This window comes from Rhopalosiphum padi, chromosome 2, assembly GCF_020882245.1.
Source record: "Rhopalosiphum padi isolate XX-2018 chromosome 2, ASM2088224v1, whole genome shotgun sequence".
NCBI lineage: Eukaryota > Metazoa > Arthropoda > Insecta > Hemiptera > Aphididae > Rhopalosiphum > Rhopalosiphum padi.
In genome coordinates, this window is record NC_083598.1 from 84,713,310 (window position 1) to 84,857,488 (window position 144,179).

At 29.6% G+C, this 144,179-nt stretch overlaps 4 protein-coding genes and 1 non-coding gene across 9 annotated transcripts; 1 reads left to right on the top strand and 4 right to left on the bottom strand.

The window, feature by feature from the left end:
- Nucleotides 1–5,945: 5,945 nt before the first annotated feature.
- Nucleotides 5,946–46,708, bottom strand: LOC132920651 (probable G-protein coupled receptor Mth-like 3). 4 transcript variants are annotated; one of them, XM_060983203.1, is made up of 9 exons: nt 46,413–46,708; nt 39,332–39,411; nt 34,023–34,399; nt 33,021–33,595; nt 27,462–27,965; nt 16,552–16,630; nt 16,281–16,468; nt 15,936–16,089; nt 5,946–11,232 (listed from the first exon to the last, which is right to left on the bottom strand). In XM_060983203.1, exons 3-9 carry the CDS (start codon nt 34,280–34,282, stop codon nt 10,794–10,796), a joined length of 2,199 nt encoding a protein of 732 aa, XP_060839186.1. In that variant the 5' UTR covers nt 34,283–34,399; nt 39,332–39,411; nt 46,413–46,708; the 3' UTR covers nt 5,946–10,793. The 4 variants fall into 4 exon arrangements, with proteins under 4 accessions (XP_060839186.1, XP_060839185.1, XP_060839184.1 ...); XM_060983202.1 differs by having other exon boundaries at nt 46,410–46,708; XM_060983201.1 differs by lacking the exon at nt 39,332–39,411.
- On the top strand, nt 25,722–25,794 carry Trnak-cuu (transfer RNA lysine (anticodon CUU)). The gene has a single exon. It is a non-coding gene; the product is annotated as a tRNA-Lys (tRNA).
- A 6,950-nt stretch (nt 46,709–53,658) lies between the features above and the next one.
- On the bottom strand, nt 53,659–65,953 carry LOC132921769 (alpha-tocopherol transfer protein-like). The gene is made up of 6 exons (XM_060984965.1): nt 65,522–65,953; nt 63,038–63,194; nt 59,480–59,735; nt 57,693–57,803; nt 54,919–55,024; nt 53,659–54,839 (listed from the first exon to the last, which is right to left on the bottom strand). Exons 1-6 carry the CDS (start codon nt 65,655–65,657, stop codon nt 54,727–54,729), a joined length of 879 nt encoding a protein of 292 aa, XP_060840948.1. The 5' UTR covers nt 65,658–65,953; the 3' UTR covers nt 53,659–54,726.
- Nucleotides 65,954–70,650: 4,697 nt separating this feature from the next.
- LOC132922318 (alpha-tocopherol transfer protein-like) lies at nt 70,651–81,032 on the bottom strand. 2 transcript variants are annotated; one of them, XM_060985778.1, is made up of 7 exons: nt 80,885–81,032; nt 75,314–75,456; nt 74,931–75,087; nt 74,009–74,264; nt 72,110–72,220; nt 71,442–71,547; nt 70,651–71,369 (listed from the first exon to the last, which is right to left on the bottom strand). In XM_060985778.1, the coding sequence occupies exons 2-7, from the start codon at nt 75,444–75,446 to the stop codon at nt 71,314–71,316; spliced, it is 819 nt and encodes a 272-aa protein (XP_060841761.1). In that variant the 5' UTR covers nt 75,447–75,456; nt 80,885–81,032; the 3' UTR covers nt 70,651–71,313. The 2 variants fall into 2 exon arrangements, with proteins under 2 accessions (XP_060841761.1, XP_060841762.1); XM_060985779.1 differs by having other exon boundaries at nt 80,932–81,025.
- Nucleotides 81,033–86,554: 5,522 nt separating this feature from the next.
- LOC132922588 (neurogenic protein mastermind-like) lies at nt 86,555–119,859 on the bottom strand. The gene is made up of 8 exons (XM_060986169.1): nt 119,397–119,859; nt 118,480–118,853; nt 94,272–95,774; nt 90,862–91,164; nt 90,576–90,768; nt 90,174–90,509; nt 89,860–90,077; nt 86,555–89,726 (listed from the first exon to the last, which is right to left on the bottom strand). Exons 2-8 carry the CDS (start codon nt 118,711–118,713, stop codon nt 89,163–89,165), a joined length of 3,351 nt encoding a protein of 1,116 aa, XP_060842152.1. The 5' UTR covers nt 118,714–118,853; nt 119,397–119,859; the 3' UTR covers nt 86,555–89,162.
- Between the last annotated feature and the right edge of the window lie 24,320 nt (nt 119,860–144,179).

Below are 144,179 nucleotides of genomic sequence, written 5' to 3' on the forward strand. Positions count from 1 at the left end.
GTATTGGAACATCCGTTTTAAACACATTATTACAATATTTGTACTGATAAGATGGTTTTTTCGGTACCTTGTTAAATTATGTTCAATATATGATATTCATTCTTCATGTACCTACGTCTTAATAGGTTTTTAAGCTAATACTACTTCGATAAAATACGCTTTAATCAATTATGATTACAAAATAATAAGTATTTATCATTGGATTAATTTCCAAGGAATACGTTTTTAAGAAAATAATTTTCGAACAAAACATAGCTCCAAATCAAAATACTTCCAGATAAATACAATACAGAAAAAATATATTAACAATTTTACGTTCGATAAATGTTATTATTTTCAAATAAAATAGATGGAAAAGTGGTTACTGCTCTTCTGCACATTAAGTATAAAAATGTTGGTATGTAATACTATAATATTCATACTATAGTATTAGTATACTAATATACTAATGAATTTTATTTAATTATAAAACTATTAGAAAAGAATTTTACAAATATTTCTTCTAGAACTATTTTAATGACCTTAAGCAAATTATGGGAGTTGGCTCGTCGCCTATATATTCGACACAGACAACATTAAAAACTAATTAGGTAATATTAATAATATAAAATATATCAATCGACTACTTTTTATGGAATCAGAATAAGATATAATAGGTACATTTTATACGAAATATTCAAAATAAATATTTTATTTCATACTATGTTGTATTGATGATTGCAAATTGAGTGAACTACTGTGTCATCACCATAAAACACTAGCTGCTTCAAATGATAATATTATAATATACTAAAATCGTGTACTAATATATTATGAATTAAATTATATTTTATAGTTATTCTATCGTATAAGTTTATGTTAGCATAACAATAAATGTTTGTTAGGTGGCAACTAGTTGCATCTCGCGCTAAAAATGTCTTCCTAATTGCGGCCGACGTATTTTTGGGGTAGGTACATACGCATGAATTACGGCCCAGGTATTTTGAATGTACATACGAATTGCGGACCAAATTTTATTGATTAAACATTTTTTAAATATAAAATTATATATTCTAAACTTAATTTTCCTCCCCTTTTTTGTATAGCCTTAGGACTGACTATAAGTCTATAACATCAGTCGTACTACAGGTAGGTTAAAAATATTATTTTTATTTTATCTTAAATGATATATTGTCATTTAAATATATGTATAAGAAAATTTTAATTGATATTTGGTAAAAACTTGTATGATATTATTTTTTAACAAGATGACAAATCACATGACTGCTGACTGTCGTTATTATTGAATGGGAATGATATTATATTATAATATAATCAATATTTTCGACCCTCATATTATTATCAGTAAGTATATTAAAATCTACAACTTGGGACATTTGTTGTAATTTAAGTGATTAGTATTTGGATTACCTCTCCTACAATGTATTTAACTGTAGTCCACTATGTTAAAAATAATGAAAAGTAATTAATCGCTCTCTTCAATTTTTTGAGCTCCAATTTTGTTTTTTTATTATTATAAATGGGTGTTCCTCAATTGCGCTGATATTGGGACACTACCTGTATAGCATACATCTATTGCACCGGTACAAAAAAAGGTATATTAAAAAGGCATACATCAAATGGGCCAAAAATTATTTTTTTATTAAAAATATAAGAATAGTCTTATTTAGTTTATTGTTTATAATTTAAGAGTTAATACGTTACAAAATGATTGACGGCGGTTGCAACTTGTATTGTAGTGTCAGTTTTTACTTTTCTAAAAAAATAAAATGCAAATAAGAAAAATGTATAACTACCCATTATATAGACTTTCATTGGAGGATGGTCGTGATTAATTTCTTCTTTTAAAGTTGTAGTTGTACCCTCATCTATGTACGTCTTAGAGTTGCGCGCCGCCATTTACGCCCTTTTTTGGTAAGTTCTTTACAAAAAAATTTAAAATACCACATTCACTAAAAACTATTTTCATAATAAGTAAAAATATGAGCCACAACAAATATATGTACAACGTGCGGAATTATACTGAAAAATACTACGGATTTATATAATAAACGGATAATATTTGTCCAAATTGTATTTTATCTTCATCAAATAATAAAATAATATGACGATAAAAATAATGATTTTCAACTTACGAGCACAACGCCGTAGATTAGATAAAATTAGAGAATCCAACGCATAAAAACAGATTTGTAAGTTCTAAAATAAATATAAATGGACAATAATATCATATACAAAATATATGTTTTTAGGAATCGATCGGTACAATTAACATACAACAAAGTATTACATCCTAAAATATCGTTCGGCGCAATAGACACCTTTTTTTTATCCCGTAATTTTTTTCTTTACATACTTGTGTTTTTCGGCGCATATTGACATATGTCCCAATCATTAAATATTTAAATGTAACCATACAGATTTCTCATTCTATATAAGTACATTTATAAGGTCATATTATGTCATTTGCGCCGAAAATCGCAGGTATACATTTAAATGTATACTCTTAAAATATGACTCGTAATAGTATTAAAACAATATTATCAAAAATTGACAAAAAACAACATTCAAAATAAACTTAAAAATTTAAAACAATATTAATAATTATTTAAATTGAATAGTAGGAATGCCCGAATGTATGGCTAATATACCGAAGTATCCGTTTAATGTTGTGTTGAACGGCACCAGTTTCGTATAACTGTATAAGTAAACAAAATCGATTTCGATCATATTATTATTATTATGCATAACTGCATAAGTAAATCATTATAACATCTTGATCGCATTGGCAATGAAACCGTAATAGATTGAAATGCTATTGTATTTCTTTTAATTTTGAATTTATCACTCAATAATTCTATTACCTACCAAAATAGTTTCATTGTAGTGTAAATACCCTAATAGTAATATAATTAAATGACCTAAACATGACCTCTACTTACTAGTTACTAATATTGGTATGTTTTATTTTATTAGCAAACTGTGCTAGATAAGAATTATACAAACATTTTGTTCGACGTATGCAGTGACCAGAGTAAATAATAGTCGTTGACTATCGTCACACGCGCGTAATCGCTATACAGTTTACGGCATTAAAAACAAATATGAAAGTATTCGACAGCTTTTTCTATGGGAATTTATTATAAAATAAGTAAATAGTCTAAATGTTTATATATTTATAAATTATTTAAATTTCAATATTTTACATATTATGTGATGTGATTAGGATACCATAGCACCTATATTAATAATTAATGTGTGATATACGGCCACCGAATTCACACATAATATAAAAAAAAAACTGGGTTCGGTCAATATTATAAGAATATTATTAAAATATCTTCATCGAGTTGACACTCGACCAACCATATAGCCATATTAGTTAATTGGTTGTAACTTTTGTCTTCTATTTAATATTGTTAAACATTTCTATTTGAAGAAACATGCAATGATACGTAAGATGAGAATTATGCGGATAGAAAAATATAATTATAATTAATAGGTACCTACCTAATAATATAAATTATAATCAACGACTTTTTACCAAATGTTGGTCTGTCTTTTAAGCGAACTAAAATAAAATCTATTCTATTGAATAAAAATATACCTAAACCGCACGTAAAGTTATTAAATTTAAATTATTTTCTTATCCATTATTTTTAAACATTATCACATACTTTAATATTAATTGACAAGAGTTATTTCTATAATTTATATCGATTTATCATCGATTGTAGGTTATATGTATAATATTTTTATAATTAATACTAATAGCTAATCACTGTGTTTAATTGATCGCATTAAAGTAAGTAAATAGTATTTTAATTAGGTATGTATAATATATTTATATATATATATATATTAATAGCAACATCCGGTTCAAACACATTATTACAATTTGTATCGATAAGATGGTCATAGATCAATGTTCAATACGATATTTATTGTTGCCATTGTTGGTATAAGTCTGAATACGTTTCTAAACTAATACAATACTTCGACAAAATACGCTTCAATTAAATACGATTAGGTACAAAGTATTTATCGTCGGTTTAATTTCCAAACTCATACGTTTCCGAGAAGATAATTTTATAAAAAAAAATGTCCAAATCAACACACATCTAGATTCAAGACAAGACAAGTATAGGTAAAATATGGCCCCCCTGGCGCCGTGCCTATACTAAAGTAGTATTAAAATCTAACAAATGTAATCTTTGTTTTTCATTACAATACATTAAAAATCTTATAAATACAATTAATTAATTTGCCTAGTATTTATTTTTAATAATTAATAAGAAATCACTAATCCATACAAAATAATAATAAAAATAATTGTTTAATAAAAAAATTGTAAATAAATATTAAATTCTTCAATAATTTGTACCTAATCTAAGTAAGTTTCTTACTTTCAGCCATTTACTAACTTTAGTTCAATAACATTCAGTTATAACTATTTTTATGGCTCTATATGAATTACATTATATAATATAATTAATATATTATAATGTATAACCTGGTTCTTTCACTAGTGCCACTATCTATAGTCAACAATATTTTTTTTATGAGTTGTAATTTAACTATTTACACTTATTGATAAAATCAAACATTTGATTTATATTGTTTTTATATTTGAGATGAACTGGATACAATTATTAGTCTTCTGTTGGTTTATGTACACATATGTGTGTATACAGTAGGTATGATAGGTATAACTAGACTAGTGAGTATATTATTAAAACAGCAAGGTACTAAGCAATAACCGTTGATTGTACAACAAACTTAAAACAAATTACCCTTGCCATAATTATTTGAATATAATACAATTGGGTTAAAGTATAAAATAATTCAAAATAAATAATATTCACATTACAACAAAAAATATTATTTTGTAATTCAAATTAAATTAAAATCTACAAGTGTAAAAGGTATGTATTGTGTATAAATTACATTATATTTTATTTGATATTATTTAATTTGAAATTTTTTAAATGTGTCTATCATATCAAATATTCATATGCTTATAAAGAATTATATCATAATATAAAATATAGTTAAAATAAAATAATTATAATTTACTACTTAATGATAGGTACCTACTTATGTTCAAATTCAAACATATTTTCAATGAAATTGTGTTCAATCTGATTCTGATAACCCCTTGTAAATATTACTCATCAATCTAACTATCTAGTTTCAATTTATTACCAGACACCAGTACACCACCACAGAATAGAATAATGAGACCACCATCAAAGTTGAGAATCAAATCATTATTACTATACTAAAATGTGATAACTGGTAAGACATAACAATTTTTTTTAAATCATACATTGTAAAATAATCATTATTATTACTCATTAGTCATTAATATATGACTTTTTATTACAACATATTAAATTTAATTCATTACCAAACGACTTATGTAGTTATTTCATTATTTTTTATAATTTTATAAGCATGCTAATTAGTAATTCGTATTATCACGTATAGTTTAACAGCTGCAGTATATTTACCCAGGCGATTCCGCGCCACTGCTAATTTTTGTTCGACGCATTAACGCCACAACAACTAACTAGTCGGTATTTTATATATTCGTATTAAACTCCGGTATATTTCAGTGCCTGGCCGTTATTTGAAGTATAATAAATTTCACAATTTTGAAATTTTCATTACCTCTCTATTTTTTTGTACAGAAGTACATACATAGCTCATGCCCATGGTTCAAAATACACAATATATATTATTATTACGTATTTAAATCAATAACGATTATAAAATATTATTTTTTTTGCAAATACAAAGTTTGAACATATTTTGGTACATAAATAGAATTAATATTCGTGAAAATCGTGATTAATATAATAATATAATAATCACATAGGTAATGTATAAAATTGAAAATGCCCACTAATATATTATTATAAGCTAACAACTAACAACATCGATTATTACATCATAATGTATCATTATATATTTGGAGTGGCGTAACAAACTTTATAAATTAAATAATATGTATAATTAACAGCAGCATACAACAATATGTATATATAATAATATTATTAATTTTTAATATATTTATTAATACAATTAATATTTTATGTATTGTATAGTATATATTCAAAGCATATAATAAAAGTATATCTACTTGATTATATTTTATAAATTGCCTGATTCAACCAAAAGAGATAAACAAAAATTGATTCACTATATCTCTTCGGCGAATAAGGTGTAACACATAACCGTATTACGGTGTAATGTGTATGATATAAATCAAGTTAAGTTTAGGATTAAATTAAACTATAGATAGGTACGTTTAAAATTCAGTTTACAATTTGTTCAAAGCACGTAAAACAATAATAATTATTAATTTGTACATTCGGCTTGGTCATAAATGGTGACTAGATTATATAATATAATGTGATTATGTGAACGTGGAAACTACGCATATGATTAAAATTAATATTATTAAAGGAGACGGTGAATAAAGTGAACAATTCTTATTAAAATATCTTAGATGTTACATTCTTAAAGTACAACTATATTTTTAAAACAAATAAAATTAAAAAACATAGATACAGCGCGAAAAACGATTTTCAATTTACGGTTTAGCAAAATCGTTTTATCCGCGATTCTATATAATATATACATTATATAATAAGAAAAATACAACGACGTAATAATAATAATAATAATAATAATAATAATAATAGTAATATATATATATATAGTCTCATTATTTTTTGAAAGTCAAAAAAATCAATTTACCCGAGATCAACATTATATATGTTTAGGTAAGTGAACGTGATGGCTGATGATGAAGTGGGACGACTAGACAGCGTCTAAAAGATATATAGACTATAGACATATTTAAGATATAAGACATATTTAATGTGTATAATATTATAATGATACAATATAGCACGATAATATAATGATTTTAATGATTAAGATATTTTATACAAAAAAAAGGATTTATATGCGATGTATTATAAATTATCGATTGTTCAAGCATAATAATAATAATAATAATAAATTTTAATTATAATAATTTACAGAAGTAGTTATGTATTCATATGAAGGTATAACGTATTATTTATTTTATTCGTATTATTATAAAATATATAAAATAAAACTTTTTTCGTGGTGACGATTGGTCACACGGGAGACAGAACTAAGCGGTAAAACTAACTATCGGTATAGACATAATGCAATATTCGTTTAGCTGCAGTAGCTACACACAATAAGTAAATTCTATAGGCGACTGATAATCTGGTATTCCGAGAATAACAATTACAATTGTATTTGATGAAGTACTTCACCAAACGAGGGTCGAACTACATGACAAGTCTCTGAAATTTATAATCATATGCGATAATAAGAGAAAAAAAATAATGAGATTCTTTCATTATCCTGTTGTCAGATCATATACACGTATATCCCATTAGTTTTTATATTACTACGGTTCAGTTATTTATTTTACTGATTTTTTTCAACAATAATCATAACCTATTGACGTTGATAATGAATCATCAGATATATGTATAGTGTATACAGATAATGGACATTCTTGACGTGGGAATATCGTTATTCGAGGCTTCCTATAATATACTTTATATTCAATATTCATATGATAATAATTGTTCCGATACATTTTTGGATAGTTTTAAATATCGATAAATTACGTACCTATATTACGTAAACAAGTGTAGGTATATATTTTCGAAATGTATAGGATAATATTTCCTTATTTCAACGTCCGTAAAACTTTATAAAAAATTGATTTTTACTGATAAAAAACTTTGTATTTCCATATAACTAGTGACATGAAAAACGTCAATGGATTCATCTGCAATGTCGATTTCTCGTTATGAATGATTTAACTTATTATAGTGAAGCGGAGCAGGACCTCAAAAATGATTGAAATTTCCGATATATTTTGATTTTTCTGTAACCTAATGTCTTAGTCATTTGGACGCTGACATGCTGCAGAGGACACATTTAAAAGAAGTATCAGATATCACCTTAACATAACGCAAGTAAGTTATATATTTAATTGGAATATCGAGTTTATGCCTTAAAATATATATGGTAGAATTAGAATTATATTCATAAAACGTGGAAAAAAAATCAGAAGATGATGAAATAGTTGCTACGTATTGCATCATGCTGGTGTGGGCAACATGTGTCCTCCGTAGAGGGTGGCCAAACAAAACATCTATTTTATAAAATACATTGAGGGTGTTTATAATACGTGCCTTTAGGTCACAATAAATGAAAAAGAGAATTGTTCAACAAGTGTTGTTACAATAACACACAATACAAACGATTCACGTCTGGAACACGTCTTACCGTTGTCAAGTGTAAAATATTTACGATCTCGTAGGGGTGGTCATTTTAATGGTGTTCAGAAATCGTGTTTTAAAGATTTTCAAGAAAAAAAGAAAGTCCTTTTATACAGAATAATAATAAATCAATATATGAAAAAACTATAAGAATAGCACCATACGCACACAAGTCATACAAATCGTCGACATGGGTCGTACCGGTTCATGAACTACGTGCCGATCTTCAAAATTGGTTGGGTCGGACGGATAACCCCCTGCAGACGACCGTATCGTGTAGAATATTTAGAAACCTACTTGAACAAAAATAACAATAAATCGACAATTCAAGGAAATTTTTGAAAAGCGCATTATACATGGATCGTATTAAATAAGACGCAGTAGATATTAAACATTTTATTTTAATGCCCCGACCGACCGGAGACATTGTGTAATGACACAGGCGACAGTTGATGACGGTCCGGTGCAGTGGGTATGAAGTACGGAGCGGACGGACCCACCCGAGAGGCGGTTAAATACGCACGTGAATCGGGGCTGAAGAGAGAAAAAAATGATTTCTATCGCATTTTACAGAAAAAAATAAGTACCATAAGATAGCTATTTCAGTTAATAATATATTTTTATAATATACGACCTGCAGGGTCTGGTGACTGGAGTATGCGTATAGAATATAATTGGCTTCTGGGGTCAGATTATTATAGATATATATTAAATGTTTTATTATACTGCGGAATAATCGTTGCAAGCCGTATACCATAAATTTCTTATGGAATGAGTGGTGGTGGAGGGCTGTCGGTTGTAGACCTGTTTCTTCGACCCTTATACACGTTAACGTCGATCGCGTCTAACGTACCGCCCTCCTATCTGACCTATACCGGTAGGTTAGGACTGTAATCGATTTTCACTAAAATTAATCCGAACTATATAGAACATAATATATTACGTAGGTACTTTGTATCAACATTCGTTTATAATTTTCATCGTCTCAGATATTGAAACTATGATGAATTGCAACTTACACCAAAATCAAATATTTTATACGTTTATAATACTCACATGGTTTAGTATTAGAATATAAGATATGAAATAAGAAAGGCTAAGAACACAAGATATATTATTTTAAATTTTGAGTGACTATTTCACTAACTTTTTCATCGAATCTCGACGTCAATGTGAATACCAACGAAATTGTCAAATACATAAATACTCATTTTAAATTGCAAACATAGTTTTCGACTACCTGTAATGGTACAAATTACAAACATTATTTTTGACTACCTGTAGAGGTGCAAAGTCCCATCACCCTCTGATCAGTGGCCATAAACTAAGATAATAGAGGGCTCGTGATGAGAATTAATAACGTTTCTCTAAATCTAAAAGTATTTACATGCGAAATTTTACTAGTGGATTTCACTTTTTAGCTACACGAGCACACGACTAATGCTATCCACATAATATATCTTAGCTCATGCAACCTAACTCTACCATTGTACCACAGATAGCATATTATACATTAATAAGAGTATAAGACAATCCTTTAATTAATATACACGCAGTAGCGGCTCGTGTTACATAGTGCGCTGGAGTGCGTAAACACCCCAAAAAAGTATAATATATATATTTATATTTGTAGTAAAACTATAACTAGTTACTATGCACAACATAGTTGGCATTTTGAAAACAATTTAAAAAAAAGGTTGTTGTTGCTGTATTGGTAATGACAAAAAATGGTGTACCTGTTAACGATTTGATAATTTTGCGGTTCACTAATTTGTTGTGTATTATTTAGTATATTATTTTTGATAAGTGTATAAAACAATTTTATAGACAAATTGCATATCTGAAATGTGTTTGTGTACCCTCTTACGCAAACTCCACGAGTCGCCACTGATATTAGGTATTTTGATCGAATATGAAGTCTACTAGTTACCATTATGGTTGTATAATGTGGTTTATGACGAATAAAACATTTAATCAACCCGCTGTCTGCTAAATATGTCGAATTCGATTGATTTTATTATTATTATTTCTTTTTTCATTATCGTTGTAATATTATATAATATAATTTAACTATAATTTGTCATGATATTGTGTTTTTAAGTTATAGCTCTGTAATATTAATTTAATATTATCGCAGTGCGAATATTGTTATATCTGCAGTGGTGATGATACGACAACTTCGATCGTACGCAACCGTTTTGTGCACGGTGGCAACTAGTAGGTATATAATACATTTATATAATATTATACGCTCTTCGACCCCGTCCACGAATACGATGTACGTTCCATCCGTGTGTATACATCAACTATGCGCTGTAAATAAACGTCCCGTACACCCCCCCCCCCCCCACCCACACGGCCCGAAAATTGTGTCGTGACGACGAGTCATCTCTATAATAATAATAATAATAATAATATTATCTATAAAAGTTATAGTTGGCGGTCGTGCCGTCACGGTCGTCCGGACGAATTCCTCCTGGCCGCCGTCGCCGCGACGGACGCCGAACTGCCGAACTGCGACAACTGCAATCCCCCGCTGACCGCCGTGTGCGCGGACGTCGCACCGCCGCTGTGGGTCCGTGTGCTGGCGTTGGCGGCGGTACCGAAGGTGTTGGGCTGGCACGACGACGAGAAACTCGGGTACCTGTGCGGTTCGCGGACGCCGAACGCCCGGACAAACCGTTCGCGGGCCGGCTCGGGCGCCCGGGCCAGCAGCAGGTTGAGCACCGACCGCTTCCAGCAGAATATGAAGAACACGAACACGCCGCGGAGCGAGTTGATCGCGTCCGTCGCGTACCAGTAGTAAGCGGGCGCCTCCACCGCCCACGAGATCACTTCGAAAACGAAAGTCACGCCCATCAGGCAGAACAGCTTTAAGTACAGCGACAACCTGCGAACAAGACACATATTATAATGACGATGACGAATCAAAGACTTACTACGCCTATGGTGGCGCGCTTAAAGGGGAGGGGCGCGACATGGGGAGGCCTTCGGATAAATTTGTCACTGCCACCCGGTTTCGATTGATGAAAATATTATATTTATATAATATATAATTATTATATTTCGTATAATAATGTACATAATATGTATAAACTATTTTAGGTACTATGTGTGTTTTCTCTTTTTGGTAAAAATATTACCTATTTAGCTGCAACATAGGCTTTTTTTACATTTACACTATAGTAATATAAAAAGTTATAAGCATTTTAAAATCATACGTTTTTCTTAATACTCGCATAACTAGCAACAAAATAAAAATATCAAAAAACCGACGAGAGCCTTCCGCCACTAAATAATATTCATACCTTTAAATTTCTGTTTAGATCAAATTATACTCTGATATTATAAAAATAACATTTTAAAATATATTATTCCGATTGTAAATTCTGGTATATTATTATGACGTGTTAAGTATTAAGCCGGAGATAAATAAACGATACAATACATGATGTTCAATGTCATCTTAACCTTTTAAAATATATAGGTACTCTAAAAATAAATATGTATTTTATAACAAGCGAGTTTTAAAAGTATAATATTCAAAGACTGAGTTAAATAATTTCGTTTTGTGAGTGTAAGGACGAAAAAAAATACTAAGCCACAATAGATGGTTCGAAATGTTTTTGAAATCGCTTTTACAGAAATAACGATAAGCCCCGACGCACACACAAATCTGTGTCCCTATAATGCCGAATCCGTGTAATTGTTCATGGATGTTTTGTGTATTGTGTTGATGTTTCTTTGAAATGTCCACGACTAAATAAATACAAACGTATACCTGTATATAATAGATGGGACATACTTGTGTGGCGGCAGACTCGGCCGACGCCGAGGGTAGATCGTGTTTTGTGTTTTGTTATATAGGTAGGACAGGTACATGTACATTGTATACGCGCATTAATCATATTATATCTTTTTGGCGCCAATATCTGAAAGCAAGATTTCCTTTTGTGTAATTGGTGTGTATCTGTGTGTACTGCGTATTTTATATATTATATATTATATGATGTATATAACGTGTCCTATATATATATATATATATATATGATCATTACATTATGCTTCTGTAAGTACATAATACATACTTACAAGGCGTACAGAGATGCCTAATTCAAATAGCTTCTATAATATTGTAATCGGCCACATAAAATGCATAAAAATATTGGCTGCGTACAAACCGAGTCCTGTGTAAAAACCTTTTAGGATAGATTGAGCGCTGAGTTATTTTTGGAACATACTACGATGCGTTGTGAGCGTTGTGCAAATTAAAATTTATCATTAACTGAGACATGTCTTAACGCTAACTGCAATAGGCAGCAGTGCCGTATTCAGGAGGAAAACCAGGCACAAGCCCCCGAAATGTCAAACGACAATAATTTTATTAATTTTATTACCGTTTGTGATGATAAAGCAACACCACTCTTTCCACACTTACTTGATCTTGATGTGATAATATGTATAATTATGTGAATTATATTGCCAGAAATACAGTGCAAACTTAATTTTTTGTCATAATTGGCCTTCAAAAATTAACCCCTCCGCAACTGAAAAAAATCCTGGCTAAAGCATTGTTTCAGTAATATTACCTATACTGAATCGTGTGTTAAATTTAATGCACTCGAAGCTGCTAACATAGATAATAATCAAAATCTAATTTTGATGAATAACTATAACTAAATCTAAATAAATTATTATACTGATCAACAAAAAATAAATAAACAGCCTTGCTTTTAACTTTTATTTTGATAATAAATTAAAACTTCGCTGTTGGTGTATATGTTTTGAACAAATAATAACTACTGTCGTCAACGGCAAAACTTAACTTTAAAATTCTATAATAGCTGTTCTATTTTGTATTATTACTTTTTTTCCTTGTATTTTGTATTATTTTACCGAGCGTGTTGCGTGTACCAGTTACCCTCAAAAGTACCTTTTTTTATACCAATTCTTCCCAAATTACCTACAGCAAAATTCACCAGTTGCCCCTAACTAAATGTATGAGTTGCCCTCACATATTATATACATGATTATAATAGGTATATAATACCATTCCATAAAATAGATAAGATAAATTGGTAAAAAAGTTAAATAATAATAATATTTATAATAAAAGGATAAATACAATAATTATTAGCAATATACATTGCAATTTTTCAAAAAAATAAAATATAATGTAAAATGATAAATTAAATAATATTTTCATATAAAGATATGTAGGTATTGTATTTTTTAACTTAAAAAAATGCATATAATAAAAAAAATAGTATAAAATGATCGATAAAATTTGTAAAAATAATATGAATAATATAATAATTATAATTGTTAGCAGCATAGGTACTATGTAATTAGTCAAAAAAGAAAATTAGTATGAATAGTATAGTAGAGTTATTATGTTTTATAATAATGACTAACAAATTTAAAAAAATCTTATCTACTAGTATTATTATTTTTATATTTATTTATACAATTTTCAATTTCGGTTTTTCTTTTTATGTATGAGCGATTATTGGTGATATTTATTATGTTTCCTAGCTATTCTTGTACACTGCTCATAGAAATATAAGTACTCGTTTAAATTTCTTTTAGAATATCTGTACCAGCTAGTGAGCTATTATTATTATAGTATATTCCAAGTATAAGAAATGAGTCATTACTCATTAGCCACAATATTTAATACTAGCATTACATTTTTACAACAAATACTTATCGTTAAAATAAATAAAACCAGTGTGACATCTAATGACCTTTAGGAAATTGTCTATATTTTTGTATTTATTCTTGCTTAGTTAATAAAATAAATATTAACTATTAACTATTATACTATAATATTAATTTTAAACATTATTTTAATTATTAGTTTCTCTTGTTTGAACGTTTTGTAACGATGTACATAATCGATAGTACAAAGTACGACAGACGTTCATCCGGTCAGATAACAAAAAAGTACCATATTGTAGTTTTCAAAGGTATATATTTTTTTCTTCTATTGAAATAAATTAAAAATATATTAAGCCACAATGAAAGAATCGGAATGCTTTTTGGAGATTGCTTGTACATTTGATATACGATAACCTATTCACTGAATTCTTTTCTGAACACGTTTATTCGAAGCAATAATGTATTTTTTTCTTTTATTATTATTAAATGTTAGTTTCTTTAAAGATGTCTGTGATTAAATTAATGTATATGTATAGGTGGGTCAAAGGTACTTATGTGGCGACACACAGACGGGCGACAGCATGGCGAGTCGGTTTGACAAGGGTAGATAATATATTGTTATTGAGATTATAGAGGGTATATTTTTTGGTGTTCGAAAGCGTCTACAACCGGTCCCATCCTTGGAATGATATATTGTTTGCAGTGGCATTATCGGTATATTTTCTTAGATTTTTGGTTTATAATAGTGTTTAAGAAATTTGACCTTATTGACAATATACTAAAAACGTGCACGCTGAGCGAACCCTCTTTATTCTCAAACCATTGTTACTAACACCGCCACATTGAACACCCTGCGGACGATCGCACACATCGATACACCACATTTTAGCCACCTGAAAAAAATATTGTAAATACGGTCGAACTAAAACCGACCCGGCTTAAATCTTTAAATTCATAATATACTATAGAATAATAATATAATGTACTATACGACATCCAACATATGGCCGACATATGAAATGTATAACGCACAAGCAATATACTGAAAGATTATTATATTTTAGGCACGTCGTACAAGATTTTATTACAAAATTATGTAGAATAAATACAAAATATTTTTTGACATTATTATTATTATTATTATGTAATCGATTGAACTGAAATAATATCATTATTTATTTTAAATCATTTATTGAGTTTTGTTTAGTATCTATGCGTGTAAAATCTGGATTTTGAGTTTTGTATTTTAAATGATAACCGACATTGTAGTCCAGCTACTTAAACAGACACATTATTATATACGATGAAGTTTGACGTGTGTACAATTAGGCTGGTACCTGCTTAAAAAACGTGTTTTAATTCGAATAGTAATAAAGTAGTGTGTAGTAAAATACAATGTGGAGTCGTTTTATGTAGTTATCAGTAAGTCAAATATGTTTTTAATAACAGTGAACAAAAAATGCCTTGTTTAAATAATTGATGGTCCTATACATAAATTAACATAAAATATATTATACATCGTATAAAACCAAGTGCAAGCAAAAGACTATTTATATATTATGTCCACTGGGTTATAAATTAAATCTAACAACTATATGTATATTAAATCAGTACAATTTCACGATTAAAAAAATTATGTTATTATAATTATTATTGGTTTTCGTATTTTCTCCGTACAAATAGTATGCAATACATTTATCCATAAATAATATTCATATTGTGATTAACGACCAACCTCAACGTAATAAACTTATAATTATTCGTAATTTTAATTGTTAATAATGTTAAATTTTATGACTGCGTTGATCCGCGCAATACCAATTATTTTTACTAAATAGAATAATATTTTTAGTTAGATTTTTTCTGCCCCATTACACTATACACAGCTATTTTTTTAAATATAAACTATAACAATTTTACATTCTTACTTACCTCATATCATTGTGATTATTTTGACGATTCAATACTTTTGACGTACCCCTTCGGATGAATACAATTCTAAAAGCAGTGAATAAGAACAGTATGAAATTGGTTGATAGAAGTAACCCAATAGGTAAATAAAAGAATACACCAACTGATAATTTATCTGAAAAAAAAATGTTAGTTAACAACAAACACTATATTTTATATCTATTTTTATCAACAAAAATTTATACTTTTCGACTGAGTTAATTTTTTTTTGAATCGGATTGATCGGATTGTGTTAGTTACTTAGTTAAGTTATTTATTATACATGAATAGAAATAAATGCTAAATATTGTCATGCTTATTACTTACTAGAAAACCAACAATCATAATTGCCAAAATTTGGTTTATAACTACTATCACCGAATAATTTGGTGAATTCGGCCATAGCTGTTAGTATTGTGATTCCGATGCTACAGCCCCACGCATAAGCTGAATAAATGACATATTTTTTCTTCTCGTTTTCAATTTTATTCGACGACAAAAGTAGTCTGAATCCGCTGTAATAAAACGTACATTAGTGTGTAATTTATTAATAATGCTATTCGCATTTTTGTATAATTATATTAAAAATGTTACCAACCTAAATGTCCACGCAATGTCCGCACACATAACGTTGAGCCAGAAAAATGCCGCAAGAAATGAAAATTGTATGACGAAACCTAAAAGAAAAAATGTATCAATTGACATGTTTACGAAACATTAAATGTAGGTATTTAAAAAAATTATTATGCAATATCTTCCTTCGCCTCAATTATTTCATCAGAAAAACAATAAGTACCTACCTATTATACACATAATAATATTATAGTACATATTAGACATTACTCATTAGAGAAGTAATTTTTCATTTATGTTTATGTGTTTTAAAATAATTGAGATAATAGTAATTTATCTGAATCAAAATGTGTTGATAATAAGATTTAACTTCGAAATATTGTAATTGTATGCATATTATTGCATACGAGTGTGCTAGATGATCTTGTAAGACGGCATGAAAGGCGTTGCCCGTGACAAATAAAATGCTAAAATAAAACTTTGTTAAATTTAAATGGTACAGATTTTTTATACTGTTATTTGAGTTGTTTTCACCAAATAAAAAATACAGGTCTAAAATGATATCCAATCATAATAATTATTTTATTTCCTGTAATAATATATAAATAAAAATATATGGTTAGCTATATTCTACATGTATGTATTGAAAAGTAAAAAATAAATTATAAAAAGTAGGGCACGGCATTAGAGATTTTGCTGAAAATATTGACAAAAATGTTATGAACATCATTCGAAAACTATGAAGTAGCATAAGGATTATCCCAGCATCTGTTTTAGGCCGTTGACTTTCTATATATTTTATTAGTCATAGATGATTCTACACGACGTTGCCGTGATTTGACTCGACTGTGGATCGTTTACACACGAGCATAATATGTCGTATACACAAACATTGGCTTTTATTAATAAAATAAATATAATTAATTATAATATAGTCATGTTTGTCATAGTTGTATTATTATCACATTTTAATTTAAAAAAATAAATTATTGACATTAAAATGACGTTAAAGTGACGTTACCGCTTTTGATACGTGAATTATACCTTTTTCTATTTTATATTCGTTCACGGTTATTTTGAATTATATTCGTTTTTATACTTTTACGTGTATGCGACCATTGTGAATTTTAATAATTTTATATATGTTTTTATCTACGCGACGCAGCGATCGCGCCCCTACTCCGCGCCAAACCGTCAGGCGAAGGCTTCGACGCCTGTCGCGACGTAAAGCTCTTTCTCTTTGCTCACGACGTTCGACCGAGCCACGTCCGCGACTGTCCGACCGAACTTTTAACCGCCGACCCGAACCCGACGTTCCGCGCTACGACGTGCACGGTCCCGTTACATCTCGCGACGAACGAGCACTTTCAAGCCGAAAACCTCTGGCTTCGACACGCTCTCGTCCCGTCGACCAACCAACACGTCCACGACGTCCCCGGTCCGCGACCCGAACTCTACGGCCTTCGCGCCCTCGCACAACCGCTCACGAATTACGATACGGACTCGCGTGCGCCCCGACGCAAACACCGCACGCCCGAGCATCGAGCGCCCGACGAAAAGGCAACAATCGTACGCCTAGTCGCACGCGATCTTACTTACGTCCAACTAGTCTTATTACGACAATAAATCGACTTTCGACGCAAAAATACTTGTTACGATTTATTTACCTCCATGCCTGTCTAGCCTCCAAAACCTTCGATCCGCGGAGTCCGACCGACAACGATATTTAGTCGGCAAGCGTACCGGTCCGGTTGGTAAAACCTACACCGCAACCGCGGTAAACCATACACTTGTGCGCCAAATCATTGTGGATAAACATAAAAATTATTATTATCACATCATTATTTTAAGATTAAATAGGTACCTACTTTCAAATTGTTATAATATGAGACGCGTATTATTTACTTGTTTCATCATGTAGCATTTAAATGTAATAAATGAATAGTGTTTCTAAAATACCTACAACCAAAACATTATTTTTTTAAAACTTTTAAGTTTATTACAAAACATTAAAAATAAATCTTATTGCAATATTATGAAATAAAATAAATTCTGCACACAAACAATAGGCAAACGGATATTCTTAAAATTAATAATATCACATAATATTTAATATCGAAACTCGAAAGCATTTCAAATTACACATAATATTTAACATACATTATTATGAATGTTAAATTGATTTATGTATTAATCGTCTGTGGGTTTCAATGTTTCAAAGCTAATCAATATCAGTTAAACGCTTTGATCCAAAAATTATAACTTTTTCACTCCTATCTTATACAATTAATACTATTTGTCAACGTCATGATTTTATACATTACCTATAATATATGACGTCTTAAATTATATCCTATAAATCTATTATTATTAAAATTTTTATTATTTTACCACAAACTTCAGTTTTTAATGAAATTGCATGTTTGTATTAAACAAATTTAATATTCATGAGGATCAATTAGTTTATTTCACAAATAAATAATTTTTAAAAGAGATTCGAATAATTTACCTAATAATAATAACAACAATATATTTTATTATACAATAAATAACATTTTTTTAAACAAAAAAATAGGTCAAGTGGGCACTGCTCTGCTGTGAAATAAGTACCTATTGAATGACCCAAGTCCCACACTGATAGATATTTTAAATTTTAATTCAATGATATATCGTTATATACGAAAAACGATTCTGAGCAGACGGTCTATCAGTTTATAAAAAAATATATTTTAAGTTTTGTGTTAATAATGCTATTAAATGCAATAGGTTGAATTAATTTTTACCGAAAACATTGCATTTGAAAATATTTTTTTGTGTACCTATAAAATATAATAATAATAATAATACTAATATTAGTAAGTAGGTACGTACAATTTTTATGTTTCAATGTATATGTTTTTATTATAGTTAACATAATAATTCACTATGAGGAAAACTGTATGCTAAATTTTATAATTGTATATGTGCTCTTAAAACTAGTGGGCTATAAACACATCCCATTAAATCTAATAATTCTTTCTGTTTACTGTATTGACAAATTCGCGAAAAGAAATGATTCTTTTGGTAAATAAACTTACACTAAACTATTTGTAAAATAACAGGAAATTTAAATTAGTGATATAAATTATATATGAAATATAAATAAACATTTTGATAACTTAATGTTTAATTTTTTTAATTTGTTTAATAGTAATAAAAACTGACATCAGTTATTTGTTGGACATAATAAAATATTAAAATAGGATAATGAAATTTCATTTCCAAATTTACTTACTCATTGGTCTACCACTCTGCAGTACAGGCTGAATAAGATAAAAGAAATTAATTCAACGATGATAGAAATATCAGAGGAATAGAAAAAATATTCTATGCTATTAGGTTATAAACTTGTGAGTTAAAAATATTTATTAAATATATTTATTATTTAAAATTATAAAATTAATTTTATTTTATGAATTAGGTTGATATTGTTTTCAATGGATTATATCGTCATCAATCGTTTCAGATTTATGTGAAGAATTCACAAAATCGTACAATAATATTCTACAAATTAGTAAAACAATACATAAAACTATAAAAAACAAAGATGGGAAATTGTTACCTACTTCAAAAACTCAAAACTACAAATAATCTTACACAAAGTAGGTAGATAATACAAATTTCAAACACTCAATTTTATTATGTCATTCTAAAAATTAATTCAAACTGTAAATTATTATTTAGATGGTAAAGACTAAAGACTGTACACTTTTTCACCCACTAAGTTTGTTATTTGTACCAACATCGCCAAAGTTACAAAAGATGACAGCTGAAAGAACAATATAACAAAATAGGTATTCTATAAAGGATTTATAAAAGAGTTTTGTTTTTAATACTTCAATCAGTGAATCTGAAAACTATTTATTAGGTTTAAAAAATAAAAATTACTGATACCGCCTTATATTATAGTAACTGATACACCACTAAAACCCGAACAAATTTTAATCTACTTTAATTCAATAAAATATAAAGTTTTTAATATTACCCATGCAATTGATATGTTTTAAAATATTTATTATGTTTAACTTACAATATCCTTTACAATTATGTACAGTTTGGAATAGTTTGGATGTTCATACAAAAATATTTTTTTAATATAGATACCTATAAAAATAATAAAATATGATACACCAATTACCATCTAACTTATTATTTGAATTAAAATTTATAATAATATAACATGAACATTAATATCATGATATACATTGTTTTATATTTTTTTTAGTAAGTATTTTATAATCTAAACTAAATAATATTTTTTAGATTATTTGAATTAATGATGATGATGATTAATGATGTCGATGATGATGATGTTAATGATGATGATTCAATTCCTTATGATTGCAACATTCCTCATATAGATAGTGATATATCATCAATATCTACACCATCAACATCTTTTTCAAATGAAGCTGAAACTGAAAATACAGGACTATCTCAAAGCAAACAAAAATTACTGAAAAGTTTTTTTTCTCCATCTGTTATTTTCAAAAAACAAGAGACTATAACAGATAGAATTATAAAATGTATTGTCAAAAATAAGCTCCCACTATCTACTGTGGACAGTGTTGGATTTTGTAACTCACTACAAATTATGAAGTTCTAAGCAAAACAATAATAAAAAAAATAATTTACCATTTAATAGGTACCAAACAAAAAAAATTAAAGTAGAAAGTGAAATAAAAAGTTTAGAATGCATTGCATTGACAACCGTCTGTTGGACGAGTAGATTAATGGAACCGTATATTTCACTATTTCAGTTACAGCACATAACATAAATAATGATTGGAAAATGGTAAACTTTATATTAACTACCTACTGAAATAATGGATGAGCTCCATAAAAGTATTAACCTTAAAAATAAAGTTATTGGCATTGTAAGAGAATGGGATATATATAATAAAACTATTTGTATTGCATATGATAACGCTTCAAATATAAAAAATGCAATTGTTTCTATAACACTTGATATTGAAAGCAGAACATTCACACAACATTTATGTATTAAAAAGGTATTATAATGTATTATGTATTATAAAGGTTTAGAAGAAAAAAACTATTAAGCAAGTACTTGTAACTGTGTCATTGATCGTCTCACATTTTAAACATTCATCTAAATTCATCTAAAGCAACCAAAGCACTCCAGTTCATACAGAAAAATACAAAACAACCAGAAACAAAATTGATACAATCTGTAATAACAAGATGGAATTCTGTCTATGTCATGATTGAACGACTTATTGAAGTTACTAGTTAGATAAATTATCAGTATAGTACTTAATAGTTAATGATTGTTCTACCACAAACAGAATCACTGCAATTATGTTGTAGCTCTGTGAGTTTAAATGGGTACTATTAGAGCAACTAGTTAAAGTACTTAGGCCTTTTGATCTTGCTACCAAAGTATTGTCAACAACTAAAAGCCCAACTATTTCAACTGTACGACCTCTTTTTAAAAGCATAGTTCATAATTTTTTATTATTAATGATTCTGACCTACCAGAAATTAAAACATAAAAAAAATCTTTGATAATGGAGTTAAAATCAAAATCTTTAAATGAAATATTACACGATGATGCAATATTAGTTTTAAATATATATTCAATTTCAGATCCATGATATAAAAATGTTTTCAATAAAAATAATTAACACATTAAAACATTTTATTAAAACCCAGATCAATGATAAAGAAGATTCAATTGATAATATTAATCAATCAAACTACAGTGAATCTGTTTTTGATATATGTTTCCTCAAGATAATAACAGTGCAGAAGTTAACCAACAAAATGAAATAGATAAATAGGTATGTAAAATTAAATTAAAAAACTGTATTGACAAAAAAGGTATCCAAGTGTTTCCAGACTGGCTAAAAAATATTTATGTATTCCCTCAAAATTCTACTCCATCAGAAAGAGCATTTTCTACAGCGGGAAACATAATAAGTTCCAAAAGGAGTTGTTTGACTGGTGAAACCGCTAAATGGTTGATTTTCTTATCCCACAGGTCACAACACTAAAATACATACCTAATATTTATTATTTTATTTTTAGATTAATTGATGTAAAAAAAAGAATGTGTGTAGTTTTAACTTTATACTTAATTAGCAAAAGTAATAAATAAATGATACAAGTTAGTAAACGTAAATAATAAATATTTTATTTTTTATTATTTCTGGTGGAATGGATCCAGATTGACAGATTGATGAAACATTTGCCAAGCACTATACAATACCAATTAATAACCCTAATGTTGCACTATTTAAATAAAATAATAAATTCAATCATATAATTAATTAAATCTAATATACAAAAGTAATTTTATCTATGATTATATTTAAAATTTAAATCTGATTAATACAAGTTATGTATCTTTATACTAAAGTATTATAGTATATATATATATATATATATATATATATTATTATAAAATATATATAATGTTTTGTATTAGTATTTAATATTTTAATTTAAATCTATGTATTATATTAGTTTGTTAATATTTTTTTATTTTTTGAAGTTCTGAAATATTATAATTATCTATATTTGGACAATGATGATAATATGTGTATTATAATAAAATATAAATAATTTTACATTACACATTTACTGGTTACTTAACTGTATATTAAAATACAAGGCTGAACATTAACGAGTTAATAAGTTTAAAGTTAAGTTAATTTTAACTTATTAACTTAACTAGTTACGTTTGGATTTTCATTGACTTAACTATTAACTTCCTAAATTTATTTTTTAATTAACGCGAAATTAACAATTCATAATTCATTTTAAGAAATAAGTTAAGCTAATTTATTATTTTTTTTTCACTATTTCAGTCGTTTTCATGTCAAAAAATATTTTATTGTGAATTTATTTAGAAAACGAAACGAAAAAAAATTAAATAAAACACATACTATATAGAAATACTGTATGTTGTATGAAGTATAAGCATTATAGTCTATAATTTAGTTGTGTGTTGATAAGAAATAAAGTACGCTAACAAATAAAAAAAATAACTTTTTTTTTAACTTCATAAAAAGTTTAAAAAAATTTTTATTAACTTTTAACATTTTCTTATTGATGCAGATTAACTTAACTTAACTTAACTGAGTTAAAAAAAATCATTAACTTGCCCAGCCTTAATAAAATATCCTGATTTCATGTCAAAACTAATATGTAATAATATGGTGCTTGATACAATCATAGGCGTGCGCAGACTTTAATTTCCGGTCGAGCCTGGAAGAATTAGTGCCCCAATACTTGAACAGTGCCCCTAATTTTTTTTTGACACATTAACATACTAGGTACATATGTACATTCTAATTGTAATAATTGTAAATTTAAAACTGTATAATATGTATATACCTATACAAATAGAATCAAATTGTACGTGCAATGTGCATATGACATTAATGTACTAAACATAAGTACTTGTATATTTTTTAAGTTAAAAATAAAATTACATATTATATTAATACATATTTTATGCATGTTTTTATATCTAACTATACATATTAACTTAGTAGGTAATATATAAATGAGTAATTATGTAATAATTGAATGAAATGAATTTTCTTATTTTCCATAGGCAATAAGCCATTGTCTACACTATAGAGTATAGAGTATAAACACTTTAGTACTTCTTTAGTCATAGTAGGTACATATTTTGACATTTAGTGCACAATGTTTTAGTCAGATAAATAAATCAATAAAAACTATGTGGTGGTACACAAATATTTTTATTTTATTTCACTATTACGACAAATACAATTTGATCTCCACGAATATAATGATAGAGTTAAATATAATATACACAAATTTGAAATATTACTACGCCCCTAAAAAGATTCCGCTCGTCCGGCTCACTCCGTGTGCACGCCTATAGATACAATACATATTTGTACAGCCAGTTTTTAAAGTAAAAATAATAATAAATATGTTTAAATGTTTTTTAAGATGAAAATAATATTTATTAATGATCCAAATACTTTTTTAGTTGAGCTACAATAACTTTTTCGAGAAAATAAATTATTTGTCAAATTAATAAAAAAAATTATACAGCCTAAATAATATTAATTATTTGTTAATTATGTATTTTCTTTAAGTGAATAAGTATTTATCTATAGTATTAAATTAAAATCTTTGATGTAATAAATAATTTAATTAGTTGATTAAAAAAAAAAGATGTATAATGATCTTGTATTAATTATCAAGAACTTTGAACCAATGAATAATTTTTAATCGTCATATATAGAAAAATAAAAATAAAATTTTCAAAAATTTATAAATAGGTAGCTCGAAAACAATCAACATATTTGGAAATTGAAATATGTGTAGTAATTAAGTACTAGGAAATACTAGTATCACCACTATCACCGACTGGTACTTATTTCCCAAATTATTTTTGTATGATTTCTAACATTTTTATATAATTTTTGCTTATTGTCTTGTGAAAAATTTAGATGTAATAAAATATTCTGTGTACATACTACATATCTAATATACCTACATTTTAGATAAATACAATTATTTTTAATAATAATACTTATTATTATTATTATTATTATTATTATTATAGTTACATACTAACTAGTATAACTATTAAGTTAAAATACAAACAAGAATACAAGATCAATTTTGACAATAGTATCATTCATACAACACTGCTAATTAAATATGTATATAGTACCTATATTATACCTATTACCTACTATATACAAATGTTAATTAATTTGGTTTATCATAAATTATAAACTATTATGTTATGATTATAATACAACCTAAATGAATAAATCACCTAAATGAAAAATACAAAAATAGTATGCTAACAAATAATAACTGTCTATAATTAAAAATATTTTTATGAGTCACTCTGCTCTATTTCACACATATATTATAATAGGTAATTAAGATATAACTCATTAATTACATTGCCTACAATGTTGGTTGATTTTTTTATTTAAGTTACACTTATATTTGTAAATGTTTTTCATTACTTATATACCTAGTTGTCCTAGTTATATCATAATTGTTATGTTTATTTATCATGAATCATGATTAATGATTACCTACATTTTTTTTTACACAGCATCCAAGTTGTGTAAAATATTAAGATACGTATGTATCATAGAAGTATAAAATCTTATCATCCCAACACCAGCCCGGCTAGCTCAGTCGGTAGAGCACGAGACTCTTAATCTCGGGGTCGTGGGTTCGAGCCCCACGTTGGGCGAAGATTTTTTTTCCATAATTATTAATTATTATTTATTAGATTCTAAGCAAAGCATATACTTTTGATAGGTGATAGACTTATTTTTATACTTGGGTAAAAAAAAAACAAAAATCAGGAAAACAGAAATTATTTTGATAACATCGATTTTGTTTTTTCAATGTTAATCGAAAACAAATAATCATAGAAACTTCAAATTTCCACCAAATATTTATATTATTGTTTTCTATTTTACAATAAAGTTTTTAAAATATTTTATTTTTTTTTAAGTTATTTATGGACAATTGGAAATTTTTTTTTTTCTAGAAATGATGTTTAAAAATTATTTGTTAGGTAAAAAGAAGTAAAATGCTTGAAAAATTAATGCAGAGCTTCTCATGCGTTATTAATTATTTCTCAGTTAAAAATTTACATTTAAAGTTAGAATTGTGACAAAATTCATGAAAATTGCTAAAATTAGTAAATTATTTCGTATCTATAAGTTATGAAAATTTACAGGCTTCTGCATAAGTAATTTATACTGAAACTCTAAAATCCAAAAAAATGTTTATGGATAATTATTTTTTTATAAATATTTTAAGTTCTGTTTTGGACAAAATTACTTATTTATAAACGATAAATAACGTTATTTTAATTATTTTTTTTTAATTTAAAAATATTATTCATGGATTTCTATTATATACAATAACATGTTTGATTTATTTATAGTTAGGTACTATAAATCTAATTTTACTATTTTACGATATTTACAGAAAGAAGTGTTTTGATTAAATTGATGATATAATATGGTATAAATAATATTATTTTAATAAATATATATTATTATAATAATTAAATACCAATAATATAATATATTGTATATGCAATATATTCGAAAAAAATTATATCGGAACCTACTATAATATTAAAATAAAAATAAATTACTAATACCTAAAACTACCTATTATATCAAAATCATCTACTAGATGATAATAACAATAATATTTAACTAGATGACATCTAGTGATATAAAGCCTACAAGCCGTAGGTTTTTCGTATAATCGTATACCAGCTGATATATCATTGAATTCAAATTTAACACACTCATAAGTTATAATATAGTTGGCCAATTGACACTAAATGTACAACAGAGTGGTACTCAATTATCTATTTTTTTTAATATTAATATTTAGTTACGTACAGTGTTATTATACTCATCGTTAAAGACCAAATACACAACTAACTATAGATAATCTCTGACACGGATTTGAATGTTTTTACTATTTTCATTGATTACAACAATAGTGTATCAATTATTGATTTTTAATTTGAATATACAATATAATAAAACGGCACAATCGTGTATTTTCACTTTCAAAATTTTTAAATTTAAATCTCTTAAATCTATTCTGTTAGTTCTCTTCGATGTCTATCAAGAACAAAATCTAATTTTCTTAAATTTTTTAGTTTTTATTGTAATGTCGAGGTCTTTTTTTTACTGGAAATTTATGTGTATAATACATTTGAGAATTTTTCAGAGCATATTATAGTTACATACTAAATATTTTATTTATTATACATAAGGAAACACTTTATTTTTTTTTTAATGCAAATCGAATTTACGTATAACCTACACATTATAATATCTTATATTTGATGAGTAACGACGACCATATTACAATAATATTTACCGGCAATGACGCAGGCGCAATTGTTGAACAATTGGCGGACGAGCGTGGTGGCCGCCAGCGTGGCGTACGACACGAACAGGCAGACGGTGTGCGCGATCAGGTTGCCCGAGTGGACGGTGACGCGGAGCTCGGGCAGCACGGCGTATATGAGCAGCGTGGCGGCCAGGAAAATCGTGCCGACCACGAAGTAGGCGCCGTACAGTATCTGCCGGAACTTCAGCGGGCCGGCGGCGTCCGCCACGCCGGCGGCCAGTCGGCAGGCGAGCATCACGCCCGTGTACGTCGTATTCGTCTCGGCCTGCATCGCGTCCACACAGTAGTCGTCGCGCTCGATGGGCAACAGGCCGCCGTCCACCAGCACGCGGCCGTCCGGCAGCAGCCCGTAAGTCGCCTGCAGCTTTTTCGTGGTCGCGACGCCGGCATTTTTCACGTCTCCGCCGAGCAGGTACCAGCCGCGGGGACCGCAGTTCGGCGGCTTCAGGCCGTAGAAATAGAGGTCCTTACCTGGGGACGAGATATAAGCGCGTTACACACATTGCGTACCTATATATACGGGCGGGACCGTTTTCCTCCAAAAATGAGATACCTAAGTACCGGTTTCTCCGCCGTTCGTTTTCCTCTAAATAAATAGAACGACGTTCAACATTTGCGCTTTCCTCCGCCCGTGACCGAATGGCGTTTATTTTCCACCAGATATTTAAATCGTTATACTAAAATAATTGATTTTATCTGTTTTACTTTAATTTATTAAATTATTAAACAATTTATAATTTTATTTATATTCTATATGAATGTATACTTTTAGTTTAAAAATTGATATTTTCACGACGATTTTTTTTATTTTAGTTTATTTCATATTTAATGTTGACACATGTCCCATACATTATATATATATATATATATTTATTCTTGGCAGAAAATTATAGTTAGCCTAAACAAATTAATAAAAGGATAACGATGAATAACGATTGAAAATGAACAGAGAAGAAATATAGTATATCTCATTTTTGTAGGATAATATTTATAGTAGAATTTTATATAATGAACAAACAAATAACACTGACACTAAAATAATAAGAAAAATATCACAATGTGCAATACTACTTAGTAAATATTGTTAACTCATGCGAATGCGTTATATTACATTGCATCAATGAAAAAAATATATGCAAGATGCATTCGGGACATTTATTATTAGATTTACTAACAATTGAAAACAGTATTTCCTACCTAAATTGTACGGGCAGCAATCAGGATATGAAAAGGAAAAAAAGGTCAAACTTGCAGACCACCTGTGTGGCGGTAAAACGATTTCACTATACATTGTTACTGAAACGACCAAATATGATATTATGTATAGATAATGCTAAGTCACATACATTTTGTGTTATATTTTTATATTTATTTAAATTATATTAATGTATATCATTATGTCCCGTCCATATGGCATGGGCTTACCTAATCGGTATTTTTGAGAAACGGCTATCCGTCGTACGTAAAATATGATAATGTATCAAATTTCGATTACACAAAATGGTAATGGATAACATAGGTACCCACTAAAATATAGAACGGTGTGAATATTTTCATAAGTACTATAAAAAATAGGCAATAGTTAATAGCGTAAAATTAACCTTTATAATTTTTTAAAAAGTCATTGTATATGTAGTAAAAAATAATTATATAAGTACCTATGTAAAATTTTCGAGACCCCGTGAAAATTTTTTTTTTTAATAACAACAAAAAAATGTTTAAAATGTTTAATTATCTAATTCTATCAAAATTCTAATTTAAAATATCTATAAAAGTTATTAAAATATTTTCTAGATTTTTTTGGTTTCAATATTAACTATACATACTTCCTTAATATTTAATAAATATTTAGTTACAAAATAATTTTACAAATTTTGTTTTATTTAAACCTCAAATGTTAATATTAATAAAAAAAATCATTACATATATCTATATAATTAAAAAATTCAAAATCTTTTGAACATTTTACCGTGTACAGAAAATTGTATAAACATTTGAAGACAATTAAATGTATCTATGATTATTCATTATTTGTATTACTGCCAAAAAATTATAGCATTTCTCGTGTTAACATTTTACGCTTGAAAATTAGTTTAATGTTCTATGATTCTATATAATACATTTTTTACTGGAGTATAAACATTGTTTAGCTTCGAGATAAATACATTTTTATGAGTGTTTAAGTTCAAATTTTAACGACAATCGATATTCAAACATAAATTAACGATTTCTGATTTCTCCTTCAACAATTTTTGTAATTTAAAAAACATTAACTGTTGAAACGTGAAACCTTAAATTATATTAGCCATTAGGTACCAAATCATTATTTCCTGTAAACAACAACATTTTTAAAATATTTAGACTATTTTTATGTTATTAAGTGATATGTATTTTTAATTTTCATTTAACGATTAGTGTGTTTGTTGTAATTCAAAAACTATATTTCATAAGTGCTTGAAACTTTACTTTACCTATACTGCTTAATGCTTATATTATTATTTATCATTCAAAATAATAATTAGATAGTTTAAAGTTATCTATTTATATTTTATACCACAAACCTATTCACACCGTTCTACTATACATCGGTATTTCACTTAAATAATATTATTTAAAAATTACAAAATAATATTATAATTATTAATATTTAATTTATGAAATTTGTTTTGGACAAAATTTAGTTCAAATTAGCACATAAAAACTATTTATAATCAATGATATTACTAATATCAATATATGAAATTATATTACAATCAAATATTCTTAGACACGTATATCCGATCAGAATCATTTTTTACATATGCACTGATTTATCATTAAATTTTAACTGCACATCAATTACAGAAATCTACTCAATGATTCAAGACCTTCTATAAAGCAGAAAAACTTTTTTGCGTTTTTATAAGATAATTTAAAAAGTAAAAATTGAATATTATGAAACTTATATAGACTGTTTCAACAGCAAAATGCATTAATATAATATTATGTGAAATAGTTTATTGAAATCATTAAATCAATTATTGAAAATTGAAATATTATTGATTTCAAATGATAATAGTTATTAAATGTCAAAAATAATATCACTAAATCTATATCTGGATTATAAAATATTTCCACGAAGTTTATGGCTATTTAGTATACATCAAATATTATATAAAACGATAACCATATCGTTTATTAAAAATCCCGACACAATAGATGTGATCGAAAACATCGATTGCGGTATACTGTTTACAAAACCATCAATATCTATCTACATATTAGATCGTAGAAAAAATATATATTAAAGGAATATAATAGAGGCGTCATTTATGGGGCGGCTGCAAGATATATATTGTTACCCCTATTTTTTTCTTATATGTTTTATTGACCTGTCATAAAATTTACAAACGCGCCGACAGCCAATGCATTTTAGTTGAAATATATTTTGTTAACCATGCACAATTCGTTAAATATATATATATATTATGTAACTACTTTCTAAATGTTATGTATACAGTAGTCTCAAAAGTCCCGTATCGCCCTTTTTATCTCCGTGGAAAATAAATATGTCAAAATGTAAATTTTTCAAAAGCTATCTATAAAAAATGTATACCATTAAATTTAAATTTGGTTATTATTCTTGCAAAACTGCATTTAAATATTATATTGATGTGTCACGGCCTTACAAGGATATTTGTGGTGGTGATGCGGGACTTTTGGGATATATACAATAGAACCTCGATTATCCGAACTAGTTGGGACCGCACCTAGTTCCGAAACGCTTGAGTTTTTTAAATACTATAATATACTATATATAGTAATTAGTATTTACATACAACATACTTAATAATATGTAGGTAACACATATTAATATATATTTGAATCACTCGTGGTTATATGTTAATCATGCATATTATGTAATACATTAATGTGCACATAATAAATAATAATTCTATGTATTAATAATAACACGTGTAAGTAGGAATAATAATATAATAAATTATAAATTATATCATATTATTATATTATTATTGTTAAAGAATAATTATTGTATATTATATTTGTATACAAATAGTATACAATATGTCAGTATAGATTTATTATTAATAATATAGAATTATTATGCATAAATTATATTCATGACTAACGTGTACGTATTATGCTATAACGCGCGTTGATATTTGAATAATCGATGTTCTGCTGTATAGTGAACAAATGTATATTATATGCACGACAAAAGCCATTTCCGACCTTCCAGATATTTCATTGGAATAATAATATTATATACCTATGTAGATATTATTGTAATACTTTATTCTGTACCGATGACATAGTATTATATTTGTATAACATAGTCGACGAGTAAACTGATTGAAATACAATTTAGCCGATATTTGATCATAACGTATTTATTATTTCAACGAAGAACGTTTATACATATTATGAATGTATATAATACTGCGAATGACCGCAATTGGTGAGTGCTGACAGTCACCGGTTAATGTCGTCATAGACCAAAGTCATTGGTGAATGTTGGCATATTGATTAAGTTTGTACTGTTTGTAAACATTTACTAGCGAATGTCGACATTTATATAACGATATTGGCGAATGTTGGTAATGCCGATATTATTTAATCTGATCTTATCTAATATTCTAGTACCTACCTATACACGATGTAATTGCAAAACAAAGTGCACCACAAAAAAGTGTGGTTGTAGAAATGTTTGCATTTTATGCAGTTCAAAATATCATGAAAGTTTGTCATGTTGCAATAAGTTTGTACAATTTTCGCCGTTTTTTTTAAAATAATAATTTTTGTAAGGCAAAATAATCATAATTTAAATCAATAATAAAGGTATAATATTGTTCAGTAATAATAGTCATAATTAATAAAAGTAATTGTTAATATTTATAACTAAACATATCATTTCTATTTTATACTATTGTCTGTAGTACTATACTGTAATATTATGCGTGCGTATACGTAACCTATGTCAACATTAACCAAAACCATGTTGAGTATGTTATTATTGACCAAAATCTTAATGTAAATGTCAACCATCCACTAGGACATGTTTATATATTATTTTAATTTTTCAACATTCACCAATTTAGTAGGCGTATGTCGACATTCACTAGGTGATTCACTCGCCAATTGCGGACATTCACAGTAACATATATATACCTATAATATGAAATGTATAGAATATATATATAATATGTTGTATTGATTAAATGCACCTCTAAGTATATACCTACACATTCATATCTAAAGGTGAAATCGGTAGTATTTTAATTCGCTAAAATATTAAATAAATCTATAAAACGCGCTTCAATACTGCATAATATACACAAACCACTGAAAAAAATGGGCCTCTTGCGACGTGGAATAAAAATTGCTATCTCAAATTTTGCGCCGCAAAAAGCAAAAAAAAACCGCCTCTGCAAGCTTTGGCACCAAAACATAATAATAATATATAATATCAACATTTCCTTTACACGACTATATAATATCGACTACGGGGGGGGGGGGGACACTCACGCCGCAGTTCTGTGCCGTTGGCGAGTTTCATGTGTATGGCCGCGGTGGCGTTGACCACGGACTGCACTTTGCCGCACCCGATGACGCCGCTCTTGTTGTGCTGGTACGCGAGCATGAGTCCCTTGCCGCAGCACTTCGGCACGCACGTCATCCTCGAGCACGGCCGGCACACCAGCGCCACGTACGTGTACGTGGCCAGCGTCTCGTTATTGACGGCGGCCGGGGTCGTGCTGGTCGTGGTCGTCGTGGACGTCGTCGTGCTGGTAGCGGCCGCCTTGTTGTGCGCACGCCCGTTGCCGTTAACCGTGACGCCGTCCACCAGCGACACGCGGTCGATGCAGTACTCGGCGCTGGAGAACGTCAGCCGCCCGTAAACGCCGGACGACCGGGTTTCCTGTCCGAACATGACCAGCTGCCCGTCGTCCAGCACCGCCACGTCGTCGTCGATGACGGTCATCTCCCGGGCGCCCATGTCGCACGGCATGCGGCCATCCATGTCAAACATCCGGCCGTCCGGATCGAACTTCTCGGACAGGTTCGAAGACTGCAGGAACTCCATGTATGGCGGTATCCACCTGCGCAGAAATCGGACGTGAATTTTCGGTTCTCGCGATTGTGTACGAGTAATAATATGACGTTAAACTGTCAAACGAATCCAAATCGTGTTTAGAATACTATCGTGAGTGGGGTGGGCTGATCGAATATTATATACGCAGCATTATGTACAGCGCAACAGTACCTCCTAATCGTGGGGAATTCGGTTACGGTATACCCATTTTTTTGTTGCAATGTATCCAAATGTTAGTTTTTAAACAGATTTGTTACATGCTCGAGACTCGAGCAAAAGCGAGTGTATTATACGGCCTAACTAACTCGTCGAGTTAAGAAATTAAAATCCGCTCGAGTCAGTAATATTATATGCATATTGCTTGCACGAATTGCACGCGGCACATGACGATAAAAACTACTTCGCGAGTATACGTATTTATAAGCATTACCGACCAGGGAATCGAGTTGCTGTTGGAGACGGAGAACGCAAAGTCTGCCGGTGCGGTGGCCGCAGCCGAGTCGTCGTCCGACGACCAAGCGTACGACTCGTGCTGGCCCTTGTCGTCCGCCACGAAGCCCGTGCACGAGAACGTGTCGATCGCCAATATCATGTCCCTTGGACAGCATTTCGTCACCTTGGCACCGACGATGGTGGCCGCCGGACAGGACGCCCACGCCACGATCCATACGGTCACGTACGCTCGGGCTATCATTGTACTACTACTACTACTACGGCGACGATATAGATCCGAACCGAATACAACGGATCACGTTCGAGCGGTAGCTTTCGATCACTTCCACGCACTTTTGCTGCCACTGCACCATAGTTTCTAGAAAACGAAAGTTCACGATTAAGAAATATTTAAAATTATTCTTATACACGACCGTGTCGAAAATAAATAATTAATTATTTTTTAACGTTTACATAATATTATAAGATATAGGAACGATATTCAAATGACATGGCGGTATGTGCACGTGCAATATATAACGACAGGCTGACAACATCACACTAATATGATTATAATATTTAAAAAACAAATACAATTTGAAGTATTATGATAAATATTTAATACTACGTGTTCCATAAATATCACATACGTACTAGAGATCGATCACGAATATCGAAATTGTAATTAAAAACTACTGACGTGACATCGCCTGATGATAGGTTGTTATATTTTGTTATAATCCGTCGACAATCAGTGTTCACCTCATTTTATTTAGGTAAATTATAATAAACAATATTATTTATTTAAGTTGGTGTAAGTATAGAGCAATACAAAGTATACAAGTAATTATCCGCTATATGCTATACAATAAATAGGTGTCCTATAATAATACCTACGTATAGACCTCGAATTTAGATCACTATTATTGATATGCTAAATTTTAAATCAATAATAAACCATTGCATTTGAATTATTAATCTAAACATTCTAAACGGAGATGGTCTTTCAACCAATATTACTAAGATCTAAGTAAGTAGTAAGTATTTATTTTACTAATTGTATAGTAATTTATTTTACTATTAGCAATACGGTAGGTAATTTTTATCGAAAACATCGTCTTTATTATAAATTGAATTATCATGATAGTAGGTACCTATATTATATTATATATTTTATTATTTCATAAAAGAAATAATATAATATTTTTTTTATTATTATTAATAACTTTTTAGTTAATACCAGCTAATAATAAATTGATATATTAATATAAAATTAATATAAAAAATACGTTGAAAATTTCATTAAGTAGGTATAGTAAAATATTATAATAATATACAATATAAAAGTTTCAAATCCGCATGAACAATACTTTTTAACTCAAACCAGGTATCGAAATATACATACAGCAAAATGAGTTTCCTGTTTCTATTTACATAATATAATATGTATGACGTATGACACGGATTACAATAGTAATTTTAACATTTTAACTTAAATCATTACTATTGATGAAAGAGTAATTTTTAGCAATTTACATCTGGTTTTATGTTATGTATCAAATAATATTTAAATAAAATAAGCAATAAGCCGTATCAACCAAAATAAATTAACAATGCAAAACATAGGATATGTATACATTATATCTTTATGCGAGTCTCCTAGGACCAGGATGTTGATGCACCGCAATGTATATTAATAATAAACTAAAAAGTATAAAAATATGAACACGTTATTGTTGTAGTAAATTGCATCACAAGCATGGCGTGTACCTTATCGTACAATAACAATGTTATATAAATGGAAACTTGTTCCGTGACCACACACTGCAGTGATATTATTTTATATTTTGTATTTTAAAATATTATTGTTTATTATAAACGTAGATACATATCATAAACATAATATGGACGATGATGGGAATAAGCGTCGTGACTAAATGAATATTTGACCACAAAATAGTTGTTCGATAAATATTATCAAATTACCTAGCTAATGTATGTTATTATTACTATTAAAACTATTCTATGCACATATTATAAATAAGTTAACTTAGAGGTAACCAAAACCAACTAATATTAGACTCGTTAAATAAAAACATAATTATATAGCTGCGCTAAAAACCACGTCAGTAAAACTGTTACAATTGGCCGAATTTTGCAGGTTAAACGATACATATCGAATGTGGCGTATCGTAATCGTCTTATACTCTAATGCGGACTAATTAGTTCATTTATAATTCATGTACCTATACGATCATATGTACAATACTTATACAGATGATACGCTGAAAAGTACACGAATACTTCTTTTTTTTTAGAATTCTTTTTTTAAAGTTTCAGACTCAACCATACATTAGAAAAGAGTACAGCTATTTTAGTAATATTGTATTGTAATATGGTACAGTACATGGTATTGAAAAAAAAAAAATTATACCTCAAACATTACGATATTAGTAAATATATTTATATTTTTTTTTACGACGGGTATTTTATTATTTTTATAGACATTAATTTTGTCTAAACGATAGAACAATCATTTTAATTTTTAACCCTGACCATTAATACGCACGATATAAATACAACTTATTAAAATGTAAAATTTAACTGTAAACGAATTAAAAATCTAATTTATATTTTAAGTTCCAATACGTTAGTATATTCCTATATTTCCTATACTCCAACAAGTATATAAATTAAATGAGTTTGTTAAATGATTTTTATAAAAAAAAAAAGAAGAAGAATATTTCATTATATTGATTTCAGAATTTGGTACTCTCATAATTTTTATCTATATGTTTAGTTCGTTAAACGTATTATATATTTCTAAATATACCATACAAATACTATATTATATTTTTATATTTTAGAAATTATAATATAGCAACAACGAAAAATGTTGACAATAAAATAAACCACGTCGTTATTATAACTCTTAACAATTAATACCGACGAATTATTATATTATAATTTTTTTTAATTAAAACTAAGATTATTATTAATTAATAAAGCAACTTATATATTCTAAAAAAATACATTATTTTATATGTGTTAAATGTTAATTAAGCTTTACATATTTGGTATATTTGTGCGTATCAATTATTATACACGAAATAATGTGGCCGATGAATAAAATATAATGAGTCATATCTATAGGTCAAAAATCAATCCATTATTATTTTTAATTTGTTGAAGTCATTGGAAACATTTAATGATTTTTTTGATCTGTTTAATTTACTCGACATATTAATATAATTCTAAAAAATATGATTATTTGATTTGTTAGAACACATAAATGTCAGTTCGATAAAATTGTGTAGAGAAAATAATAGTATAATACCAAACACATTACGCGATGTCGTGATATTAAATATTAATGCCAGAATATTCTTTTAAAAGCCTGAATCCAACACCAAACGATTTTACGATATCTACCATGATAATACGGCTTCATCTATGCAAATTCAAAAACAAGTATTACCTATCAAATGAATATTTTTTTACTAAAAATAATTCGAAGCGAACCACGTAATTATTATTATTGTATTAAAACTAAAATTATTGTTAATAAAGCAACTTACCCAATCTAAAAAAATAATTGTTAAATGTGTGTTAATTAAATTGTATATATAATATAATATGTGCACATAAATTATTATACACCAAATAAAATATAATGAATCATATCTAAAGGACAAATATCCACCTATTATTAATTTTAATCTGTTTGTCATTGGAAATATTTAATGATTTTTTTATTTGCCGGTTTAATTTACACGAAATATTAATATAATTTTATAATAAAGATGATTATTTGATTTGTAAGAACACGTGATAAATGTCAGTTCTATAAAATTGTTCGGAGAAAAAAATAATAAGTATATCAAACATACTATATGTGATATTATATAATATTAAATATTAATGTCTGAATACTTTTTTAAAAATCTGAATCCAAAACCACGCGATTTTACGATATCTATATACAGTATGATAATACGGCTTAATTTATGCAAATTCAAAAACAAGTACCTAAAAACTTAACGTTGTTTAGCTAAAAATAAAACAAAAAGAACCACATAATTATTACCTTTAATAATAATATCTACATATTATTATCATTGTAATAAAATTAAAATTATTATTAATAAAGCAACATACCCAATCCAAAAAAAAAAATTGTTCTATGTGTGTTATATGTATATATTATATTTGTGTTTTGTGTATATAATATACTATTATATTATACAAAATAATGTGGCCGATGAATAAAATATATTGTTTTATATCATAGCCTTATTAGCCTATAGGACAAATATCCACCCGTTATTGTTTTAATCTGTTTGAGTCATTGGAAATATTTAATGTTTTTTTTTATCTGGTTTAATTTACTTGAAATAATAATATAATTGTGATAAAGACGATTATTTGGTATGTTTGAACACGTGATAAATGTTAATTCGATAAAATTGTATAAAAAAAAAAATAGTAACAAATTATGCGATATCGTCATCATTAATGACTAAATGTTCATTTTAAGGCCCTTACACGCTAGGCCAATATTATTCACGTGCGGACGCGATTATAATTTACCGCGAACATTCGCTTAAAATTTTACAGCTTGTATTAGATTAGACCATTAACACTATATAATTGTATTTTGGATTTCCGTCATTGTCCACAAAGATTTATGTCGGAATCTGAAACTATACGGTCTTATACGATATCAAGTTCAAGTATGATATAGTATAGCTTCGTTAACAAATTTATGTTCAGTAAAAATTCAAAAACAAATGACAAATTAACAGTATAATAAGCTTATAAGCCTTACAAGTATACAGCTATAAGTGCAATCACAATTTTTACTCGGTAGCGGGAGGAGGGTTGCCTGGAAAAATTACTGTCATACAGATTCGCCCTTCCAACGCCATCGCTGTACTATTTCAAATATTATTAGTTAAATACCATATCTAAATATATCTTATATGTAAATTATGTTTTAATTATTTCGTACAAAATATCATTTTATATTTTTTTTTTTACATCAAAATGTATGTATTAAACATAAGTAGTAACATATTTTATATTCTTTATAAATATACTAAAATAACAATCCAAAAATTATATATTAATATTTTAATTTCTATAAACTTCATAGGCGTACGCACGGGCGGGGCAAGTTAGACAGCTGCCCTTCAAGTGAGTTAATTTTTATTGTTCATATAAAGTATATAAATTGCTACAAATATATAGTAAGGCAATCTTATATCTGGAATCATGAGTGATTTAATAAATTATCTTTGGAAATACCTACAATAATAATTGACAAGGACTGTGTGACCCAAAATTCTGCCGCCGCCGCCTCTCTTCCCTGTCAGCAAGGTCTGCGTACGCCTATTATAAACATATATATTATATATATAGGTACTCGTGTAGTTGTCTATTAAAGACAATTATTGTTTTACATGTATCAATAACATAGTAAAAATATTTTATAAATTAAAATGAAATAACGTCTTATTTATTTGTCTCACTCAATTAAATAGTTTTAGAAAATTATTTTAATATTTCGTCGCCAATTATTATTTATTTTTTAAGATAACATGTTTTATACCATACAGAATTATCAATGAGGCAGTGAATATATTATCTTATACACCGTTAAATTACGCAGCCATTATTTTTTATTCTGCGTATACCAGAAAAAGTCTTTTCATAAATACCTATCTTTGACAATTCTATGTACAATAAAAATTATACTGTACCTAGCAACATTGAACGCTAATATTGTATTATATTTATATGTATATTCTGTACAAAAATATCTAAAGTCAATAATGTATCATTTTCAAAATATCAGCTACCTTAATAATTATTAATACATGCATTTTTAGAAAAAACTATAATCAGTATTATCTAATTTCGAAGTAAAAAAGCAGTAATTGACAATTATAACAAAAAGGCGAAGGATTCTTAAATCCCAATGACTCGATCGTTTCCGAGCTGGTCGAACGAAAACTATTGGTTTTAAACATAAGTGTATATTTTTATTTAAAAAAAAAAAAAAAAAAAAATGGTTGCAGTGGCGACACACGTTCAACTGCGTATTACTTCATAAAAGGACCAGTATAGTTTTTGTCGTTTTCAAAGAAAAACGACAAAACGATGTGTGACGAATCCAGCACAGTGGATATCATTCGATTGATCTCCGAACACCATTCGACCAAACACAAAAACATACCTTTTAAATAACACATATATATTATATACACAGCGACCATGCTGGGCATCCGCTTGTCACACCCACATCGGCCCTAATAATTTATTACTTTATATAGTGGTAGTTTGTCGATATAAGCGTGTAAATTCTTTGGTGTTTTTTTTTTTCATTTTGCTTTGGAAATTATTTTAAAATAAATTACGACGCATTTCGAGGGTTATCTTGTACCTGCGTTAACCATTCTCTGCGCATTGTTATACTACATGCATTGTAATATTATTGTGAGGGAGTAAAGATTTCTTGGTCTGAATACCGAGCGCTGAATTTATCACAATTTATTCTTGTAAGAATAAATACCATCGAATAAAAATACATGTCGATGAAATTAAATTGGTATACTCATAAAAATAAAAAATAAATTAAATCATTCGATACTTTCAAATCAATTTTTAATTAAATCTTTTCAGTTCTCAAACTGTACAACATCGTGGTCTAAATTAAATCAAAATAAAATAGTCCAAAGTTTATACATTCTAGTTGTTTATAACGTTAATTTTATATAATCAATAAATTTGTGTCTCGAGGTCGAAAACGAGATTAGATACGCGTTGATTGATATTCCGATGGTTATATTGTTGCTTTTATTGTTTTTGATTTTACATATTGTTATTTGCCATGTTTTCGTTTTGGGCGTCGCCCGAGTGCGTCCCGTTATCTTATCGCACCTTTTTAATAGCCCTAGCTAGTGCGTCAGTAATGTTATCGTTTATAATACCTATAGGTACTATAACGGTACCCATAATATTACCTTATGTTAGTTTACATTTGAAATATAGTCCGTAATTCATACGCAGGTATTTATTGTTCGTAAATAACATTACCTTCTTTGAAATATTAAAAAAATTCAAATAATAAACGCAAAAAATTTGATTCAAACTTCTTATCAAATAGGTATCTAAAAAATAGATCGGAAAAACATTTAATTTAAAAAGATCCCAAACTGAACGAATGTTTATATTCGATTCTGTGAAAATTATAGCATTGAAAAATCGGGTGCACCGTACTGCGCACGCATTGTGGCCATTTTATAATACATTATCGTATTTTATTAACTCCGCACATAAGTTTTTGTTGTTAACACTAACTCGGAACATAAATCTTTTATTTTTATTCGAATATAATATGTTAAAATAAAAAAAAAATAATTAAATAAAAATAATATTAGAAAAGTTATACCAGAAACAGCATAACCATAACGACGTACTAAGATTTATATCAATTATTTTAAATCTATAGGTAGTTATAACTAAATACTAATTATCTAATAAAAATAGTAATTATCAATACATACAACAAACATCGTCGTTGTCGGTATAAAATTAAATGTAAATTATAATTAAATATTATTCAACGAAGTTAAACTTTTTACAAACTAACCATTAATCGATACACAATAATGATTAGACATGACTTGCACTTTGTAGATATAGTAGTTTAATTTCAACTTGGTTTTACACCGATATTACAATATCTTTATTTATTTTATGACATGCGGACGTTTGGTGTTAAAAATATTTCTAGAATGCGGAGCTACGATGCGTTCATTTTTTCGACCGTGCGAAAATATGGTGCACGCGGAACTACGGATTCACAAAATATTTTTTATTTATTTATGGTGCGTCCAAAAAATAAACAAATAATATAAAAATATAAACATTAAATTATAAACATTTTAAAATATTAGTACACTCATCCGACATTTTAAAAATGGTTGTAAGTCAAAACGATTCAATAAATATTAATAATTAAATATTTTTAGAGTATAAACCACTTCACCTCGTTATGGTGTACCTGGGTAATTACTTATTATTATAAATGAACTAAGACGCCCTCGGCTATATAAAAGTATGACCTTTTTTTTCTTGGGATATACTCAGATACTCTAAACATTAAAAATAAGGGTTATTTCGAACTCGAGAAACTCCCTTTAATTTATTATCAAAATTCTAATAATTTAATCTCTTTTATAAAACCAAACTTTAAAATAATAGTAAATAAAAAATAATAATAACAATATTCACGTTACAATTTATAAATAACTAATAAGTAAATAATAATCTCATCGTATCATATTTTGTCAATTAAAAAGCTTGTAAAATATTCATACGTGATTTTTAAAAATTAATTTAAATATTTAGTGTTATACCCATTAAAAAGTTAGAAATTAAAAAGCAAATTGTTATGCGCATCATTTTTTATGAGTTGTGGTTTGAAATTAGTATTTTTGGTTTTTGGGACTTCTTGAATTTTTTTAGCAATATAAGGGCTCAAAAGATTTTGTGAATCGCTTTTATAATATATCATACTGACAACGGGGAGCCCTCTAAAATCGCTCCGGAGAAATATATCTTATAGATTCGAAAAACAAGAATCAGTTCTGCTTTTCTACGTATAATATTACGCTATATAAAACGTTGTGTCCGCGGCGTCCATAAGCGCCATTTTAAGGGGGCTTGGGGGGGCTAAGCCCCCAAAATGGTTTAGTTTACATCCCCTTCTACCTTTTTATATCTCAGGGAGCATACACACATGCGTACATGCGTGCAAATTATAATAGCCCCCCCCCCCCAAAAAAAAATTTAAAACTCAAATTGCGCCTATGATGGTGGCGTTTATACGATGGGTACCTGCACGGCACTTTACATTAATAATATTATGTTCATATCACATATACTATAATATAATATTTATTATATTCATAATCATTATAGGTGTACCGCGTACGCCGATATCCGTGAACGCTCATATACGAGATTATGCTATGTACACACCGTTTTGCCCTGCAGTTCGGGCGACTACTATTAATGTAATACATTGTTATCGTCGGAGACTATAATATTATGCACGCGCGTACGTATACACGAATGCGAGTAATACATATTATAATATTCAACTGTATACTGTGTATATACCGACTACACATGTTAGATATATACACGTGTATACTCAATTAAACATTTGTACATAAGATAATATTATAAACTAGACCCCGTGCGGCCGTGCTCGTGTGTGTGTGTGTGTGTGTGTGTGTGTGTGGGCGCGTACATTTAAATTCACGGTCATACGTATAGTATACCGTCGAACACAAGACATTTATTATTGTTATTTCTACGAATGTAATTTATTCGACGTGTATGTCTATAGGCTTTACGGGCGGGCGGCTGCCGCGGAATAACAAACAGCGCCTTAGTGGTTTTACCTAGTTTTGTTTGTTTTTTCACTCAGTATATTATACGCGCGCACACTCGCACACTCGCACACGGTCGCTCATGACCGCTGTCCGGTTGAATACGATCATTAATTTGCACGACCGTACGTGCATAATATACGCTTGTGTACGAGCACAATAGTGACGTAATCCGTAAGACGTTTGACACACGCGAAATCCGAGTCAAATTTCGCGGCGGATAAACGGGCGCAACGCCACCGCTGTCAGTATATTATTATATTATAGACTTGAAGCTGCGGGATTTCTATTCCGATCACAAAACTCGATTTCCGGACGACATCAATAAGACGCGTCGCCGACTGCCGTAAACTACCTTGCGCCGCCGACGATCAAGTCTCCGGATCGACCACTTGTATAGTATCAGTGCGGCTCGTTCTCGAGCGCCCTTAACCCTTCCCCGCCCCCCCTCAAAATAAAAAAAATGCCGTCAGCGGTACCTTTCCACTTTATTTTTAACTGCCATGCGTATATAAGTGTACCTACAATGCAGTCGAATGTATTATTCCGACTGTTGGGTCGAATTTCGATAAAAAAAAAAATTATAATCTGATAACTTATATTATAATATGTGTTTATTACTGTGTATATTATAATATATACATTGGAAACTAAATAAAATGTTCTCCTCGTTTTTATTTCTAAAAAAATTATCATAGATATTATCAAATAATGACAAAAAAGAATCGTACGTTATTATTATAATCCCTCATATACTATGAATCAAATTCCAGAAGAGTTTCATAAAAAAAATCGATTTCATTGAAATGTGGTCCTAAATTTTTATTGTTAAAAATGCACGCAAAATAACCATTACGTATACAATAAAAAAAAATCATTTAACAAAGATAACGTTGATTATATTCCATTATGCTTTATTTAATTAATCGAATTTATATAAATACGTAATTCGAAGTAGTCATGTACTCTACTAATTATTCTAGTTATGATAAGTCGTCTTAGATAACAATACAAGCTGCATAAACAGGTGTGAAACGAAAACGAACTGTTCTAGTCAAACGTGTGTATTTGTATGTAAAATACATGCCTACCTACTTGTTATTTTGCATTTATTCTTCTCAAAAAGTCGAAGAACACAATTAAGCATACACGATACACCTATCCCGTCTAGGTTTGTTTTATATAAGGAAGGTACGTCGGTTTTTGTTAAAAATACGCACATTGACAATAGAATTATTTTATAATTTCCGGATAAACTTTCTAGTGAAAATACTTTTATATTCTATTTGTACATTTTAATTAAAAAATTAACGTAACATTCATAGCCAGTAATGCGTATGGTATTCAATTATTATCAACGGTTTCAAGTCGGTTTGACAAAATAGAAATAATTGTAATTAAACTTTCAGACAGTATTATCGTGTTTTTAAGTAGATTTCATAATTATTTTCTACGAAAAATATTGTTACTTAATTCAATTATCTTCCCGAGTTATTATTAATGAATATAACTGCTCTGTGTTCGTATCAAATATAAGCTTGTCACTAAAATATGTATTTATAATTATTAGTTCATTCACACGAGATTAGTGTTAATATGTATATTGTTTACGAATCCAACCCTTAACGCATAATATGCTAATGTCTAATTGTGCCCTTTAGGTATAGATCGTATATTGAAAATAAAGAAACTTTTCAATGCTAAATAATGTTAAATGAATACTAAATGAATAATATCATGTGCCATGTGCTAAATGTGTCGTTACAGTATACTTAATTTACGTACAAATATTGTAGAATGGAAGAGAATTACACAATTAAGTAATATTTCCGTATAGGTATACTAACTATACTATGGCGTCGTGATTAAAAAAGCTAAGCATTAAAATGTTTTTAAAAAAGTCGACAAAACACCTAGTGTAATTTGGTTTTTAAATTGCACGTTGTACGTTTAATAAAAACGTATATATTATTATATAGATATTAAGGTACAGTACTACATGCATAATAATATATCGTAATATCGGTTTATATAAATAATTTAATATACAAAACACAAACCGGTTATAAAACCACTTAATTAATAGTGTAAAGCTGTAAGTATAGTCATCGTGTGAAATAGACAATTTGTGATTAGGTTACATTTTATACAGGGAAGTAGTAATATTATACGATGAACAACCTGCACAATATGTACACGGTCAAGGAGAAGATCTTGAAAATAGATTTGATGAACCGCGTATTTAGCAGAGGTAATGTGGTCACATAATATGAATTTTTCAGGGTCGGTAACTGAAAATACAAAGTAAACACAATACCTATGTATATTATAATGTAATGAATAATACTAAATTGTCGTTAAAACAATGTAAATTTATAAAAATCAAAAATGATGTTCAATGCAAAGATCCTAAATAATATACACGATCGCTTATATAAAAAAATATGACAATCCCGATGTCATATCGTATAGGTGCTATATACCCGTGGTTCATTGTCAAAAATAATAATAATAATAATGCCCAAACCCCCTAACCCAGTATAATTATGTATATATAATAGATAACGATTTCAAAAGGTATCAGATATATGAATAAAAAAATCTCGCATTTCACTGTTATACGTTTGTGTAACTATTTAATGTCACCACTACTACTCCTTTAATGCACAATATTATTATCTAGCTACTAACTGGTACAAGTTTACTACAAAATACAGCATCAACCCGTGTGATGTAGTGTGTATACACACGCGCAAACACGAATCGATTCCAAACATAATAATATTAATACGTCGACCGCAAACAAAGGCGACGAATAATCCGATCGCATGTTTTATATAGCGTACGCCAAAGCTTATATTTTAACATACACAATATTATAAAATATTATTTACTATTGGTTTAAGGTAATGTTATTGTTACTACTACCTTGGACGCGAAAAAGAGTGCTTATCGCTAGCTGTTCATCGCGCCGGCGATTCTACTCGTTCGTCGACTGTCAGCAAACGGTCGCGTGTTAACGAAATTATTTTACGAGCAAAGTTATGTGTTATGATAACAGTCGCGTGCGACCGGTACGGACTGAGTTTGCTAGGCAGAACCGATTACGCGACCGGCTAGAAAACGATAGTATTATTTTGATATCGTAAAACGCCGAAAGTGTTCTCCGCGGTTTACGCTATACGCCGGCTCCGATCGTCGTCGGATCACTGACGCGGCCGTGGCTCGCGAATCGCCTCCCGATTGCGTGTCCGGTTGAACTTAACCAAGCCACGCCTACTGGTCCAAATATAACTTAAAACCGTATAGAATCATAGTTAATGTCATATTATGTTTAATAATATTATTGTCGTAATTATAATTTTATTTTTACCTATTCTTGTAGTTCCGGGACGACGCAATTTCTTTTGCATTTGCGGTGTTATTTGCAGCCGATCGTCTCTCGACTACACTTTTCTAGTTGAATTCCATCACAACCATAATAGCGGTTATTTTTTCCTATACATATATTATGTATATGAAAACACAACACATGCCTACGCTGAATAATGCTTAAAAAATGTGTACAAAAATTATATTCAAAAGTATAGGTAAGTAAATAAAATAATAATATTATAACAGCCTCGGCCGCTCCCCACTTAATTTGATTTGATTATAAGTCACACAATCTGAGTATATATAAATAATAAAATAGATAACGGAATCTAGTTAATTCGCTTACAAATTACAAATACAGTGTACAATCAATTAATATAATTATTGTAAATTAAAATTTTCAAAATGATGTGTAATATATTTTATTCGTTTAAATTGTAATTAATTTGTATTTTCTATAATTGTATGTACATTATACATATACACATATTATGAACTATAGGGTGAAATTGTAACTTGTATCATTATAATTATAACTACAAGTTACAGTATAAATAGATAGGTATATATAGGTACTTATATAGTTTTATATTGTACTCACTGTTGATTTCTGAATGGGTTTCGTATTTTTATATGCAAGTGTAGATTGACCTTGTAGAACTCGAGCGCTTTAAATATGTAATATAATAATATATACTTATAATAAACATGATATACCGAATTTGAAATAAAATAACGCAGCTTAAAAAGTTTCAAGTAATAACGTAATGGTGAGAAATGGGAAATTGTATCCTAACATTTGGTTATTTGTAATAGGTACCAATCAACGATTATGTCAATTATAACTTTAAGCCTCTTTGGACACTACTCGAAATAACTACCGTTTATATCAACATAATAAGATCTATTCTTTATGCATTTACCAGTGTCCAGTGACCAGTATTAATTATTTTACTAAAGCCTGGTTACTACTAAACCGTGTCCTACAATATATGTGGAAACTATTTGATTTACTATACATTTTAGCACTTATAGAACAAAATAGTTCAAATTAAACAATATTTTTAGTCCATCGTGCATATTTTGAGTATTATTTGTTGCTTGTGATCGCCCCCTACATTCCTCCAGATTGTCACTATTGCGGCACTACATATTATTATTTATTCTAATGCATTATGAAAATACACGTATATTCTATATCTAATATATTATTAAATATTATGTTGCGTATAGACGCAGTGTATCTAAACTTATCATCGTAGTCGTACAAAAAATGACCAATTGAAATTGTAAACTTTTTTTTGTTAACTATTCGTTTTAGTATTAAAAACAATAAAAACGTTATGAAACAACATAAAATCGTTTTGCTTTCGTATCGCATATTTATATTAATTATGTAAATTAATGTTATAATTTATAAATTAAGATAAAAATTTGTATAGATTATTATCCACACTCTTAAAATATTATACATATATTATATAGTTTAATTAGTATAATATACATTATACAATATATATATATGTGTGTGTATACTGATGGAATTATTGATAGTTCTACAAACTGTCTGATATGACTATTGTAGATAATTAATAGAATGGACAAATTGACGCAATAGAAATTAATTTTATCGGTCATTACCTATGATGAAAAATGTTATATTATCATAAATATCAGCGTATAATCCATCTTACGACACAACACTAAACACAGTGCTAAAATTTATCGTTCGACGACTATATATGCATATATTGTATTATTTTACAAGTGTTTTTTTTTTAATTTTGTCAAACCGGTGCTTCCATCAAAAATAATAAATACCGTACTGATCATCGGTGTAACAGGTCTCATAAATATTATTTTGTAATAAAATTAGTGAAAGATCGCTTTATCGTGTACGGTGCGCCACGAAAACATGTGAGCTCTATACACTCCTAAGTCATGTTTTGTGACATTGAAAAGAAACAGCTATTTTGTATTGTGCAATAATATTATAAGCAAGATAACACAACGTTTCGTTAAAAATAAAAAGTATGAAATACATATATTAGATAATATGTTTGTGTGGATAAAAATGAGTTATCTGACGACGGCCTACTTACATTTGCGAATAAAATTGAAAAAACGCGCAGCGCGACATTTAAAACAACAAAAGTCGAAATCTGTTTGCGACTGATAAACAATAATGTGAAAAATAATGGATTAACCTATATTATTTTACTTGTTGACAGAGCATTCCAAAACGTACGCGTGATAATAAAAACACGATTAACTACTGAAGTAAAAATATTATAGGATCGGCTATATTAAGGTAAATAAAACTATTAGGTATTTGAAAGATTAACATCGTATATTTTACAGATATTACTGGTTCTGGGAAGTTGGTAGAAGACTGTATTTTTATAATCACTTTACTTAAATTGATGTTATATTATGTTTTATGTACACTATATGACCTGCGTGGGTATAAAAAAAATTAAAATAAATCAACATTACTACGTTCTAAAAAAACAAAAAAAACAAAACAATACAATTTTCTAATACATTTGATATGTCAGCATGTCGTAACCTATGCAATACCTAGAAATATATTTTGAACTACACCATAGACATCATCTTTATTGCAGATGATTTCCTAAAATTAATTTTTATACGCGTGATATACTTATTAGGCACTTAATATAATATGATACGTGTAGTGAAATAAAATAAAATGATTGATTAATTTGACAATTTGGTTAGACATTAATGATATTACTATTGGGGAATATAAATTGTAGATAGTCGACTTGTCAATAGTGAATTTGTCGCGTTTAATCTATATACGCATATTCGTATGTATATAACGACGAGTGTGCCATTACACTTAATTAATTTACAAGTAGGCAACCAAACTTACTACAACTATTAAGTAATTGTATTCTGTTTTATTTCCAGTAAAATATCCAAACTACTTAAAAACAAAAACCTACACAAATAATATCCTAACACTCAGGCAATTAAACTTACTGCCTATGCTTTTATGTGCTTGAAGTAAATTTTTTTATTTAGCCCTCCCCCTATTTAATTTCTAGATCTGCGCCTGCTAACACTATAATATAACCTAACCTATGGCTATACCTATTAATTGTATTATTATAAGATCATTTATAGATATATCTTCTATAACTATTAATATTAGCCGATTATTAGGTGATATCAGAGTACCTATATACGAGTGGTGAGTATACCTACTCGAAATGTACAGACGAAAGCCTAAATTGCGTGCCATTATAGTTTAATGCAAATATCCATGTTTCGAGAAGGAATACCTCAGATTCGTACCAAAACCTGGAAAAATGAGATCAATTTAATAAAATGATTGTCATATAAATTGAATAATTTAATTTTTTTTTTCAAGAACAAAACAATTTATCACAAGATATAAGATAACAATAAATATTCTTTTTCTAAAATTATTCTCTGTATCGTCAGCTCGGACTCTTTAAACTAACTTGAGTAATTTATCAATATTTTCAGTAATTTAATAATTATCGATTCTGAACGAAAAAGTTTTAAAAAAATTTACCAATATCAACGTCTAGACGTTCGTTTGTGAACGCCAATCAACGATTGATAATATAATAATGCATTAAATAGCTATCTGTACAAAAAATAAAAAACCCATAAATTATAATCAATAATTTTTTTATATATATAGCTACTAGTAAAATAAACTATGATGATTTATTAGTCGAACATCTATTGTTAAGTATAAATAGGTTATATATATTTAGGTCATATCATAATTGATATTTGATGGACGGCTTTTGGTAAAGGTGTCCAATAATAATCTTTTTTTATAATATTTACTAGTAATTTATACGCTGCGACCGACTCCAGAGCTTATTTATTGTGTCGTAACAATTTATGTGCATTAAACGTCGAATTAGGAACGTTTGTTCGTTGTATATATATATATATATATATATATATATATTATATTCACCGTATAATTTGTTAGACAAATAAATGTCACGACTAATTTTATTACATGAAATACATTTTTACAACATTCAAATGATATAGCACGTTCAGCCTAAAGAAAAAGTATGCAATTTATATACCTACCATATGTCTATATATATAGGTAGTAGGTACATGAATATATAATATAATAGTAGGTATATAAATAAATAAATAATTGGCGTAACGTTATTATAATAATTGTATTTGGACCAATGCACACATTTTAAATACTAAAAACATTGTGTTGTAATGTTTAAATACAACCGTGGTAATAATTCGATCATTGTAATATCCCGTGTTCACATGCTGAGCCAAATTTTGATACTTTACAGTGAAATTCGTATTTACATATTACGTATAACAATATAGCCAAACTCTACTATAAAATCACACCATGTACTTAGTATTTCACGATCAGCGTCATTTAAAAAAGTTAAGTTTGTATCTCAACACGATGTTTACGTCCCCTATAATAGTATAATAGTTATCTATTAAATACAAATAACATATATTGACCATCATCGCTCATCCAGCACACGGTTAACGAGTAACGACCAATTGAAGTTCATTATCAACTATCGTGTTGTATACGCCACCTCCAAGTCCGAACAAATAACTCTTATAAATTAAAGTCATAATGAATAACACCGAGATGACTAATCGAATTCATTCGAAGAGATATAAATGTACAATTCAACAGATTCTGTTTATTTACGACATAAATTATACAAAGCCCGGAAGTAGTAGATACATTCACATGATTTTACCGAATCGACGAAAAAATTACTAGATCAGCAACGAATTTTATTTATACTTTTATAAATACATATTATAAAAAATTTATTTTCCATGTTTTGAGGTTAGAGTTTTTTTTATTTATTTGTATATTTCTCAAATTGTTTATAAAAGATAATTTTTTTAATTAATTACTTCTAACATATGTACATAGATAAATAAAATATAAAAGTAAGTTTATGGTTGTATTTGACGGTGAGGCGTCGATCAGTTTTATTTTTAAATGTACAATAAAATATTAAAATTACATTTTTAATTATCAGTTAACGTAATTTAAATAGAAAAATTTTAGTATAAGATTTTTTTACTTATACCTATAACCTATTTATAAATTTAAAATATTTTTTAAGGCATATATCAGTGCATATATCAATATTTTTATAGTAATGAATAATAATGTTACATATTACATTTATGTTACATATATTATACTGTGATATTATCAATAACCCTTAAAATAAAATAATTAAAATGGTTTTTATCATAAAATGATTGTAGTTCTTAAAAGGCCTAACAGCTGTTAGTCTGTATGCAATGAGCCTGAAAAACAGCAGGCTGTTTGGAAAAATAATAAGTAGTTCGTAAACGGGCTACCCCATTGCAAAGAGCCTAGTCTTTTTGAAAAAAAACTAATTTTCCATATGGCCTACGACATATATAAAATGCTGATAATGACATTTTTATTTAAATATTTTGTCAATTATTTACCAGGTATAGGTTATAGGTATACATACATGATACATAAATAAAATTAAACAACACATATATGACACATTATGTGATAAACATTGAGCAATGATATCATTGTAAAATCAATCATTCATAACTTCGCTTAGAATTTAAAATAATAAACTATGGGCTTTAAACTTCCACCGTTCATTTCATTAAATAGTATATTATATGAAAATAATTGCAAAAAATATAATTCTATTTTAAAATATGTGATTTTTACTACAAAGATCAGAAACATTAATAAATTTCCCCATAATTTATAATATTTAACTATAATTAAAATATCTGAGAATTGTGGCTATGTCAAATTTTTGTAATCATTATATAAAATAATTTAAAATATCTTCAGAAAAATGTATTATTTTAATTATTACCGAGTAAAAACTTTTTTTAATTCTTAAACGTATACCAAAGACATAAAATTTATATTCTTCAACACTAAAATTGTATTAAAATGTTTACCATAACATAGAGCCGTAAGCCCGTAAATAGGATAAGGCGAGCGAGGCGTTTGCCTCGGGCACCTGTTGTTTGGGTGGTGGGGGGAGTTGGGGGGAGAGCGTAAAAATACTAAATGATTAACTTAAGAAAAAGTATTATTGACAATACAAGAATTTTATAATGTTATAATGTTGAGAATTACATACTTGTGGCTAAAAATTGTATTTTTTGTTTTGCTCGAAACCTAATTACTAATTTTCAGATATTTCCTACTCTTATTAAGAAATATTAAAAACTGTGAGTGTGACATCACCCAGGTGGCGCATAGCTAGAGTTCTGCCTCAGGATAAAAAATAGCTCGGTACGGCTCTGGCATAACATATATTATCCTAACCATGAAGCAAAAGACAAAAATAGTGATTTGAAAATTGACAAATCATTGTCTTTAAGAACGACTATTTCGAAAGTTATAATTCATGTAATAAATAGTAATAAATCGATTATTTTTTTTTAACGACCAATGATTTTACTGTTCATAGCACTTATACCTACAACCTACACCATGTTTCACACAACATATCCACATACGTTATATATATCGGTTGGCTATTTTCTATTAGTGTAACGAATCAGACCTTCAGATCCAACTAGTGGCGTAATTAAGGTGTTATTTAGTTGTGATTTTGTAAACGGTGGTGCTCTTGCATCTCTTGGTATTTTGTAACAAGTGCACAAGATCTGCTTTTACAAATGTTGAAACTGAACTTTAATTTTGTTGAAATATATCACTTAATTTTTTTTTGTTGATAAAAGATAACACAACTGAAAAAATACTTATTGATTATATTTTCACTTATAAATTATAGCCATAACATTATGATAACTCATAAGCATATAAACATTTTTTAAATATTAAATTTGTATTTTTATAATATTATACTCAGTGCCGGGTTAATGAATGTACCGCTCTTTACAAACCTTGTACCGTTTATAAAAAAAAAAAAATATATTTGAATAAAAACAGTGTTAAAATTGTTTAATTCATTAAAATAATAATAAAATGCAATACATTGAATAGAACAAAAGTTATTGCATATGTCAAATAATGCTGTTCCATCATTTATACTGAATAAACAATAAATAAAAAAAGTGTAATGTAATAAATAGTATAGAATCGTAGTCTGATTAGTATAATAAATTAGGTTATTTACAACTAGTTTTAAAAATCCTTATATTATAAAATATATTATTTGCGACTTTATAATGAGTATTTTTCATTATTGTTTATTAAATAGTATAAAATACAATACAATATATTATTTAGTTTTTAATTTTATTATTATTTAGGAATACGGAGTAGATACGTATGTACTATTTTCAATTTTGTATACATTTTTTATTTTGTATGAATTATAAATGACGTATTACGTTAGTCTTTAACTTTTAGAAGAAGCAATCTGATTAGGAAAGTTTTATGTGTTTTTAAAATATTTCAAGTTTATCTAAGTAAAAAATTAAAAAAAGGTAGGTACTCATATTAAAAATTACTGAGGTACAAAATAATAATTTTAAAATATCATCTAAATCATTAATCAACAACGTTATAACTGCTATAAGCTTTTAATTTGTAATCAAGTATACAATCTTACGACAAACACAACTTTTTAATTAAATTATTGTTATTCGTCTACCTAATTCACTCTAAACTATATTAAGTTGCCTATCGATAAAAACCGATAATCTAAAAATAATTATCACAACCTACAATTAATTATAATACAATTTCACTAAATAGCAACTTCCATATTATTATTATAATGATTTGAATTATTTGATCCATTGCACTAAAATGTGTTTCGTTTTTTTCTTAAAATATTATTATATTGGTAATTTATTCGTCATTTTGATCAAGTTGTTGATTCACATACGCCATTTGGTTAGTCAGTACTTCATTCTGCTCAAGAAAAACATCACGAATATCTATCAAGTCATTGTAAAGTTCATCTAATAAATAAAATAATAATGATATTAGTTTTTAATTTTTAATTTTTTTATCATCAAATGGGCGAGAGCTGATCCTTACCGTTGAAGAAAGTATGCGATTTTCCTGATCCTCCTACTTCTTCTGGCAATTCATTTCTTGATATATAATTGAAAATATCATCTGAACCGACTGGATGAAGTATTATCTAGAAAATGATCAAACAAAGTTGTATTAATTAACCAGATAGACCACTATCAGTATTATAATGTTATAACAATATAAAATAAATAATTGAATTATTAGAGTGTTTGAGTGTGTAAAAATAATATTATAATAATATTTATTATATTTATACATATTAAATACCTATGGAATCATAATATACCAAAACTTTTGTGTACATAAATTCAATCTAAAAAATGTAAGTAAATGAATACCGCTCTACTATATAGTAGGGCTCGAGTGAGGGCTGATGTAATGGATGTATTAATTTGAATTGAATGATAAATTATTGTATACGAAAAACGATTTTAAGCAGAGACGGTCTGTTAGTCTAGGATATTTTAAATGAAGTTAAAGTCTTATTGACAATTAAAAAAAAACATTGGAAAATATAAATTTCCGATAAATAGCTTAAAAATAATCCAAATATTTTGAAAATTAGGTATACGATGTATAAAAAACGATAATAATAATAAACACTTTATGAAAATGTCAAGTATCAACAGTTTATTTGTTTTCGCATTACACAAAATGACGAGAGATAAGAAAAAAATTTTTAAAAAATATATCATTATTGTAAAATAATTTATTAATACATTTATTGTTCCACTATGAATCTAAAATAATTAAATGAGTAGAAATGTTTGTTCTTTGATAAATAATTTATAAGTCATGATTATATTGACAGCCCTAACAATAATTTTTCTTACCTAGATAATTTTAAGTAACTAAAAATAAAAATTATATTTCTTACTAATTTATATTTAAATTTTTATTATTTTTTCAATTTTTACTTTTCTTAATGACATACATTTCTAATTTCACATTCCAAAGCAAAATATTTTTCTGAGTATTTTAATGCGTAAAAATTGAATTTTGGGGGAATAGTTAATTGTTTATACGTCGCCAACCATGGTTAATCGACATTTTCTTCATGAAATTAATTGGACACTGTTTAACACTGTCCGATCGGATGAGTAGAAACTATCAGCCGTCGTTTTATAGTTTTATACATTAGTGAGTCATTATTATCAAGTTTTTAATAGCCGAATTAATAGTCAGTAACATTCCTTTGAAAATACTTAGCAATTCTAAATTCCGTAGTATTCTAAAACCAATTGTAAACGCATCAGACTTATACATATTTATATATTTTTTTCAATAAGCATAAACACATAAATCATAATAAAATGATTAAAAACGTTTATTTTTCATTTAAGTTTTGCACATATTTTAACATTATTTATGCATATTTCGGACTTTCATTTATGTGTTTTAATATACAAATAATAGTATATTTTTACTTTGAATAATCCTCTAAATAATCTATAGTTAAAAATATTTTAAGTTTAGATGATGAAGTGGAGTGCAACACAAGGGTACCTATGCAAAATGATGGCCCTATAGGTCGCTCATGTAAACTTAAAATATATATATTTTTAATTTCATTATATTTATAAATATTAAAAATAATTTTACGTAAGTACAATAACTTAATTTATTAAAAGTGCAATGGCATTGAAAATAACTTGAGAAGAAAGTGTGACTTTACTAGTTACTCGTTCAATATTCAAATTGTATAACCCAAAAACATGTTCTGCTTCAGGATATTAAATTAAAAATAAATGTTATCATTCAAAAAGTAATAATAAAAAAAAAAAATGATAATAAATAAAAATTTTTTTTTTCAAATATGTGTTATGTAATGACTTCAAATTTTATACTTTTCGAGATAATTATTCAATTGAATCACTTAGTATAATATGGATATTATTATTTACATTACAATATATAGTATATCATACTGCATTTTTTATTGACTATGAATAATATTATAATCATTAAATATAATTAATGACTACAGCGTTCACGTTCACAGTATCTTAAGGCAATCAGGTCACTAGACAACACGCTAAATATGAAATAGTGGTTTTTCTATGTATATAATTTACCTACTTAAGCACGATAAGTGTTTAATTATACTTATAAAATTATGCTTGCATTCGCAAAGGTTCATATTACCGTTCAAATAATATATTATCTGTCTAATAGTAATCCCTCAGCTTTTGACTGTGCGGAAATTTCCTATTTTTAAAATAAGTAAATAAAAATATACAAAATTATAATTCGTAAAAATAATTATGTAACGCAATATGTTTAATTTGTTTTATATTATAATTTATACTACAAAATTGTTTTCAGATTTCAATATTAAACTCAAATGCACAAAATACAACTTAATCTAAAAAAAAAAGCCTGCGAAGAAAGTGGACAATTGCCATGAAACTCAAAGACATCCGTATCTCACCTATATCTATACTTACTCTACTAGTTCACTAATTTTGTATATTATAATTTATAACTTAGCTCCTCGTATAATTTTAATCGTAAATTCATAACTATAGTTATAATATTACGTTCAAACTATCATGAATTCAATAGATATAGTTATTTCTTAACTCTAAATCATGCTATTAAACATATTAGATAGTTATATTAAATTGTTATAATTATTTATAATACAATAAAATAGAACAAGAAATTACAAAGTTTTCTGTTGTTTATTTTTTTGTACGCAACATGAATCATAAAATTATGATACATACCTAACTACGTAGGTATTCCTTTATTATATTAAAGATGTATTTTACCTTTTCTAATAACTCTTGATTAGCAAATCGTGTAACCATTTTCATTATCATCTGCGTAGCCGATCCAGCATTCAAAACATGTACGGCTTTTAAACGAACTGGTAGACCAACCTAAAAAGATCATAAGTGAATTAGTTTGCGTACATTTTTATTTTGTAAAAACTTATAAAGTTGTATAAATATTTTCAAGTCCAATCAGTTATTTTATTGTGTATTTTACAATACAAACCGTATACCTAATTTATAATTCTATCTATTGACATAATAATATTATGATCTTAATAAAATGAAGCATATAGGTTTATAATTAATCTGAGTACATTTTTTTAATGATTAGTTGCTATTCTTTTTCAATGTCAACAAGTAACTTTATAATACAGTCTTTATTTAGAAACTAGTCGGATAACATTGTACATGTGGTTATCGCTGTAATATTATACCCAAACATTTAAGGCCGTTGTGGGCCAAACAAATGCATGTGAAGAGACATACGATATATTTGAATAAATACATAATTCAGAGTCCTGGTTTAAAGGTTGCCAAGAGAGGGGACACGTCATCGAGGACTACTTATGTATTGTTACTTCCATTGTCAGTTTAAAATTTTCATTTCAATTGTCTTTTGTAATTTTTGCAGTTAATAAATAAATGTAATTATAAATTTTGTACATTTTAAGATACACTAATGAAAAATAGTGAGTTAGTAACCGCAATGTAATTCCTATTTATTTAAGTCCGTGGTAAAGATATAAGCAATAGCTTAAAATGTATTTAAATATTTTAAAAATTGCATTGTGTAATAGGTACGTATACAAACATATACCTAATGATTTCAAATCATAATAAATAATATTTTTTAATAACAATAAATGAGAAATCGCTAATTTTACCCGTTAATATCCAATTTCGTCAAAATTTAAACTTCAGAATCTCATAATAACACAAAATAAACGAAATATTTGAAAATTATTTCATGTCTAGTAAATTCTATTAATACTCGATAAAAATGTCAAGTCTCTACATAGTAATTCTTTTTTAAATTTATTTTTCATACATAATTATTTAAATACATTAAATGAGAATAGTTAATATAATATTTAATTAGTATACCTATTCATTATTCCTAGTAACTTCAACATTTAATCATTTTTTTAATAATTCAGTATTATTTAAGTTAAATTAATAAAGATAATTTTTTCCTTTTTAATATTTTATTAATATTTAAAATTTATATTTTATGGAAGCTATCATGGTTATATACTAGTGGCTTTTTATTAATAAAAAAAAATTATGTATACATTTATGCACATTTTAACTTTTAAATTTAGTGATTCTTGTTTAAAAACGTATTAGTTCTGTCATTAGAACACCTAATTGTATATAAGCATTTAAGTTATAAATTTATAATAATGAAGTAATTTACATGATATAATATGTTATTAATCAATAGTGATGTATTATTATTATTATTGATATTATTTCTTAATAGTATGTATAAAGTTATTGTATGTCATCAATATACGAACAGTATTGGAATGTTAAAAATAGAAAAAAAAGATATAAGCTGTATAATATTTATTTCCATTGATATGGTAACACAGCTAATTTTCTACCCCGTGCAACTAAAGGTCTTAATTCAGGTTATAGACAATAAAGATTTCTAGGTACGTTTCAGTATATGTTATACTGTATAACATATTACTATATTAGTCATATTATATCATAAATCGAAAAAAGTATATATTGTTGTTTTTATTATAAAAACTATGATTCAAATATCAACTTACTTCCAAGAATTTCAACATTTTACCAGCAATTCCAATTGGTATTTTTACGATGTGACGCCAACTTAGCCCCTTGGTATCTATTACGATAACCATTCCGTCGCACGTACCGTACTTCAATAGCGTATAGTTCATCCACATAGTGAGGTATTTGAAAAGTGATAAGTATTCGAATAACTCGTGATTGGTATCTTGAAACATCATAAATAGCACTCGATCATTTTTGTCAGTGTTGACAGTCGGCATTTGACAGATGCTCCTACACAAATTAAAAAGACAAAACTAAATTATCTTAAATTTGTATATAATCTCACCTAATAAAATAAGAGCTGTTGTCTCCTCCACAAGCTAAGGCTTTTGGAGACAATCATTTATATAATTTATTTAAATTTTAATTGTATGTTTCTTTCGGTGCAATAAATATTATATTATTCAATTATTGTTATTAAATGTATATGAGTAGAATCTCATATCATAAAAATGTTTAACGCGAAAACACCAGATGTTTCTTACTAATATATTTACAACATAACATTATGATCCTTTAAATCCTCAAAATTCAAAATAGTCCAATCCTTTTAAGCCATATTTCTACATAAGGTTGCTTAAAATGCTTGATATCAACTCGTTACTACTGTCCTTAAATATACTGCTTTATAGTAGGTGTTAAGTAAGCCTCGTCACTGGAAAGTAAGTTACTGCATGTAATGTAGGTATGAGTTAAGTTTGAATTCAATGGTAAATCACTAGATATAAAAACTAAAAATTTTGAGCAAAGCTGTTCTGTCAGCCTATAAGTATTTTTTATGATATTACTTTTAAAAATATTTACTTAATCATTAGTTATATAGCATGTTAAATTTATGTAACAGTGCATTAGAAAATGTCATTGTGTGTATAAATTATAATAATACAAATTACATTAAATATTTCAAGTACTCGCTTATAATATTTTTAAATTACAACAAAATAATTAAAATCGTTATTCTTTGTTTGAAATGTTTAAATAAATAATTTCGGTTGAATTTTAACTTAAAATTTTTATAAAAATCTAAATTTATATATTTTTAAGATTTGTTTGGTTTCAAAATCCACTTTTTATATTAAATATTCAATCTGTAACTATATAAATTGAACATTTTATACTCGTACATTTTTATTTCAAAATTAATTACAATTTTTCGTAGTTAAATGAATTTTATCTACATTTAAACTTCAAATGCTTATAAATAAAAATCACAGCATTTTTAATGCACACAATTTTATGAAAATATCATAAAAAACTACTTAAAATAAATAAATATAAAATTAAAAAATGCAATATTTTAAAATCAATATGTTCATCGCTCAGCACATAATCTAAAATTACTTATAACAAATGGGTATCACTTTCCTATTACTCCAGACTCTATACCTATAAATGCAACATATTTGGGCCTTTTTATACGCCTAATCACGTCCAATTTTCGTAATAAAATTATAATTATAAAATATTTACATATTTTTTTACAGTATAAATAATTATAAAAAATCTATAAAATGTAAAAGCTGTTTCATTAAAAAAAATTATCGGCTATGAGAAAAAAAAGAAAAATTCAAACCTTAATCATTAATGTCGAGAACTAGTAAAAACTAGATATACCCGCATTATTATTTTAAGTTATAGGCAATACGCAACAAAGAGCAAAACATATTAGCAATATATAATAATAATTATTCTATTATAGCGAAATTTATTTTTTCTAAACAAAATTGTCCATTATTATATACAAGGATTTAAGGATATTTTGTTTCCTTAAAACATTACTTTGGTCAAAATTGTGATATAAAAAAATATATTTTAAATTTTATAAAATATTATCATATAACCACAAACGTAATTTACATTTGTGTTTACATTTATTGTTTGTATGGGCATTAAATAAAGTGTTTAACCTAAATATTTGAAATTTGAAATCAAATAAATAATATCGTTTTAAATACACAAAACTTAAATGGAAAAATAAGCATCTATCTAAAACGTGAGAAATAACTCTGTTAGAGCAGTTGTTTATCGTTATCTATCTGTTTCAGAATTAATTAATAGCATAAATTTTTTTTTTTACTAGTTTACATATTCTTTTCTGTAATTAATAATTAGCACCGAGGTTGTTAACTCAATACATGTAGTAATAGAACCTATGCATTATTTTGATACTCAAACGAACGTTAATTGAATAAACAAACAAATACATATGAAAATTATTTTATAAAAAAAAACTGTTCCTAAAAAAACGGTCAAAGACATGAATACAACTTTTTTAATTTTATATTATGCATCATTAATGAATTATACACATTAACATAACTACCGGCATCGACTAAAATACAAATCTTTTTAAAGAAATGTAGTTAAAAATAAAATAAGTATTATACATAAAATACACAAAAATGATTTGTCAAAAACTAATCACAACGCTGCATACGTTCGCAATATTAAAAAATTTTAATTTGTCTCGATAGTTTTTTTTTTTTTAAAGTGCGAGACATTAAGCTGACAGTACTAAACAGTAAACACTTAATTATAGTTACACAAAATACCACTTGGTTTAAACTTTAAATTTTATACTCATGACTCTCCAGTATTTGCAAGTACCTAAGTAATTTTTTCGCGGCTCAAGGCCATAATTTACAGGTAATCTATTATAAGAAAATTATCTATCGTGCAATTTACTATAATAGCTCTGAAAATTTAAGGGCGTCAAAAAAATATAAGTAGCTTAATAAAGAAAATTATTTTCTATATCTTACACGATAATGATGAAAATATTTATATTAAAAACTAAATCATAATAACTAAATTTAAAATTTTATTAAAATAAATTTAAAAAATATAGATTTAAAACTATAAAACGCTTATTTAAATGTTCATTTTTTATAAAAATTATACAGTATAATAATTAACTTAATATTAAATAATGCATTTGAAATCATTGAAATAAAAATAGAAATTTCCCAAACATCTATACTTACAACAACAAGACACTTCGTTGTTTTTAATTTTCGCGATTTGATGATTAACCAGAAATTACACATTTTAACCTCTAAGGTACAATATATATATATATATATATATATATGTCGAATTGACAATTTAAAAATGAATAAAACATTTAAATTATCTAATTTTTTTCATAGTAAAAATCAACACATAATGGCACACCAATAAGTTACATAAAGTTAAATAAATAAAAGTAATTTTCTTGTAGTGTAGATGAATATTTTTGGTACCAAGACATTTTTGTGTCAGATCAAATGTCACCTAATGTAATTTACCAAAACACATGGCATGAAGCCGGGAATTTTAAGTAGTTCGGAGATACTGCGAAACCATATTCCTATAAATATAGCCTCGAATTGACTACTATTCTTTACTCTATGTCTATGGCTAATTTACAATAATAATAATATGTTTGTCATTTGAGCGTTCGATTCTGAACAATATATAATATTAACACAAAAATAAATACCAAATGATTAATAGTAAATAATAATTAAACTAACCGTAGTTGAATTACTTACAAGCAATTATAACTTAATTCTATATCATCGGCTAATGGGTCCAATTCACAAAACACTTGTGGAATTCTGAAGTGAAACTGGTAACATCTCTTAATGGTCTTTTTGGCTAATTCTATATCAAAATTACAGCTGTGAAGAAATGCTAAATATTTTTTGTCTGAAAAAAAAATTTCCATTAATCAACTTACTAAATTATTAAATTAGAATTCTATATAACAGCAATACAATATATATATAACAAATTTATGTTGATGTAATTATAGTTATAATATAGTATAAAACATCGTGATTGCAAATTTTGAAGCTTTAAAAATACTTTTAAATAAATTTTCCTGACTTAAAATATTATTAATTTAATTCATCATTTTAGTTAAGTACCTACGAAATGTTTATCTATCTATTCAATGATTATACATATCTTTATGAATTTAAAATAACAAAAATGTAATTTAACATTATTAATATCAACTACATACATATACGTATGTATTAATAACTAATAAGGAAAATATCATCTTTTAAAATATATTTCAGTATAATTTTAAAACATAAAATTGTGCAATGCATAACCTAATCTAACTAATTAGTCTAGAAAACAAAATTAAAATATTTAAAATAAAACTAGTTTTAAAACACCTAAGCTAATTATTTGAAACTTTAAAACTAAGTAAAAATAGAAAGGGCCATGTTTTTTACATATTAAAATTAAATAGATCATATTTAATTAGATAGATACCATTGCAAGCAAATTAATTATCAGATAAAATTAATAACATTAAAATCTTGCTGGTAAGATCACATTAAATTAAACATAGTTTATAAAAAAATTTTTGACGATACATTTACTGTTATTATATGTAAATGTATGTAAAAGTGATATTTATCCAAAAAACGAGAATAAAAAATAGATTTACATTTACTAAATTACGTATAATTTTAAGTTATAACTGTTATAAGATAAGCCAGTTAGATGTAACGAACAACCTTGTATGACTGTCGATTTCAACTAAAACATACTTAAATCTAGAATACATGCAAATTTAATAAAAAAGACAGTAAATAAAAATTCAAATTGTATACATTCAAAATTATTTTATAAATAATTAAGTAGGCATAATAACATTATATAGAAGTGGAAAACAACGTTGTTTAAAATGTTGACTGGATAGTCATTATTGTAATGTTATGCGATTAGTTAACTAAGATACTACTAAATATACATGCAGTTATAAACGTTAAAATAACGTAATAATAATGTACAACATGTGTATTTCGCTCTAATACCAAAATATGCAAAATTATAAATAATAAATAATAATAAATATCTTCATTAGATCTTAATCAAAATGATATTTTTACTTTTAATGTTATTCTTAATAGTTATTATATTTTATAGTCTGGTTGTTCTATAAAATATAATCTAAAAAATAACTACAATATAAATCACTTATGCGTATGTACTCGGTGTTATTTATCGGGGTTGTTGTTCATCAACATACGAAAAAGGTTTCTTGTACGAACTAATAAAAGTTATACATATATTAAATCCACAGCCACGATAATTTTTAGTAAGTATTACCTATTATTAATTTTGGTGCTATTTTTACATATGATTTCTACGTGGCATGTCTATTTATAATATATTTATTTACTTGGTTTAACTGATATTTTATTTGATTTATTATGCTAGACGGGTTCGTGAGGTGTTTGTTGAAAGTAATTTATCATAATATTATGCAAAATAATTATAGATCGTGACTAGCAAGCAAGAGATCGGTCTAATAATTTGTTGTATCGCTTTTTACACTCGTTGCTGAATTCAATTCGCATTTTAAAATCTATTTGTTATACGTTATCACTAGTTTATTGCTCAACATTTAAGAGTAGAAAAACCAAAAAAAAAATCAATTTTACCTAAGCATTACGCGGAAAAAAATCTTCACTGAATGATTGATCAACCAATGTAAAACAAAAAAAAATGAACGTAACTGTAACTGTATTAATTGAGTGATATATACACATGACACAAACTCGTCTCCTTTTATTGTAAAAAAAAACAACTTAAAAATTATTACAATAAAAATAGATAGCTCTTATGAGAAAAAGGTTTACATCATCCACAGGGCACTTCATAAATTGTAAAAAAATCTAAGTTTTTAAAAATATAGCTCCTATATATTTATAAGCACAAAGTTCCTAGTCTTAGCTAAAGGGGCTTACAGGGTTAAAATTCCTCCCCGAAATGTTAGACGACCATTTGACCATCGAAGTAATTATATAACTCTTTGTGAAATTTAACCTCTTTTTTAGTGAATATTATAGCCCCTCCCCCCTCACAAAAAACCTAGCTCTGGCACTGTGCACGAGTATGTATACATAAAAATTCCAAAATCAGCATTTGAGTAGATGTATTACCAAATTAAAAATAGGGAGAGAAGTGAACATGCCGGCGAATCACCCCGTTTATTATACATAGGTACTAACCCGATATAGGTGGCAAAGTCTGATCGTCCTCTAAGCTCTCCTTTAACTTCTGAATATCGTCAAACGTGAGCTCCGGATATTTGCTCTGCTCTATTTGCAGGTATTCACTGAACGGCGTCAACGGGGAGTACGTCATGTCGATGAGTTAACAATATACGTATTGGTATTATAGACCAAAGTCACACTATATGCAATATATAGCTATTGTAACCGATAGTCACGAAATGAAGTACAACAAATTGTCAGTTATTTGCAGTTGGACGCATAGAATTGTCGTGTGCGCCGCCAATACTCGAACGCTAAATTTTCTGATTGCACGTGAACCGCATTGAAAACCGTTCGCGATGTATGTAATTGCAGATCGTGTCGGGTATATTAAAATATAAAAATATTATTATCGTTTCGTGAATCGCATCCTAGTCTGCCGAACGACCAAATCAGTCTGCGAGTCAATCTTTAACCAGTTTATCGGCAGATATACGTATTATTGTAATATAATAATATATCGTATAGAACTGTGTACCGACTTGGAGAAGGGCAAGGTCAACATGAACGCCGCCGCGAAGAAACAATGGATCCCATTCAATACGTATATAACGTACATAAATATCGGTAAGTACCTTTTTTTATCGAATGAACATATAGTATTATTATTTATTTGTAGTGTCGCGTCAATATTTTTTAAGATTCTGAGCGCATCGTTAAACTATGTTGTTTGTTTTGCTGTTTTTGTTGTTTTTGAAATACTATTTCTAATAAAAAATAATTCAACTTTTCATTTTCAGACGATATCTGATAACAAATTGTGTCTATTTGGTACCGTGGAGGTATAAAATAAACAAATTAACATACTTTCTTCCTACTCGGGGAAAACTAAAAAAAAAACATAATAATAAGTAATTAAATTAATATATTTTTTTAGACATGGTATAATGTTTAAAATATTTTTGCTCTTTTTGACCTATTATTTATTATAAACATTTGAAATTTATTAATAAACATGTATATTATTTTATTTTTACATTTAAATATTATCTTCTGTTAAAAAGCTTGAAATTTTAATATTAAGTTATACACAAATTTTACTTATGGTAATTTAAAAATATCGAAGTTACAAATGCACAATTTTCAGTTACAACCGTTTGTAATTCAGATTTTGACCAAACTGGATATTTAAACAAAAAAAATATGATTTTTGTTATTTTATTGTAATAAAAAATAACTTATAATCAGGTAGGGACTTTAATGACTTATTTTAAGACTTTTTTTAAATATGGACTTATAATGACTCATATTATACACGTTCAGACTGCAAAATATAATACTATAGAGTATAGATAAAAATATTTTAAATTCTAGATAATACAAGAATGTAACAAACAAAAAGTTGGTAAAACCAATAGAAAAATACTTTACAGTTATCACAAAATATTAATGTAAATGCTTAAAAATCAATTTAGTTAATCCACAAAAATTAAATGCACGTATTTTAAAAATTATTTCACCTAAATATTTTATAAATTTTGTTAATTGTTTATTTCTTAACCATATGCTTTATTTCCAAGTAGTTGGGATTTTGATCCAAACTTACAAATTATTCTGTTTATCTTGAAGTACTATATATTATCTTTTCTAGTTTGAAAATTGTCAATTATAACTCCTATTTATCCTATGATATTGAAAATTTTAAATTATCAAATATAGGTATCTAATTATGAATCAATCTCAATACTACCAAAATTATTTTAGTAATTAATAGAATGCGAATTTTAAATTTTTATTAAAAATATTTTCGTTGATAACTACATGGTTTTTGAACGCAGAAATAAAAAAGCGTTTAATTCTATTCAATTAGGGAGTTCACATGGAACTTGTGCACTGCCAACATTAAAATTTGCACCCTAAAAATAAAAACATTTTTCTATTAAAATTTTACTATTTTGAAGTGAATATTATAGTTAATTAAAATATTGTTGCAAAAGTATGTTTGAGTTAGTACAATAATTAAAACTTAATACATAGGCCCATGGGCGCATCTAATGAAAATTAAAATAAATATAATTTTAAACTAGATCGAATAAAACAATATCATAATTAATTCAATACCGTTGACAAATTATTATTAATTATGAATATACCTAAATAAGTTGGTGCCTAATGAGTAAATAGAAATAATAACCATAATTTTGATCTATATAATATAATATATATTATATTTAATCAAAACAAACACATTGGTAACTCTAAGTAGCTACCATTATTGTAAAATAAACGTAAACACACTTACGTGATATTGAGCGTAGTGCAGTAATCAAGGAAAACTACTTGTTTAAGTTTTTTCGTCTATAGTTTTGCATTCTAAATATTTCTATATTAGAAGATTGTACAGGCATATTTTATGTAGGTAGTATAATTGCAGAACCAGAACCAGAATTAAATATATTATTCATTTGACAATGATATGCATTTTTTTTTTTTACGATCAAAAAAAATATCAGCAAGTTGAGGCTAATATATTATAGATATATGGATATAATATTTACAAGATCAGTATTTGTATACAACGTAAGTATTTTACAGTAATTTTTAGGCAAAAATTAGCTTAAGATAAATGGGTGGTGGCATGTATACTGACCACCATAATTTCACTCTAAACGGGCAGTGGTAAACATAGCAACCACCACAAAGGAGACCCCCTGAGCCCCCCAACATGAATTTGGGTTTTCAAAAAAATTAATTTTTACTCCTTATATAATTAACTTAAGAGAAATCAAAGTTAAAATCTCTTATAAATATAACCTCTATCTTTATAAAAATAAATATTTAAGATTTAAAATGCAAAACAAAAAATTTAAAAGTAGTCTGTTAAAAAATTATAATATTAAAATATATATTATGATAATTATCAATTAATTCCTTAATGAGAAAATAAGTATAACAAAAAATTTAAATAAAAATATACCTACCATACGATGATAAAACATAATTATTATTAATTGTATTCTACAATTGTCACCACTATTGACTATGATGGACTATGATAGGTTAAAAATCAAAAGAACACTTCTACATCGTTGCAGACGTAAATAATAAAACTATGAACCATGAAAACATTGATACAATATTGTAAGTTTGAATAGATTCGTTATTGTGTCTAGTAAGTCGAACGATATAAACACCTAACCTATTAGTAGTATAAATGTACCAAATATAGGTAATTACTATTTCATTCTGAAAAAAAAATCGATTTTGTTTTTTTTTAGTTGCCGTTCATAAAAGAATAACATCAAAAAATGTTTTGAATACTGTTGTATCTTTCTGAGCATAGTATGAAAAATACATGAACATTAACTTTTATAGATTTTTTTGAAGTTAAAAATTTAACAAAAACGGAAATTTTAACGTAAAATAACGATTCTCGAGGGATCCCTTAAATGATTTTAGTTTGTAATAATTATTTTATTACTTTATACTCGTATCTAAAACTAGAATAAAACTATGCAAAGTAAATCATATTATATTTAATAATAATTAATGCAGAATCTTGAATTCTATTTATTTATTCAAAACGGACATAATCGCGGAAACGTCAGCAATACGATACGAAATGGTCGAATGAATTAATATTAGGTATGCTGAACATCGTTCAATGTGTTTAACATTTCGCTATTGATTAGTAATAATATTATATCATTTTGTAATTTAATTTAAATTCAATAGAACATAGGAATTTTTTTTATGGATTTGTTGCGCAAGTGCTTTTTAATTAAATATTCAATACACAATTTTAAATTGATTACGATAAACGTAAAAATTTAATCGTTAAAACAAAATACTATGTTTAAATATAGGTTCTTAATTTTAAAATTAAAAAACTATCGCCAGTAACTACGTACTTAGTTTTAAATTGTATGCCAAAACCAGTTTTAAATAATTTTTCTTTTATTATTATTAAAAATGAATTACAATGTACCTGCAGTATAAGTGTACAATAAGTAATCGCGGTGACAAAGAATATGCAATAGCTAAAAAAAAAGATGTGTAAACACGCTGCAAGTATCACCCAACAGGTTAGACAAATTTTTAAAAATAATTTAATAGTTTCTTTTACATTTTTAAGCGTACGTATGTTTTAAACACGACAATCGCCAATTTCATCTTATTTAAAATCGATGATCTCGTTCTATTATTACAATAGTTTAAATATTCAATTATTAACTATATTATAAACTAATAAGTAATATCAATTTAGTTTGTTTGGGCATATTAATTCAATTTTTACCTACTTATGTGAAAGGTAAACGTCAAATCTTGCTAAACGAGTATGTTTATGATTATTCAAGGCCGAGAGCTTGTAAGTTTTTTATCATATTTACGATTTTCCATACTTTATTTTAATTATTATTATAACCTTCATGCAAATTTTAGTATTGGGTTTGATACTTTAAAACTATGCACTATATTATGTCATTGTTTTATACATACATTTTTTACTACAAAGTTTATGTTAATTTAAATAAACATCGGCTGAATTAGTTGGATCATTATGATTTATATAAATACGCTATAATTTTAATATTACTTTTAACATTTTAACCATTATTATACTGTTGTTTGTTAAAAAAAAATTATCTTGAATTAAATTATATTGAACCGACTATATACAATTATGTAACCATACACAGTAGTTCGTTATTAGTACGAGGTAGGTATACCTAGGTAAATATAAGTATTGATATGGGTATTAATTATGTAATTAAAACGTTTAATCACGATAATAATTTACATTTATGTACAAACCATTAGACGTCAATTGATAACGGTGTTGCATAAATATTACTTTATTTTTGTTGTTTCCTGCGATTATTATTAAGTACAGGGAATTTTCTACTCAATAATACACCCGAGGTACAATATTCTACCATAAACCACTCTCGATATTAAAGATTATAATGGCTCGAATAAAACGTCAGAAAAAAACATTAACTATATTGTAAAATCAACCGCTTGTCGGCTGTGTCGCTCCACTATACGAATCAAATACAACATTTTATGTAGTTAAAAAAAAAATCTAGACTTTTACGTACATAGTTGAACTGTGGAAGATAAAACATTTTAGTATGTCGATATGTACAAGTATATAAGATTATTTATTATTTTAAAATATAAACTTTTGAGCTGAGCAATAAATATATCGATTTTACAATGATGTGGTTTTATACCTATGCTGATTTTGTTTTTAAAATTTAACACAATCATCCGACATTAATTGTTTTTCATGATTTTTGTTATTCTTACTAGTCACAACAAATTTTCTCTTTTATTTTAAATATTGATGGTTTTTATTTTTATTATTATTACTGTAACAATACAATCATAATATAAATATATTAAATAAATTTATACAAAATAAAATTATTAAAAAAATATACATTTGTCGATTATTATAACGATAATAAAATCGAATTTCATTTTATACCACCTTAAAATAAATATATTAAATAATATTTATAACTTAGATGTACCTACACAAAATTTTGAAAAATTCTATTGAATAAGACGTATTGTTTTTTTTTTTTTTTTTTTTTTTTTTTTAAAGTATTGTATTTAAGGTTTCATTGAACTCCGGTAGACGTTAGTGTGACCCATCATAAATATATTAAATTGCTTTTACTAAGTTCTATATAATCTCAACTAAAAATATTAAAATACTCTATTAATGGATTAATATCTACTCCGTATCATATATCGTGTGTAATTTCTTTGTTAGCCCATTATTAAAAAAAATTGTACTATTTTAGGGAAACAATATAATCACGAGCGGAAATCATTTGTTTGTACGTTTCTTCTGCAAATACAAAAAAAAAAAGATTAAAAATAAAGTTTTTCCGTAGTTTATGAACGTATTGTTTTGAATTACCGCAATATTCATAATGTGATTTTCCATTACCCCCAATTTCTTGCGGCATTAAATCGATGGGCATATGATTGAAAATGTCTGTCGAATCCTCTGGAAATATTTTCAACTAAAACACATAACACAATTCACGAATACTTAATTTGAACACAGCCCATGATTATATTTAATATAATATGATCTATGTTTATATTTGTGATACAATAAAATATAAAAATTTAAAAAAAAAACTGTTACAGATTCAATTATTTAACTATTGCTGTTGCCGTTCTATTCAGTTTTGTTATGTGTCTTCTTCGCGTGTTTTAGGCATGGTATTGCTTTAAGGCTTTACTTGTCAATACCACAAATGTAGTGTATGTTTAACAGATTGTAATATATTTTGTGTAAATAAAAATACAATAAAATATTATTGTTGATTTATCCATATTTTATGTCTATGAGTCTATCACACAAAATAAGGTAAGTAAACACGTTGGATGGTAATCGAGCACAGATACTTGCAAGTATATTATTATAACTATTTAAATGTCAACAAAAACATCTAAACAGCTTTCGACAAAACATAAATATTGAAAAAAATAGTTATCATGTTTTAACATTGGTTTTTGAGTTTGTCCCGTATTTATAAATAAAATAAAATAAAATGAAAACTATACTCGAATACTTACCAGGTTCATAAGATTACTTCTCATAAATGGTCTGATTATGTTAAACAGCATAGTAATTATCGAGCCAGCATTTAAGACATGCACTTCTTTAAGTCGCACTGGCAATGCCTCCTATAAAACAAAATACAAAATAAAATTTACATTTTTCAGTTTTTTCTACGAACATGTATCTGCTTTTAGCTAGTATTATTATATTTTATTATACATTTCACTTTTAAAAAACCAAAATAAATAGTATAGCTATGTATTTGAAACAATATAGAATAGTGCCTGATGGGTAATCAATGGTAATATTATAACTAAAATTATAGTTAACATATATTTTGTACAAACTAAACAATTGTGCAACGTAAGGTTATAGGTTATACATTAAACAGTATAAACTACGCTGAGTTTAGGTTATACGCTTAAGGCTGGGTCATAATTACTACGACATAAAACAGTATATTCGTAGCTTTAAGATGTTCAGGTTTATATTATGATTCATGATGAATAAATATGAATAAATTATATTATAAAGGGTCAAGAAGAATATTTATTTGTATTTTAACGATTTATACTTTTTGGAACTACAAAACTTTTATAAACTTCAATACTAATAGTAATAATTAATGTAGTGGGTTTTTAATATGATTAACTCTGGCTTTCAACAATACGACCTAGTACAGGTTGCAGCCGTCTTATTGTGAATATATCGTAATAAATTGTTAATATTAACAACTTTCAATAGAAACACCACACAAATGTATTTAATCAAAATAAAAAAGACATATGACATGTACAAAAAATTGACTTATTTGTGACTTTTTGACCTGCTAATATTAAATTTTTATGTATAATATAATAATAAATAGGACGTATAATATTGTATACATATATACCAATACTGTACAGAAATTGTTTTTTTTTTGTCTAAAGACTATACCTACAAGAAAAATTCACATCATTATGCATTATACTTATACTTGTGCGGTATATGATTTTTAATGGTATTTTTCACTATTCGCTTATTTTTAAATCTAGATCATCAATATTTATGGTCTAAAATTAGTAAAAAATAAGTAGGGTTTAAAATTGAAATCACATTTCTTGATTTTAATTTAGATTTTGCTTATCTACATTACTTTTTTCTGATATCGATTAAAAAAATATACTGGTTTTAAAATTTTAAGATTTTTATAGTTTTGCGCATTAAGAATTTTATTGATTTATAATTAGATTTTATTTTATTTTTTATTAATATTTAAAATATTATTTTTATATGTTTACGATTTTAATTTTGATTTAATTATTAGTTTGATATAAATTTTTAATATTATTTAAAATAAGTTAGATTTTAATATAATTCTTGAATTTTTAGATAAATGTTAGCAATTTTTATCAACATTCATATTTTCTTTTTTAACATTTATTATGAAAATATACAATCTGTAAAGGTATTTTTTCTAGTAAGCATATACGATGTAGTATATATATTTTTTGCATGATTTGCTTGATTTAAGAAAATTATAATAATTAATTAGGTACTTTATATATTTTATACTGAAATAATAAATAAATATAATCTGTATTTTCATGTGATTTTTACATCGTTATTATTTTAAATACAAATACCTATATGTAATATGTAAATAGTACATCTGTAGATTGTAGTCTTTATACCTACCTATACAATAAGGAAAACTTTTGGCCATTTACAATATTACCGGCGTTTGGCTTAGCTAATATGGCTATACTCGCGAGTCGCGACCTACATACTATGCAGTACACCACTTTGCAGAATAATCGTAGTGATGATCATAAAATATTATTTTTTATGGTCATTAAAGACTTGAATATATTATAGAAATTGGAATAGTCCAAAAAAATTTAAAACTAAACAGTTTTTGTTCTACGCACTTGTACGAATCCTAGTAATTTTTTCATTGTATTCATCGGCGTCTTGGTGATATGCCGCCAACTTACACCTTTGCTGTTCATTGTCAATACCACCCCGTCGAATGTACCACTTGTAATCATCAAATATTCCAACATCATAAAAAAATATCTACAACAACGCACGTAGTCGTATTCTCGAGGATCGGTATTTTTGAAATTTGTGTATAGGAGGCGCTCTTGTTTGCCAGAACTGGGATTTAACACTATGCAAATGCTCCTATGTCAAAAAAAATAAACCAAAAGTTAATGTCCGAAATGTTCACAGCTATGAATATGGAATAAGGATGAATGACTTTATTTATAGATATAATTAGTCTGTATCGTGAGCTCAGCTGCAGATACAACGTTAATACAACGTTAATTCATAGTAATTTACGAAAACCATACTTACGGATATAGTTTAAAAGGGATGTATAATTTTGATTATTTAAATTATAATCCTTTTTTAATATAAGTGAAAATAAAAAAAATATATTTTTGAACTTTATAAATCTATCGTTTAAGTTAAAAATTAAAATTTTAAACAGTTTTATGATCTACAAGTCAAATATTATAAAAGTCAAAAATAATTATGTGATAACACCCTAACTCTACCTACTTAATGCCTTAAATTAGTTAAATTTTGCGGTTACTTTGAATGATTGATCTGATGTAATTGTTATGCCTCAGACATTTTAAATTATTTTACAAATCTATAACTTAAATGTCTAATAATTTTATAATACAATAGATCTAAGTTAAAGATTTATGAAGTTAATGGATAACTGTAATTTAAATGTCAATTATTGTATTTTGGATTACATGCGCCATATTCTAAGAATACATGATGTACGAATGTACATACAAAGTACCTACAACTACAGTAATGTAATATCGTACTTACATGCTATCGAATACCTGTTTCATCTCTTCGGAAGATGGATCATAATTTTCAAAAACTTGAGGTAGTTCTTTACGGTATTTGCAATAATTAGTGATTGTTTTGTACGCATCATCGACATTGAAGTAACTACTATGGAGGAACATGACGACTAATTTATCTACAAAAAACGACAAACAAACGAATTAGAAAAACAAAAATCAGAAAATGTGTAGAAAATTTTATATAAACTTAAAATTTATTTAGAATTTGATAAATATATCATAATGTTATATTAGGTACATATAATATATTTATGTATATTTTTTTAATTTTATAACACATATTATAACATGTATTTTAGGTAACCCAAATACTACATTAGGTTATTCTATATAAAACCGTACCTCGTATAGGAGGTAAGTCATCGTTTGCTTTCAATTTTTCTTTTAGCTCTTCGATGTCTTTTAAATTTAATTCCGGATACTTTTCTTGTTCTGACTTCAGAAATTCTTCATAACTTGTTTCCGGTTGATACATTTTGTTGGACCTTAAATAATTATAGTAAATCAGTCACATAAACAAGTAATTGGTTATAGCCTTCGACAAACATATCAACGATATTACAGTAAAATCATAACATTGTACAGTGTACACAACTGTTGATATATATTACGAGTAATATCGTAATTAAATCTCCTGATTGGCCTGATTTCTTCAAAATATAAATTTTATATAAAATGTACATAAATATTTATTCATATCATAATAATTATTAATAAATATAATATTATTATGTTGTATTAATAGATATTTAACGTTCACAAGTTAAACACTGTGTGTTATTAATTTATAATATTTTATAAATCAATAATGTTTTTTTTTTTTTTTAATGAGTATTGTATGATTTGTATCTATACCAGTATTTAATATTGATACATATTTTTAGGAATTTAGGGCTAAAAATATATAATGTATAATTATCCTTCAAAACTTTTAATATCAACAAGAAATAACTTTATTATACAAAATGAGAATTTGTATGTAAATAATACCAAGTATAATAATTAATAATTGTATTTAACAGTATATTCAATAATGATTGTAATACAAAATATTTTGAACGCAAAACCTTTCATTTAATTCGTTTTCTTTTATTACATAAAAATACTTGTTATTATATGAATTTTTGAAAAACTTCAATTTTTTACCTTTTTTTTTTTTGCAAATGTTCAACAAAACAATTTTTTTTTAAATTTTCAACTTATGCACGGATTGGATTTACCACATTTTTTTAACAGTCTGATTAAGATTTTACGAATTTTAATCACTATCAACTAAGCATAACAAGAATAACTTTAAAAAATTTACTTATTTGTGTTAAAAATTATATTGTAAACACAATATAAAATAATTTATTACATTTTCAAACATTGAACAATTAGTATTCAATATTTTTGTAGATAATGTATTACGCGGTCAACAACCTCGTAGTTGATAAAATGTAAAAAGCAATTTCACCTTTTGTAACATTATTATTTCTTCGAACAACCATTTAAACAAAAAAACTTAATCTATGCAAATTATATTTTAACGCAAAATTGAAGGTTTAAAGTTTGTACTAATTATAATTAGCAAAATTGATAAACAATATATATAAATCAATGCAAATAATAAAAAAAACATTTAGTTAATGAAGCTGAGAAAATATTTTTAAAATATTAAAATATAATAAGTAAATTAAATTATTGAACGTTATCTATAATTCAACGTTTATCAAACGAGAGAATACACATCATACTCAACGTATATTCGGTATAGGTATTATTTCCAATTAACAATTAAAGTAACTAACAGTTTGTATTCGTTCTCTTCTTAGTCTATTGATGACTGATGTCACGCACGGCGGGAAAATCTGCAGATAAAGGAAATTTAAAAAAAAAAAAAATGTTGTATCTAGTCCAAAAACATTTCTATAATAAAATATTAGAATTTTGGCGAGAGAAGTTTTCAAAATTTTGAAATTTAAACTAAAAATACTCTAGTATGATATCTTATGAGAAATCTTGCATAAAATTACTAAGTTTTACACAAATTAAAAATACTAAGAAATTTTAACCATAAAGTATTTGAATATTTTCGTGATTTTGTTAAATTTTATCAAAAATTAACCTTACATACAATAATAACATCGAATAGAATTAAATTTTGTATCAGTGCAATAAGTATCATAATTACAATAATTATAGGCATATATAGTTACAATTGTCGGTGTATAAGTACAGTCTTAATTTTGTTATTGTTTATAAATAATACATTTCCGGGTAAGTTGCAGTAATAACTATAAAGTACCTATGTTTTGAAATCAAGATTGGTGAATAATATAGTTAAAATAGTCAAAACAAAAAAAATACCTTAACCGGTTAGTGGTATACTGCTAAATTACTTAGGTATTACACCTATTAAAATAATAGAATTGAATAATCATTTCCGGTTTTATGATTGGTACAAAATATACAATTCGCGACCCGTAAGTTATTCGTAATTCATATAATTATGATGAAAATAGTAATAAGACTCAGGGTCATCTGTATAATATGTGTAAGGACCCGCGGTGCCTCCTATAATATCTGTAGTCTGAAATATAAAGGTTTGATTTGGATTAATTAATAAAGGAGGATACTAAAATACGTAACTCGCAAACAAAAATGTAAATTTTTAATCACCTCAGTATACGTTAAAGTTAAAATAATCAACATCAATTTACATTTTTGTATAATAGGTAATGGCAAATAAATACATTACATTAAAATCTTAATAATTAATACTATTTAGATTACTTCACAGAGATTTAATAATAGTTATGAGATTTTACAAGGCCTACTAATTCAAAACACAAATTATTAAGATAAATCATTAGAAGTTAAATGACTAAATCATCCCGCCCCCGCATGGCATGCTTTGGGACGTGGTTCAATTACACGAAATGTCATACAAAGTAGTTTATAGCTGTAATGAAACTATAACAAAAAAATAAAACAAAAACTGGTTTAAACGTAGGTAATTGTCAAAATAGCCAGTAGCTCGTATAAACACAAACGCAATATTTCGTCAGTTTCACAAACGCATCTATATAGTATATTATAATATAATAATATGCAGGAATTTGACACCTGTAGTCTTTGCCACGGAATAGCCTTAATTCAAAACGTTTTATAACACTTTAACAAATATTATCAACGAAATAAAATAAGAATACAGTTTTGAAGGTTTAAAAATTTTAATTTTCTTTCATCATGTTTGAAATTTGAAATAGAACTATGTCTTATTTATCGATTTAATTTAATAATTAATTAAGGTAATCTATTAAGGACATGAAATTGAAAATTTACCTATGTATATTATAATTCGAAAAATTCAAAAATAAAATATTTATTTTTTAAATTTTGTATCATAATTACTTCAAAATTCAAAATTTAAATTATGTAAAGTAAAATACCAAAAACCTATTATTACTAATAGATTAGTGTTAATACGAACTATATACAGAGTGTAACAGGAATATTTCACAAATATTGTAATATTTGTAATGGAAGTTAGTTAAATAGTCTTGTTACACCACTTACACCTTATATGTACCTATAACGTATAGGTAAACCACTCATTAATCATAATTTATCAGTCTGTGAATAGAAGTACAGAGGACGTTCTTCGTCATTCGTGGAAAATTCCATTTTCACCACCACAATACTGTAATGGTTGAATGTCGAACCCGTTATATTGATACGACAAAAATTTAATGTAGGTAATTTAGTTTGTGTATGTGTGTGTGTGTGTCGCGTATACATATTATAATTTATTAACGTTAATTATTACTACTGTCTTTGCACAAGTAAAACACGATAAAAACAAGTTAGTGAAGATTTGACATACCTAATCATAAATATAAATTAAACAAAATGATTTTAAAATTACATCTTCTATCATTAGTTTTCTATAAATCATTAAGAAAACGGTATTTTCTATGACGTTTTACATAGCCTTTTTCGGGGTTAGTACTGAATATAAGCATACATTTTTGATATTTTTTTGGCAGTAGCTCAGAATAATGAGACTTTACTTTTTTGTTAGTAACTGTTCGTTCATTTTTTTTTTTTTTAAATTGTATGTTCTGTTAATTATCGATAGATCTTCATGAAATTTTTTTTACGCTTATATTTACGATAAATGGTGATAAACAAACAACATTAGTATGATTTTATGACGTAGATACTTAAATAATATTTATAGTAATAATTATAAATTATAAAAATAACCACGATATTACGGTGGTTTCGTATTCATTTTTTTGTCTAATTATAGATATAGCATACGAAATAATTATAGACATTTAATACGATACGTAGGTATCTATAATACCATACATTACGCTATTATTATTATATTCGATTCTGATATTCTTATACAACTTGCAATGACGTCAAATAATTTTTCATCATAATGTATACCTTTTTTTTTTTTTAACTGGAAAATAATAATATATACGTGTTGGGCACTTAGATTGCTAGACGTCAACAAAAACTGAAAAACAACTTGCAAAATAAATGGGTATAATTACTACACCGCGATGGCTCGATGATGTATTCAAATTCAAATATATAGTAAACCATTGGTCAGTAGCGCATTCGTAAGCTATCTATGAAAGGTGGATATTATCAGACCTATATCCAAAACATTATAGTAGTCCTTAATTATTAATTTATAAAATATCCTGAAAAAAAAAATTGTGGATAATTATAATTTTAAGTGATTCTAAATCCCTCAATTTTAGACTTAATTACGCATTTACGCCTAAGTCTATACAATTACAAACTAAAATATAATGATATCATATTATATGTTATGATTTCGACTATTGCATTTTACCCAGCATATGGTAATGAAAAATTAAATCTAACGACCAAACGACGTGAACATATTAATGACAAGACAAACGAAAAAGCATTTTAGAATAAAAACGTATAACATAAAATGTATAAATTATAATATTTCGGAGACAACTACGAAGATCTGTTGTATTATAGTACCTACGTTGTTAGGGGTGTGGGTGGTAAAATTCCAACTTTAAAGGGTTTATAAAAAATATTGTAACTATGCATTTTTGAAAGTAGTGTGATAGATGCTCATTGCTCCTGTCCCTCATGTTTTCAAATCTTGTGAAAACGTTAACTATTGTTTACTTTACTTATTGTATTAATGGTGTAAAAAGATTAAGAATGTAATTTATAAATAATAAAAAAAAATGTATTTTTTTATTTATATATGAAAAAGTTATGAGGAACCAGATTAGAAAACTCTTATTGTCAAAAAATGGTTTTTTGTGCAAACATTTTCAATTTTTACTTTTGTCTACAAGAAAAAGTGTCTTCAGATACAAAATAAAATCCCCATCATCAAAAAATCAATAATACATTCATCGTTCCGCTAATAATCTAAAATCACATCAGATATGTGTGTGTTTATTCAAATTCGGTTTTAATGTAGGTTAATGTCACTTGTTATGAGTATGTAATACTTACTATTTGTAGAAAAATTAAAACAATTATTTTTACCACTTAATAATAAATAATCGATGGTCTATGGTGAAAATTGTATAAATAATATATTTTAAAGTAAAATAATTAAATCATAAAAATCAGATTTAACAACTATTTCAATTTCACAATACAAGTGAAAAAAAAAATTATTAAAACCTAACGATAATTTTTTTCTATGACATGTATTGAACCATAATGTTTAATGTGCAAACATTCCACATTTTCAACGAAAAAATAATAAATAATAATAGCAGTATTATTATAAAATAAATACAATTTTAAAATAAATACAATTTTAAAATAAAAAAAATATATTTCCAACAATTTACGAAAATACTCTAGTATAATAATATTGGTGAAAACTTGACTTATTTTATTTACCTTTGAATTTCGGCGATGCTGACAAAAAGAAATAGAGAGGTACCTACCTGGCGATAAGTAACTGGCAAACAAACACTTTTCAACACTGCTAAAACGTTTATGCAGTATGCACTACTCACAGTCGACGGCTGTGTGTAAAAAGCCGTTTTAGAGATAAAGGTACAGCTTAATCGCTTATAATTTATTCAATAATCTTCGATCAGACACCATTGTGTTGTACCAACGGTGGACTTTGAGTTAATAGAAAATAAAACTATGTCACTATATTTATGTTAAACAGATTTACTTTTTATACACAATATTATTATTATTAAACAGATTATAAATTGAAATATACAATATATATAGGTATTAGGTACCTACTATTATTATAACTATATACATGTTATATTGTACAATTGTACATACTAATCAAAAATTTTTGTAAGAAAACAACGTGTTACAGCCTATTGATATAATTAGCACATCGCACATGTTATTATTGTGCCGAGAAGTAACTATTTTATTTTATTTTATTTATTTTTTTGTAAATTAAAACACTCCGTCATTTTGGAGAGACGAATTCCCCAAATGTATAATAATGACAACCGTATAAAATGTGAAAATAATAATAAATCAATATTTTCAACTATAGTAGCTATAATACGGGACTATATGGGACTTGGGACTATATTATAGAGATACATAGTTCCTATGCAGCACTCGATAAATAATAGGTAATTATCGAATATTTTTCATGTTTTGTTGAATATAAAGTTATATTATTTTTAAAGCGTTTTTTTCAACTATTATCTCATTATTTTTAGTTTAATATACTAATTTATAAATGTATTTAACTTTTATCAAACCTATTCATATTTCATAATCTCATATTGTAATACATTTTAAAATTACAATCATTTCGAGATCCGAACTTTGAAGTTTATTACAAATTAACGTTGAAATTATACATATTAACAGGGCGTCACACCAGCACATCGTGTTGTGTCTCCGTCTTTCAAGTACGTAACATAGCAAATTTACGCTCAGCAGATCACGTTTAGTTCCGTTAGTTTAAAAGTTAGATTGAATCAACCTATTATGTAACTTGATGGTAAGAACATTATCTGAGTGCGTGTGTTGGTTTTTTACGATTATTCAGTTTTTAGGTGAATTATGAACATTTTTAATTTACGCTATATTACCTATATATATAATATATACGCATAACTTGCTAAAAATTGAATTATCATAAACACCAACATACAAACACAGATAATGTTCTTACCATCAATTTTCTTAATAGGTCGACTCAATCTAATTTTTAAACTCAATGGTTATACCTATTCTTGAAAGTCGGAAACAACACATGCGGGTGTTGGCGTCCTCTTAATGGGAACTAATATTTTTAGCAGATTCATCAGAAACTACAATAGTTGCTGTGTTAAAAATAGTAAGGTTAAAAATGCATAATATTCAAATAATAATAAATAAAATTATACAATATATTTCATGCATAATGTGTAAACTTGTAAGATAATTATAATTTATTTAAAAACTAAAATAAACACAATATTATCGTTAATGATTTTAACAAGATTTACTTTTAAAAAAAAGTAGCACAGTATTCGATAAGAATATTAACTCAAAAATTAAAATACTTAGCAAATAAATAGATTATAGAAACGATTGCGCGTGCGAATTGTGTCATGAATTCATGATTATCATCGAAAAAAAAAATTATAAGAACTTAATTTAATTGATAATAGGTTTTACAAAATGTTCATTATTTTTTTGAAAAATGAACAGATATCAACAAAAACAGCCTTGGTACTCTACCGTGGGTTTTTTAGAATAATTTAGTAGGTCATTGTGACGGGTGTGTAAAATTTGAATTTTATATTTCAATGATAAATCATCATACGATTGTACGATTGTATACGAAAAATAGGCTGCGTGTCCTCTCTAATTCTAAAAATGTTTAATAATTTATTTATATTACTATAAGCGATTTATTTTTCGACCAATGGTACAAGACTGAAGTGTTGAAATATTTTTTTGTTAAAAGAATATTGCATAATATATTATATTTCTTAAGAATTTATATTTTTTTAATATTCATCATGATATATTTTAATGTTATTATAGTTTCTAAATCAATACCAATAATGTACCTATATACTCATTATACTCTAGAGTGGTGTGAATAAGTTTGAGTTATAAATAATTAAAAATGTGTCAAAACACTTTGGAAATTGCATTACGGAATTACGAAAAGTTTCAAGTGTCTACGATTAATATTTTTTAAATTACTTATGACAAAATAAATAAAATCGTTGGGGGAAAAATGTTTTTGTTTTATCTGACTTCATAAAAATTTTAAGTTCAAATGTGTACCTACGAAAAAGAAATGTGAATAAATAATATATTTTTGAATATTTCTGTAAGGAGAGCGTACAAAGATGAGACGCGCGTACAATTTTCAAGCTAATCGACTTAAAAATTAACACTCATCGACTCAATCGATAAACGTCGGAAATATCGCTAATTCGTTATATTATATTCGTATTTCCATACAAGACTGCTGCAGTCTTTCGCGAAATCTATGATAGATTACTCGGGTACAATAATAATAATATTGTATACCAAATAGCAGCAATTAGGTAGATATTTATATATATTGTATTGTATTCAAATAGACACGTCTGATTTATACGATATGTGTAATAATGGTTGTACGCAGATACCTATTATCTATTGGCTACATGATCTAGCTATACCTACTAATAGTTATATAAGATTAAGGAACTATTCAGCTATATTATAGACTGGCCTTAGTGTCACGGTCAAATTTACAATATTTACATTTTTTACTGTTTACTTCCCTACACGTCTGCATCACCTTTTATCTTCATCGACGTTTTTGCTCGATTTATATAATTTAATTCGATTACACGGAATTACCAATTTTAATTTTTAGCAATGATTATAATATACACTTTATTGTACTTATATTATGTGTTTATGTCATAATGACACCACTATAATAACCCATTACACGGCGTGCATAATATAATTAATAATATTATATATACTAATACGTTTAATTATTATTTTATTAATAAACGCAGAACATTAAAATAATGCTTTATCTATCACATACTTGTTGACCTATAGGCTATATAGTATATTATTATACTATTATATTATTAATGTGCTTAGTATATAGATAAATTATGATGTGTAATACATTTGTTAGGGCAAGCGATTTTTTTTTTTTACGAAAACACACCAATAAAACATTGCATGCAAGTTCAAACCAATACTTCAAAGTTTAAACACTATAAAAGTATGTTAATAAATAAAATATGTAATATTTGTTTATACTCTAATGGTTTCTAGTGCCTATATGTATATAATTTACGAACTTAAAATAAAATAATATAGCCAATAAAAATGACCAAATTAAATCATACATAATATTCTAATTTACATTATTCAAACGGTAGACACGTGATAAATACTATAGGTATAATTATTGTTATTATATGAAATATACTCTAAATTACCTATATTGTGCGTTCATTATTCAAGATACACGAAATAATTTAATCAATTTAATGTCAATAAAATAATAATAAATTATATTTAATAGTCAAGTGTATAGTTAATAGTAAATTGTAAAAAAATATATTAATATTTTATTATAAAATCAATAATTCATGTATTTTAATGTATTCGTGATTGATAAATTTGTAACCAATAATCACGTAAACGAGCCACGTCACACGAACACAATGGCCATAGACTATAGGGTGTATCATAATAATTTATCGTATTGCAATACCACCAATTACTATACAAGCATAGTGCATAGAAAAAATAATACAATATTCGTTATTACGGCCATTTAAGTGATGAAAAAATAAAAATTAAAAAATGATCATTTCAAAACAACCTAATGTTATAAAATATAATTTTGAGAACCCTTTTTAATTACTTAACTGTGATTATTGAATTATTGAATTCTTTGTATGAATAAATGTTTCTTAATTTTTAATATCTTAAAATTATAGTTGGAAATATTTAAGTAAATATTTACACAGTATTGCATTACTGCAGTAGTGCGGTGTGTAAAACGTCTTAAAATTCTTCAGTTCCAAAGTACCTACGTATAATAAACTTTCAGAAATTAAGGCTCCAACACTTTGAATTTTGATATTATTAAAAAAAATATCGAATACATTTACCAGTATAATATAATCTAATTTAATTTAATTTATACCAGTCTAATTAGTTATTATTAAATAAAAAATTATACATACTGTATAACATGTGTAAGTTTATTTTGTTTTATTTATTGTTATTGTACCTATTTTATACAATATTCGGTAGTGGAAGTACAAAATTTCAAATAAAACATTCTCATCTGTGTTAACTAGTAAAAAAATCATTATTATTATTTTCAACACCTAAAATTAAACACCTGTCATCTTTACATGGTTATACAGATTATGCTCATTATGCTCAAGTCTCTAATGGTATTTCATTTTTCGATGTCAATCCAAATAAAAGGTTGAATTTTTACATTATACATTTATAGTATATTATTTACATTGTATCCATAAAATATAAAGCATAATATAATGACAAAAGAATAAAACCATAATAAAGTATAATCTAGTTACCTATTTGTATAATTAAAGCGGCTTTCATTACTTATTTTTAACTAAAATTTTATAACTCATAATTATGATATTTCGCAATAAAATTTAATTTTAATTCAACTATCAATATTTAGTTCAGGGTTTAAATTATTTTTCATTTCTTTATACTTTATAGTGCATAAAAATTAATTTTAATTTTAACTTCCTTATAACTAATAAAGTAATAAAGTAATGAATACAAAATATATTAAACTAACTTAACCCTTTATAAATACTAAATAGTAAAATTTAAATTAATTTTCTGCAAGCTAAAGAGTAAGAACCTCGTGCATAATAATTATTGGTTAAATGTATACTATTATAGGCACTAACTGAATTTTTGACAACAAATAAAAGATTTTTATAAGTGATTTAGTTGAAATCTTAATGTTGAACCAAAAGAGATCTGAAGGGAATACGGGGCTAAGCTCCCACAAGTTCATATTTGAAAATGATTAGCCCAAACTTCAATTTGTTGATTGGTCATGCAGTATGTAGGAACTTATTTTTAATATAAGCTAAAACAAAACATTTTAATAATTCCCCATAGGTACACAGAGTAATGTTATTAACAATAATAGTATACTACTATATTTATATTATTATAAATTACAATACCAGCTAATTACGTTGATTTCTTTTATAAACCTCATACTGGGTATATTATTTAATATAAATATTTTAAATAGAAATAACATAAGTAAATTCTTCATTGAGTAAAAAAAAAAAAAAAAATTGGCTCATATTAATATTGCTTGTGATTTTTTCTTTGTGCCGGACCAGATTCATCCTGGCCTAGATCTTATAATTATTGGCTTCGTGTGGCCATATATAGATAAAAATCCAGGCATTGCACAACATAATATATTAGTTAGTTTAATAGCTAATGGTATGCAATGTAATGGTTATTCAATAAAATTAAGGTACAGCTTTAAATTAGGATTTGGATAAAAGCATGAAGTTCCTATAAAAAAATACAATTCAGTTAATATAAAATGTTCATATATTATATTTTGTTCTACAATTGTAACTAACTCGGTTCATTCATTTTTACTCATAAAACCAATTATCTTTGTTTTGTTTTTCTTAATTTTTGTACAAGGTAATAATATAATCATAATCGATTTCCTGCATACTTAGCACAATTGAAATCTTGTTTTTTAAATATAATTTAAACTTACAATTTAAGTCGGGTATAAATGTATAATAATAGTGATATATAAATATTATTAAACCTTAACTCTCTATATAACAGCGTAAATGATAGGCTACACACACACAGACATATATATATATATATATATTTAATTATATATTATATATATATATATATATATATATATATATATATATATATGTGTATATAATGTATATAATTATTTATATTTAATTTACTATATAATATTATGCTTTTAATATTAATATTTTTTATTTAGTTTATAATAATCAAGAAAGCGCACCAGGAAAAAAAATAATAATAATAATAAAGAAAATTAAACAAAAAAAATTAGAGAGTGAAAAACGTTGAAAATAATAAATTCTTTAATTATTATAATATAAAAAGAAAAAAAATAATAATGATTGTCAGTGGTATTATTATTTTTTTTTTTTTATACATCTAGAACGAGATTTTAGTTTTACGTTCATACAATAAAAATAAACTGTGGTAAGCGACACAAGACGAAAACAAATTAATAATAATAATTAAAATTAATATAAGTAATACAATGTAAAAAATAAAAAACAAATTGGTGTTCATAATTGTCACGGTACTACAGACTAATTGACTCAACAATATTATATATTTATATATAAAAAAAATTATTCTTAGGTTTCATTTAAAACCAAAAAAACACTTTACATAACAAATTTATGGTTAATATTAATTTTTTTGCTTGGTATTACACACATTTAAAAAATATTCTTCATTTTGTTGTATAAAAATAAAAAATTGGGCACCGAATAATAATTGAAAACAATATGAAATTAACTGTCAAACACACACAGACATACACTCAATTTTTATTGCATTTGTGTTAATATTAAAAATTATTTTGGAAATTTTTACAAGAAAAAAATCATAATACAGGCTGAATACTAGTGGCAAAGCACACAGAAAATATTTTTTCTTACTTACATAGTAATAATTTTGATGATAATTATTGATTATTGTTAAAGAATGAAAAATATTTTTTGTGTGTTTAGCCACTGGTTGAACATTCAGTCTTGGTATTTTAGAATATCAATCGGCAACTACAAATTATTAATACAACAGAAATAGTTTGAATAATATATTATATGTGCATACATACATAAATTATATAATTTTTTTTGTTTTAATATTTTTTTTAAATTTTATGTCAACAACACAATAATAATAATAATAATAATAATAATAATAATAATAGTAATAATAATAATAATTTTACAGACCAAACTGGTTATAATTTAAACAATTCTAAATGTATATATATATATATATATTTGTATAATAATGATAATTATTATTTGTTCAAAAGCATATTATTATTTACAATAAATAAATAATTTAATAATTTGGGCGCATTTATTTTTAAAATATAACCTCAAGTAATTATTATATTTGCTTTTATATATTGAATACATAATCATTAGAAAACCATCACAGGGCGGTTTCTTACTGAAACCTTAAACAAACTTGTAGCTAGTGTGGTAAAATTGCTGTTATGGCAACAAAAACAAAAAAAAAACAACAACAAGAAAACAAAAAGAAGAAAATCATCAGGGAGCCACTCGCTTTGGAAACGTATGCAAGAATAACTAGTTGAGATCAAACGAGGTTGTTCCCCCATGGGTATTTTTCATCTTTTTTTAGATTTTCAATATCGTTTCACAAAATTAATAATTTTTATTTTTTTGCTGACCATCATTTGGTAACTTGGATTAATTATTTTAGTCGCATGATCACAACTAATATAATGACATATTTAATGTGTAAAGTGGTAATTGAATAATAACTACTCGGTACCTCTTTCAAAATACACATTACAATTCATTTATTATAACATTGTACCAGGTAAAGTAAAATATAGATGACAATATATGCGCTGTTGACATTCCATAAATCAATACCTTAACTCGTTGATTGGTAACAATAGTTTTTTGTATGCAAATTGTACAGTAGAAACAAAGTGAGAAAGAAAAAGAGAAGTAGGAACAAAATGTCGTATTTGACATTTACCTTTCTAAATAGTTATAAAATACAATTTAAATAATATGTCTTTCAAGTTTTTAGGCTAATAGTAGTTATTTTGTACAGCCTCTGTAGCTTTGACTTTGCACTGGAACTACATACTTTATATTGGTTATTAAAAGTGATTGTTTAATCATAAATAAAATTATTGCAATTTTTTAAAAACTATACTTAAGAATTAATTTTACTTATTAAAAATAAACTAACATTTAAAAAAAAGATGGTGAGTTTTGATTTAAGCTACATTGGCCGTATAGTGCAACTTTAAAAACAACATGATCAAGTTCATAGTTATTATCACAGGCATTAAATATCGATCTAGGTCAAGGTATCGGTGTCTAACGCAGTACTATAAAAATGTTTAATGAGCATCGAGGAAATCAAAGTTGAAGTCACCAAACGTCTGTTGTTTATTGTTAAAACCATTCTTATTATCATTAGCGAGTGGCTGATCAAGGAAATCAAAATTGAAATCACTGGGACTAAATGAATTACGGGGCGGTAATCCATTGTTAGTATTTAGCATAGCCGTTGGATTTGCAACAGGTGCCGGTTGCATTGCTGTGCTTGTCGGCTGATACTGCTGCTGATGTGGGTTTGCTCCATAACCAGAAGCCATGTTACGCTGATAAGGATTGCCAGTATTCATAGTTGCTTGCTGCTGTTGCTGTTGGGTGAACGACTGTTGTTGCTGTGCTCGCATCATGGACGGGTGCTGCTGAGGTGTAGGCTGTTGTTGCTGATGATGATGTTGTGGATGTTGAGAGTGTTGTGGGTGTTGCGGGTGTTGTGGATGTGATGGATGCTGAGGTTGTTGTTGCTGTGGTTGCTGAGAAACCATCTGTGCATTACTAGCCATACGACTTTGGCCACCCCCACCCATTTTAACATTCATCGCTTGGGACATATGAAGATTTACTGACATCTGAAAACATTTCAACATTAAAATTAATGTTAACCAAGGTTGTCTTTTAGGTAAGTTTCTAATTTTGTTAAAGTTTTTATACATAATAACATAAGTTTTGGAAGAATAAAAATATAATAGTAATATCAATTACTTGATTATTTTGTGACTGCATGCTAATATTGGCATGTTGTTGCTGCGTCATAGTTTGCTGTCCATTAGCCATTCTTGCAGACATATGCTGCATTTGTCCAGCCATCAAGTGAACGTTGTTCGGTCCTGTTTGGCAAGTGTTTATATTTGGATTAGCACCACCATAACCTGCACCAATATTGTTTACTGGAGTGTTACCCGCTTGGTTTAAATTGCCGACTAAAAATAAAGTACATATATTAGAAAAGGACAAATAATATAAATAGTACTGTCGATTAGTATTGACAATCATAATAAATCAGTTTAAGTAATTACTTGAAGCTTGGGAAACTGTCGGTCTAAATTGATGCTGTTGGTGCTGGTGTGGTTGAGGTTGTTGTTGATGTGGTTGATGTGGTTGTTGTTGGTGCTGCTGTTGTTGGTGTTGGTGCTGTTGTTGTTGCTGGTGTTGTTGTTGTTGTCTTGCCGCTAACAGTTGTTGCCAATCACTGTTAAATGCTTCTGAGCTGGGTGTGACATTTGGTGGCCGTTGAAGATTCCCTGAGCCTGGGTACATCATATTTCTTTGAACTGATGACATATTACGATCGTAACCACCAGCCATTGGACCTCCACCACCAGTATTAGCCATTTGTGATCGTAGCATAGGTCCTAAAAATGCATTTAAATCTTTAATTTATACTCTACAATTTATTAAAATATAAAGAGTTTTCTTACCTGAAGGTGGAATAGGTTGTTGTTGAATAGGGCGTCTAGATTGAGCACCTTGAGGTAAAGACTGTCGGGCTGATGGTATGTATCCTTGTGCAGGAAACTGGGTTTGGCACATACCCATATTTTGGGCAACATTTAGTTTGTATTCAGGAGGAGGTGGTCGACATCCACCAGGACCCATCATATTCATCTGGTTCTAAATACGTACAAAAATATCAACAAAATTAAAAACAAGTCATGTTTAGAAAGTAATAAATTATAACAATAATCAATGTTAGTGTACACTTACGGGTGTCCTATTCATGTGCTGAGGTAACATGTGATGTTCATTATTCATATTGGGCTGCTGTACATTAGTTGGTGGTCGAATATTGGTTGGACTAGCTCCTGCACTAAGCAGTCTGGCACGCTGTTGTGAGAATGTCATACTCTGTGATTGAGTCATATGCATATAGGACTGTTGTCCGTTGTCTCCACAATTGGAATTATTATAATATTGCTGCATGGACGCACCACAATTTGGCGCTGTAGTCGAAGCGACCGAGGCACTGGTCATAAGTCTCTCTTGGATGGCCTGCCCTTGACCAAAAGCCTACAACAAATAAAATAATTAGAATGTCTCAAAAACGATATCATGATACAGTTTTCATTATATATTCATAGACATTTGGGACAATAATTAGAAAAATTGAATTTTTAACATACATCGCCGGTTGTTGTTTTTAAGTGTCCCGACGACTGCTGTCTATTAAACATAATATTTTCAAAATTGATAACTCGAAAACGAAACCAAAATATGTTAAATAATAATAGCAGTATTACAATATCGTTGCAATAGCTTAAAAAATCTACAATGTGTCAATGTCCACATTTTATCCAAATTTCACGAGTTAACGTCAATAGTTTTGAACCGCAACAATATCTCGTCGAAACACTCACAAGGAGAACAGTGTCAAACGTTTTTGTGTACCTAATAGAAGTTTACCAATCGACCGTAAATAATTGAACTGGGCGAGGTTTAATGGTCTTCTTATAATTAGTTTTCATTTTCAACTAATCGTATGCAATGTGTATGTGTTATTAAAAATAAAAGGAAGACTAATAATAACAACGCTCTAAATTACGCCACGTAACACGCTGTTACTAAAACAATATTGTCATTTGTTTCAGTGATTATTATTTATTACCCGACAAAAACAATAATTTTATTATAATATGCGTAACGTTATTATATCAGAGACTAACGTCGTACGTAACCTAGACGCGCGGCATTCGAAATGATAAAATACAATAAAATATTAAAATATAAATAATATAATAATACAATATTGAATTACCTATCGAATTATTGTTATTACAATATTATAATATACAACGACCGAATACAGCAATAATCATTGGGCGAAAGACAATTGTAATAATATTGTACGTTATATAAGGGGAAAAAAATCGAAAGAAATGTTTCCGGTTTGTTTCTACGTGAACGCGGGCATTAGTAACAATAATAGGTAACGGCTAGGCGGGAAAAGGAGTGGACGATGACGAACACCACCGGCGAGTCCGAATAATATATGTTTTTGATCCAAAACGCACGCGCGCTTTTTTAATGAACCGAACGCCACACCACATCAAGGACGGGAATCGAAAATTAAAATTATTTATTTTTTGTATTGCGTACTACCTGTGGGAATTAATAAAAGATGGAAAAAAAAAGTATCGGTATTGGTTTCGTTATTCCGCCGGATAATTATTATCCTTGAACGTCGCAGTTAATTTATGTCAACGAGCGAGCGTAGTGATATGGTGGTGGTGGTGGTGGTGTTAGGTAGAAACGACGATTTTCGACCGACAGTTTTATAAAATTATTATTATTTTTTTTTTTAATCGCGTGTATAATTTTTTATTATTCCTGAACGCGACGGCAAATGGTAGTCGCGTTATTATAATAAATAAATGCAGGAAGTCGACATTGTCTTGCATAATAAGCCATCGATGGCTATGGTGGCGGAGGTGGTGGCGGTGGTGGTGGTGGTAGTGACTGGTGGTGATGGCAGTGACGGTACCCGCGCGCGTATACACCGCGAGCACATAATACACGCGCGTTACAAATATTACACTGTTGCCAACACACACCCGCCGCCGCCGCTAGGATGACACTTGGATTTAATTAAAAAACCATTACGAACACGGACACGGCCTCCTCGCAAGTCCTGTCCTATACGTATAGTACATACGCGCGATATACGGAGTTTTGATAGACTTTTAGAATGCACATACGTGTCGGCGACACAGTGACAGTCGGACCGGAGGTTTCTTCTTCAGTGATGTTCATTTTTTTAACGGCCAAACTATTTAGGCCGAAATAATTAAGCTAATAATAATAATCCTAATCGAACGGGAGACTATACGTAGTGCGAAGAGTGACGGGAGAGAGAGAGAGAAAACGAAATACCGTATTGTCGAGTGCCCTCCCCCCCCCTCTTCACTCCCACCACGAAATCCTTAGGTTGCTGGTGCCGAAGTCATGATGACGGCGACAACGATGCGATTAGACATTAGCACGGCCGAAACGTGAACTATTTTTTCTCTCTCTATACACACACATATATATATATAATATGCGTGCGTTGAATAACTGCTGTTACTTCATCCGAGAGGAGAAAGCCGACACAGGAAGTGGACTAGAAGAAAAAATAATACATACAAACCACACAGTGTACACACGAATAACATCGCATGATCCGTACGCGACGACATTATCCCGTGTGCCCGAGATACACAACACGAGCGTTGCACGTATACCAATAAACTTTGGATAACATTATGGAATATATGGTCAGCTCAGGAGTGAGATGTATAATACGGCGGGGGAGGATGCGGGAGAGAGGTGAAGAGAGAAACGCGTGCGGATTGAAGAGGTATGCGACGAATACACACAACGCTTCGCCCACTCGAACCTCCGCGATGTTATATCGATAATAATATGACTTTCGAGTGGATAACATAACACAACACACCATACACGAACAAAACAATATTATTATATAATATACACATGGACCACCACTCGAACGAAAAGTATACCTAATAGAATTATATGACGACGACAAATTATCTTAATCGTTTTCGTAGTGGACTGAAGTATAATATTATATTATGGTATACAGTATACACTATATATAATAATATATATCGTTACTAAATTTCAACAATGTGATCTGACCTGTCGTGGATTTTTTATATTGTTGAAAATTGGTAAAATTGTAAAATCGGTTCCAATAAACGACGTAAAATCGACAAAGTTAGCAACCAAAATAATAATATCGACAAATATTATAATGTCTTACAAACGTACGACAAGATAAATTTATAATCAGCTGTTCCAATTGTTAGTAATAACCTTTAATAAAAGATAAAATTGGCCTAATATCAAAATTCAAGCGAATTATGAGTATGTAAAATATTAAAATTTATAAATGCTCATCTCACTTAAAAACCAAAAAATGCCACGAAAAAAAACCAATAGTCCCACTGGATTACCTTAAAGTTTGATAATAGGTCAATTCAGTGTTATTAAAGCGTACTATGCGAAGTTGAAACTATCGAATACAAATTTACCAAGTCGTATACGACGGAAAGACAACACGTGCGGCGTCATCTTGATTAATTGTCCACAATATATATACGACCGTTAATTACCTGTTGTTGGCCTTGTTGACTGACGTGCACTTGTTGGGACTGGGCCATTTGGAACGAGCTGGTTACCACGTCCGGACTGGCGGCGTTGGGCTGTTGCGGGGACAGAACGCCCGCCGAGGCAGCACCCGGCGACGGCGTTATCCTGCGGGCCGCCGACACGGGATACTGAGGACTTCCGTGGCCGTTATACTGATTGTACCGGGACTGGGGCGACTGGAGGGGTTGCTGTTGCTGCTGTTGGGACGTGGGTGGTGGTGGCAACTGTTGTTTCTGTTGTCGCTGCGTCGCCACCGTCGGTTGCTGTTGCTGTTGTTGCTGTTGTTGTTGTTGCTGTTGCGGTGGCTGCTGCTGCTGTTGCTTCATCCTGGGCTTGGGCGGTTCTTGGGGATGGTAATAGTTGTTGTTCTCCTGCTGTTGCTTTTCCTGTTGTTGCTGCTGCTGGTGGTACATGGAGTTAACCGGTGACATCATGTTATAGCCATTCGGGTTGGGAGTGCCCACGGGAGTGCTGGGCGAGTGTATGAAGTCGGGCACGGAACCGGGTGACTGGTAAGGGAAATCGTAACCACACTTGTCCGGCCTCTGCTGCTGGTTGTTGTGCTGTTCGGCCAACTGTTTTAGCGTCTCAGCGGCCACGCAATTTGAATAATTATTGTTGCCACCGCCACCGCCACCGCCACCGCGCTGTTGCTGCTGCTGGTGTTGCTGCTGCTGTTGTTGTTGATGTTGTTGTTGTTGGTGTACTTGCTGCTGCTGGTGGTGTTGGTCGTAGGGCGACTTAACCGGTGGCGTGCACCTGGCATCGGGTTCTGTCTTTATGGGGCGCTTGTCACACAGGTCCACCTGGTTGAAGTCGGCCGGCGTGATGCCCTCGCTGTTGAGATCCGATATGATCTCGGTCAACGTGTCTGTATCGACATCTAACATAGGTTCGTTGGTGTTATTGTTGATGAATGACAGGTCATTCAGGTCACCGTCACCCGGGAAGTCCATCAGGTCTGGTTGCTCTTGCTTGCATTCGTGCATCGGATGGTCAGTCGGTGGGCCAGTCGCCCCCGCTGCACCCCCTGTTGGAATACCACCACCGCCGGACGCAGTGGGCACGGTACCGCCACCCGCGCCCGGGCCCCCGCCCGCCGACTGTTTCGTGGTCACGTCGCTCTGCACTGACGTGTTGACCGACGTGAGGGTCAGGTTGGTGGAGATCTGTGCGTTATGCTGATGTTCACTGGTGCTAAACTCAAGTTCCTGCACGATTTTCACACTGAACTTGGCATTGTTACTCGCGTCGTTTTTGGCATGAGGAGACTGTTGCTGTTGCTGTTGCTGCTGCTGCTGTTGCTGTTGTTGCTGTTGCTGTTGCTGCTGCTGAGGACCGCCCCCGACTCCGTTGTTACCGCATGGCGGAATGGGTACGCACTTAGGTGGCGCCGGCATACCGTCATGGTATACGCCATCCGACCCGTCCATGTCTTCACTGGATGGTCTTTTGGTGCCGAATTTCTGCAAAAATAGTAAAAAAAAAAGTTTTAAAACCCGATAATAGTTCATATATTGTATACATAACACAAAATTGTTGTTTGCGCGCGCGTATATCGTTCAAAAAAGGTACGATACGATAATAAAAGTTCGAAAGTTTTTCCTTGTTATTTGGCAGTTCCGGAACGTGACACAAAGGACATATCCAACTATAATACTATTATAGTGTAATAATACTACTTTCACCGTGAACGGACGTAGCGGTTGTCGTTGGGGGAGTGAAGACGACGACGTATCGTTCTCTGTACGAATGTATGTATATATAGTAATAACATATGCATAATGCATAAAATATATAAAATCTAAAACCCGTAATTAATCCATAATGTTTAAGTCGTAGAGATTTTTTTAATACATAGATATATATTGTGAACGAAGAGCGAGATTTAATTAATGATTGAGGAGTTATGCAAAACGCCAAAGAATGTTGGCCTACTTTTTGTCACAAGCCTGTGTACTGTTCCCGCGCAATCATATACACAATGTTATTATACAGTGTTCCCCAGTCGAATGTCGAAACGCCGTGTAGCAAATGGACACTATCATATACAACAGTTAGGTGGTATACGTATAACCAGACACAATACTCGGATCACATTTTAGGACACATATTATTCTAGTATATATGTTAAAAAATTTTCCCTATCAGTTTAACCACTCGTTAACTATGTTTGGATAGACATTATTGAATTACTGGGCAAACACATCAGAAGACGATTGTCTTATTATTATACTAATAGCGTACCAGTAGCACCAGAGCTGTTAAACGGTCATCAACCTGCATCTGGACAGAGAGGCGGTAGTAGTGGCGGCGGTGGCCGCCGCTTGCATACAATTTTTTTCTAATAAGTCAATTTCTGACGGTTGCCTTCGTGATTATTTTTCACTGAGAATTACAAGACAGGAAAAATCCTAATAATAATACAGAGAATATTTATCATTTTGCTTTTGATAACAATTAGAAAATAACAAGATTTTGGAACAAGAAATTATTTAAAGCACATTACGAATATTTACAATCATAATACGTATATATTATACTTTAAAATAAAAAATTCTACGGTATTTTTGTGTCGATTAAACAGAGTATGATGATCACACGACATGATGATACTTATTAATATAACTATCAATAATAACATTGGCGGGAACTTTTTTGCGCGCAAACCTTTTTTGGCATCATGAATGGTTTCAAACGAACCGCGGTAAAGTCATGTCAGTTATATATACCCGATAATTTCGACCAAGTCTCTAATCTTTATCTCTCTCTCTCACACACACACACACACATGCATACATACATACATACACGTAAATAAATATATTTTTTTTTTTATCAAAAACCTAAGTAGGTCATATACGTTAAGAATTCGCATATTCATTCACCGGACACACATATAATATACACGCACCAAGTACACGACCGTTACCTCGCTGCAAGGTTCGTTTTTTTTTTTTTTTTATTTCTAGCGTGTACATAATATCGTAACACGGTGCAGTTATTATAAATACACGTTCAGCATGTGTAATGGTCGTCGCGAATGACGCGCCACACACACACACCATATAGTATATATATATATATATATTATATATACATATTTATATACACACGACTATATTATGTACATATATATATAAATACACACACATAGTAACGCCGCGCAGAGGGTTAATCAATACCGGTCGACTGAGGCGGCGGAGCTTTCCGTCTTTATGTATATACGGTGGCGGCGGCGGCAGCGTCGTCGCCGTCGTCCGTCTGTTCGTCCAACCCCACTCGCCCCGCGCGTGTGCATATATACATATATATATTTATATATAGGCCTGACGGGGTGAAATCCCGTTCACACACACATATATATATACAATATTTTGCTAAAACGAATATCAAAATGAACTTAATTTCCCGTCTGCCGTAACGACAGAGTCCCCCCCACCCTCGATATAGTTGGACACGATAGTGACGATCTCAAATCGATCGCAAGAGAATAACCAATAAACGACCGTCGACGTACATCGCGCGATTTATCCGGTCGTGCGGGGTCAGGTTCTCGGTGTCATCTCGGACCAAACGATATTATTATAATAATTAATATTACATATTTGGCACGAGACGACGACGACAATATTATATTATCGTACTTATAATATCACGTTGTAAGACACACGATTACGTGATCGAGACACGTTTTTTTTTTTTTTTTTTTGGCTCGCGCGGCTAATGGATTTTCCTACTGTCCCCCCCCCCAAAAAAAAAACACGTTTTTGCGGAAATTCGATTTGAATTTAAAAAATAAAAAACGACGCGTGCCTTACGCGGTTACGGTGTTCGCGCACAGTTCGTACACGCGGCACCACACGTGTGGCGTCATGTGGTCCGTCCATCCATCCGTCCGGCGTCGCCGTCGCGTTTCTCGCGGGACAGCGCAAGCGTCTTGTGCGCATCGGCCGTGTGTCGACGTCTCTTATAACCACCGCCGCCAACGCGCCACCGCGCCACCGCCGACGCCAAAACCCCCCGCGCGCGCGACGCCACATATCGTCGCCGAGACAACCACCCCGCCGCCGGACCGACCGTAACTGTTGCCTACACGGCGCGCCGTCCAATTACGCATATTGACGCCACAGCAGCAGCAACCACCGCCGCCGCCGCCGCCGCCACCACTCATTCAACAACGACGACGACGACGGCGGCGTCGGGCGATAGAGACTGCGTCAAAAGAAGAGAGCACACGCTGGCGCACTAGGCATCGGTTTGTTTTCGCACGGCCGTGAAACGGTCAGAGTCCGCGAATTAAAACGCGACAGATAAAAGTCGAAATCAATCGATGCGAGTGAATGGGGGGGGGGGACGAACGGTGAAAAAAAAAGAGATCAGGGAAATTCGTCGCGACGTTTCTATGACCGGAAAACGACTATTTATCAAATCCGTTTTCTACATAATTATGTCATCGTCGACGGCTAATTATTCGATTGCGATTTCTTGACGAACTATATATTATAGGGCCTATAATATAATAATATATAGGCTATAGCTTGCGTATATTATAGGTGTACACATAACATCAGCTTCACGAACAATGTGCGGTATTATATTTATAGCACCCGCCTACACCGGGAGAGTCGAGATCACACATGTACGTCGTCCAAACTATGCGATAAGTGAACGCGATTGAAGTGTGTTAGAACAATATAAATTAAAAAAAAAAAAAAATTACGAATTGTACAAAAAAAAATCGAAACATACATACCAATTTTTTAAACTAAACTTATTCTATCGCGGGAAGAAAAAATATTGAATTTAATTACGTAAATATGGCTATATAGATTAAAAATAATATAACATTTATCTATTGACAAAATGTAACAAATCAATTAACACGTACTCGTGCATGATGAGCAGCTATAGCTATCGTTAATATAACGTTACCCGCAGACTAAATCATTTTAAAACACCATAACTAAAGACTATATTATCATAAGTGAACGTTAATAAAAAAAATATATTCACCCAACGTATACTATGGTATTATATTATATAATGAGCCATTTGGTTATAAATGGATATTCTTTAGAATTGTCATTTCTTTTTAATTGCATACGACGAAACTTCATTCTGTTCTGGTGATATAAAATTAAAAGTCTTGGCAAGTGCTGTTTCTGACAGTATTTGAAATTAATTGACCATCATTACAATAAGAAAAAAACTTAAATAAAATGAAATGAACAAATTGAAATAAAAGGGTAAAAGAAGAAGAGAATCTGAAGAAAATGGTTTCGGTAGAAAAGTTAATTTCACCATAGTAACGTCCTTTCATAAAATTTATGTTTATATTCAAGTTTACTCGAGGTACGTAGGTACCCCACGCAAAAAATATTACTAGATTGTAACGTTACCTATTGAACACTGGTTCGTATTGAAATATTTATCTAAAAAGATATTTGCACAATACCTACTATGCAATTATTTAATAGAAATTATTGTAAAGGCGTTTATGTTGCAGACTACCTCGGATATTTTCTATCCAATATTGGTATTGGCCAGTAATTTATGTAATTCTAATCATAATACGTACTATACAAATACCAAATATATACTAAAAAATATGTTTGCTAAATGCTAATCGAATTGGTGGTGGGTGTACAAAAGTTGAAAAATTAAAATAGATTAGCGATACTTTTGACGTTTTTATGAACAGTTTTTATTTATTTATTTTTTCTCAATATATATTAATGTTACTAAGACATGTATTATAAACACAGACATTTAAAAGCCCACAAAATGTAACGATTTTAATTAGTTAATAATGTGACTATGTGAGTGAATTATATTTTACACATAATATGTAAACAAATTTATTTTTAAAATCCAAAACTATTTACACTAATATTATAACATTGTAATCTGTAAATGATATTTGAATTGAAATATTTGTGTACTTAGAAATACTAGATTAAATGCGGTCGAACGTTTTTTATGTATATCAAAAACAAATAACTAGTAAATAGATATAATATTCAATTTGTTTAAACTAAAAAAAAAAATAACCTACAATGTAAACGGAGGCAACAGTAACAGCAACGTCGGTGATAAATAGAAATGGAATAAAGATTATAGCATGTATAATCATACTCGGGAGAAAGGTACCTGCGCAATATGCTCAATGTGCATACAAGACGATATAAATTTCTTGTAGGTACCTACATAATATTATACCGTTAACTTATTTCTGGTCGCTAAAATCTGATACGAATAATATCGTAGTTTATATATTATATTTACATATTAAATTCAAGATGGTAAAAATAAATAATTATAATTATTATAGACTATCTAGTATCTATACTTCAACTGTTGAAAACCTTTTTTTATTAGGTACGATTTTATTCCTTATATTATAATATTTAAGTAAAAACGTAACGAAACTTGGTGCCCGAAAATTAATAAATATATTCAGAATCATATTGGTCAGCGATTATTAATAGCGTTTTGCCGTTTTCGCAGGATTATATTTTCGTACACGCTGTTTATCTAATGCATAGACGTTTTAAAACATGTTTATAAAAAAAAAAATTCGTTCGTTACCGTCTATAGAACCAAGGAAAATGAGAATTGATGCCAGTTTATTATTTTAAACTACGACTGAACATTATATATCGATAAAGTTTTGCAAAGATAATTTACATGTAATATTGATTACATTATAGAAGTACTTATAGTAAACCGCGCGTATCAGACCGCAATTTAAATCTTAAGATCTTAAAAGGGGATTTATCGAGGCTACTTTTAATCTTTTATAATATTCGTAATGTTGCTATACGCGTTTTGAAATAATTATTTCATACTCCCGCGCGTGTTGATTTCCACGTCAATGCGTACCTACCACACAATAATAATCGAGTTATGAAAGATAAAACAGTTGCTTAAATAGTAAAACTTGAGGAGCACTATTAAAACACTCGAAGCATACGGAATCAATGAGGTACATTTTTTATGGAAATGTTCACGCAGTTTTCATCAACAAAAATACATCGTCTACTGTGTTTTGGTTATGTGTGTGAACGCAGTTTACGATTAAACGATATCACTTGATAATATTACATTATATTTGTGGGGATGACGAGAACGGGCATAGTATAAGTACACTAGTGTATAAACTATATACTGGTAAAGTAGGTATCATCGAGAGGGACCGCCGCCGAGTGGCTTTTCGCGTTCAACAGTGAGGGGAGAGAGCGCGCTCGAAAATGTATTATATTATACACACACACAAGTAATACAAAGGTTAACACAATAATTGTATCTCTCAAACGCGCATACCTATAATGTAACAGCTACCACCGAACTATACACCACACACACACACACACACACACACATGGATTGGCCAACCGGGAAAATTTAAATACAAGCACAACACGGCGACGTAATATTTGTTTTCCGCTCGAAAGTCAAACAGACGTAATAGTTTTTTTTATTTTTTTTCATCGCTTGTCGTCGTCGCGTCACCGCCAACGTCATCGCTCCGATTTATTTATACCTATATAAGTCCAATAACATAACATTATATACCTACATTATTATACTATTATTATTCTTATTTGAGCGAGAATCGTACGCAAAATTACAAAATTCGTTATTTTCTCTTCCAAACACCGTGCAGTTATTGTCTTTTAACCTCGGACTGTTTAAACACAGTTGCGACACTTCCCCGCCACCCCCGCGTGCCTCGGTCGTCGCACAGTTTCGTGTATAATGTTATGAGCGTGTCGCAACCTCGACCGCGGCGCGCAACGTAATTTCATTTCATTTTTTAAATCCATAGTAATTTATATTATGCGCGCACACTTGTGTACATATATTAGAGTACGCCGTAATATTTATATTATGATATGATGTTATTAAATTATTTTCCTATAGTAATCGAAATTTGGCGTAACGCCGCTACACACACTACGGTGGCCCCAAAAAAAAAAAAAAAAAAAAACGGAATAAATCTCATATTATCGTTTACGAGAGTCGGAAAAACGAGAAAATAATCGTCGCGACCGGAGGCACCTGTCTTGTGGATTTTCGTTACCTATACACGGCCCGATTATTTTTAATATTATTGTCGACAGTACCTATAGCCTTCTTCTTCTAGAAATTTCATATTATATTATTATTATTATTATTATTATTACGAGGGCTTGTTGAATGCACGTTGCACATGCAGACACGGGCGGACGAACGGAAAACGACGGCGGCGGTGACGAATAACAATAAAAACGAACGTCGCGTTATTGTATTATGTCGAAGGGGATGTGTGGCGGAGAGTGAGCTGCTGCAGCTGCGGATATTCAATATTGGCACCCTTTGACCCCCACCTATTAACGAGGAGGATAATAATATGTGTGCGCACAGAGTGCTGCCGGCGACGACGACGACGAGGGATTGCCGTGCGCGCCGACGATCGCTCTGTATGCAGTGTGTCGGCGACGGTCCCCTTCTTCCCGGCCGCGTATGTAATATACGGAGAGAGCGCCGCGCACGCACGCACACAATACTCTACTACTACTACTACTACTATTACGGGTACAGTACGCGCTCCATAATATACGACTATAATATATTATAATAATAATAATAATAATAATAGTATTAACACACACACACACGGACCCGCGCGGCTTACGAGTACGCATAATAATATATTATAACGACGACGACGACAAAGGGAATACACATAAACACACGCGCACGCGCAGATATCATATTAGAGTACACCTCTTCACCACCAAAGTCCGAAGAGGGTATATATGATGATATTATATACTATTATTTTATTTTACGCGGTAAAACCACACCGACGCAGCGCAGAGGAGAAACACACATTTCGACCGACCGTCTCAGTCATATTGTGTGGCTGTGTGTTTATGTGTGTGTGTGTGTGTGTGTGACGTGTGTTTACCCGCCGTACGACAGCCGCATACCTGAGTCGTTGTAGGTATAAAATATTATTTCGTCGTCTACCTTACCTTTTCAAACGTGAACGTACCGACGACGGTGTACGAGTAGTGTATATGACGTAAATCGACCGATTTCGATGTATAATAATAATATTGCCTGCAATGTTATGGATTGTTTCGACATGGGTACCTAATATACTAATATGTATATGATACGCGCTAGGCGAGGGATATAGAACGACTTGTGTTGTAGTGGTTGTGTGCGTTTACCCTACTGTGCCAAAACACGCGTATTGCTATTGTAAACACACTATTATTGTTATTAGCTGGGCAGAGAACATATTATTATATAAGCATATAGTCCTAAAAAAAACACCAAATACGAGTGAACACTTATGAAATTAAACCCCTAATAAAATATTCTGCAAAAATAACCACTACACATTGTTTTCTAGCGCTGCATGCCTAATTAATATCAAAAATAAATAACGACGACGACGACGAAATAAAACAAGGCCAATATCATGTCGGTTCGAATAATCAATCGACCAATAGCCGTATCCAACGTCAGTGCTTTCACACAATCTAAGGACTTTTTGGCGTCTAGCGGACAAACTTAATGATTATACGTCATTTAAAATAAAACGTACGAAAATATTCCAAAATAATAATAATAAATTAATAAATATCTATGACTCAAAAAATACCTAAATATGCAACATAAAATTACATATTATCTGGCTTTGCCTCGACATGAAACAAATTTGTTTCTAACCGACTTTTTTTTACCGATTGCGCAAAACAAATATGCAAATGCTACGAATCCTGTGCCCTAATTATTATCATTATATTTATATAATATACATGTGTGTAATGCGTATGTAACTGTGCGCGCAGCGGCCCGTAAACGCGACACACTGGCAAGCAATGAGTGGGAAAAAAAATTAAAAACCATTTTTGATTCGATCCGAGTCGAATAATACTATAGTAATAGGTTAGGTAGTTATATTGTTATTTATTTATTCTCGAACCCGATCGGCCGGCTTTACGGCGCACGGTGACGGCAGCGACACACGCGACGTCAACGGAACTACAAAACAACGACGGTCGTTCGGCAAACAACTCGGCGGCGGCATCATCGCGAAACACCGTTATCGCCGCGCAAAAATGTGATACACCGGCCCCGTGGAAATCGTCGGAAACGCACTGAATACTGATAAACGTTCGAAAAAGACGAACGTAATTGTTACAACGTTATATAATAATAATTAATATACACATTGTGCAAATGATCGCTATTAAAATATGATTCTAACCTCCGTCAAAGCCAACGATATAATATTAATTATAATTAGAACAGAAATCAACAAACGTTACCGACGAAAAAAGTGCGACGTAGTTGTGTTAAAATGCAATAATTATAATTTTAATTCAATGATTAAAACAATTATACCTATATATTGTCTTACTATATTCCTACGAAAACGAGAAAATTATTTTTTTTTAAATCATAGGTCTCTTCCGGGCAACTGTTCAGTTTTGCTTTCTCCGAAAACAACTGTTCTTTAAGTGCTATACATCCGTTAATACTACACCGTTAATAATAATAATAAATAGTAATAGCCTTTCTAGAAACAATCCAAACGGAAAATTGGTTTATCACAAACGAAACATGAAGACTCATACACCGAAGTTTAAAATAATTCTTTCTATAACAAATATTCAGTCACACAATTGTATCTCATGTCCGACCACTACATTAGGTGGATTCCTCTATCGGCGCTGCTCTACGTAAATAGTACTAATTGCATATTATGTACGTCATCAGATGCATTTTACATATTTTAATCTTTGGAACAGTTCAAATAATAATTCAATAAACTATATAATGCGATTATACATATTTAATTAATAAAAAAAAAAATAGTTATGATAATAATATCTTATGAGAGTATGAATGTTTTATTAAACAGTTTAAATGAATATTCTAAAATTAAAATTATTACTTATTGGTAATAAATAATAATTTATCGTTTTAATCAAAATAAATTATATTTAAGACGCGAATACTCGACAAAGGTCAATCTAAACCGAAATATTATTTTGATTTTACTTACTTTAAGGAAAAATACTTTTACATATAATTATATTTTTAATTAATATTTTTTAAATGTTAATTCAATATTAATACATTAGTAAAACGACATTCAATTAAATCTTTAATGGAACAATAATCGATATGGCACACGGTTACAGCATAAAATAAAAAGCGTGGCGCTTAAAAGGCTAACGGACTCACTTACAATTCACATGTAGTGTTTTATCAAGTATTCTTGGTATACACGTGATGGGGTAAAAACAATTTTGTTCCTTGAAAATAATTGTATAAGTTGTAAATTATATTAATTATTTTGGTTTGAATAATGTCTATACTATATAAAATTATGATTTTGTTCGGATTTTGAAATTCTGTCATACTAAAAACAAATTCTTTGTATAACAGTGAAATAGACAATATTTTTTCATGCATTTGATCATCAACTGAGCGTAAAATGATTTTTGTTAAGTAGAATCTATTTTTATCAATTTGGTTTTAAAAAGATATCATCGATGAAACTATGCACAAATTAAAAAATATTACAATATTTTAAGTCGAATAAAACTTTTTAAGTAAATTCCGTATCGTACACATTAATTGGAAACAAAATATTTGCATAATTATCTACAAACCAAATGTAATAAAAACAGTGAACATATTTCTAAACATTAAAAGTGTTATCCCACATTTCCGCGCCCAAAGGAATCTCATTTGCTTTGGATTATTTTTAAAGATATTTTCAATTATTCAACGTCCATTAAAAAATTCAATTTATTCGGTCGAATTGAATTCGAAACGCTCGTATTATATATACACATAATAAACCACTACAACCACAGTCTTCGTCACAAAGTTCACATCATTTTTCTCCTCCAGACCGTGCATTATCATCATCAAACAAACCAACAATTTAATTTATGGATCTCCACAAACACACACCATATAGATAATATTATATATATGTATAGCTGATAAGACAACGGTGACAACATTTTTCTTTGTCGAAGTCACGTTTACGTTTCCGATTAGATTACACACACCGGGAACTGAGGGTATCCGCCATCGGGTCGAGCGGGGGAGGAGGAAGAAGAACAGCGGCAAGTAAGCATCCTACTCGTGTGAATCCGTTTTCAAGGATCACTATAAAAATAAATCGCTATACATTTTTGTGAAAAAAACCGATAAGACTAATGACGCCAACGATAATATTATTATCGATCGGGGCCGGTTGCTGGCAACAATCCGTGTTTACGAGAACACAAGACGTGTGAGTGAGTGTGTCGGATTTTGTTGTAATAATAACACCACAACTACAGTGGCGATACACACACCGTAAAAACTCGAAACGAGCAATTTCTTTCTATTTTGATCTCGTCTTCGTCACCTTCGAAGAAGTTAAGTATAAAAATCCACAGACGAAGAGAACCAAACAAAAAAAATTAAAAATATAAACGTCCGAAAGAGAACGATGAACGAGCGAACCATCAACCAACTAAGGGGAAAGACCAACGAATGTCCCGAATTGTACAATGCCCGCAGTTAGTTATACGTTTTAGCGTACGGCTTTATCTGAGACGCCAAAATACGTATCGAAGATCTGTGCGATATAAATCGATCGAAAATAACGAAACAAATTTTTATTCGCGATGTATATAATATATTATATATTTTTTTAATATTTTTGTCTAATTATTTTTAACCATACAGTGAGGGTTGTGAGTAGGAGCAGATAGGAGCTCGCCAGATTCTTTTGCCGCCGCCGCCGGGGCAGTCTCGCACGGCCCAGACGAGACAATAATATTAAAGCTGCACGCCTTGTAATGTGTGCGCCGCCCGCGTATAATATGTGGTCCGTCCCCGCCAGTCTTTCTTCCTCTGCCTCCACCGCTTGTGGCGTTTGCGGCGGCGGCGTAGAAGAGAGATTCTCATCCGGTGACGATGCTCAAGAGACGGAGGAGAATACACAACGACGACGACGGCGAGGGAGTATAATAGCGGCAGAGAGAGGAGAGCATAAGAGAGACGGACGGATGAAAAAAAAGCAGGTGTTTGACCCGTAAAACATTGACCAATGAACACCAACAAGTGAGAGAGGTGAGAAGGTACACAATTTGACCCTCCCCACTACCACCGCCGCCGCCGCCGCCGCCGCGACCAATGCCACCGGTGCAGCGAAAAGGACATACCACACCGGTGTACACTCCGGAGGCGAGAGCGATGTGTGCGTGTGTGTGTGTGTGTGGACAAGCCGTGTCGTGTACAGGAGGAGTGCGGCAACAACAACATCGGCGCACATCCTGTGGCACATATTATTACGATCACGAGCGATCGGCTGGCGCGATCGACTCCCGAGTGCACACATAATATTATTATGTTATAGGTACACCGCGACGCTCTGCCTGCCTAGTGCACAACACCGATACGACACGAGCGCGCAATACGGCCAACGACTACGTACGCGACGATAAGTGTATTTCCGAAATGCGACTCCAGCCACAGCCCCATAGGGTCGTCGACAGACACAGACGAAAAACCGAGCAAACCGAAAATCGTAAAACCGGGGGCCGCCCCGCGCGTACCGCGACTACAGACCACGGCGGTGACCGTCATCGTCGAAAGAGGGTGGTGCGTACGTTCGGGGTTGTAAGTAAATAGGTACGACGAGGGAGTTTATAAATAGCGCCGTACGGTTGAGAACCACTGGCACAATATTACATTATATATGTGACGGTGTACACACACACACACACATCACACATTATTATATTTATATATATATATTATGTATAATAGTAATAATAATAATAATAAATCGTACGCGCGCTATACCGAAGCGGACACGACTGTGGAGGGGTTACGCAAAGAAGTAATGTGTGCGAGTGTGTGTAGTTTGGTACCCGCGTGTAATAGCGGCGGCGGTAGAGTGACGGACGGTCGAAGAGAAAGAGTGATGGAGCGAGCCGAACGCGCGCGCGGAGGGTATATAATACCGATCCAAAAAACAAAACTGTGCCTGCACTGCGGCGAGGCACGAGCGCCTTCGTTACAGTGTTACCGCGGGCCGCGAGCCCGATGACCGTGTACGGCGCCGGCCGTTACGCGTGCACGGTAATATCAAAATAAAAATAATAAAATACATATAACAATATCGTACGATATTATGGTGCGGTAATATTCTACGGTCGCGCGCGCAGGTGGTCCGGACGTCGCGACGGTGCCCACCGTCGTACGTATTATTACGATGATATGATTACGTGCGTACGAGACGATTTTTTTTTTTTTTTTGTTCGCGACCACTACGACACCCACCACCGCCGGAGCATTATATTGTTATTACGTATATGGTATATAGTATATATGATGTGTGTTATTATGTAAAGAGCATGAATTTTTTTTTATTTTTTAAGAAGAGCTCTGGTATCTCGAACGTCCGGCGAGCACAAACACACACACACACCGATGAGACCAATTAAATGAATGAGTAATAAAAGAGAAGAAAAAATAATATAATAATAATAAACGACCCGCAATGAAGTGGAATGCAAGTGTATGTGTGTGCGCGCGCGCGTGTGTGTGTCTGCCGTTGATGAGCTTCGCTCGGACAACGACGTATTATTGGAAGGTAAAATTCCAAGGATTGCTCGCGATCTCAGACCCAGGGTCACAATACGATCGCGCGCGCGCGTATGTGTGTGACACGATTGCCAGTATATAATAAATGCACGGAGTAGTAGTGTTTAAAAATACACGACGCTTTTTATTGGAACCATATTTTTCGGGGACACAAAATATAACGCTGATGAATTATTGTTTTAGATACAAATATATTCAATATTGTGAGATATAACATAATATAATATTATCATGTCGATACGATTTGAGACGACGAGGGCCGAGAGGAGGCAAAAGACCACTGGTTTTTAAAAGCTTCAGAGCCGCACACAAACTATTATTTGATGCAGTTTACGAACTTAAAAACGTACATAATATCGAATCTATGAAACATAATATTATACTACAATACATATTGTATGTTATTATTTAATATTATTATTAAAACGCGTTCGATATTATAAGCTGTCCGTGAGTCTTGACGACTAGTGCGCAAAGCATTCACTCCAAGGACGACAATTATTTAGGTATGCAACGTGCCTTACGCTAAAACAAACATCGACGCATAATACTGCACATACGACGTATGTATCGCGACACATCACGTCATGGTAAAAACCACTGACATCGATCGAATTTTCAGAAAAAAACGAAAAAATATTTGTTTTCAAGTATATTATATAATATTGTCGCCATCGAATACAAAGTCCATCCACTGCACGCTACATCTTATTAAATTGTCGTAATCAGCTGCTGGTGACGTTACCGGCAATACATGTGGACTGAGAACGCACAAGCGGCTGTTCGATCATCACTCGTTTCGGATAACACATCTGCCACTGCAACTGCCAGCGCTATCAGTGGGTGTCACTTTAGGGATTATTTAAGATACGGAATGTCATATAAAAGGCCAAATAATATTTATTGCTATCGTGATTGGAAAAAAAATTAACGATAACGTCAGTCTTATCGTAAATTCCGCATTATTATGTGTTCTAAATAATTTGTGACGAATTATAGGTAACGTGTGTGCCACGCTGCTGTAGGCCGTTGTCTTGTGTAAGTAATTTCCAATACACCAACGGTTTATCGAAAATCGCTTATCTTCTTCGGCGAGTGGTTTTTAATTTATGTATGTCGGTATATACCATTAATCAAACACGCACCGCATGTGCCACAGATCTATCTCTCTTCACAAGACCTACACGAACAACACAAACCGACACCAAAGAGAATCGTTTTTCTTTTCAATTTTTATTCTTCTCGTCCGGATCAAAGATCACCCGATACATAAATATTGTATTATATGCACTTATAGTGACACAGAACTGTATACACTCTTTTGTAGCGCGTGCGACTTTTAACCTTGTCCGGATTATCGATAACGGCCTTCAATAAGATAACAGCAATAAATAATAATATACACAACTACTCATTTATCACCATGCACACAAACGTACGTACGCTGTTCTCGGAGACTTCACGGCAGACGAATCGTTGGTTTACTCATCATTATTATAGTTAATAATGAAATATTCAAAAAAATACGAATCTTTGAAAAGTGATTATAAAGGTATCAGCATTAGGTTAGGTAAACCATTTTAATGATTCTAAGGAAGGGGACCGAATTAAGTTCGATGAATTCAAAAACTAGTGGCCTGCTCCAAATAAAATTGTCGTCGTCCACAAACATGACGAAGACTGTCCCACTCACGCGTGTCCTGTACAGCAAGGTGAATGGCAAATACACAATTAACTACAATATTATACGCGTACGACACACCACACAGACGGACGGCGACGACGACATATCGCCGGCGGAATATATTATTATTATATTCAGTAGAAAACAAACGACGAACGAAATAAAAAATAACCGGACACACTGCAGTAGCAGTATTATATACCTGTTTGATTATGCATGCTACAGTTTTGGGGTGAACACAAGTTCAAGGTCTTGAACATACACACAGAAAAAAAACCTCTACAAACATCACACAATGCGAAGAGACGATATACCGATGAGCGCGTAACAACGACGTTGGGTAGCCATAAAACACATACACACACACACATTGTGAGAGGGAGACATACACACACACACGAGCGATATGATGTACCTAAGCGTATAGTTTCATGTCAACGTGAATATTATGTGGCCGAGGCAACCGGTGCACCGGAAATCGACCGTTCCCCTTAACATATACGACATAATATAACATATAGATATATATTATTCGAGTATTACAATGCCGAAAGGTGTTTTACGAACCGTCTGAGTAATATAATGATAATACTCATCGACGACGTTTTCAGACGAATAATAATGTAAAGATAAAAGTAATATAATTTTTCAATTGTAGGGCCATTTCTACGCTCTCGCTATAGCCCCCGCCGGTGGTTGTTGCACCGGAGGAGAGTGTATGACACACGCACTCCAGACCGGAGAGAGGTCGTCGAAACACCCGCGGATAGTAGTATATAGTCATAATCGACGATATATTTTCAGGGACGACATACGGTGATGACGATGCCGCCGACGACGACGACGACGACGGCTGTTAGGAGAGGCGACGGCGACCGAACGCGATCGCATCTGTCCCCTGTCTCGGCCGCCGGTCCACCGACACGCACACGCACACACACGTGCGCTCGCCAACGCGTCGCGCACACACTATTATATACACACAACACACCGAGCTTACTTACTTACTTACGGCTGTATAGTATACCAAAACAAAAATCGATTAATTTATTAAATAAAAGGGGGAAGAAGTCCTCTAGAAACGAAACGGTCCGTAATAACCAATAACGTTTTAACTATATACGACGATGTATGAATGTATTATATTATATACGCGTCATGTTATAAAATCTACTCGAAGCCGATTTGAATGCCAAAACATCGACATTACGTGAATAGACCGAAATTTTGAGAACTTCTTAAATCGTACACGGGGCCGCCGTCTCATTTACGCGATTATCGAAATCTCGGCGGCAGACGATGAGCGGTGTCAGTGCGAATTCATCGATTTTTGTGAACGTCAAACGTCGACTATTATAGACCGCTATATAATGTATGTAACTGCTAAGTACATTTCGCAAGATCGATCAATAACAGTCGCACACGATAATAACGCATAATATATAACATGTGCGTATTAAATACGAAACGGAACACAGCGGAGAAAACAAACGTTATAATTTATAAACGTTAACAGTCCACTGATAACGTCATTTTACGCAACGCGCAATAATATAAAATAATATATCGACCTACAAACGAATAACGCGGAACACCTGTGCGCGACGGGACTGCAGTATACTATTACTATATATTATTGCTCAAACGCGCTATTACGATTATTTTTTTTCCCTCTCATTACACTGCGTCAATCTGAACGGTAAAGGTTTTTTTACACGCGTTTTTCCCGGCTCGTGATGTTTTCGCGTTTGGCTAAACGTCGTCAAAACGGATAATAATATGAGAGTTCCTCCTGTAATACCTGTACGGGGCCAACACGGCGATGATATTATGGTCTATACAATTCGCGCGCGGACGGTGTAATTATACGTAGATACCGTTACCGCGGGTCGTGCGTGCGTTGTCGATGCGACGCAACAACGTTATCGAATTATCCCGCCAATAGGTTATATACCATTGTGGGTTTATACTCGTTTTTACTCGCATCATTATATATATATAATAAGTATATACGTATAACTTACAACGGGCACCCACAACACACACACACACACACACACACATACGTATTATAAGTGCCGCAGTGGCGCGTCGTAGGACGGCGGTATTGGGGGGGGGGAGTCTAAGGGTGAGAGCGCGGCGGCGACATCGCGGACACGCGCGTCCACAGCGTGCGCGCGACGGTGGCGCGTATACGTACGTCAAAATCACGGTGGCGGCGGAGGCGGACGCGCGGTGAGTATGGCCGCACGGGGGCGGCCGCCCGCGCGCGCCGGCCACCGATATTACATGAGCGGAACAACACGCTACGGTGGCGGTAGGGGTGACGCCGAACGGGTGTATAGGAGAGAGAGAATGAGAGATCGGTATCGATTCGCTGGCATCACCTCCCTAGCCGCGCCGCGTCACCCCGCCGCCACCTCACCTTTGGCCGAGACCACCGCCACCGTCACCACCGCCGCGCCGCCGTACGAATAATCCAGAGGGTTAAACACCCTTGAAACAAACAAATAACCACCACCGACACTGCCGGGATGACAAATACGCACATGTGTATAATACGACGCAGTGCAATTTTTTCAAAGATTTAATTTTTTTTTCTTTTTTGTTTACGTACAATATTGTTTGTTAAACATCATGTAGAAATCGTAAGTCGTGTCTTTAACACGGATATCACGCGCTCCGAGAACTTGCGCTCACCTTGGGAACCCATCCGCCCTAGACTAAGTATACTGCAGTATCACCTTGTCTCCGGAGGACCACTTGACTTTCTGGCCGAAGCGTAATACTTTTGCAAACAATCGATTTACATAGGAATCTTAATATTATGATGCACGCGATATTGCGCTAAATCGTTTATTCAAATTTATCGATGCATAATACACGTATTCGGGACGCATTGTATTTCTAATAATAGTCTTTGCTTTATTTGAAAAAAAATATTTGTAGCGGAGTCGGTTGTAAATTATAAAGTAATGATATATAACCACACTATTCTCCCGAGTGGATCACATATTGTGAATGATGTCGTTCAAAAATCACAAGTTAAATATTTATTATTATTAATAAAGTTTTTTGACATTCTAAAAACAATATTAACCCAACGCTTTTGACGTTCGAACAGGCTTACCCGCTCACCCTATTGCGGAACATCCGACGCGCATCAGTGTTTGCTAAGTCCCAATAATATCATGCAAATGCTCATAACACGATTATTTTTATATTTAGGGTTTTGTTTAAACAGCACCAGTGCAGTTATGGATAGTTATGCCAACCCCAAGTTGAAGGACTTTTCATACTTATACATTCGTATAAAATACTGTATAGTAATACGTTTAGCGTTTCCGAACGGACGAGCATTAACGGGAAATCTCGGGAATGCTACTAAATGATAACGATTTAAAATTTAAAAACAAAATAAAAGGAAAAAGAAAAAGAAAAGAAATCTTTATGTGGGCAATAATAGCATCGTGGGGGTCATTAGAGTGTACTAAGAGGAACACGTGCATACAAAAAGCACACAGGAAAGAGGAAAAACATGTAGGTGATTGATGAGGAGTTTATTTATTTCTTAGCGTTTTAAAGTTCGTGTAGGACGATATCATTTTAAAAGGAAAAAATAGAAATATTATTGACAATTTTGTTTTTTAAATTGTTATTCGCCTTTTGTTATTGTACCGATTTAGACTTTCACACGGAATATAACGACCAACACCAACACATTATTCGACAAATAAACGCACGGATTATATCATGACGTCTACTCTTCAACAGTCCCAAGGTAACAAGTTATACAATGGTGTTTCAGAAACGAGCACAAGTACAATAACAATATAATAGCCAATTATCGAATATCAGTCTTTAATTATTGAGTAGGCAAACCGACGGAAAACGCAATATTTTCTAATGTTATGCAACGACGATAAAATCGAATAACAGCACATTGAGAGGCATCGACCACCACCATCGCCTGCCTACAAGCGATCGAAAAAAAACAGTATAAGTAATAAACTAATAAGTAATAACTAATAATCATAGAATATTTAACAGATATTATAGCCCTTAAAATATAAAAATCGTCGACAGATGATTTAATATTGTAATATTGCAAAGTTTAGACATCTGTGGAAAAATAGTGAAAAATTGATAATCGAAACGCGGATAATTATAAGAAATAAAATACGCTCGGTACGAAGTGGCGGTGTCGTCGTCGGGGCGCAACTTGTTGCCGTCGGCAACTCTGGCGCGATGTGGACGTTCTCCCGGCGACGATTTGAGACCGTACAAAAACCCAAAAAACCTCAAGGCAAGAACAAAAATGGGGGGGAGGGCGCGAAAAACACGTTGCTCTCATTACGGTACAACCACCGCCACATGTTCGTGTCGGCGCGTCTCCGTCAACTCGCTCGCGCGCGCGACACGGCGATGCGTGGGCGCGCACCGCGTGCGTCGCGCGGCCGCCGCCAACGGCCACTTGCGAGCGTTGCGCGCGTCAACGCTTTCTCACACCGCTCGTGGTGCAGTAGTGTGTGCGCGCGAAGCAATCGTCGTGTGCCGTCGGTTTTATTACGAACCGATGATTATTACACCACCGTCGCGTTACTAGTGCTGCGGTTGCGGGCGAAGTAACGGCGGCGGCGGCGGCGGTTACGGTCGGTCGTCCGCGGGGGGAGGGGACACATGTCAATCACGAGCAACGGGATCGCTCGCACGCAATGCATTTCGCCCGTTAACCGGTTACCTCGCGCACAATTATTATTGTGTATTATACAAAATACGTTTCGCGCACCGCGCCGCCGCCCGGCCTTGGACTTTTGACTTTGCCACTTTTTTTTTATTCTCGAATCGAAAATTTCTATTCTCCTCCTCCTCTACGCGGCAACGCGCGCGCCGACCGCGACGCATCGGTTTCGTTTTTCGCACCAAATCGTCCCATTCGTCGGCAGATCGAATGCAAAATAGTAATAGAACGAAATTATTTCGATAACGTACACCGCGGAGACGTTTCTCGGAAAAAAAACCCGATAAAATTGAGTTTGACGACGAACACCACACACGGTGACAAAATTACTACGGCCGATTGTAAAATTACCTGTTATTAAATTTAAGTATAGATTATTATTAAATATTATTATGCGTTGGCGCAAATGTGTTTACGAGCCACCTGCAAGGATGATATTATTATTGCGTGTTTCCGACGATAACAATGGACGAGCGGCGCGACGGTCTTATCGCTAAATAATAATATCGGAATCGAAGGACTGCCGTTAATAAAAACGACTTCGCTGCGCACGTAACCTAAAAATCTAAAGAAGGAAATTTATTAACGTAAACGATCATGATATACGTATTTGTTGGTCGTTCGCAGTTTTAACCGTATTATAATATAATTATGGTTATTATACATTATCGATTTCGTACACTAACAATACAACGTTTTCTCGTCATACGCGGCCAGAAAAACCAAATTCAAATCCAAAAGAGAAAGGAATCGACGTTTGCACCGGGCTTATGGTTTCTCGATTAGGAAATAATTTATTAATAAAGTACGAAATTTACGAACGATACGCTATCTGGACGTTAACGTCCGAATCGCAAGAGTATCTGACGCTCGCTCTCTTTCTCTCTCCGCGCGTAAACAACAACAGTAAATTCACACTCTCATTCACGTCGGGGTTTTTCAATGTTTGTTATGTTTATTTATTGCTATCCTTATTTTCTCAAAACCTAAAACTTATTATATTTAACAAAAAAGCATTGTTTATTCAATGCTTTACTATTAGCCATTCAAGGGCAAAATCCAAAACCCGCAGACAAGTTGAATTTCATGTTATAGCCATAGGTATTATTGGTATTAATATAGTAACCTACCTACGTAATAATAGTCACCACTATAATATACTATTCCATAACATTAAACAATCACAACAAATTAATGTATTCGGATATAATATATATCACATACAAGTCATACCTATCACGATGTTCATTTCTTGGTTAATTTTTTTTTGTCACAAGTTGTTATCTAAAAAAAAAATATTCAAATTGCGCAAACAGTGCGCGACGACGACATCGAGAATTATAATTATTTTGTTTGCAGATAAGCTATTGTGAAAAATGTTCTGACGAGTAATATAATATCAAATACATAAATATTGTGTTATTTAAAAAAAGAGATTGTTAAGCACTAGATAATAAAAATAAAATAAAAATTTCCATTCGAACGAATATCATACACGATGCAGCAACGCGCGCATGTCCATTTGTTTTACTTTAAAGATTGTGATTTCGTCCGAGCTCATAGTTTCCTTTCACCGATAAGTAACTGTACGGGGCTCAGTTACGGGAGCATTGTTATCCTAACTGGGCCATCTCCACGTGAAATACTTTACTGCTTTACTTCTTTTTTTTTATCATACAAATTGGTTAAGTTTGCAGGAGATTAAACGAACATTCAATGACATTAAATTAGTAACCAATGTTTTAGTTGATGTATTAAGATTAAAATGAAAAATCATGCAGGTATATTACAAACCTGAGGAGTTTAATTTTCAAATAAATATTGATTTTGACTTAGATTGTGATAATCATTTTAAATCAATTGAATCACAGTAAAACAAAGAATGTCGCCCTCACAGTATTTGCAAAATCAAATTTTCGCAATTTCAGATTAGGAATTCAGGAAATTGGCCATGAAATTATACAGTTCATCGATGATATCATAATAAACAAATTACCTATTAAAGTAGTTTCTTTCAGGCGAAAAAAATGTTAGTGCTTCAACAAATACTTCATACGTTTTGTTCTACTCATTAAAATCACTAAATAAACAATTTTTTTCTTCACCAATCACAGAGTTTTTATAATATATTAATCCTAAAAAACTAAGAAATAGCCAACTGCAAACTTTGAATTAAACTCATACCAAAAATCAATTTTTTCTTCAAATACATAAATAATTAATAAAATAAAGATAAAATGTAACACATGAAGAATATAACTAATCTGATTTGATTTCACATAAAATAAGTCAGTAAAAGCATACATCAATAAAATTGATAAGCACATCATAAAAGTTTTTTTTTTAAATTATAATTTTAATGGTCACATTTTTCTTTGCCTAGTTCATTGACAATCAATAATTCAATATTATTTGTTTGTCTGTGGACTAGGGTAATTGACCTCTAAAAAACCAATTCAACTAATTAAAAAAACCAATGAATGCTATTTTTTAGTCAAAGATAATTTTTTGTTATACTTAGACAAATATTCTAAATGTATTATACTAAATTTCTATTCAACAATACTAAAAATCCCTGTTTCTCTTGCTATTTTGTGTATGAAAATATGTATCATCATAGATCAATAATTATTATTATAAATTGATACTACAGTGCAATTTAAGTTTAAATTAAATTGTATTTGATATTAATACCGTATGATGAAAAATATAGACACTATTTTTTTTAGATAAGAAGTTTATCTATAGTTTTAGCACAACATCAATCATCAAGTCCCCAGAATATACCAACATCAGCAATTATCAACCTTGAAATGTTTGATTATAAAACGCTTATAAACAACCGGATGAAAATGTCTGTCCCGAAATCAATTATTATTTAAGTAGTTGCAATTATTTGAAAATGTTGATAAAACAATAAATGATTTAAAAAAAATACTTGTAGGGAGGTTAAAATTAAATATATACATAATGACAGTTAAATAAATATTTAAAAAATTAGATACAATTTACCTATTCGTCCTAACTAACATTTTTAAGAAAATCTGTAAAATAAACTTACCGGCATAGTATTTCCATTTTCCATTGGTTTTTTGTCATTCTTTTTAACATTCCTTTTGGTCTTTGTTTCCATGTATTTCTGTTTGAGCATTAATGTTTCTTGTACATTTTGCTGTTCTGCGAATGCGTTGTTATAGCGCGGAACGCAGTCTTGGTTATGCCTTCTGTACCCTTCCATTCGTCTTTTTAGTCTGTCAATAACCGCTTGTCGCTTATGGACAACGACATCGGCCATGCCGGGGGCGGCGGATTGTTGTTGCAACACACCACAGCCGCCCCCTAACAATGCACCTTGGTCCAATCCTTCAGGACCGCAATTCAGGTGGTAGCTCGCCAGTTTAGTGGAATGAATTTGATCAGCTACTCACATTTGCACTAAAACCCACAAAGATTTAATTGTAAACAAATCAACAGTTCATACTGATAAACACCAAAATATTAAATTGACTTGTAAAACAACTTCTTATTTTAAAAATTTTTTTAGAACAACGTAACGAGTTTTCTATGACTAAATTATTTGAAATTAAGATGTTTCTTTAAGAATTTTTAACAATACTGATAAGAAACTGGTAAATAAATATTGATGGTTGGTAGGTTATCTATTATGGTAAACAACAATTTGTTGAAGAAACTGAGCAAGATTACAGACTATTCAACAGGTATCAACATTAAATAATATAGCAAAAATGTTTAATGTAAATACACCCAGATCTGAAAAGATGAGCAACATAAACAACTGATAACAATATACCATTCAACTGGTTTCTGGCTGGACAATAAATTACATAGTCAATATTTTACGGAATAATTTCAAATTTCGACCGAGATGAGAACGGTAACTAATAATTGGACAGGGGTAAATAGCTATTGAAAATATTGAAATTGACCGTTAAAAAAAATCAAAATACTAATACGCACTCATCATCAATACTAAAAGTGGTCCAGTGAACGATCGTCGATGATTGGGTCCGTGTTCACGTCAGGTCGACGTACATCGTGATCGGTTCTAGATAGCAATATGATCGCAATAATGAATCGATAATTGATCACCGAGTGCCAAACACACACTCACACACACAAACACTATCGTCACAGAGATCGAACCTAACCGATCTAAGGTGTCTGTACGGGTTGTCGTCGGTATCGCCACCGATAAACAGTCATAATTAATGTAATATTACGATTATTACGGAAAATCGTAACGTCCACACCGTCGGTATACGCACCGGGAGCAAAAAATTCAAATAAATACAAATCGGAGGACGTGTATCCGATCGAATTCGCGATGAAAATCAACAAATCGCTTGTGCGTAAAGCGGACGACGGTGCAACGTACGGTGTGCCGGTTCGAGACGCGTCATACGACTGCCGCCATTGTTTTCAGTTAGGAAACGGACGGACCATGCCGCCGCCGACGATCAACACATATATATACACACGTCGAGCAGTGTTACCACCCGACGGCGGCGGCGACCGTACGGCAACGTATACGATACGTACGGACTACGGACGGCTATCAATCGCCGCGGTCGTCGTGTGCGACGCGCTACACGGTTACGATAATAATAATAAATATATTATAATATTATTGTTATCGCGTCGCGGCATTTACAGCGACACCGCGATAATCAAAACGCACGAAAGGCAGTCGCCGTCGTCAGCGGCAGCTCTCCGCCGTATCCGCTTCGAACGGCGTGCGTACGCGATTTTCCCGGCTAGGTTTTCGAACGGCAAACGGTGTCGATAATTTTTCGTCGCCGTTTTTATCGTAACTCTGGGCGGCCGATAACGTTTGGAATCTCGTGTCGGCGGCGGTAGTGATGGTGGCGCGGGGCGGTGAAGGCGGTCCGCGAGTGGCGGTGGTCGCGGTAGTGGTGGTGTCGTGTGTACGGCACTACGGCAGCGGCGACGACGGGCAACCGGAAATTTCACCAAGTTCACCGCCACCGCCACCGAACGGTCCCAAGTCGATCGTGCGCGCGGTGCAAACGCACACACACTCACTCACACACACACACACACACACACACCGCCACACCGGTGTCGACGATGGTCGCCGGTGGATAGGACGAATCATCGGCGGCGAAGGGGAAAACGGTTTTCGACGTTCCGCAGTGGAATACAATAATGATAATATATAATAATATAAAATAATATTACAGGAAAGTAAAATAATAATAATAAAAAAAAAAAAAACCGATCTGGTTTCGAAACCGCGTTTTTGTACGTAATATTATACCTCTCTTACCTCCCAATAATGTATAATATTATCTCAAAAACTATATATTTATTTTGTATAATAATATGGTTACCAATATTATAAAATTATAAAATATTTTACGAATATTTTCTCCTATTATACCGTTTTAAGTGTCAATTTTGTTTTACTTTTTACATTATACCGGCGGACCTAGGGTCGAAAGACCTGTGCGCCGAGGTGTCCAGGGGCGTCGCCGGTTAAACGATTCAAGGGAGCCCTAGAATGCAGCGGACGATGGGCAGAACTATTTGAATTTAATACTATAATCGTCAATGTACGGGAGTCGTTTAATAAACTGTTTTCTAAATCGGAAAAGCCGTGGACCTAAAAAGGTTGAAAACCCCTGTTGGCTGTTATAGATAATGATTTTATACAAAACGGTACGTCACCGCCGCCGATTGGTCACGTCTTTCTTCGCGAAAATCACTGTTTGCATTGATATATTATTCATTTTTCCGAAAAAGAACGGAACCCGTTGTTTATGGTTTACCTTATTTTCTTTAAAACGATGGAATAATATTCGTAATTACCCGCGCGTCGAAGCAAAACTATGCCCCATATATATATACATAGCCATATAGGTGACCTGCTCAAAGCGATAGGGATTTTGATACACGCGAAACGTAACGGAACGAGTGTTACGTGTTCGAGTAAATTGTGAACACTCAAAACGAATGGACTTATGTCTCATTGTACACTATTATTAGGTTACTTATTTATACGATAATATATGGAACACAGTCGAATGACGAATACTCAACCATTTCAAATTGTTGTATAAATTACCTGTTATTATTCACAATTTTATTCAAAACGTTTTAGAAATAAATTTGGACGTTATCATACAATATGGTCGATATTTCCATTATTGTCTATTTATAATGTGTCATCGAACAAAATTAAATTACATAATTTTTTAAAACATTTCGAAACAAAACTAAGGACAAGGCCGTGTGTGTACACAACCTTGGACTTAAAATATCATAAATTTTTTTTATCATAATTTAAAATAAAATGCATATTTATGAATACTATTTTTGCTGTAAAATTGATTAAAAAATTGTATTCCTTATCGTATAAGCAGTATACATTTATACATTTTACGGGAACCCCAATGGCCAATAGTACGATTATATAATTTTAAAATAATTTAATAATATCTGCAGTATTGGTAAGTAAATGGTAAAAACGATTTATTAAACTTCTTCACCATATTTAATTATTCGAAATAAGTAATAACCATACATCATTTGCATTTATTCTGAACTAGAAATATTATGTTATCCGCATTTTAAAATTTAGTGAATAAATATTATATAATAATATTTAAATAATTACGTGATTTTTTCGAAACTTACAATAATGAAAAAAAAAATCGTGATGATATTATCACAAAAAAAAAATATAATTTAATATGGTGTATTTTACTAACTATATATTCACTATATCATACTGTCATTCAATAAAAAAAAAGAAGCAACGATTATTCTAATATTTTAAATAAATATGATATTAAACGTAACCATATCGTAAATAATGTCTATCCTGAATCCTGATCAAGAAAAAGGGTCAACATGAAATTCTTAACATATCAATTTAATATGCTAAATTCTTTAACACAAATAATTAAGAAAACATTAAAACAGTTCTACAATGGTACAACAACAAAAAAAAAAGATCTATAATTTAGATTTAAGGAACGAATAAGAATATTATATGATTGAGATAATCTTAGTGTAAAACGAATATTATACAAAAACATACTTAATATTTTATTTTAAAGTGAAATTGTATAGTAGTATTGAAATTATAATTCAACAACAAAATATTTCACGAACGACTAAATATTATATAATAAGTGCCTATTCCTAAAAATGTATAATTTAATAAAAATAAATCAGCGGAAACGGCGAACAAAAATTAAAAAAATTATAATCACAATTCACAATAAAATTTACATTTTAAGATGTGCCTACCTATCTATTGACTGATTTATTTTATATTAATTTTGTACCTTGGAAAAACACTGTTGTATCATTTATTAATTTATTAATTTTTTCAAATATTATCTTTTGTTAGCTGAAAATATAGTATAGTTCAACAATTATTTAATTAAAATTATTAATTATTATAATTTGATTTTGTTCATACATTTGTTAAATATTTATATGCTAAAAATAATAATCTAGTTAATATCAGCAAAAAATTAATTAACCTTGGGTCATAACAAAATTCCAAGTATATTTTTGTATAATTAAAAAAATATATTCATGTTGATTACTTATAAGCTTTAATAAATACATCAATGTTTATTGTTTTTAATTTATAGTGAAGTAATGTTAAATTAAAATTATTTTTATTATTTATCTTTACAGGTTCTTTTATACTTCTTAATATTTAATAATAGAAAATAAACTTCAATTATAACCTTATAAAGTTAGTAAAAGTTCTTGTAAATATGTGAAGACTTACAATAAAAAGAATTCTGAAATTTCTTAGCCGTAATTGTTTTAATACTAATTGATACAATAATTAAAAACCCAATCAAATTTTTAAATAACTAAAACAATATCAATTATAAAAATAACATAAGAATTATTTATATATCCGCTACATACAACATACTGCATAATTAGGTACAGTCACACAGAAGCTCCAGAAATGTATAAGGAAACTAGTTTTCCGGCTTAAAGTATATGAAATAAAGGTAAGTACTTACAAAAGTTACAATTATCAAATGCTCCTAGATTAAAAAAATCTTTAATTCATGACTAAATTTATATAGTCTGTTCGTAATCATAACGTTACGCTCCTTATTTAAAATACTTACTTTAGTATATCCCTAAAAGTAATTAATTGTAAACCAAGTTTACTGTACTGTTTCATTTTTCTTTTTTTACCAAAGCGTAGTATACATTTTAATAAAATGCAAGCAGAGCAGTTTTTAAATTCACTTTAAATTTGCTTGTAATTGGTTGTACAATACATTCATATATTATTAGTTATTACGTAGATTAGTGTGTAGAAGAAGATTCAAGTTTCGTATATGGTATATAATAATGTAATCATTGTAATTATTTATGCATTATGTTATTTATGCTTAAAATATTAGAATTATTAGTTATAATGGCTCGAGTTTGGAACTTATTGCACAAAAACACTTTTAAAATGCAATTATAATTACAAAAATATACTTGAAAATGTACAACAAAAATGATGTTTTTATTTGAAAAAAATAACCATTATATAACTACATATATTAATTGATAATAATTAATGAATCAATAATTGGTTAACTTAACACTTTACCATATATATTGATTAATACGATTATTATTTGATATTTTAGGTAGGTATTTTTAAAAAACAACATAGTTGAATTGAATGGGTTCGATACGCATTGGACTCGGATACGATTGCTGCTTTTACAAACAAGTATGAGCCAGTATGGGTATTGATATTTGATTTATCTTCGTGTAAAATAGTCATATTATGTAGTCTGAATCTATAATTATAATATATATGTCTCGAAATACAACTATAGTTAATATAATATCCCCCAGACATTCCTCGACGAGATGAAGAATCAGTTTACTTCAGCTGACTGATGCTGCATCGTGTGACAGATCGTCCTCCTATTAAATAATAGAAGTTTCACTGTATCTCAAAGAGGAGGACAAAAATATCCAGAGAGTCCCAGGGCAGAAAAGCATTCTGGACTATACATCTCAGGGGCTACATTGATAAATAATGGATGCTGGGTACCAATAGAATCGATAGACGAGGTTAACCAAGCTGGGAAGATTGGATCTAGATTTCGATATTGTAATTAGATTTGTAAGCCAAAGACCATCACCAATGGTCTTAACTATTTTATTGTACTTCACTCGTGGAAATGACGAATTTATTCATACTGCAGTCGTCATACTCTAAAGATAGCAGATTTGTTATCAAATCGCTTATCGCCACTGGGTATTTATAAACTGTTCTTAAAATTTGTAATTATAAACGATAGGTCGATAGCAACAATAATTTGGTAGTAATTTTTACACAGATTTCCAAAGTTAGGTTTGCTGATAGTTTTGAAATAGGTTATAAGTATTTTAAAATTTACAAATAATTCACAATATTATTGGTAAATATACTACAATTTATTACAATATAATAACGGAGTAAAATAGTTAATTCTGAACGTCAAATGTGCTATGTTCCATATGGGTAATTGATGGAGATACAATATTACACCTACAACAAAAAAACCTGTACTAAAATATAACCATTTAAAATTTAAATTATTATTATTGGTAATTTCTAATTAATATGTATAATACGTAAAATGCATGTATACTTTTATTAATATTAATATAATCCATAAAAACTACAAGGTACTAGTGGTACTACTCTTGACGTTGCCAAGGGATCCACAAGATTGAGGGTAGCTTATAAATTGTAACTAGAAGTCTAGAACCATCTTTAAATTATATATGCAAAATCAAACAAGTATATAATTTTTTTGAAAAATTTGGAAATTAATAATAGGTATGCCAATAAAAAAATATTTTGTATATATGGTAGTATGGTACCATCACTACCACCTATTCAGAAAAATAGTGTTTGTACATTTAAATTTTTAAGTTTTTATAGAGACAAATCTATAAAATGGGTACTGAAATTATACTTCAGGGCACTGCTGAAAAAATGTTTTTAAACAACCAAAATAGTTTCAGCTTGAAACATTTAAGAACCATTAATAAAACTAAATAGAACTTTTAATTCTATAATTTTAGTATTTTATCAAGACAATATAAGCGCTATATATTTGTTTGTTCTCTGGTCGACGTGCAACTTGATTAAATGTATTTACGTAAAATATTTTATTTTATTTTTGGTTTTTTAATAAATCTTTGAGTAAAATACTATGAATGCATTTTGTCTAAGATGCGCGTGGGCCAGACTGTCGTAGAACAAACAAACAGTAGGTTACAGGAATCTTCATCACGTTTACTACTAACGTTTAAGTTCTAATGACTGAAATAAAATAACTCAAATAAATAATAACATTGACTTTGAACAAAATACTGTAGGTAGTATTAACAGTACTACGGTAGTGTGTTTATACTATAGATCTACCCAGTGTTCGGGGAAATAACTAAGAATAGATAGGCATTAGATAATATAATAGAATATTTAAGCCCATACTTGGCAATTAAGTTCCAATATCAGTAAAATGTCAAAATAATTACTGTGTTTCAATATTATAAATAATTATATACCGATTATAGGTTAACTTATTATTTGTGGAAATATTATATATGTCTTAATTTACCGACGTCCGACAATACGGGTAAATACCATAATTACAAATTAGTAATTACAATTATATTAATTATTAACCAAGTTTTTACCTTTGGTCAAATAACAAATATTTCGCTGAAAATTATTGTAAAAGACTAAATTTTCATTTTTGAAATGATGTTGTTGTATGCATCTACTGTAAAAAAAAAAAAGTATAATTATTTGCTGTTAATTTGCCAAGACGATGTTAACACACAAACATTAACGGCCTCTTTGTGAACACGTATTTCATTAGTTGTCAAGTTGTGTTATAATTTTATTTCTAATTGTAATTACTAATTAGTTATGAGTACTAGTAACTAAGTAATGACTAATAAACGTCGATAGGTATTAAAATAAAAAAATACATTACATTTTGATTAGAACTGTTATAGTCTTCACTCCTCAGGAATTTCGACTATAATCATGTTTGTGGCTATGTATTGTAATTTGTTCGTGCTAATAGCAAAAATATCGAAAATATTAAATGATTCCGATTTATTAAAATAGAAAATTAGTTAATTATTCTAAACAATACAATAATACAATATTATTAAATAATGTATATAATATAATATATTATTATAACTAGATAGTAGATATTAATATATTATAGATAATAGGTGATGTATACATATTATAACTATCTTAAATTTTCCAAACGACAAACCTTAAAATATTATATTATTAATATTGTAATAATTAAATTAATGAAATGAAAAATAATATAATAATTATACAACGCTTAAATATACTACAATATAAATTAGTCATAATAGGTATAATGATTAATTTTAAAATGTTATCAACAAAATAAAACAATAATACTAATTCATACGATCTTACGAATCCAACCGTTTTAGCTCCAAATCCCCTCTAATTTTTCCGAATTAAAACATATCAATTACCTCTATCAGTCAAATCGCCTAATTCAACTAGTGTGGGTCCTTAGAGCCTCATTGGCATACATGACAACGTAGTGGCTAACCAAATGTACCTCCAACACAATTTTACTGACCTTTGCTCAATTACCTTAAACCGATTTTACTCCAGTCTAACGTCGTCATACAATCAACTTTGGGTCCAACTATTCCAACTATTGGAACAACCTGCTAACCAACTTTGCAACTAAATACTAAACAATATTGTTCTCATTTTCTCAATAAGTCTAATAAAAAAAATTCCGTTTTATCAACTATTAGATTTATCAAAATCTATTATTGTCCGTTTCAACCGACTAAGTGTAAGCCATTCGCTTCTACCCGATCACGCCTATTAATCAGGGGCGTCCTCATGGGGAGGGGCGCCGAATGGGGCAGTCACCCTTCCCATGGCTTATTTTCTTTCAAATTTTCGTAATTTATATCACTATCTAGTAACTATTGTGTGTTTATGTATATATATATTATATAATGTATGAAGTTCGACTCCCCCCTCCCATAAAAGGGTCTAGGGACGCCACTGCTATTAACTAGGTTTAAATATCTCTCCTCTTAGCACACTACATTTAATAATTGAAAGCGTCTGCGACTTCTCACATTTACTTTTAGACTGTCCCTCATTGGCCATTGCATACCAAAGACCAAACGTATAATTTTGCTTAGTTACCTGAACTCTATTAATATTTCCCCAATCTCTTTTCTATATGCTCAACATTAAATCTGAAATGGTCATCAAAAAAATAATTAATTCATTATTGAAAGTTTATTTCGTTATTTAATATTTTATATTACTTGAAATAATTGTCAAGCTATTATAATCACGCCGTCTAAAAGCTTTTTTTTAAAAAACTAATATATTTTAATTTAATTTTTAAGTTAATATATATAGTTATGTACAATTATATTTGCATTTGTATAGCCGCACAAGATATACAATATACAAAATATGTACACAATAAAAATCTCATGTTTATTGTATATTAAGTATATATAACGTGACCATAATTTGTATACATACTATATGTCTGTATATACCTACATAAATAATAGACTTGTTTAAGTTATTTTTATCCAAAATCAAATGTTACACTGTTATAGGTATGAACTTATGAGTTATAACTTTAAACTTGTGGGAAAGTTTCACCTGCATGTATTGTCTCTGTCAAATCTACAACATTTCAACTTTGCGTTCAGCTAAAACAATTCGCTATTGTTAATTTTAATGTGAGTATTAGACTAATATAAATATGACCTATTACTATTAAACTTGATAAAATTCAAGTCTAAATTCTAGCCTTTTAAAATCATAACTCGATATATGCACGAAACAAAACATGTTTTCTATAAATTGTATTTATTTTTTTATTTTATAAATAAGCAAAAACTTAAAATTATAAGGAATTAAAATAATTAATTATCTTCTATGTGTCATCAAGTCTTTTATATAAGTATAAATAACAATAGTTATCGAAACGAATTGATTACTTTGTGATTAAACTGTTTTAATTTTTATTTCTATGCATACATCTTAAAACCAAATAAATTAATTTAATGACTTAACTTTTTTTATCTCTTTATGACTTTATCCATTTGTAATTTACTTACTACTTATTAAGATTTTTATTAAAAAATAAGTAATTAGCTATTTATCTCTTTTTGTGTTTTAAGACTCGATAATAATCGATATCCTTTTAGAAAGCTTTCATAAATCATAACTATAGATATTAATGATATTATTATTATATAATAATATTTTTTGTTGGTAAATACTTATAACTTAGTACAGCGATAGTTAGTGACTTAAGAAAATTTAAAATAAGTGGAGACTGTAAACTGGAAAGATTGATACATTATATTCGAATATAAATTATGTAATTCAAAAATTAAATTTCCGTTTCAACATTTTAAATTCTTAAAAATATTACAAGAATAAAACTACATTAAACAATTATAATTTTTTTGTTTAAATTATAAGTACCTATTAGCATGATTAAAAATATCGTCGTTAATTATATATGATAATATTTCAGATATTATAGATATAATTAACTATTAAGTAAGGGAATGAATTATTTTACAGAAAAAGTGAAAGAAGATCCGTAGGCCATCCCAACCATTGAATAAAATTAACCCTATATAGACTTTGGCTTAAACCAGAGATTCCCAAAGTGTGACGCGATAGCCGATATATTATCTGATATAATAAGAAATTGGAAACTATAAAAAGATAAAAGTGCTACGAATTCTTTATGATTAATAATTCTTTGGCTTAAGGTAACGTTTGGGAAGCGTTTATATACTCGTAATAATTTATGCTACCTACTTATATTTTTAATCACTGTGCAAAGATTAAATTATTATCTACATACTAGATATTTCTAAATTATTTAGTTTAAACTTTTAAGTTAGGTATCAAGATTTACGTTAAAAATTAAATTAATAATTTAATGATAGTTTAAAGTTTGAACTTAAAAGGTATTATATAGGTAAATAATGTAAGTACAGGTAATAAGGAACAAGTTTATTAGAAAGGTTCATTATTTAGGTATTTTAATACTATGAATCCAAAGAGATTAATATTTAAATACAATCTTTAAACAACAGAATTATTAGCTTTCATTTTTATATTAATTTTAAGTTTTAACTATTGAAGTTTTTTAAGAATATCTAATATTACATAAATATACATTATACACAGCTGAAAAATTAGTTTTTTTATAGATATGTTTCTTTCTAAACCAAGCTTCTTTCAAATAATTCTACATAAAAATTTAAAATATACAAATTAATATAAAAATGGACGGGAAAGTAGGTAATCGTTCTGTTGTAGGTTACTATAGCTAGTCGACACCTAGTCGATTGTAACTCGTCATTGAGTAAATCACTATAACGTATGTGTGACATTTGAATTTAATATTTGTGTGCGAAGACGGTCTGTCAGGCTATATTACTAAGTATTTAATGATATGTTTTTTGATATTACTATAAGTAATTTATTTTCCTATTAGTATTATAGTAAAATACTTCTAATACAGTATAACAGTAGGCTAATTAAATTTTTGCCAAAAACAGCATAAAATATTTAATTATTACAATGGTATATATATATCTAATTATTATCGTTATTAGCTTTTAAGTCAATACTACCTTACCGTAAAACAGTGCGAATAGGTTCGTGGTATAAGCAATAGCTTAAAATTAATCTAATACTCGTATTTTTAAAATGACATTGTGTGTATAAAATATAATAATATATGTAAAAATTGCAAGGTAACGTGAATAATATTTTACAGTAAATTAATTGAAATTGTTATTCTTCATTTAAATATTTTATATCGTCAAAATTTAAACTTTAAATGCCTATAAAAAAAAACGTGCATGTTCATTTGAAATATTTTTGAATAGTTAAAATAACATTGGAACATTGTATTAAATTTTCAAGATTTTCGACCAAATGGAATATTTTTTTATCGATATTTAAAAAAAAAAGTCAAATATATTAAAAAGAGCAAAAAGTATTTTGAAAACCATAGTATGTATAGAAAATACTAAAATAAAAATTTGATAAAAATGTCAAAGCTTTACAATTATTCTTTTAAGAGTTACTTAATTAGGTACAAAAAAAAAAAAATCGATTCTGTCAAAATTTACATTTGTTTAAAATTACCGTTTTCTTGTTATTTGATATTTTATTTTTTATTTTTATCGGGTATTAAGAAATGTACTGGACATTTTTAGGGTTTTACTGTCTCCCTCAAAAAAAAAAAATTGAAATTAATTGAAAATCCGGCTTTTTACTGTCAAAAGATGACGACAGACATCACAAAAAAAACACATTGTAAAATCAATACATTCATAGCTTTTCCCAAAATCTAAAATTATTAAAAAAAATTCTTATTGTTTTTTTACAGATAATAAAACTTATTAAAAAATATCCTGCATTTAAGAAACTAATTAAAAATCAAATTATATAATTTATTATAATTCTATATGCATTGTGTACACTACACGTCTTTATAATTTATTTACAAATGCAGAATGCTTACACAAAAGACACTAAAATAATTATAACAACTTTTGATATCATTCTGTCTTATATTAGAGGTACACAAATAATAATTAAGTTCTTTTTTTCTTTTTTAGGTTAATTGAACTAAGTATGATAATTTAAAGAACTAAATTTATGTTTTTTTTTTTTACTCACAAATGACCTAATTACATTATTTAATTATTTCTATTATATACTGTACGTCTGCAGTATATATATTGTACAAGTTTATTAATTCTATGATTATTGTTATTAAAATTCTAGAATATTAATATCTTCTACCATTTGTTATATTTTTAATCTCGATTCTCAGCGTCTACGGTTCGCGAAATTAATATGAATTTTACTTGCTATTTTACTTGACTAACTACATCCGAGGAGAGTATATTTGTATCTATATAGAGTGCACGCTCTCGAAAAATGTTTTATTGCCATTTTAACGATCCTCGCGGACAGTCGGACCGTATTATAACGATGCATTTCACATCATAGTATGGTTATAATTTCACACACACACATATAATAGTGCATAGTTCTTATGGACCAACTCGTCGAATATACAGAGTGTTCGTCAATTGGCGGAATTGAATTTCAAGTAAATCGACACCATCGGAGTAGCTGCAGGTTATAAAGATATACTATATTATATATTATATTAACATTTCGAAATAATCGTCGCAGCTTATAATATATATTATACTACGATATTATGCGCGCGTATATATAACGTCCAAACGACGAAATCGTATTCGGCGCACACAGAAAACTAGGGGTTAAAACGAATTCACCACAATCGTGATACATAATATTAAAATAATTAATATGTAGGTATGCCAAGAAAAAAATGCAGCACATAATAATAATTGTATTATTATAATGCATGGCATACATTAAGAAGCAAAAATGAATTAAACCCGTCATATTATACACATATACATATATATATACATATTATATTGCACTATATCATAGCGTAATAGCATAATAATATATATATATATATATTTATAGCCAATGCCTATACGACGTTCGATTGTACTTTGTCGTTTTTTAATTATTATTATTATAATAAAGACGATTTACATAATATCAATTATAAACGTATATACCCGACTGTCGACTGTCGACGGCAGCGACGTAATTATTATTCGTTTTAATTGTGCGCACAATTGGTTTGCGTGAATTGTGAATATTATAATAATAATATTATATTATTATTATTATTATAGATCGGCGCGCGGACGTCATCGAAGAAAACCATCAAACGACACACGCTACTCGACGTTCATACGGTGCGCGTTTACTCTTTCAAAACGCACGCGCACGTACTGCGCGGTATATCAAGCGCGTAGCAGTATGGACTTGGGGCGGCCGTCGCGCGCCGGATTATCCGCCGAATGAGACGGCCGGACACGTATATAATCCGTACCGTTTAGAGTTGTTGAATATAATAATATTCGACTTGTACACACATAGTTAACGCGCGTTACCAACATTTTATTACCCATACGGAACACGGCATCGCGGTGCAGGGCGAACCGGACTTAACCGATATCAGTTGTTGTATAGTATATTGATATATATTATATAATTGTTAAGTACCAATATATGATCATAGGCGTAACTAGGGGGTAATCACCCCCCCCAGAATTGTTGGGTAAATGTATGTGTTTATAAACATGTTAGTATTGACTTTATTTTTACCTACAATAAAAAAATATATACATGAACGAATAATCATTCAAGTCGGTTGTAAACACCATTAGAAACAATATAAATATTCATTTAATAATAAAGAAAAATTTGCTATAAAACATTTTTAGGAATCTAGCCCCCCTAACTTAAAGGACTATATTTTACGCCTATGAATATGATTATGACTACAGCCTGCGGTGTTCAAAGGTCCTGCAGGCGCGTCATTCGAGAGACAGTGCATCAGCATCAGACGGTGGCATTTGAACGTGTTTTGTAAGAATCCTTCTTGGCCCGCCGAAAATGAAATCAAAACGCCGATATTATGACGCGTCTTAAATCTGATAGTCAGTCGGTATAGGTTTATGTTTTTTCCTATACATCTTTGCTGTGGTTCAACAATTTTGTGCGCAATTGCCAAGATAACATTTTTAACACTATAGTCACTAAGTAAGTATAATATAATGACTAATAGGTGACATATTATAAAGAATAAATAATAATAAGATAGCCGTCCACGACGTTTTCGTTTGTTACTACGACTTCAATTTTACAGAGAGCGGACTAAAAGGTTGTAATGATTAAGTCGTGATAACAAAAAATCACAATCGTTTTTAAAATTTTTGGTCGAATTTTGGCGCCAACAATATTGAAAAAACTGAAATGTTGACTGCCCAGGTTCACACTTTATCGTGCCGTGTTCCGTATTCATACACGGGTTACAAAATGTTGGTAACACGTCTTACCTATAATACAACTAATGCAAGTAGAACACATTTTTCGATTCCTACACGCGGTACGACACGGTGTAATGAGAACCCGACTCGCTTGTTTTTTCTGTTGCGTATACGAAATACGACGTATTTTCGACAAACGCCGAACACTATAATAATATGATCATCTATTGCCGCGGCCACGACACTAAAATATCATTATTATTATTATTATATTAAGTTACAATAACAGACACACACGAGAGAATTTCCGACACACAAACAGTTCAACAGTAGCGAAAAACAAAACAATTCACGGTCTTAGCTGCTCGACGGTGAGGACGTGAGGTCATTTCAATACGGTATACAGTATTGTATAGGTATATTATGTGTTTCAATGCAAATAAAACCGAGTCAAACGAGGTTGGTTAAAATCGATAACACAATATAACACCATACAATGATTATACTATATTATGCGTCGTCGTTCGCGATGGATACAATATTTAATAACATTTTCTCGCGTGTAAATATACTACACGTTCATAAACAAGGACTGAGACGAGTCGTATAATGACGTGTGATGTGTACTACAGCCCGAGACTCGTTCGCGTATTATTAATTATTATTTAACTTTACTTACGGCGCACGTGTACCACGACCATTACACGTATATGGTATAATCCAATAGCATACCTACCTATATATATATTATATATATGAGGTACGAGCGAGTTGGCAAAGTAGGTACCCATCGTAGTTGTCGGCGACAAGAAATCCGAAATAGTAAGGTACACTGAATACTAAATGGGTCAGTTATACTACAGTATTTTACTAAACACATTTTTCAAATATGATGATAATAATATTAAATACAAATTAGTATTTACAAATATATTTATTGTATTAAAATAATTAAAAATTTATATTTTTCAACTTCGACATGCTTGAAAATGTCTATGAATAATTCACGCATAAGTAGCAGTAGTTGATTCGAAAATTATTAACAGGTACGCGGTTTTTGAATAAAAATGGTATATGGTATTATATAAGGAAAAAAGTACAGACTGTTAGAATTAACATTGTTTTAAAATAATAATTATGTTATATATATATTTTGTTTCAAAGAATGGACCTGATTGTTTCCCAGCGCATAATATTCATTCTATTTGTTCTTGTTATGTCTATCAGACACCAATTATCGTTGTACGAGCTCTTATATATTATTTGTGATTTATCTCAATCAGTTAGTTGTCAGATGGACCCCTTTGCAGCAGCACGCCGTGAAGTAACCATATTATGCAATATTGTCGATCGTTTAACATTAAATAATAGGTACAGAAATTATACACGGACGACATGCTATTCAAACTGATGGAAATAATTATTTTTTTCAAAATTTAAGCTTACAAAAATTATACGAAAAGGGTACCGAGTTAGCATGAATTTACAATAAATTGTCCATCATCTCTACATCAAATAATATTATTATCACCGAACAGTAATAATAAAGTAATATAACGGGCCATTTTTACTCTGATATATTTTTTTTCACAATGAAATTGGTTTGATAGTAAGCTACTATTACTCATTGATGGTAAGAGTTATTGAGAAGTTAGCTACAACTGCTACAAGGTAGCGATCTTTCACCATTACTCAGAATACAATTCAATTCAATACGACATTCCCAAAATACTACTCAAGCTACCTACGTCGACCTACGATATAGTAATCATAGTGCAATGATGATCTCTTTATTGTAACTGAACAAATACAACACCACCTCGATTTGATATTCATCAGGACTATGAAATGTAAAATTTAACTAAACGAAGCCAAATCAACTCAAGCTGCACACACTTCACTGTAAATCAAAAATAATGTTTTAAACAATAATTATCCCTCCCATAAACTCGAACTGAATAAAATAACTTGGAAGTTGGAATAACTATCGACAAAAGACTCAGTTAAAACGATTTTTGCACTAAAAATAAAAGAAAACAATACTACTCACACCTTTACTTTCTCTGTCCAACCCTTAAGTCTAAATTTAGCATCAAAAACAAAATGCTTATCTAACAGCTATTCGTATAGCTTCTATTTGGTTATATGGCAGCCATATCTATAGGGGCAAGAAAACCACCCAACATTCGCCCACAAGTATAAGCATTTTTGGTGATAAGTTTACGACAAACTACAAGATGTATGTCTTTAACTTTAATATTTACACAATAGCCTATACAATCCTCACACACAAAAAACTAACCAGCAAATACTATAATAGATTTCACAACAAACTTAGTACTTATTAATTACAAAAATATTCTTCCAAATGACTCTTTAACTATTCGAAAAAACACATTAGAAAGCTAAAAATAAATTTGTCACTCATCAAAAAAAAAAAAAAAAATATGAATGCTACTTAAAGGTTTTCCCTCTTCTTTTATGTCTTTATGTATATTATTCTCTGTTTATTATTCATCTAATTTACCTCACTATTATTAGTATAAATTGTAAATATTCTTTAAAAAAAAATATTATTACTTATTTTAACTGTTTAATAAATCACGACACCAGGCTCTTCTCTTTAGACAACGCCGAGGGTGGGTATATGAATTGGATATAATATAATATTGAGAAAAGAGGTGCAAGTGACTTTTTAAGCAAGTGCGTTGACATTTAACAACAGATAATTGCTTTGATTGAAGCACATTGGCTTTGCGGGTAATTAAAATGATTATTATTATTATTATTTTAATTTTTTTCAAAAATAAGACTAAAAGTACCCATATCTTAGAAATGAAAAAAAAATTGAACATATCCTATTTGGGTTAGGAAAATACGTATGTCGTATCGCATGTATAAAAAGTAAGTCGCGCGTCTTCTTCCTTCAACATCACTCTCATTGCCACGAATGACGAATACTGTTTCGACCGACTATATTAGGTGCGACAATTATTTTTTTAAATCTCGAGTATAACATCAATACCCATCGCATGAACATTCTCAGCCACCTATGCGATTATAGGAACATATTATTACACATTCAATTCTTACAAATGCCTTTACATTTAGGCCTCAGTGTAATCTCCATATAATAATATAATAGGCATATAGCCTCTGCTTCTGCAAGTATTACAGTCGTATTAAGATTCATGATTTCGGTCAAATTATTCTGGTGATAGAGCATAATATAATGCGCATCTGCATCTGCCCGTAATATATATTAATATAATAATATGGAATATTTTTTTTCTAAGTACATTATAGTATTATACTTACATAATATTCCAAGTAGTATTTGTGCGGCCGTACGAGTTCCTGGTGGCCGGTGCGTGCTGCGGAACAACTACAGTAGTGAAAAATGATAACTGGTAATAGCGCATGTCGTTGCGACCGTTCATACACTCACAAGATGCGAAAAATAATAAAAAAAGATGCAAATAAACAATAATAAAAATCAAGTTTAAAGGGTCCAATTAACGATAAATTGTATTGTATTAAAATAATATTATTGACCGAGTATTGATTATGTTTAAGGTGTATTCAATTAATATATTAAAAATATCAAAGTAGTTATGATATTTTTTTGATACCATTACAGTTTTTATCGTCAATATATATATACCTATACGTTTATGTATATATATAAATATATTATAAATTTATAAATTTATTTGGTGTTTTTATAGTAAAATTACTTATCTGGAAAATTCATATTAACAAAAACTAACGTAAAATTATACCAGAATAGAAACCGCATCTACATCATAGTAAACTACAAATCAACACCAAATAAATTCTTAACTCATGTTACACAATAACTCAATAATCTGAGCGTTAATCACCTATGCCGCCCAGACAGCCTTTCCCATAAAAATTTAAAAATCCAAACCCTCCAAAACAAATTCTCACGGGATAAGTTTAACGGGTCCCGCCGTGGTTCATGATCATATTCAATGATATGGGAATTCCATTTATTCGGGAATGGATTAAAACCCAATTGAAAATGTCCATAAAAGACTCAAAACGTTAGAAGGAGTATGGCACTATATACGGACTAGGAAATAATACAAAAAATAGAAATCTACGATCCAGGCTGACACAGGACGTAGGTACTCCTGGAAGACTTCTAAGACTCACGACGATGAATAAAAAAAATATATTTGCACACAAAACCTATTGTATTTGTATATTTATTAATCTCATATCTATTGTCACGTATAATCAATACTGCAGAGGCGTTATTTCGATTTTTTTTTTGTCGGGTGTGTGAGCTTTTAGGCAGGCCAATTATTTTACAATTTCACCAGGTCATTTAATAATTAATATAGGTTTATATAGATATAGGTGCGTAAATATGGTATATCAAACAGATACCTACGTCATATGCATCGATAATAATACCAATACGACACGATTAATTAGGTGTTCGTGACATTTGGTGCGCGAACCGCATATATATATGTATATAAATGTATTTATATATATATATATTATAAATATTTAAATTCGTAGATACTTTCATATTATTACCATTCTTCTACTCTGTGATATTGTATTAAGTATTAATATTCGCTATGATTTCGTTTTGATAACGTTTAGGTACATAAATAATAATTGTTGTGTAGGTATTATTATTTGTATTTTACAATAATATTATTGCGTATTTGCTTACAACAGAGCATCGCGTACGGGAAACACTTGTGACATATTTAATTCATCGTTTCCGCCAGTGTATCTGTACAGTATTATATCATAATATCATACCGATCGGAAAAAAAATGTTTTCTATAGTATTCAATATTCATAGCCCATAAGTATTACATTTAATAATAACGTTATATTTTGATAACCGTCTTGCACTCCTATCCTACCACAACCACCATCAGAATTATTGGGAAAATTGTTGGCAATCGCAGCTGCGGCGGCCAACTCGACAGTGTCAAGACGCATTATGCGCGATATTATACTGTTATTCATAATATAATTTTAGTACGTGGGAAATTACGTGTATAATATACCTGCGTTATGGTAATCGTTCCAACGGTCATTAATATAGCCAGTACCGGCCAGAATTTTACGAGTTACAACATTTCACATATTTATACGAATCCTGACTTGACAAAACTACGCGTCTAATTAGCGTACGATTCCAATGAAGTGGATACGAAAAATAAAAATAAAGAAATTTATTAAAAATATGATACCAAACGATATTCTCGATCAAACAAGAATAATATTATGAATAATTACTGCTGCCAACAACTCTATATCTTGGTTTACAATCATAATAGATACCTACGCATATGAGATATTATCATATTATAATTAATAAATATAGATTATATAGCTAACGATTATAACATTTATAACGTATGCCATCTAATCAGTACTCACTTGATCCGTTACTATAACGAGTACGGTTCTTTGGTCGATCGGTCGGTAATTAATCGATTCGTTAAAATATTCAAATAATAATAAAACATAATATTATATTATATTATATTATTTATTTATAATTATTTTAATGGTTGGCCTTTTTTTTACATAGATATGTTTAATTTGTTATTAGTTTAATTAAAAACAGCAACCTTAATATAATATAATATGGTTAAATTAATATTTACAAACATGTTGTAAAATAAGTAAAACAGTGTTTGAATAATCATAATAATATAATTAAAAACAGAAATTTAAGTTTGAAAATTAAAATTATTATAACTATAAGTATTAATAAACGTAAGCAAACGTTTAATTAAAACGTAAGTAATATGTATGGAATACATAGTATTATAATATGGTAGGTTTAAAACATTGACTAACAAAAAAGTTCAAAACATGTAAAAGGCTTTATACTGTAGAAATTCGATGCTGAAAAAAACGAAAAAAATAAAATGGAATCGAAATAAAGACAAACTAAGAACTGATGTGTTTGGTAAAAGAAAAATTAACTCTGTTCAACAGTATAAGATTAAGACGATGACATACGATAGGTCATACGCTGAGATACGTTCGTCCAGGAACTCCACAACATCATACCAGTCTAGAAGCCTTTTAGTAGAAGATGTGGTATGATAGAACTATGATTGAAGCCCGAAGGAAAACCCGGAAAAGGAAGACCGAGACACGTTAAAATGTTAAATATTATAAAAGTCAAATAATCAAAGATGTACGAGTCGAATCGTTCAGACAACTTAAGGATAAGGTATACGCGAGTAAATTTTGGTGAGATCATTTTATTGCAAATCAATCTACGGATTAAAACCTAAAATATTAACATAATATGTATTATTATGTATTTATGTTTATAATATTATATTGAATTTGAACACAATCGGCATTCTATGGCGAACAGATCTCATTGACAAAATATGTCAAATGCATTTTTACAGTTCGTACGTTTTTTCTAACTTATAAAGATCTTTATTAAACGTGATATTATTTATAACATTGTACACGATTAAAGCAACACACAAAAAAGAAACAAATGACAAAAGCATTATGTTTTTCTGTGTATTTTGAAAATTATTTAAGTCAATGCCATCCTATTATTTGCACAATTGATAATGATATAATATTATTATTATTTTATGTGTTGGTAAAATACCTACTAAAATAACGTTTGGTAAAATAACAAATGATATGGAAATGATGTTGCATAAAACTCGAAAAATAAGAGAACAAGACCTTCGTTTCGTTGGTGTCAAAATAGTAAACAAGAATTACTAAAGATAATGACGACGAACGGAAAACGATTAGGACGCTACAACTACGAGTACTGTGATTGCTGATTGCTCATTATTATTATCTGAAACCTTTTGAAAAATAATTAAACTACACGTATCAATATAATAATTATTATGGAAATTGTTTGTGTAATGACTGGTCCCTGGTGTGAACTGCGAAGCTGGGAAAATGTATCATTATAAATTAAAATACTAGTTTTTTTTTGTCAATGTCAAATTTTATACCGCAAGATTAAAATCCTTGATTTGAATATTTATAAATAATATTATAAACAAGAAAAATAGTCAACTGAAGTAAACTTTCTTCTCAATATAAAATACAGTTATAAGTATGTATCTGTATAAAAAAAATATCTAAAAAAATTGAAACACATATAAAAATGAAGTAAATAATAAAATCATTAAAATCTCTGCATAAAAAATAGACATAATAATAATACAACTATACATATATATATATTATATTACTTATAACTTATAATTATTCAGATATAACTAGTATGCTTATTTTATCTAAAATCGAAAAACACTTATTAAGTATAATATTCCTTTCCCTATCAGCTGTATTATTGCTATGTTTTAAAATGTATTCAACTTTTTCATTATAGTTTACATTAAAAAATTAACTTTTATAACTACTATAGGTATAGGTATACCTAAATATATTCTCGTAGTATAAACAGTATGTTACTGCACATATATTTTAAAAATGTATTGATAATAGTGATACGATTTTATTGTTAGAATTTTGTTTCAACAAATAACATTAGGTAACAACAATAACGGTCACAATTATTTTTTTACGCATCCTTTATTGTATTACCACAAACCAATAAGCTATAAAGAATTAACACACGAGCATGAATACAATTTTAAAATTCTATAATATTATAATATTATAAGCATAACCACCTATATATTTCTAGTGGTAACAATGGTTTATTATATTTTAAAATTAAGTCTATATTGTTTTAGGTGTATTGCAATGGTTGGTATGCCTACAAAATACAAAGGGTTGTTATAAAGGAACTGATGCATCTTTTAAAAAAAAAAATGGTAACCAAACGATAAAAGTAATCCTAAATGAACATATGTTTATTGTTCTTATGATTATGATTATTATTATTATTGTAGTTTTTTTTTTTTAGGGTAAACTGATGACCTATTTGAATAATTTCCATAATAATGCGGATGTGGTTAAGCCAACATTAGAAAAAAATAACGTTGACATTATAATATACTGCTCACATAGTCATATCTCAAATGAGTTTATTACTACAGGACTTAAACATAATATTATTCCCGTTTTAAATTAACTCATAAATCCTTCCACTTATTATATAGATGTGCATGAGTATGGTTTATAAGTTATAACAGGGGGCCAGAATTTAAACATCCGTTTTACTATACAATATTTTCTTTAAGACCGTTCATCGTTTTAGTAAGAATTTGAGATTTGTAGTTATCATATTATACAAATTCATTAGATGGATTTACAAAATAATGTAACTATAATAAACTTTAAAAATTATTTCGTTTAGAATAAATCCAATAAAAACTTTTATATTTATTTAAACTGTTTTTTTTTCAAACACAATTGTTTGAATTGGTGTGCTTGTTTTAAGCTTGACATACAATTATATTTAGAGAAAGCTACAAACATACAAATATTATATAGTTTTTTATGTTTATAACAAATACCTACATGGCAAAAGTAAAATAAATTTTATTATTAAACATATTATTATAGTCCAAATAATAATTAAACGAATAATGACTGTACAATACAGTTTATCTAACAATTATTTTATTTATAATATAGTATGTTAAGATATTAAAATTAAAAAAAAAAAATTAATACGTTTTTAGTTTTAATTTTTTAAAGTTTATAGGGTTACCATAGGGTGATTTCTTAATCAAGTCTATTCATGCATAACTACTCTTTTCACATATACTTATTGTGCTATACTGTATAGATTGTATATTATCTCTTAAACAATAAATAATAATTTTTTAAATGTTTTCTTTTAAAATCCAATTGCATTCCTCTGTAAAATTGTTTAATAAATTGCAAATTTATAATCCAAAACAAAAAATATAATTAAGTATCTATAATAGTCTATACATTTTATACTAGATGATACTTACAGCGTTGTCCGTGACAAATTAAATGCTCATGGTTTACTCCTTCTTATACTCCATTAAATGTAAACCGCAGAGATTTTTAACACAGTTATTTGAGTTGTTTTAGCAAATATAAGTATACAAATTAAAATTATATCCGATCATAACAATAAGTATTTTATTTTTTTGTAACCAATGGCGACAATATATAGACTAAAGAAAGATAGTTTTTGGTCTCAAATATTTTCAAATTTTAAGCGTTGAAAATTAAAAAGTATAAGTATAGTACTAAATAACCTACGACATTGTGGATCTTGTTAAATCTATTGATGAAAATGTTATGAATATCAGTCGAAAATTTATGAGTGTTATCCATTTTAGGCTTTTGATTTTACATAAAGTAGGTACCTACCTATAAAAAGTATCTATATTAATTATATCTGGTACTGCAGCGGTGTTGCCACGCGTGACAAATTATATAATGCTTGCGGAATCAGTGGATTAGCCTGTCTTAAATTCTTATTTAAACTATACATATTTTTAACACAGTCATTTAGATTTTGGGTAGTTTTGACTAAAGGGTATAAAATTAAAAACAATTATTTTAACTATTTTATTTTGTGTAACAAATGGTATCCTTTTAAAAACAAAACAAAATATTTGTTTTTCGTGAACCAACCAATCCCTTCTTTAAAATGCGAAATGAAAAAAAATATTATCTTCAAGGTATGCATCTTCGGGTACCTGTAGGATTGAACCAAATACCAAATTTAAAACTATGAGGGTTATCTGTAGTGGATCGCTTACACATACACAAAACTTACCTTTTATTTAAAACAATAGGCTAATTAAAATAAATATTTAAAAATTGAAAATATTTTGATAGACATGATTTAACTGATTGAAGGAAAAGATACTTTTTAAAAGAAGTATCTAGATCCAATATAGGTGGTATAAGTATATGTATTATAAATATTGTATTATATATATATATATATATATCAATTTTTAGTTCTAGATATAAGATACAGTTAACCAAATAATTTTAACATTTTCAAAAAAAAAAAATATATATAATAAATACTTTTATAGTTTTTGATTTTGAGAGGAGAGGTGGGTGTATTGATGTTACCTAATTTTTATTAGTTTTTAGTTTTTAGATTCTAATATTTCTAATTAGAACCTTAAGGGAGTGAAGGATGAATTTATTTCATACAATGATTGAATTATGTGTATTTGTTTGATTTGAAATTTCTGTTATCAACAAAATCGATTTTTTTTTGGTTTTAATTTGAAAATGATTAACTATTGAGATTTGAATTATTAACCAACTATATTTTAAAATGATGCTATTTCTTAGATATTATTTTGAATCTTATATTTTTTGTACAATTTAATATTTATAGAAATTTAAAATTTTGTTAATGATTATTTTTTTGTCTGTGAGCAAGAAAGATTAATTGTTTAATATAAGAATTTTCATAACTTGTTCTTATTGCCACAATAATTAATAAATATCGAAAATACATTGTAACAATTTTGTTAATAACGTTTAAAATTATAATACTTACGAAATTCATCAAAATCAAGAAAATATTTAAATTATTTTGTTGCTGAAACTTCAAACAATTTTCAATTCTATTTCAATCTTGAAAATAGAACAAAGTTCATCATAAGTTTTTCTTACGTCGACCAAAACATCTTAAAGATAATATTATATAATACATAAAATATACGTATACAATTTTTTTTATAGAAATTTCAGTTCAAACTTACGGAATTTAGTATAGCCAAATAATAAATAATTGTTTAAAGTATTTTTATGTAATTTAAAAATAAT

What these genes read in the sequence shown, in the direction of transcription:
- LOC132922318 (XM_060985778.1), bottom strand. Translation starts at nt 75,446, where the DNA reads ATGTATCAACCGGAAACAAGTTATGAAGAATTTCTGAAGTCAGAACAA. An exon ending in AAACAGGTATTCGATAGCAT is followed by an intron (nt 74,265 to 74,930) that starts GTAAGTACGATA and finishes TTTTTGACATAG; the next exon opens with GAGCATTTGCATAGTGTTAA. An exon ending in GAAGTAATCTTATGAACCTG is followed by an intron (nt 71,548 to 72,109) that starts GTAAGTATTCGA and finishes TATGTGTTTTAG; the next exon opens with TTGAAAATATTTCCAGAGGA.
- LOC132921769 (XM_060984965.1), bottom strand. Translation starts at nt 65,657, where the DNA reads ATGACGTACTCCCCGTTGACGCCGTTCAGTGAATACCTGCAAATAGAG. An exon ending in GAATTAAGTTATAATTGCTT is followed by an intron (nt 59,736 to 63,037) that starts GTAAGTAATTCA and finishes TAATTTGTGTAG; the next exon opens with GAGCATCTGTCAAATGCCGA. An exon ending in AAATGTTGAAATTCTTGGAA is followed by an intron (nt 57,804 to 59,479) that starts GTAAGTTGATAT and finishes TGATCTTTTTAG; the next exon opens with GTTGGTCTACCAGTTCGTTT.
- LOC132922588 (XM_060986169.1), bottom strand. Translation starts at nt 118,713, where the DNA reads ATGGCCGATGTCGTTGTCCATAAGCGACAAGCGGTTATTGACAGACTA. An exon ending in GACAGTTTCCCAAGCTTCAA is followed by an intron (nt 90,078 to 90,173) that starts GTAATTACTTAA and finishes CTTTATTTTTAG; the next exon opens with TCGGCAATTTAAACCAAGCG. An exon ending in TGCAGTCACAAAATAATCAA is followed by an intron (nt 89,727 to 89,859) that starts GTAATTGATATT and finishes AAATGTTTTCAG; the next exon opens with ATGTCAGTAAATCTTCATAT.
- LOC132920651 (XM_060983201.1), bottom strand. Translation starts at nt 34,282, where the DNA reads ATGATAGCCCGAGCGTACGTGACCGTATGGATCGTGGCGTGGGCGTCC. An exon ending in TTATGATTGTTGGTTTTCTA is followed by an intron (nt 16,090 to 16,280) that starts GTAAGTAATAAG and finishes TTTTTTTTTCAG; the next exon opens with ATAAATTATCAGTTGGTGTA. An exon ending in AATAATCACAATGATATGAG is followed by an intron (nt 11,233 to 15,935) that starts GTAAGTAAGAAT and finishes TCTTGTTCGCAG; the next exon opens with GTTGTCGCTGTACTTAAAGC.